Below are 144,179 nucleotides of genomic sequence, written 5' to 3' on the forward strand. Positions count from 1 at the left end.
TAAAAGCCCATGCAGGAAAGTGAAAACACAACACTGATTTGTAGTTGCAACCACAGGGTTCTAAGGCCTCCGTGGATTAATTCCAAAAGGTAAAAACAATACAAATCATACACTACAGGCTAACAAGTAAATCTAAACAGAATAACGGCTACAGAGAATGTACGTACGTGAGAATATTCACAAGCGCAACCCAGATCCGGTCCTCCGCTCATCAGGTAGATAGCGTTCAGAGTCTTCTGACCGGCCAGGCAACAATGGTCTTTTTATACACAACATGCATACACAATACAATGGTCACTGTAATCTCATTGTTCATTGGACACAGGTACATGTCTCTACATTACAGTAAAGGTCATAGGTGGATTTGAAAGGGTGGGCGATGTCTTTCCCAACTGCTCTTGTGGGTGGTATCCTCTGGATTCCCGCCGCATATGTAATTTACAGTAAATACAGTTAATGTTCATAATCTACTTTTGCACATAACTATACACAGGAGCAAGCAATCTTTCTCTAACTAACACCGGAATGTTACCCTCAAAACACCCTACAGCTGGATACTAGACATCACCTTCCAACCTTTATCTGACCCTTCCTATCATGCAAAGGCGAATCTCTCTGTCCAGGAACTGTTTAAACTAATAATACTCGCTGACATGGTCTAGGGGAACTATATCTACAATATACGCTATTTGGGTTAAATATGCAATGTTCTAATAACCCTCTATTCGCTCACAAACTCTACCGTAAATGCCCATATCATGCGCACGATCGCCGGGGCGATCCTACGCAAATTGCGGATATGTGCACGCACGGCGGACTGAGTGCACGAGCAGCGGGCATGTGCATGGGGTTAGTACAAGGCATATGCGTTATGATATTTTTCGACTTTGACAGACAATATCACTGTAATTATATGCCAGTATCACCTGAATTAAATGGCACTATCACTGTAAATATACGGCAGTATCACTGGAATTATACGGAAGTTTCACAGGAATTATACCGCAGTATCACAGGAATTATACAGCAATATAACTAGAATTATACAGCAATATCACAGGAATTATGCGCCAATATCCCGAGAATTATATGGTAATATCACTGTAATTATACGGAAATATCACAGGAATTATACACCAGTATACACGGAAATATCACAGGAATTATACACCAGTATACTTAGAATTATACGTCAATATCACTGTAATTATACGTAAGTATATTGGGAATTATACGGCAATATCACTGGAAATTTACGCCAGTATCCCGAGAATTATACAGAATATCACTGTAATTATACGCCAGTATCACGGGAATTATGTGGCAATATCACTTTAATTATATGGCAGTATTACTGGAATTATACGGCAGTATCACAGGAATTATACAGCAAAATCACTGGAATTATATGGCAATATCATTGGAATTATACAGCAAAATCACTGTAATTATACGCCAGTATCCCGAGAATTATACGGCAATATCACTGTAATTATACACAAGTATCACGGGAATTATACGGCAATATCAACGAATTATACGCCAGTATCCCGATAGTAATACGCCAGTATCCCGAGAATTATATGGCAATATCACTGTAATTATACGCCAGTATCACGGGAATTATATGGCAATATCACTGTAATTAAATGGCAGTATCACTGGAATTATATGGCTGTATCACAGGAATTATACGGCAGTATCACAGGAATTATACAGCAATATCATTGGAATTATACAGCAAAATCACTGTAATTATACGCCAGTATCCCGAGAATTATACGGCAATATCACTGTAATTATACACAAGTATCACGGGAATTATATGGCAATATCTATGGAATTATACGGCAATATCAACGAATTATACGCCAGTATCCCGATAGTAATACGCCAGTATCCCGAGAATTATACGGCAATATCACTGTAATTATACGCCAGTATCACGGGAATTATATGGCAATATCACTGTAATTATCCGGCAGTATCACTGGAATTATACGGCAGTATCACAGGAATTATACAGCTATTTCACTGGAATTATATGGCAATATCTCTGGAATTATAGGCCAGTATCCCGAGAATTATACAGCATTATCACTGTAATTATACGCCAGTATCACGGGAATTAAATGGCGATATCTCTGGAATTATACAGCAATAACACAGGAATTATACGCCAGTATCCCGAGAATTATACGCCAGTATCCCGCGAATTATACAGCAATATCACTGTAATTATAAGCCAGTATCATGGGAATTATATGACAATATCTCTGAAATTATACGGCAATATCACAGGAATTATGCACCAGTATCCTGAGAATAATATGGCAATATCACTGTAATTATACGCCAGTATCACAGGAATTATATGGCAATATTACTGTAATTATACGGCAGTATCACTGGTATTATACGGCAGTATCACAGGAATGATACGGCAGTATCACAGGAATTATACATCAATATAACTGGAATTATACGGCAATATCACTGTAATTTTATGCCAGTATCCCGAGAATTATACGGCTATATCACTGTAATTATACGTCAGTATCACAGGAATTATATGGCATTATCACTGTAATTATACGGCAGTATCACTGGAATTATACGGCAGTATCACAGGAATTTTACGGCAGTATCACAGGAATTATACAGCCATATCACTGAAATGATACTGCAATATCACTGGAATTATACGCCAGTATCCCGTGAATTATACGGCAATATTACTGTAATTATACGCCAGTATCACAGGAATTATATGGCAATATCACTGGAATTATATGGCAATATCACAGGAATAATACTCCAATATCCCGAAAAATTATATGGCAATATCACTGTAATTATATGCCAGTATCACAGGAATTATATGGCAATATCACTGGAATTATACAGCAATATCACAGGAATTATACAGCAGTATCACTGGAATTATACGGCTGTATCACAGGAATTATACTGCAATATCACTGGAATTATACAGCCAAATCATTGTAATTATACGCCAGTATCCCAAGAATAATACAGCAATATCACTGTAATTATACGCCAGTATCACGGGAATTATATGGCAATATCACTGGAATTATACAGCAATATCATTGGATTTATACGGCAAAAGCACTGTAATTATACACCAGTATCCCGAGAATTATACAACAATATCACTTTAATTATACGCCAGTATCATGGGAATTACATAGCAATATCTCTGGAATTATACGGCAATATCACAGGAATTATACACCAGTATCCTGAGAATAATACGGCAATATCACTATAATTATACGCCAGTATCACAGGAATTATATGGCAATATTACTGTAATTATACGGCAGTATCACTGGTATTATACGGCAGTATCACAGGAATGATACAGCAGTATCACAGGAATTATACATCAATATCACTGGAATTATACGGCAATATCACTGTAATTTTATGCCAGTATCCCAAGAATTATACGGCAATATCACTGTAATTATACGCCAGTATAATGCGAATTATATGGCAATATCACTGGAATTATACAGCAATTTCACAGGAATTATATGGCAGTATCCCGAGAATTATACTGCTATATCACTTTAATTATACGCCAGTATCACGGGAATTATATGGCATTATCACTGGAATTTTACGGCAGTATCACAGGAATTATACAGCCATATCACTGGAATTATACTGCAATATCACAGGAATTATACGGCAGTATCACTTGAATTATACGGCTGTATCACAGGAATTATACGGCAATATTACTGGATTTATATGGCAATATCACTGTAATTATACGCCAATAAAACGGGAATTATATGGCAAAATCACTGGAATCACACGGCAATATCACAGGAATTATACGCCAGTATCCCGAGAATTATACGGCTATATCACTGTAATTATACGACAGTATCACGGGAATTATATGGCAATATCACTGTAATTATACGGCAGTATCACTGGTATTATACGGCAGTATCACAGGAATGATACGGCAGTATCACAGGATTTATACATCAATATCACTGGAATTATATGGCAATATCACTGTAATTTTATGCCAGTATGCCGAGAATTATACAGCAATAGCACTGTAATTATACGACAGGATCATGGGAATTATATGGCAATATCTCTGGAATTATATGGCAATATCACAGGAATTATACACCAGTATCCTGAGAATAATACGACAATATCACTATAATTATACGCCAGTATCACAGGAATTATATGGCAATATTACTGTAATTATACGGCAGTATCACTGGTATTATACGGCAGTATCACAGGAATGATACGGCAGTATCACAGTAATTATACATCAATATCACTGGAATTATACGGCAATATCACTGTAATTTTATGCCAGTATCCCAAGAATTATACGGCAATATCACTGTAATTATACGCCAGTATCACAGGAATTAAATGGCAATATCACTGGAATTATACGGCAATTTCACAAGAATTATATGCCAGTATCCCGACAATTATACGGCTATATGACTGTAATTATACGCCAGTATCACGGGAATTGTATGGCATTATCACTGTAATTATACGGCAGTATCACAGGAATTTTACGGTAGTATCACAGGAATTATACAGCCATATCACTTGAATTATACGTCAGTATCCCGAGAATTATACGGCAATATTACTGTAATTATACGCCAGTATCACAGGAATTATATGGCAATATCACTGGAATTATGTGGCAATATCACAGGAATAATACTCCAATATCCTGAGAATTATATGGCAATATCACTGTAATTATATGCCAGTATCACAGGAATTATATGGCAATATCACTGGAATTATACAGCAATATCACAGGAATTATACGGCAGTATCACTGGAATTATACGGCTGTATCACAGGAATTATACAGCAATATTACTGGAATTATACGGAAAAATCATTGTAATTATACGCCAGTATCCCAAGAATTATACAGCAATATCACTGTAATTATACGCCAGTATCACGGGAATTATATGGCAATATCACTGGAATAATACGGCAATTTCACAGGAATTATACGCCAGTATCCCAAGAATTATATGGCTGTATCACTGTAATTATACGACAGTATCACGGGAATTATATGGCAATATCACTGTAATTATAAGGCAGATTCACTGAAATTATATGGCAGTATCACAGGAATTATACAGCAATATCATTGGATTTATACGGCAAAATCACTGTAATTATACACCAGTATCCCGAGAATTATACAACAATATCACTAATTATACGCCAGTATCATGGGAATTATATGGCAATATCTCTGGAATTATACAGCAATATCACAGGAATTATACACCAGTATCCTGAGAATAATACGGAATATCACTATAAATATACGCCAGTATCACAGGAATTATATGGTAATATTACTGTAATTATACGGCAGTATCACTGGTATTATACGGCAGTATCACAGGAATGATACGGCAGTATCACAGGAATTACACATCAATATCACTGGAATTATACGGCAATACCACTGTAATTTTATGCCAGTATCTCAAGAATTATACGGTAATATCACTGTAATTATATGCCAGTATCACGGGAATTATATGGCAATGTCACTGGAATTACACAGCTATTTCACAGGAATTATATGCCAGTATCCCGAGAAATTATACGGCATTATCACTTTAATTATACGCCAGTATCACGGGAATTATACGGCAGTATCACAGGAATTTAACGGCAGTATCACAGGAATTTAACGGCAGTATCACAGGAAATATACAGCCATATCACTGGAATTATACTGCAATATCACTGGAATTATACGCCAGTATCCCGAGAATTATATGGCAATATTATTGTAATTATACGCCAGTATCACAGGAATTATATGGCAATATCACTGGAATTATATGGCAATATCACAGGAATAATACTCCAATATCCCGAGAATTATATGGCAATATCACTGTAATTATACGGCAGTATCACTGTTTTTTTACGGCAGTATCACAGGAATGATACGGCAGTATCACAGGAATTATACATCAATATCACTGGAATTATATGGCAATATCACTGTAATTTTACGCCAGTATCACGGGAATTATACGACTATATCACTGGAATTATACGCCAGTATCACGGGAATTATATGGCAATATCACTGTAATTATACGGCAGTATCACTGGAATTATACGGCAGTATCACAGGAATTTTACGGCAGTATCACAGGAATTATACAGCCATATCACTGGAATTATACGGCAATATCACTGTAATTATACGCCACTATCCCGAGAATTGTACGGCAATATCACTGTAATTATACGTCATTATCACTGGTATTATACGGCAGTATCACAGGAATGATACGTCAGTATCATAGGAATTATACATCAATATCACTGGAATTATATGGCAATATCACTGTAATTTTATGCCAGTATGCCAAGAATTATACAGCAATATCACTGTAATTATACTCCAGTATCCCGAGAATTATGTGGCTATATGACTTTAATTATACGCCAGTATCACAGGAATTATATGGCAATTTAACTGTAATTATACGGCAGTATCACTGGAATTATACGGCAGTATCACAGGAAATTTACGGCAGAATCACAGGAATTATACAGCCATATCACTGGAATTATACGGCAATATCACTGTAATTATACGCCACTATTCCGAGAATTGTTTGGCAATATCACTGTAATTATACGTCATTATCACTGGAATTATATGGCAATATCACTGGAATTATACGGCAATATCACAGGAATAATACTCCAATATCCTGAGAATTATATGGCAATATCAATGTAATTATATGTCAGTATCACAGGAATTATACGGCAATATCACTGGAATTATACAGCAATATCACAGGAATTATACGGCAGTATCACTGGAATTATACGGCTATATCACAGGAATTATACGGCAATATTACTGGAATTATACGGCAGTATCACTGGTATAATACGGCAGTATCACAGGAATGATACGGCAGTATCACAGGAATTATACATCAATATCACTGGAATTATACGGCAATATCACTGTAATTTTATGCCAGTATCCCAAGAATTATATGGCAATATCACTGTAATTATACGCCAGTAAAACGGGAATTATATGGCAATATCACTGGAATTACACGGCAATTTCACAGGAATTATACGCCAGTATCCCGAGAATTATACGGCTATATCACTGTTATTATACGACAGTATCACGGGAATTATATGGCAATATCACTGTAATTATACGGCAGTATCCCTGGAATTATATGGCAGTATCACAGGAATTATACAGCAATATCACTGGATTTATACGGCAAAATCACTGTAATTATACGCCAGTATCACGGGAATTATATGGCAATATCTCTGGAATTATACGGCAATATCATAGGAATTATACACCAGTATCCCGAGAATTATTTGGCAAAATCACTGTAATTTAACGCCAGTATCACAGGAATTATATGGCAATATCACTGAAATTATACGGCAGTATCACTGTTTTTTTACGGCAGTATCACAGGAATGATACGGCATTATCACAGGAATTATACATCAATATCACTGGAATTATATGGCAATATCACTGTAATTTTATGCCAGTATGCCGAGAATTATACAGCAATATCACTGTAATTATATGACAGGATCATGGGAATTATATGGCAATATCTCTGGAATTATACGGCAATATCACAGGAATTATACACCAGTATCCTGAGAATAATGCGACAATATCACTGTAATTATACGCCAGTATCACATGAATTATATGGCAATATCACTGAAATTATACGACAGTATCACTGGAATTATACGGGAGTATCACAGGAATTTTACGGCAGTATCACAGGAATTATACAGCCATATCACTGTAATTATACGCCAGTTTCCTGAGAATTATACGGCAGTATCACTGTAATTATATGCCAGTATCACAGGAATTATATGGCAATATCACTGGAATTATACGGCAGTATCACAGGAATTTTACGGCAGTATCACAGGAATTATACATCCATATCACTGGAATTATACTGCAATATCACTGGAATTATACGCCAGTATACCATGCATTATACGGCAATATTACTGTATTTATACGCCAGTATCACAGGAATTATATGGCAATATCACTGGAATTAGATGGCAATATCACAGGAATAATACTCCAATATCCCGAGAATTATATGGCAATATCACTGTAATTATATGCCAGTATCACAGGAACTATAAGGCAATATCACTGGAATTATACAGCAATATCACAGGAATTATACGGCAGTATCACTGGAATTATACAGCTGTATCACAGGAATTATACAGCATTATCACTGGAATTATACGGCAAAATCATTGTAATTATACGCCAGTATCCCGAGAATTATACAGCAATATCACTGTAATTATACGCCAGTATCACGGGAATTATATGGCAATATCGCTGGAATTATACGGCAATTTCACAGGAATTATACGCCAGTATCCCGAGAAGTATATGGCTATATCACTGTAATTATACGACAGTATCACGGGAATTATATGGCAATATCACTGTAATTATACGGCAGAATCACTGGAATTATATGGCAGTATCACAGGAATTAAACAGCAATATCATTGGATTTATACGGCAAAATCACTGTAATTATACACCAGTATCCCGAGAATTATACAACAATATCACTGTAATTATACGCCAGTATCATGGGAATTATACGGCAATATCACAGGAATTATACACCAGTATCCTGAGAATAATACGGAATATCACTATAATTATACGCCAGTATCACAGGAATTATATGGCAATATTACTGTAATTATACAGCAGTATCACTGTTATTATACGACAGTATCACAGGAATGATACGGCAGTATCACAGGAATTACACATCAATATCACTGGAATTATATGGCAATACCACTGTAATTTTATGCCAGTATCTCAAGAATTATACGGCAATATCACTGTAATTATACGCCAGTATCACGGGAATTATATGGCAATGTCACTGGAATTATACAGCAATTTCACAGGAATTATATGCCAGTATCCCGAGAAATTATACGGCTTTATCACTTTAATTATATGCCAGTTTCACGGGAATTATATGGTATTATCACTGTAATTATACGCCAGTATCACTGGAATTATACGGCAGTATCACAGGAATTCTACAGCCATATCACTGGAATTATACTGCAATATCACTGGAATTATACGCCAGTATCCTGAGAATTATACGGCAATATTATTGTAATTATACGCCAGTATCACAGGAATTATATGGCAATATCACTGGAATTATATGGCAATATCACAGGAATAATACTCCAATATCCCGAGAATTATATGGCAATATCACTGTAATTATATGCCAGTATCACAGGAATTATATGGCAATATCACAGGAATTATACAGCAATATTACTGGAATTATATGGCAAAATCACTGTAATTATACGCCAGTATCCCAAGAATTATACAGCAATATCACTGTAATTATATGCCAGTATCACGGGAATTATATGGCAATATCACTGTAATTATACGTCAATTTCACAGGAGTTATACGCCAGTATCCCGAGAATTATACGGCTATATCAATGTAATTATACGACAGTATCACGGGAATTATATGGCAGTATCACTGGAATTATATGGCAATATCACAGGAATTATATGGCAATATCACAGGAATTATACAGCAATATCACTGGATTTATACGGCAAAATCACTGTAATTATACGCCAGTATCCCAAGAATTATACAACAATATCACTGTAATTATACGCCAGTATCACGGGAATTATACGGCTATGTCACTGTAATTATACGCCAGTATCACAGGAATTATAGGGCAATATCACTGTAATTATACGGCAGTATCACTGGAATTATACGGCAGTATCACAGGAATTTTACGGCAGTATCACAGGAATTATACAGCCATATCACTGGAATTATACGGCAATATCACTGTAATTATACGCCACTATCCCGAGAATTGTATAGCAATATCACTGTAATTATACGCCATTATCACTGGTATTATACGGCAGTATCACAGGAATGATACGTCAGTATCATAGGAATTATACATCAATATCACTGGAATTATATGGCAATATCACTGTAATATTATGCCAGTATGCCGAGAATTATACAGCAATATCACTGTAATTATACGCCAGTATCCCAAGAATTATATGGCTATATCACTTTAATTATACGCCAGTATCACAGGAATTATATGGCAATATAACTGTAATTATATGGCAGTATCACTGGAATTATATGGCAGTATCACAGGAAATTTACGGCAGTATCACAGGAATTATACAGCCATATCACTGGAATTATACGGCAATATCACTGTAATTATTCGCCACTATTCCGAGAATTGTTTGGCAATATCACTGTAATTATACGCCATTATCACTGGAATTATATGGCAATATCACTGGAATTATGCGCCAATATCACAGGAATAATACTCCAATATCCCGAGAATTATATGGCAATATCAATGTAATTATATGCCAGTATCACAGGAATTATATGGCAATATCACTGTAATCATACAGCAATATCACAGGAATTATACGGCAGTATTACTGGAATTATTCGGCTGTATCACAGAAATTATACAGCAATATCACTGGAATTATACGGCAAAATCACTATAATTATACGCCAGTATCCCGAGAATTATACAGCAATATCACTGGAATTATATGCCAGTATCACGGGAATTATATGGCAATATCACTGGAATTATTCGGCAATTTCACAGGAATTATACGCCAGTATCCCGAGAATTATATGGCTATACCACTGTAATTATACGACAGTATCACAGGAATTATATGGCAATATCACTGTAATTATACGACAGTATCACTGGAATTATACGGGAGTATCACAGGAATTTTACAGCAGTATCACAGGAATTATACAGCCATATCACTGTAATTATACGACAGTTTCTTTAGAATTATACGGCAATATTATTGTAATTATACGCCAGTATCACAGGAATTTTATGGCAATATCACTGGAATTATATGGCAATATCACAGGAATAATACTCCAATATCCCGAGAATTATATGGCAATATCACTGTAATTATATGCCAGTATCACGGGAATTATATGGCAATATCACTGGAATTATACAGCAATTTCACAGGAATTATACGGCAGTATCACAGGAAGTATACGGCTGTTTCACAGGAATTATACAGCAATATCACAAAAAGACCAGACAAAAAGAGAGAAGGGAGGAAAGACAGAGAGAGAAGGAGGGCAGACAGAAAGAGAGAAGGGAGGCAGACAGAAAAAGAGCAGGGGGGAGACACAGCAAGAGAAGTGAGTGGACAGAATAGAGAGAAACACGGGGAAGAGAGAAGTGGGGGAGACAGACATACCGTGAGAAAGAGAAGGGAGAGACAGACAGAGAGAAGGAGTGTAGACAGAGATAAGGGGAAGAGAGAGAAGAGGAGACAGAGAAAGAGGGGGAAGAGGGGAAGGGGGAAAGAAGAAAAGAGAGAGAGAGAAAGGGGAGAGAGTAAGAGGAGACAGAAGGAGAATGAGAAGGGGGGAGACAGACAGAGAGAGATAGAGAAGGGGGGATACAGAGAGTGAGAGAAGGGGGGAGACAGAGAGAGAGAAGGGCGAAGACAGAAAGAAAGTGAGAGAGAAGGGTGGGAGAGAGAGAGAGAGAGAAGGGTGGGAGACAGAGAGAGAGGGGAAAAGTGTGTAGATAGGGTTGAGAAATCATTGAGACAGACATCCCGCCTCCCACGCTCCAGTACAGGCATCACTGTGTACCTCCTTGCTACCTTCCCCCATGCAGACGGCACTGTGTACCTTCTTTTGGCAGGAATGGATCCCCCCTGTCATTGGTGCCGGCAGCATCGGATCCCAGACATTGGCGTTTGCAGCATCGGATCCCCACGCTGGGGCCGGTCATTACATCGTGACATTGAGCCCCGGCAACACAGCGGTAAGAGGATGTTGAGGAAATGTTAGTGGAGGGGCTGGCCTGCATCCTTCTGTTTTGTTTCTGACCATGACTAGCCTCTTAGTTACAGTAGTACAGGATCCGGCAAAGGTGCAGGGAGTGCAGTACTGTGCTGGCTCCACATATAACGGAGATGGTGCATCTGTAGTGTATGTGGGCACTAGGTGGGGTGGAGGGGGTGAGGGGGAGTGAGAGGGCGAGGCTTCGGGCGGCCACTGATGGTGACAAAATGTCTACCAGCACTGTGTGGGCCTATTTGCATGGGGGCCTGGAGCTGCAGCTCCACCAGCCCCATTGTTATTCTGGCCCAGGCTTTCACCTGTTTTGGAAATGTTAATGGATAAGAAAGGTGTTTCAGCACAGGTAATGGCAATCATAAATTAAGAGGGAACTCCAGGAGCAGAGAATTTTGTCCCACCTGGATAGGGTAATGTTGGGAGTTACAGTATGTCTTTGTTTTATTCTAATTGATTTTATAGTCAAAATACTGGAGTATACTGGAATATGACAGGTGAGGCAATGCCTACCTTGAGTGCACAACACTAGCATAATGTCAGTAGCTATTACTGAAGAGAGCACAGCGGTGCCTCAGAGTGTATATCACACCCTCATCAAATTACTATATTAATGTTCAAAAGGCAAGGACATCTAAGGTAATATTCTACGAAATATTACCTGTGCCATGCGCTAGCCAAGGAAGGCAGAGGGAGATTAGGGAGGTAAATGTGTGGCTTGGAGACTCATGTAGGAAAGAGGGTTTTGTGTTCTTGGAACACTGGGCGGACTTCTCAGTCAGGTGCCATTTTTTTTTTCATGATGGATTGCACCTGAATGAGGAGGAGGCAGCAGTGCTGGGAGGAAGGATAATTAGAAGGTTGGAGGAGTTTTTAAACTAGGTGCCTGGGGAAAGGGTTTAGCTAGAAACTACATGTCGTGCAGTGAGAATAGTGGGGATGGAGGTATGAACAAAATGGGGGTGGAGAAGGGGGGAGGGAAAGAGCAGCCAGCAAGGGTAGGAGTATTGACATGGGTACTAACAAGGGTTTTACCAAAGGTACAAGCCACCTGGTATTAATGTGTCTGATGAGGAAATGTTACTGAAGCAAACTGAAAAAGCAGCAGGAGTAGGAGATGTAATAGTGATGGGAGATTTTAACTAGCCATAGATAAATTGGGCAAACGACTCAAGTGATACTGCTAGGGGTAATATGTTAAACACATTAAATGATAACTACTTACTTCAGCTAATCGAGTGCAATCTTAAACCTGGTAATAACTAACAATGGGGAATTGATATAAAATATTATAACAGGGGAGCCGGTGGGAAACAGTGACCACAATGTGGTCACATTCATTATCAGTTTTCATAAGCAGTCCTATATTGGCTCCACTAGGACTCTAAACTTTAGTAAAGCCAACTTTAACATGTTGAGGGAAGCTTTAAGGGACATTGAATGGGAAATTTTGTTTCAAGGAAAATATACTATGAAGAAATGGGAAGTATTAAAATCGCTGCTTGCTAATAACACTCGCAAATTTAATCCCATGAGCAGCAAACGTAGGACCAAAAATTCCAAACCAATGTGGCTTACTAAAAAGATTAAGGAACTAATGGGCAAAAAAAAAGCGAGCATTCAAAAACTACAAATCAGACGGGAACATGGAGTCATTCCAGCATTATAAGGATAGTAACAAAATATGCAAAAAAAGAAATAAGAGCAGCTAAAGTAGAAAATGAAAAGCAAAAAGCAAAGGAAAGCAAATCTAACCCCAATTTTTTTTTAAATATATCAACAGCAAAAGATTAAAAAAGGAGACTATAGGTCCTCTAAAGTACAATCTGGGAGTCTTAGTCAAAAACAATAATGACATAGCGAACAAATTAAACAAGTTTTTTTCATCGGTCTTCACAAGAGAGGACTAGATGCAAGTATTAACACACAATCTCAACATGGATAATGTCCAACTGCTAAGTGCTTATTTAAGTGAGGAGGTAGTCTGTGACCGATTAAAAAAAAAAATAAGATTAATAAGTCACTTGGTCCCGATGGAATTCACCCAAGGGTTCTCGTGGAGCTTCACTCTGAATTAGCAAGACCACTATTATTGATCTTCAGGGACTCACTTACATCAGGCATAGTTCCCAAAGACTGGTGTATAGCGGAAGTAGTGCCGATATTTAAAAAGGGAAGTAAAGCTGAACCAGGTAATTATAGACCAGTTAATCTTACATTTCTAGTGGGGAAAGTACTGGAAGATATTCTAAGGGATAGTATACAGAAGTTCCTCGAAGCCAATAAGGTTATTAATAGGAACCAACATGGATTTGTGAAGGATAGATTATGTCAAACAAACTTAGTAGGCTTCTATGAAACAGTTAGTGCGAACCTTGATCAGGGTAAGGAGGTGGATGTAATCTTTTTAGACTTTGCTAAAGCTTTCGACACAGTACCGCACATGAGACTTATCTATAAGTTACACGAACCAGGGCTAGGGAGCACAATATGCACTTGGGTCAGAAATTGGTTAGATAATAGGGAGCAGCACGTTGTGGTAAATTGAACTTTTCAAATTGGACTTAAGTACTAAGTGGTGTGCCACAAGGGTCTGTACGTGGACTGCTGTTGTTTAACATTTTCATTAACGATCTTGCAGTAGATCTAGAGAGCATGGTGTCAATTTTTGCAGATGATACCTAATTGTGTAAGGTTATAAATACGGAGGGAGATGCTGATTCTCTCCAGAATGACTTAGTTAAACTGGAAGCATGGGCAGCAAAATGGAGAATGAGCTTCAATACAAACAAGAACAAAAATAACACCTACATACTAAATGGGGTAAAATTAGGGGATTCTGTACTGGGAAAAGACTTAGTTGTTCACATAGATAACAAACTAAGCAGCAGTACCCAAAGTAGGATTGCAGCAAAGAAGGCTAATAAGGTATTAGCATGCATAAAACGGGGAATTGATGCAAGGGATGAGAGTGTTATACTCCCATTATATAAATCCCTAATGAGGCCACACCTTGAATTCTGTGCACTGTGGGCACCATACTACACAAAGGATATCCTGGAACTAGAAAAGGTCCAGAGGCGGGCGACCAAGCTAATTAAGAGGATGGAGATGCTGGAATACGAGAAAAGGCTTGCAAGGCTAGGCATGTTCACCCTGGAAAAGAGGAGACTAAGAGGGGACATGATCAACATTTACAAATATATAAGGGGACAATACACAGAACTTGCAGGGATCTGTTTTTGGAAAGATCATCACAGAGGAAGCATGAACACCTGCTTAGGCTAGAGGAGAGGAGATTTCGCACACAGAGGCGAAAAGGTTTTTTTCACAGTAAGGACAATACATGTTTGGAATTCCATGCTGGAGAGTATAGTAATGGCGGACTCGGTTAATACTTTTAAGAATGTGCTAGATAAATTCCTAATGGATAAGGATATTACAGGGTTATGGTGCGTAGACAAGCAATTTAGTTCTTAAAAAAGGGGAATAAGGAATAAACACAAGGGCCGACATTAGCAACAGACAAAATCAGTCCTAAAGGATAATACAGAGTAGGAGAACACACATAGGTTGAATCTTGATGGACAAATTGTCTTTTTTCAACCTCAGAAACTATGTTACTATATATGTATGTAAAATGTGCCTTGCTCAAACTCAGTTGATATGTTTTAATGCGTTGGGTATGGGATGCCGGTGGCCGAGATCCCGGCGGTCAGCATACCAACGCCGGGATCCCAGCCCCTAGAATGCCGGCAGGGGGACGAGCGCAATAAAGCCCCTTGCAGGCTCGGTGCCTCGCTGCACTCGCCACAGGTTCTATTCCCGCTCTATGGGTGTCGTGGACACGCACGAGTGGGAATAGCCCCTGTTAGGCGGGATTCCGGCTGGTGGCATTGGTTAATACTCGGGATTCCGGCATCGGTATCCTGACCGCCAGGATCCCGACTGCCGGCAATGTAACTACATCCCATTTTAATATATGGAAAGTCAAGATTTTTTTAAATACATTTTTGTACTTTGCAGTAGAGATGAGCGCCTGAAATTTTTCGGGTTTTGTGTTTTGGTTTTGGGTTCGGTTCCGCGGCCGTGTTTTGGGTTCGAACGCGTTTTGGCAAAACCTCACCGAATTTTTTTTGTCGGATTCGGGTGTGTTTTGGATTCGGGTGTTTTTTTCCAAAAACACTAAAAAACAGCTTAAATCATAGAATTTGGGGGTCATTTTGATCCCAAAGTATTATTAACCTCAAAAACCATAATTTACACTCATTTTCAGTCTATTCTGAATACCTCACACCTCACAATATTATTTTTAGCCCTAAAATTTGCACCGAGGTCGCTGTGTGAGTAAGATAAGCGACCCTAGTGGCCGACACAAACACCGGGCCCATCTAGGAGTGGCACTGCAGTGTCACGCAGGATGTCCCTTCCAAAAAACCCTCCCCAAACAGCACATGACGCAAAGAAAAAAAGAGGCGCAATGAGGTAGCTGTGTGAGTAAGATTAGCGACCCTAGTGGCCGACACAAACACCGGGCCCATCTAGGAGTGGCACTGCAGTGTCACGCAGGATGGCCCTTCCAAAAAACCCTCCCCAAACAGCACATGACGCAAAGAAAAAAAGAGGCGCAATGAGGTAGCTGACTGTGTGAGTAAGATTAGCGACCCTAGTGGCCGACACAAACACCGGGCCCATCTAGGAGTGGCACTGCAGTGTCACGCAGGATGGCCCTTCCAAAAAACCCTCCCCAAACAGCACATGACGCAAAGAAAAAAAGAGGCGCAATGAGGTAGCTGACTGTGTGAGTAAGATTAGCGACCCTAGTGGCCGACACAAACACCGGGCCCATCTAGGAGTGGCACTGCAGTGTCACGCAGGATGTCCCTTCCAAAAAACCCTCCCCAAACAGCACATGACGCAAAGAAAAAAAGAGGCGCAATGAGGTAGCTGTGTGAGTAAGATTAGCGACCCTAGTGGCCGACACAAACACCGGGCCCATCTAGGAGTGGCACTGCAGTGTCACGCAGGATGTCCCTTCCAAAAAACCCTCCCCAAACAGCACATGACGCAAAGAAAAAAAGAGGCGCAATGAGGTAGCTGACTGTGTGAGTAAGATTAGCGACCCTAGTGGCCGACACAAACACCGGGCCCATTTAGGAGTGGCACTGCAGTGTCACGCAGGATGTCCCTTCCAAAAAACCCTCCCCAATCAGCACATGATGCAAAGAAAAAGAAAAGAAAAAAGAGGTGCAAGATGGAATTATCCTTGGGCCCTCCCACCCACCCTTATGTTGTATAAACAAAACAGGACATGCACACTTTAACCAACCCATCATTTCAGTGACAGGGTCTGCCACACGACTGTGACTGATATGACGGGTTGGTTTGGACCCCCCCCAAAAAAGAAGCAATTAATCTCTCCTTGCACAAACTGGCTCTACAGAGGCAAGATGTCCACCTCATCTTCACCCTCCGATATATCACCGTGTACATCCCCCTCCTCACAGATTATCAATTCGTCCCCACTGGAATTCACCATCTCAGCTCCCTGTGTACTTTGTGGAGGCAATTGCTGCTGGTCAATGTCTCCGCGGAGGAATTGATTATAATTCATTTTAATGAACATCATCTTCTCCACATTTTCTGGATGTAACCTCGTACGCCGATTGCTGACAAGGTGAGCGGCGGCACTAAACACTCTTTCGGAGTACACACTTGTGGGAGGGCAACTTAGGTAGAATAAAGCCAGTTTGTGCAAGGGCCTCCAAATTGCCTCTTTTTCCTGCCAGTATAAGTACGGACTGTGTGACGTGCCTACTTGGATGCGGTCACTCATATAATCCTCCACCATTCTATCAATGTTGAGAGAATCATATGCAGTGACAGTAGACGACATGTCCGTAATCGTTGTCAGGTCCTTCAGTCCGGACCAGATGTCAGCATCAGCAGTCGCTCCAGACTGCCCTGCATCACCGCCAGCGGGTGGGCTCGGAATTCTGAGCCTTTTCCTCGCACCCCCAGTTGCGGGAGAATGTGAAGGAGGAGATGTTGACAGGTCGCGTTCCGCTTGACTTGACAATTTTGTCACCAGCAGGTCTTTCAACCCCAGCAGACCTGTGTCTGCCGGAAAGAGAGATCCAAGGTAGGCTTTAAATCTAGGATCGAGCACGGTGGCCAAAATGTAGTGCTCTGATTTCAACAGATTGACCACCCGTGAATCCTTGTTAAGCGAATTAAGGGCTGCATCCACAAGTCCCACATGCCTAGCGGAATCGCTCCCTTTTAGCTCCTTCTTCAATGCCTCCAGCTTCTTCTGCAAAAGCCTGATGAGGGGAATGACCTGACTCAGGCTGGCAGTGTCTGAACTGACTTCACGTGTGGCAAGTTCAAAGGGCATCAGAACCTTGCACAACGTTGAAATCATTCTCCACTGCACTTGAGACAGGTGCATTCCATCTCCTATATCGTGCTCAATTGTATAGGCTTGAATGGCCTTTTGCTGCTCCTCCAACCTCTGAAGCATATAGAGGGTTGAATTCCACCTCGTTACCACTTCTTGCTTCAGATGATGGCAGGGCAGGTTCAGTAGTTTTTGGTGGTGCTCCAGTCTTCTGTACGTGGTGCCTGTACGCCGAAAGTGTCCCGCAATTTTTCTGGCCACCGACAGCATCTCTTGCACGCCCCTGTCGTTTTTAAAAAAATTCTGCACCACCAAATTCAAGGTATGTGCAAAACATGGGACGTGCTGGAATTTGCCCATATTTAATGCACACACAATATTGCTGGCGTTGTCCGATGCCACAAATCCACAGGAGAGTCCAATTGGGGTAAGCCATTCCGCGATGATCTTCCTCAGTTGCCGTAAGAGGTTTTCAGCTGTGTGCGTATTCTGGAAAGCGGTGATACAAAGCGTAGCCTGCCTAGGAAAGAGTTGGCGTTTGCGAGATGCTGCTACTGGTGCCGCCGCTGCTGTTCTTGCGGCGGGAGTCCATACATCTACCCAGTGGGCTGTCACAGTCATATAGTCCTGACCCTGCCCTGCTCCACTTGTCCACATGTCCGTGGTTAAGTGGACATTGGGTACAACTGCATTTTTTAGGACACTGGTGAGTCTTTTTCTGACGTCCGTGTACATTCTCGGTATCGCCTGCCTAGAGAAGTGGAACCTAGATGGTATTTGGTAACGGGGGCACACTGCCTCAATAAATTGTCTAGTTCCCTGTGAACTAACGGCGGATACCGGACGCACGTCTAACACCAACATAGTTGTCAAGGACTCAGTTATCCGCTTTGCAGTAGGATGACTGCTGTGATATTTCATCTTCCTCGCAAAGGACTGTTGAACAGTCAATTGCTTACTGGAAGTAGTACAAGTGGGCTTACGACTTCCCCTCTGGGATGACCATCGACTCCCAGCGGCAACAACAGCAGCGCCAGCAGCAGTAGGCGTTACACGCAAGGATGCATCGGAGGAATCCCAGGCAGGAGAGGACTCGTCAGACTTGCCAGTGACATGGCCTGCAGGACTATTGGCATTCCTGGGGAAGGAGGAAATTGACACTGAGGGAGTTGGTGGGGTGGTTTGCGTGAGCTTGGTTACAAGAGGAAGGGATTTACTGGTCAGTGGACTGCTTCCGCTGTCACCCAAAGTTTTTGAACTTGTCACTGACTTATTATGAATGCGCTGCAGGTGACGTATAAGGGAGGATGTTCCGAGGTGGTTAACGTCCTTACCCCTACTTATTACAGCTTGACAAAGGGAACACACGGCTTGACACCTGTTGTCCGCATTTCTGGTGAAATACCTCCACACCGAAGAGCTGATTTTTTTGGTATTTTCACCTGGCATGTCAACGGCCATATTCCTCCCACGGACAACAGGTGTCTCCCCGGGTGCCTGACTTAAACAAACCACCTCACCATCAGAATCCTCCTGGTCAATTTCCTCCCCAGCGCCAGCAACACCCATATCCTCCTCATCCTGGTGTACTTCAACACTGACATCTTCAATCTGACTATCAGGAACTGGACTGCGGGTGCTCCTTCCAGCACTTGCAGGGGGCGTGCAAATGGTGGAAGGCGCATGCTCTTCACGTCCAGTGTTGGGAAGGTCAGGCATCGCAACCGACACAATTGGACTCTCCTTGTGGATTTGGGATTTCAAAGAACGCACAGTTCTTTGCGGTGCTTTTGCCAGCTTGAGTCTTTTCAGTTTTCTAGCGAGAGGCTGAGTGCTTCCATCCTCATGTGAAGCTGAACCACTAGCCATGAACATAGGCCAGGGCCTCAGCCGTTCCTTGCCACTCCGTGTGGTAAAGGCATATTGGCAAGTTTACGCTTCTCCTCCGACAATTTTATTTTAGGTTTTGGAGTCCTTTTTTTACTGATATTTGGTGTTTTGGTTTTGACATGCTCTGTACTATGCCATTGGGCATCGGCCTTGGCAGACGACGTTGCTGGCATTTCATCGTCTCGGCCATGACTAGTGGCAGCAGCTTCAGCACGAGGTGGAAGTGGATCTTGATCTTTCCCTAATTTTGGAACCTCAACATTTTTGTTCTCCATATTTTAATAGGCACAACTAAAAGGCACCTCAGGTAAACAATGCAGATGGATGGATTGGATACTAGTATACAATTATGGACGGGCTGCGGAGTGCCGACACAGAGGTAGCCACAGCCGTGAACTACCGCACTGTACTGTGTCTGCTGCTAATATTTAGACTGGTTGATAAAGAGATAGTATACTCGTAACTAGTATGTATGTATAAAGAAAGAAAAAAAAACCACGGTTAGGTGGTATATACAATTATGGACGGGCTGCCGAGTGCCGACACAGAGGTAGCCACAGCCGTGAACTACCGCACTGTACTGTGTCTGCTGCTAATATATAGACTGGTTGATAAAGAGATAGTATACTCGTAACTAGTATGTATGTATAAAGAAAGAAAAAAAAACCACGGTTAGGTCACTGGTATATACAATTATGGACGGGCTGCCGAGTGCCGACACAGAGGTAGCCACAGCCGTGAACTACCGCACTGTACTGTGTCTGCTGCTAATATATAGACTGGTTGATAAAGAGATAGTATACTCGTAACTAGTATGTATGTATGTATAAAGAAAGAAAAAAAAACCACGGTTAGGTCACTGGTATATACAATTATGGACGGGCTGCCGAGTGCCGACACAGAGGTAGCCACAGCCGTGAACTACCGCACTGTACTGTGTCTGCTGCTAATATATAGACTGGTTGATAAAGAGATAGTATACTCGTAACTAGTATGTATGTATAAAGAAAGAAAAAAAAACCACGGTTAGGTCACTGGTATATACAATTATGGACGGGCTGCCGAGTGCCGACACAGAGGTAGCCACAGCCGTGAACTACCGCACTGTACTGTGTCTGCTGCTAATATATAGACTGGTTGATAAAGAGATAGTATACTCGTAACTAGTATGTATGTATAAAGAAAGAAAAAAAAACCACGGTTAGGTCACTGGTATATACAATTATGGACGGGCTGCGGAGTGCCGACACAGAGGTAGCCACAGCCGTGAACTACCGCACTGTACTGTGTCTGCTGCTAATATATAGACTGGTTGATAAAGAGATAGTATACTCGTAACTAGTATGTATGTATAAAGAAAGAAAAAAAAACCACGGTTAGGTGGTATATACAATTATGGACGGGCTGCCGAGTGCCGACACAGAGGTAGCCACAGCCGTGAACTACCGCACTGTACTGTGTCTGCTGCTAATATATAGACTGGTTGATAAAGAGATAGTATACTCGTAACTAGTATGTATGTATAAAGAAAGAAAAAAAAACCACGGTTAGGTCACTGGTATATACAATTATGGACGGGCTGCCGAGTGCCGACACAGAGGTAGCCACAGCCGTGAACTACCGCACTGTACACTGGTTGATAAAGAGATAGTAGTATACTCGTAACAACTAGTATGACGACGGTATAAAGAATGAAAAAAAAACCACGGTTAGGTGGTATATAATACAATTATGGTTGGACGGACTGCCTGCCGAGTGCCGACACAGAGGTAGCCACAGCCGTGAACTACCGCACTGTACACTGGTTGATAAAGAGATAGTAGTATACTCGTAACAACTAGTATGACGACGGTATAAAGAATGAAAAAAAAACCACGGTTAGGTGGAATATAATACAATTATGGTTGGACGGACTGCCTGCCGAGTGCCGACACAGAGGTAGCCACAGCCGTGAACTACCGCACTGTACACTGGTTGATAAAGAGATAGTAGTATACTCGTAACAACTAGTATGACGACGGTATAAAGAACGAAAAAAAAACCACGGTTAGGTGGTATATATTATAATACAATTATGGATGGACGGACTGCCTGCCGAGTTCCGACACAGAGGTAGCCACAGCCGTGAACTACCGCACTGTACACTGGTTGATAAAGAGATAGTAGTATACTCGTAACAACTAGTATGACGACGGTATAAAGAACGAAAAAAAAACCACGGTTAGGTGGTATATATTATAATACAATTATGGATGGACGGACTGCCTGCCGAGTTCCGACACAGAGGTAGCCACAGCCGTGAACTACCGCACTGTACACTGGTTGATAAAGAGATAGTAGTATACTCGTAACAACTAGTATGACTATGACGACGGTATAAAGAAAGAAAAAAAAAACCACGGTTAGGTGGTATATAATACAATTATGGATGGACGGACTGCCTGCCGAGTGCCGACACAGAGGTAGCCACAGCCGTGAACTACCGCACTGTACTGTGTCTGCTGCTAATATAGACTGGTTGATAAAGAGATAGTATACAATACTACTAATATACTGGTGGTCAGGCACTGGTCACCACTAGTCACACTGGCAGTGGCACTCCTGCAGCAAAAGTGTGCACTGTTTAATTTTAATATAATATTATTTATCATGTACTCCTGGCTCCTGCTATAACAACCTGCAGTGCTCCCCAGTCTCCCCCACAATTATAAGCTTTATATACAATACATTGATGTGCAGCACACTGGGCTGAGCAGTGCACACAGACTGAGTCACTGTGTGACTGTGTATCGTTTTTTTCAGGCAGAGAACGGATATATTAAATAAAACAAACAACTGCACTGTCTCTGGTGGTCACTGGTCACTGTGGTCGTCAGTCACTAAACTCTGTCTGCACTCTGCACTCTCTTCTAATCTACAGTATCACAGCAATCTCTCTCTCTCTCTCTCTTCTAAATCTAATCTAAATGGAGAGGACGCCAGCCACGTCCTCTCCCTATCAATCTCAATGCACGTGTGAAAATGGCGGCGACGCGCGGCTCCTTATATAGAATCCGAGTCTCGCGAGAATCCGACAGCGTCATGATGACGTTCGGGCGCGCTCGGGTTAACCGAGCAAGGCGGGAAGATCCGAGTCGCTCGGACCCGTGAAAAAAAAAGTGAAGTTCGTGCGGGTTCGGATTCAAAGAAACCGAACCCGCTCATCTCTACTTTGCAGCTGATCCACAAACCTGTATGAAATACGCTTTCAAACTAATTTGACTATATCTAATAGTCAGTTTTTCCGTATTCCTCAGAGGCTGACTCTCTCTTTCTCCCACCGTTTTTACTTTATTGTGCAAACTAACCTAAGACTTACTGTAGGTGTAACAGAGCCCCGTAACTGAATCATACAGTGTTTTACCATTCATATTTCTGGTTGTAGTGGGTGTTCTATACTTATGACAAAGGACAACTGGCGTGACCTTTCTTTTGTGTTCTGTGTATAATTTTATTAGCGCTTTCATCACTAAGAGTTCCGCTTGAAACATGGATGGCATTATGTTTATTGAGCTGAAAGAACTTTTTAAATGCAGTTTTTATGAAACATCTATTATCGCTGGATGCTTTCTATTTATTTTGGCTAATTTTACAGTCATTTGCTGTATTCAAATAGCCAGTACTACTGTGCCAATGAGATAATAGAGGTCTAAATAGTTATTGGAGCCAACCCCAAACAAATGAAGCACAGTATATCTGTCACAATGCATTGTATTATTATAGTGAGTACTGTTGGCAGTCGTTTCCAAATACAGGTTTATGTGAAACTACAGGATACAGTGCATATATTGTGTGACTACCAACAGGTATAAGATCTTTGTAGCTGACAAACATTTTGAACACTTAAACTATCTTCCAGCTTTGTGCTTTCCTAGAGTTATTTTGGAAATTGTACTTGCTTGTTCCGATTAGTGCAAACAAGCTGGTGTAGATTCTGTGATGGACAATATGATAGGCAGCCCTTACCACACATGGCTATATCTGCATTGTTCATAGGAAGTATCAGATTGATTCACAATATATAAATATATATATATATCTAACAATGCACCAGTCCGGCACTCACGATAACTGCAGGGAATAGCGCCGGTGCCTTCACAGTGACAAGTAGATAAACAGCATACCAGTGCGGCACTCAGCAATCAAAGCAGATTCGACAATTTGTTGTAATGTCAACGTTTCAGTGCTCTTTATTCAGCACTATCTTCAGGATACACAAAAGCAATACAAACAATCTTACCTTATAAATACTTGCACCCATGTGAGGTAGCTGAGTTCGAGCGTCCCGCTGGAAGCCCCAAGCAGTGTCGGCTCCAAAATGACGTCATCCCCTAAGGGACGTTGCCGTGAACCATCACCATAGTAACATCTAAATAAAAAATGTAGCAGCGGCTATATATTCTGTTCAATAGAACTAACAGTATTAGAAAATATACAGGTCAATTACTAACATCAAGCATAAATGTCAAATCATTACCAACTGGTAATGATTTGACAACTGTATCCTGAAGATAGTGCTGAATAAACTGAAACGTTGACATTACAACAAATTGTTGAATCTTCTTTGATTGCTGAGTGTCGCACTGGTATGCTGTTTATATATATATATATATATATATATATATATATATATATATATATATATGTTTGCAGAGGGGATGCAGTTGGCATCACGGTGCTCAGCATGCCAGCAGTCAAAATCCTGACGCAGTATTCCCAACGCTGTTCAGATCACCAGTGCTGGAATCTCGACATCGCTCTCAATGCTGATGCTGGAATCCCGACTGCTGGCAACCTGATCCTAAATATGCAGGGCGATCGTAAGTATGCTGGGTGGATTAGGGGCCTAATGCAAGCCTGGCCGCTGTAGCGGCAGCGAACGCAGGCTGAAGTGCCCACACGTGAGATGCGTAGGCATCTCACTGGTGCAATCGCCTCTGCCTGATTGACAGGCAGAAGCAGACGCGGGGTGTGTCAATGGCATTGCGGCAGCATATCTGGGGTGCCGTCTGAACAACACTGGCATGTCCCGTTTTCAGGGAAGGCCGCTGTGGCTGTGTGACATCACATGTACCCGCTGTAGCCAAAACATGGCTGGTAGCCGCCTGCTTTCGCAGCTCTCTGCACAAGCGAGCGCAGCCCTGCACAGTGATTCCCCCCTCCCCTGTAGGCAGCGACTGCCGGATCGCAGCAGTGCTAAAACTAGCCTGCTAGCGATCAGGTCGGAATGAGGACCCATAGCTTTACCACCAACCACAAAAAGCATATCCCAATCCCAGACAGACAGTAGTGTACCCTCCATATAGTACTTGCATAAAATGGAGGTCATTCATTTCTCGGTCATTGTCATTAGAATGAATGGGGAATGCACTGATTGGCAAAGAAAAAGGGAACCGGTGCTTTCAGCCCAGGCCTGTGGATCCCTTGATTCCAAGGATTTCCCAGCCTGGATTGAACAGTTGTGGGCATATTTACATGATGGCAGGGGGAACCTCAAGATGTGTGTCTCCCAGATATGGTGCAAGGCATAGAGGTACTAAGGCCCTGCTCGCAAGCTTACAATGTATAGGGAAATAGGCACTGCTACACAAGGATAGGTGCTATGCATAGCAAAATGGTCCAGCCAGATTACAAAGTTTCTTGGTGGTCTGTATAATATGGTCACACAGCGGGATGTGTTCAGCATCTTGGCGGTTGCGACTGGCGCCAGAATACTGACACCACTCAGGAGACCAGTGCCGGAACACCAACAGCTGATATCCCGATGGTAAGTATCGGGGTTAGGGCCTGGGGGGTGGGGAGGGTTAGGGTTAGGCACTAGGTGGGTGCGAAAGTGAAAAAAAAAATATGTGAGGATATGTGTTGACTGTACAGAGGGGATGTAATTAGATAGGAAAGCTTATGAAGGTTATGTGGGCGGTTCTGGAATTTGATAAGCTAGCATGAAGCTATGAGTTTTCAGGGTACGCTTGAAGGTTTGGAGACTGGAGGAGAGTCTTATTGTGCATAAGAGGGCATTCCACAGAATGGGTGTAGCCTGAAGAAAGTCCTGCAATCGTGTGTGGGAGCGAATGATTGTGGATGAGAGACGTAGATCTTGTGTGGAGCGGAGAGGTCAGGTAGGGAGATATTGTGAGATAAGCAAAGAAATGTATGTTTGTGTAGTATGGGTGATAGCCTTGTGTGTAAGTAAAAGTATTTTATATTGAATACGGTAGAATACAGATAACCAACAGGGACTTACAGAGCGAATCAACAGATGAACATTTTGCACAGACAAATAGCCTTCCGGCTGCATTCAAAATTAATTGTATTGATATTAGAGATGTGCACCGGAAATTTTTCGTGTTTTGTGTTTTGGTTTTGGATTCGGTTCCGCGGCCGTGTTTTGGATTCGGACGCGTTTTGTCAAAACCTCTGTTAAAATTTTTTGTCGGATTCAGGTGTGTTTTGGATTTGGGTGTTTTTTTTTCAAAAACCCCCTCAAAAAAAGCTTAAATCATAGGAATTTGGGGGTAATTTTGATCCTATAGTGTTCTTAACCTCAATAACCATAATTTCCTCTCATTTCCAGTCTATTCTGAACACATCACACCTCACAATATTATTTTTAGTCCTAAAATTTGCACCGAGGTCGCTGAATGACTAAGCTAAGCGACCCAAGTGGACGGCACAAACGCCTGGCCCATCTAGGAGTGGCACTGCAGTGTCAGACAGGATGGCACTTAAAAAAATTGGCCCCAAACATCACATGATGCAAAGATAAATAAAAAAAAGAGGTGCAAGATGGAATTGTACTTGGGCCCTCCCACCCACCCTTATGTTGTATAAACAGGACATGCACACTTTAACAAACCCATCATTTCAGCGACAGGGTCTGCCACACGACTGTGACTGAAATGACTGGTTGGTTTGGCCCCCACCAAAAAAAGAAGCAATCAATCTCTCCTTGCTCAAACTGGCCCTACAGAGGCAAGATGTCCACCTCATCATCATCCTCCGATTCCTCACCCCTTTCACTGTGTACATCCCCCTCCTCACAGAGTATTAATTCGTCCCCACTGGAATCCACCATCACAGGTCCCTGTGTACTTTCTGGAGGCAATTGCTGGTAAATGTCTCCACGGAGGAATTGATTATAATTCATTTTGATGAACATCATCTTCTCCACATTTTGTGGAAGTAACCTCGTACACCGATCACTGAAAAGGTGACCGGCTGCACTAAACACTCTTTTGGAGTACACACAGGAGGGGGGGCAACTTAGGTAAAATAAAGCCAGTTTGTGCAAGGGACTCCAAATTGCCTCTTTTTCCTGCCAGTGCCTACTTGGATGCTGTCACTCATATAATCCTCCACCATTCTTTCAATGGTGACAGAATCATATGCAGTGACAGTAGACGACATGTCAGTAATCGTTGGCAGGTCCTTCAGTCTGGACCAGATGTCAGTTTTCGCTCCTGACTGCCTTGCATCACCACCAGCGGATGGTTTTGGAAATCTGATCCTTTTCCTGGCAACTCCAGTGGTGGTAGAAAATGAAAGAGGAGCTGTTGGCGGGTCACGTTCCACTTGGCTTGACAAGTGTCTCACCAGAAGATCTTGAACCTCTGCAGACTTGTGTCTGCCGGAAAGAGAGATACAACGTAGGCTTTAAATCTAGGATCGAGCACGGTGGCTAAAATGTAGTGCTCTGATTTCAACAGATTGACCACCCGTGAATCCTGGTTAAGCGAATTAAGGGCTCCATCCACAAGTCCCACATGCCTAGCGGAATAGCTCTGTTTTAGCTCCTCCTTCAGTCTCTCCAGCTGCTTCTGCAAAAGCCTGATGAGGGGAATGACCTGACTCAGGCTGGCAGTGTCTGAACTGACTTAACGTGTGGCAAGTTCAAAGGGTTGCAGAACCTTGCACAATGTTGAAATCATTCTCCACTGCGCTTGAGTCAGGTGCATTCCCCCTCCTTTGCCTATATCACAGGCAGATATATAGGCTTGAATGACCTTTTGCTGCTCCTCCATCCTCTGAAGCATATAGAGGGTTGAATTCCACCTCGTTACCACCTCTTGCTTCAGCTGATGGCGGGGCAGGTTCAGTAGTGTTTGCTGGTGCTCCAGTCTTTGGCACGCGGTGGCTGAATGCCGAAAGTGGCCCACAATTCTTCGGGCCACCGACAGCATCTCTTGCACGCCCCTGTCGTTTGTAAAAAAATTCTGCACCACCAAATTCATTGTATGTGCAAAACATGGGACGTGCTGGAATTTGCCCACATGTAATGCATGCACAAAATTGGTGCCGTTGTCCAATATCACAAATCCCCAGGAGAGTCCAATTGGGGTAAGCCAATCTGCGATGATGTTCCTCAGTTTCCGTAAGAGGTTGTCAGCTGTGTGCCTCTTATGGAAAGCGGTGATACAAAGCGTAGCCTGCCTAGGAACGAGTTGGAATTCGCTGTTGTTGCTGCTGGAGGCAATACATCTACCCAGTGGGCTGTCACAGTCATATAATCCTGAGTCTGCCCTGCTCCACTTGTCCACATGTCCGTGGTTAAGTGGACATTGGGTACAACTGCATTTTTTAGGACATTGGTGACCCTTTTTCTGACGTCTGTGTTCTTTCTCGGTATCGCCTGCCTAGAGAAGTGGAACCCAGATGGCATTTGGTACCGGTGACACACTACCTCAAGAAATTCTCTAAGTCCCTGTGAACTAACGCAGGTCTAACACCAACACAGCTGCCAAGGACTGAGTTATCCGCTTTGCAACAGGATGACTGCTGCGATATTTCATCTTCCTCGCAAAGGACTGTTGGACAGTCAATTGCTTACTGGAAGTAGTACAAGTGGTCTTCCGACTTCCCCTCTGGGATGATGATCGACTCCCAGCAGCAGCGCCAGCAGCAGTAGGCGTTACACTCAAGGATCCATTGGAGGAATCCCAGTCAGGAGAGGACTCGTCATACTTGCCAGTGACATGGCCTGCAGGACTATAGGCGTTCCTGTCTAAGGAGGAAATTGACACTGAGGGAGTTGGTGGTGTGGTTTGCAGGATCTTGGGTACAAGAGGAAGAAGGGATTTAGTTGTCAGTGGACTGCTTCCGCTGTCACCCAAAGTTTTTGAACTTGTCAATGACTTCTGATGAATGCGCTCCAGGTGATGTATAAGGGAGGATGTTCCTAGGTGGTTAACATCCTTACCCCTACTTATTACAGCTTGACAAAGGCAACACACGGCTTGACACCTGTTGTCCGCATTTCTGTTAAAATAATTCCACACCGAAGAGGTGATTTTTTTTGTATTTTGACCAGGCATGTCAATGGCCATATTCATCCCACGGACAACAGGTGTCTCCCCGGGTGCCTGACTTAAACAAACCACCTCCCCATCAGACTCCTCCTTGTCAATTTCCTCCTCAGCGCCAGCAACACCCATATCCTCATCCTGGTGTACTTCAACAGTGACATCTTCAATTTGACTATCAGGAACTGGACTGTGGGTGCTCCTTCCAGCACTTGCAGGGGGCGTGCAAATGGTAGAAGGAGCCACCTCTTCCCGTCCAGTGTTGGGAAGGTCAGGCATCGCAACCGACACAATTGGACTCTCCTTGGGGATTTGTGATTTAGAAGAACACACAGTTCTTTGCTGTGCTTTTGCCAGCTTAACGCTTTTCATTTTTCTAGTGGGAGGATGAGTGCTACCATCCTCATGTGAAGCTGAACCACTAGCCATGAACATAGGCCAGAGCCTCAGCCGTTCCTTGCCACTCCGTGTCGTAAATGGCATATTGGCAAGTTTATGCTTCTCCTCAGACACTTTAGTTTTTTTGATTTTACATGCTCTCTACTATGACATTGGACATCGGCCTTGGCAGACAACGTTGATGGCATTGAATCGTATCTGCCATGACTAGTGGCAGCAGCTTCAACACTAGATGGAAGTAGATCTTGATCTTTCCCTATTTTACCCTCCACATTTTTGTCCTCCATTTTTTAATGTGTGGAATTATATGCCAGTAATATATCAATAGCAATGGCCTACTGTACTGTACTACTATATACTTGTGGTCACCAAAATGCTGCACTGTACTACTATATACTGCTCACAACAATGCAGCACAGATATGGATACTTGAAGTGACACAGAGCTGCAAGATACAGCAATGGCCTACTGTACTGTACTACTATATACTGGTGGTCACCAAAATGCTGCACTGTACTACTATATACTGCTCACAACAATGCAGCACAGATATGGATACTTGAAGTGACACAGAGCTGTAAGATATAGCAATGGCCTACTGTACTGTACTACTATATACTGGTGGTCACCAAAATGCTGCACTGTACTACTATATACTGCTCACAACAATGGAGCACAGATATGGATACTTGAAGTGACACGGAGCTGCAAGATACAGCAATGGCCTACTGTACTGTACTCATATATACTGGTGGTCACCAAAATGCTGCACTGTACTACTATATACTGCTCACAACAATGCAGCACAGATATGGATACTAGAAGTGACACAGAGCTGCAAGATACAGCAATGGCCTACTGTACTACTATATACTGGTGGTCACCAAAATGCTGCACTGTACTACTATATACTGCTCACAACAATGCAGTACAGATATGGATACTTGAAGTGACACGGAGCTGCAAGATACAGCAATGGCCTACTGTACGGTACTACTATATACTGGTGGTCACCACAATGCTGCACTGTGCTACTATACTGGTCACAACAATGCAGCACAGATATGGATACTAGAAGTGACACAGAGCTGCAAGATACAGCAATGGCATACTGTACTGTACTACTATATACTGGTGGTCACCAAAATGCTGCACTGTAATTCTATATACTGCTCACAACATTGCAGCACAGATATGGATACTTGAAATGACACGGAGCTGCAAGATACAGCAATGGCCAACTGTACTGTACTACTATATACTGGTGGTCACCAAAATGCTGCACTGTACTGCTATAAACTACTCACAACAATGCAGCACAGATATGGATACATGAAGTGACACGGAGCTGCAAGATACAGCAATGGCCTACTGTACTGTACTACTATATACTGGTGGTCGCCAAAATGCTGCACTGTACTACTATATACTGCTCACAACAATGCAGCACAGATATGGATACTTGAAGTGACACGGAGCTGCAAGATACAGCAATGGCCTACTGTACTGTACTACTATATACTGGTGGTCACCAAAATGCTGCACTGTACTACTGTATAGTATATACTGGTCACACAACAATGCAGCAGATATTGAGCACTGATCAGGATACTAGAACTGAGTCTGACATGGAGCTGCAAGATACAGCAATGGCCTACTGTACTGTACTACTATAATATACTGGTGGTCACCACAATGCAGCACACTGAGCACAGATATTGAAATTTTAAGGCAGAGAACGTAGCCACATCCTCTCTGCTCAATCTACAATGCACAAGTGAAAATGGCGGCGACGCGCGGTTCTTTATATGGAATACGAATCTCGCGAGAATCCAACAGCGGGATTATGACGTTTGGCCTCGTTCGGGTTAACCGAGCAAGGCAGGAAGATCTGAGGCTGGCTAGGACCCGTGTAAACCACGTGAAGTTCGGGGGGGTTCGGATCTCGACGAACCGAACCCGCTTATCTCTAATTGGTATATGTATTAGAGTTTTTGCAGTGTCTTTTTTAAGATATGGTCGTATTTTGGATATGTTTTTTAGACGTATGTAACATGATTAGATGTGAGGTTAATCTTCTTTGCAAGACAGTTCATCATCTATGGATGCGCTCTGTCAGTCCCTCCATTGGTTACCTGTATTCATAGGTGCTGGAACAGGGGGGCAAGGGGGCGGCTTGCTCCCCTAAATATTTGAGAGGCACCAGTCAAAGTACTGGGTCACGAAGCGCAGTGCGGCGGCCATCTACAGTTAATATGAGCAGTGTCAGGATGGAGATAATACCTTTTCCAGCTACTCCTAACCTACCACACCTCCTAACTTCCCACAGCCCTTCTCCGCCCATCTCCAAGGCCCCACTCCCCCCTGCACCCAGCTCCATCCCCTACAGTGTGTGGCTAGTTACTGAAGGCTGGCCCCTCCTTATGTGCGCAGCCTCAGTCAGGGTGTGAGCTATGAGTGGATCCTGTTTCTTCACCTTCTACATAAAGTTACTCACATATTACAGTTATGTTATTAGGGCATATTTATTAATAGAGATGAGCAGAACTTAGGGGATCCAGCGTGATCCGAGCTGCAGCTCAGATCTCCGCACCTTACCCAGATCCCTATCCGAGGCAAAACCTTGAGATCCCGTTGTCGGATCTCCACTGCTGACACCGTCAGAACCCCTGCAGTGAGTACACCACCAGGGGTGTAGCGAGGGTGGCTTCAGTGGAGTTCATGCTCCAGGAGCCTGCCCTGGGAAGCTGGCCGCGGCTGCAGTCCCACCATCACTGCTTCTGTGTGCACCAATACCCAGCAACTCTCCTTCTGTGTATGTGCCATGCCTTCCTTCATGCTGTGACACTGCAGGTAGAGTCATCTAATTAATACGGAAGATTTAGAATGCAGATGGCCGCCAGAGACACAACATACAAAGTGACAGAACTTGTATGAGCTGGCAGATGGGAGACAAGATGGCAGGTAGTGAAAAACAGGTCAGTGAGATGCTGGAAGTTTCTTGCCATGCCCTGTTGTTGCTGGTGACATATATCACCCTACAACAGAAGCCAGCACAATCTGCCAGGAGCCTATACCCTGTCCTCTCCCAGGAGTCACCCAGCAGCAGGACAGTGCTTTCCACCATTTGCCTGAACCAATGTACTGGTGTCTGTCACATAGCATCCTGTAGCATTAACTCTTCACCCTACTAACCTGCTGGTACTCACCGGGCTTCTCCTCTTCAGAGTAACATTTTTCCAGAGAGGCAGCTGGTGCAGGAAACCCACGGTCAGTGGTCTCCTGTCAGCTCTATGTTTTTCCCCTGGTCTTTACACCAAATACTTATGTAAACAGGTAGGAAAACACTGAATTTTCATCCACAATGCTGACAACAGAAACATTATATCACCCGGCCAGCTTAAAGGAAGAGGAGCATGCAGGCTGAAAAGAAGAAGGCAAGTCAGAGTGGGCCGGTGAATGGGTTGGCTATTGCAGCGACACTGGAGGATGGAGTGATGGGGCAGAAGGCTGAAGAGACAGGGGGCTGAAGTGACAGAAGGCAGGAGGTTTGAGGTTTGGGATAAAGGCTTTAGTGACAGGGGGCTAAATGCTGGAGTGACATGGGGCTAATTGCTGGAGTGACAGGGACAAGGAGGCTGGAGTGACAGAGCAGGAGGCTGCAGTTACAGGGGGCTAGAGACTAGAGTGACAAGGAACTGGAGACTGGAGTGAAAGGAGGCTTAAGAGACAGGAGGCTGGATAGACACTGGGGGCAATAGGCTGGAGTGACACGCGGCAGGAGGATGGAGTGACACAGGGTAGGAAGCTGGAAAGACATGAGTAAGGTGTAACAGGGCAGGAGGCTGTAATAACAGGCCAGGAGGCTGTAGGGATATCCGGCAGGTGGTGATGCAGGGGTCATGAGTCTGATTAAACCTCTGTTGTATGATGATGACATTGGTTATACTCCTACACAAACAAGCATCTTCCAGACCATGTGATCTCCTACATGAATAGATACACACATGTGCTCCGGACACCATGGTTACACGCTACACCTCTGTACACCACTTGGACACCGACACTGCCGGTACCCCTACAATGAGGACACCGTCGGCACCCCTGCACTGAGGATACCACTGGGATACCCGTACTGCCATCACCGTTGGCACCCCTGCACTGAGGGGACCTTTGGAACACCCGCACTGCTGAAACTGCCGGCACCCCTGCAATGATGACCCCATTGGCATCCTTGCGCTGAGGCCACCACTGGGACTCCTGCAATGCCGACACCGTCAGTACCCTTGCACTGAGGACACCACCTGGACACCAGCATTGCCGGTATTGCTGAAATCCCTGCAATAAGGACACCACATGCACCCCTGCAATGAAGACACTACTGGGACACCCACATTGCTGACAATGCCTGAACCCCCTCAACGCCAATAGCACCAGCATACCCACATTGAGGACACCGCCAGCATTCCGCACTTGCCTATACCACCTCCACCCTTGCACTGAGAACACTGCTGTCACCCCCCCCCCACTGCTGACACCGCCGGCACACCCACATTGAGGACACCGCCGACACCCTCACACTGCTGACACGGCCGGCACCCCTCCATTGAAGACACCCCTGCACTGCTGACAGCACTGCACTGTGGACAACGCCAACATCTCATGCCACTGTAAAAGCACTATTGTTGTATTAGTCCTGCACTGTATCTCGCACTGTATCCGACATGCACTGTATCTGACTTTGCACTGTATTTGACCGGCACTGTATCCAACCCATACTGTAAACTGCACTGTATCCGAACCACACTGCATTCCACACTGTATCCGACGCGCATTTTATACAACCTGCACTGTAACCTACACTGTTTCCAACCCACACTCCGACCTGCACTGTATCCGACCCAAACTGTATCCCACACTATATCCGATCTGCACTGTATTCAACCTTGCACTGTAGCCAATGCGCACTGTGTCCAACCTGCACTATATCTAACCCGCACTCTGACCTGCACTGTATCCAACCCACACTGTAACCTGCACTGTATCTGACCCACACTGTATTCAAACCGCACTATGGGGCCAATTCAGACCTGATCGCTAGGCTGCATTTTCTCACAGACTGCAATCAGATCTGAACTGCGCATGCATATGCACCGCAATGCGCAGGCGCGTTGGACCGCAGCAACTGGGATCGCCGACAAGCGACGGGATGGTGCGAAATTTTCAAACACACAGGCGATCGCAAGGAGATGACAGGAAGAGGGCATTTGTGGGTGGCAACTGACTGTTTCCTGGGAGTGTTTGGAAAAACGCAGGTGTGTCCATGCATTTACAGGGAGGGATCCTGACGTCAATTCCGGTCCCGGACAGGCTGATGTGATCGCAGTTAGTTCTGGGCTGCGCAGATACTGCATAAAATCAGTTTGTGCAGCTCTGCTACACATGCGATCGCACACTTGCACAGCTAAAATACACTCCCCCTGTAGTCGGCGACTATCTGATCGCAGCAGTGCAAAAATCGCTGCCTAGTGATCAGGTCTGAATTGCCCCCTATATGAGATTTGCACTATATACTACCCGCAATGAATTCCACCAACACTGTATCCGACCTCAGTGCCAGATCAAGGTCCTCATGGGCCTGTAGCTGAAATTCACAAAGGGCCTATCGTGTACTGCCAAAGGGGTGTGACCAGCATGGTGGTGGTGCGGCAACTGTTATGAGGGTGTGGTCTATGCCGTAGGGTGTGGCTAGCACCATGGAGGACATAGCTACCCACCTACCTTCAACCACCTCAATCTCCATCCCTTCTTTGTTTATGTTTAGCATACATCACCTGTTATATTACTGACCACTGAATTAAAAAAAATACATAGAAAGCACAAACTAGAGTTTAATAAAATGCAAACAATTTTATTTATAAAGTGATTTAACAGAAACATACCTGAAAATTGCTAGTTTTCCAATATTTAACTTAGAACAAAGTACAAGGTGCAGACCATGAAAACATAATAAATAATACTAACTAAATATTAAATAATACAAAAAAAATGTGAACTACAGTATGACTGCAAAATAAGTGACCTGCTCTTCAGTTAAGATCTTGCAGCGTTTAAAATCACAGGTAGTATAGGTTATTTCGCTCTATATTTCAAAAGTAATGCTCAAGAGACCTCACTCTTAATTGAATAGGCCCCATGACTTAATCATATTACCAGAGATATTATCACCTATGATAAATTTGACATAGACATTGGTTTGCCATATAGACTGCAATATCAGACATGCAACGATCCATTGGGCTCACAAAATAACGGTTTGTAAAGACTCAAACTTTTAACTTGGTAATTAAAGAAATCCAAAAGTTGTTTAATTAGAAAACACTGGTGAAGTTAAGAGCATGTGTACTCATATAAACCACACTTCACTTCAGCTTTTAACAGGTAAGTGCTACACAACAACCAGACTAGAAACAAACTGAGGATAGTGAACAAGTATTGCTAAACATTAACTTTTCTTGCTTTTCGACTGGAAAATTCTTCTATTGCAGTTTCCATATCCATTTCTCTTAATAGTTCATTTTCAATGCACAAAAGAGAGAGTGCATTTAAGCGCTGTTGTGCCATGGAGGACCTCAGTGCATTTTTTAACCACTGCAGTTGGTGACCATCAGACATAGGTACATGCTTAGTGAAATACCTACATTTGGGAAGTTACCAACCAATGCCTCTGTAATTAAAAATGTATACATTTTGATTTCCTGGCTCTCATGTATATCTGTGTTTGCACCGGATGAAATATAGATACGAAAGAAAGCAGCAAAGTGTACTACTTCATCTGCATACTCTGGACCAAGATCTCCTGGGTATATTCCTACTAATGCACTGGCCTTAGCACGTACGTCATCTGATGGCAGAGAGCACAGTTCTGAAAGAAATCGAAATCTGTCTCGAATGACACTGTATGCTTCTTTTCTTCGATTTAGTGATGACAATAGCTGATCAATTATGGGAAGAAAAGTGCTCACTTTAAATTTGTCTGATGGTGAAAGTCCAGCAGCAGCATCTTCAGTCCCACTTTTTATTTCTTTTAATTTGTCTTGTTTGTTTGTAATCATCGCAGGAGTAAAGTATTTTACTTTGGTTCTCAAATTCTAGAAAATGAGAACGGAGGCTTTCTACAAACATTTTAAGGCTTCCAAAATGTCTGTGGCTCTGTTCAAATCAAATCTTGAATCTTGAAGAAAATTACTTGTTTTGTTAAACCGGCTCAGTATTGTGGACCAGAGTTGCACCATTATCCCATTTCCTAATTGACCCATTGTAGTACAAAGTCCCTTTGCTTCCAAACATGTTTCTTCCCTTTCTGATGTATCATTTGCCATATTGTGTAGAAGATCTTTAATAGCTTGATAGCCTTTTTTCAAGGAATTAAGTGCATCATGGTGAGCAGACCAACGTGTATTTGAAAGGCATTTTAGTGTTGGTAATCCAAGGGGTTTGAAGACATCTGTCAGAAGATTCCAACGATGTGTAGATGTAGATAAAAACACATACAACTTCTGAACAAAGTCAAAAAACAAAACTGCCTCAGGACAACACTTTACAGCACTTTGCCCTAGAGATGAGCGCCTGAAATTTTTCGGGTTTTGTGTTTTGGTTTTGGGTTCGGTTCCGCGGCCGTGTTTTGGGTTCGAACGCGTTTTGGCAAAACCTCACCGAATTTTTTTTGTCTGATTCGGGTGTGTTTTGGATTCGGGTGTTTTTTTCAAAAAACACTAAAAAACAGCTTAAATCATAGAATTTGGGGGTCATTTTGATCCCAAAGTATTATTAACCTCAAAAACCATAATTTACACTCATTTTCAGTCTATTCTGAATACCTCACACCTCACAATATTATTTTTAGTCCTAAAATTTGCACCGAGGTCGCTGTGTGAGTAAGATAAGCGACCCTAGTGGCCGACACAAACACCGGGCCCATCTAGGAGTGGCACTGCAGTGTCACGCAGGATGTCCCTTCCAAAAAACCCTCCCCAAACAGCACATGACGCAAAGAAAAAAAGAGGCGCAATGAGGTAGCTGTGTGAGTAAGATTAGCGACCCTAGTGGCCGACACAAACACCGGGCCCATCTAGGAGTGGCACTGCAGTGTCACGCAGGATGGCCCTTCCAAAAAACCCTCCCCAAACAGCACATGACGCAAAGAAAAAAAGAGGCGCAATGAGGTAGCTGTGTGAGTAAGATTAGCGACCCTAGTGGCCGACACAAACACCGGGCCCATCTAGGAGTGGCACTGCAGTGTCACGCAGGATGTCCCTTCCAAAAAACCCTCCCCAAACAGCACATGACGCAAAGAAAAAAAGAGGCGCAATGAGGTAGCTGTGTGAGTAAGATTAGCGACCCTAGTGGCCGACACAAACACCGGGCCCATCTAGGAGTGGCACTGCAGTGTCACGCAGGATGTCCCTTCCAAAAAACCCTCCCCAAACAGCACATGACGCAAAGAAAAAAAGAGGCGCAATGAGGTAGCTGACTGTGTGAGTAAGATTAGCGACCCTAGTGGCCGACACAAACACCGGGCCCATCTAGGAGTGGCACTGCAGTGTCACGCAGGATGTCCCTTCCAAAAAACCCTCCCCAATCAGCACATGATGCAAAGAAAAAGAAAAGAAAAAAGAGGTGCAAGATGGAATTGTCCTTGGGCCCTCCCACCCACCCTTATGTTGTATAAACAAAACAGGACATGCACACTTTAACCAACCCATCATTTCAGTGACAGGGTCTGCCACACGACTGTGACTGATATGACGGGTTGGTTTGGACCCCCCCCAAAAAAGAAGCAATTAATCTCTCCTTGCACAAACTGGCTCTACAGAGGCAAGATGTCCACCTCATCTTCACCCTCCGATATATCACCGTGTACATCCCCCTCCTCACAGATTATCAATTCGTCCCCACTGGAATCCACCATCTCAGCTCCCTGTGTACTTTGTGGAGGCAATTGCTGCTGGTCAATGTCTCCGCGGAGGAATTGATTATAATTCATTTTAATGAACATCATCTTCTCCACATTTTCTGGATGTAACCTCGTACGCCGATTGCTGACAAGGTGAGCGGCGGCACTAAACACTCTTTCGGAGTACACACTTGTGGGAGGGCAACTTAGGTAGAATAAAGCCAGTTTGTGCAAGGGCCTCCAAATTGCCTCTTTTTCCTGCCAGTATAAGTACGGACTGTGTGACGTGCCTACTTGGATGCGGTCACTCATATAATCCTCCACCATTCTATCAATGTTGAGAGAATCATATGCAGTGACAGTAGACGACATGTCCGTAATCGTTGTCAGGTCCTTCAGTCCGGACCAGATGTCAGCATCAGCAGTCGCTCCAGACTGCCCTGCATCACCGCCAGCGGGTGGGCTCGGAATTCTGAGCCTTTTCCTCGCACCCCCAGTTGCGGGAGAATGTGAAGGAGGAGATGTTGACAGGTCGCGTTCCGCTTGACTTGACAATTTTGTCACCAGCAGGTCTTTCAACCCCAGCAGACCTGTGTCTGCCGGAAAGAGAGATCCAAGGTAGGCTTTAAATCTAGGATCGAGCACGGTGGCCAAAATGTAGTGCTCTGATTTCAACAGATTGACCACCCGTGAATCCTTGTTAAGCGAATTAAGGGCTGCATCCACAAGTCCCACATGCCTAGCGGAATCGCTCCCTTTTAGCTCCTTCTTCAATGCCTCCAGCTTCTTCTGCAAAAGCCTGATGAGGGGAATGACCTGACTCAGGCTGGCAGTGTCTGAACTGACTTCACGTGTGGCAAGTTCAAAGGGCATCAGAACCTTGCACAACGTTGAAATCATTCTCCACTGCACTTGAGACAGGTGCATTCCACCTACTATATCGTGCTCAATTGTATAGGCTTGAATGGCCTTTTGCTGCTCCTCCAACCTCTGAAGCATATAGAGGGTTGAATTCCACCTCGTTACCACTTCTTGCTTCAGATGATGGCAGGGCAGGTTCAGTAGTTTTTGGTGGTGCTCCAGTCTTCTGTACGTGGTGCCTGTACGCCGAAAGTGTCCCGCAATTTTTCTGGCCACCGACAGCATCTCTTGCACGCCCCTGTCGTTTTTTAAAAAATTCTGCACCACCAAATTCAAGGTATGTGCAAAACATGGGACGTGCTGGAATTTGCCCATATTTAATGCACACACAATATTGCTGGCGTTGTCCGATGCCACAAATCCACAGGAGAGTCCAATTGGGGTAAGCCATTCCGCGATGATCTTCCTCAGTTGCCGTAAGAGGTTTTCAGCTGTGTGCGTATTCTGGAAAGCGGTGATACAAAGCGTAGCCTGCCTAGGAAAGAGTTGGCGTTTGCGAGATGCTGCTACTGGTGCCGCCGCTGCTGTTCTTGCGGCGGGAGTCCATACATCTACCCAGTGGGCTGTCACAGTCATATAGTCCTGACCCTGCCCTGCTCCACTTGTCCACATGTCCGTGGTTAAGTGGACATTGGGTACAACTGCATTTTTTAGGACACTGGTGAGTCTTTTTCTGACGTCCGTGTACATTCTCGGTATCGCCTGCCTAGAGAAGTGGAACCTAGATGGTATTTGGTAACGGGGGCACACTGCCTCAATAAATTGTCTAGTTCCCTGTGAACTAACGGCGGATACCGGACGCACGTCTAACACCAACATAGTTGTCAAGGACTCAGTTATCCGCTTTGCAGTAGGATGACTGCTGTGATATTTCATCTTCCTCGCAAAGGACTGTTGAACAGTCAATTGCTTACTGGAAGTAGTACAAGTGGGCTTACGACTTCCCCTCTGGGATGACCATCGACTCCCAGCGGCAACAACAGCAGCGCCAGCAGCAGTAGGCGTTACACGCAAGGATGCATCGGAGGAATCCCAGGCAGGAGAGGACTCGTCAGAATTGCCAGTGACATGGCCTGCAGGACTATTGGCATTCCTGGGGAAGGAGGAAATTGACACTGAGGGAGTTGGTGGGGTGGTTTGCGTGAGCTTGGTTACAAGAGGAAGGGATTTACTGGTCAGTGGACTGCTTCCGCTGTCACCCAAAGTTTTTGAACTTGTCACTGACTTATTATGAATGCGCTGCAGGTGACGTATAAGGGAGGATGTTCCGAGGTGGTTAACGTCCTTACCCCTACTTATTACAGCTTGACAAAGGGAACACACGGCTTGACACCTGTTGTCCGCATTTCTGGTGAAATACCTCCACACCGAAGAGCTGATTTTTTTGGTATTTTCACCTGGCATGTCAACGGCCATATTCCTCCCACGGACAACAGGTGTCTCCCCGGGTGCCTGACTTAAACAAACCACCTCACCATCAGAATCCTCCTGGTCAATTTCCTCCCCAGCGCCAGCAACACCCATATCCTCCTCATCCTGGTGTACTTCAACACTGACATCTTCAATCTGACTATCAGGAACTGGACTGCGGGTGCTCCTTCCAGCACTTGCAGGGGGTGTGCAAATGGTGGAAGGCGCATGCTCTTCACGTCCAGTGTTGGGAAGGTCAGGCATCGCAACCGACACAATTGGACTCTCCTTGTGGATTTGGGATTTCGAAGAATGCACAGTTCTTTGCTGTGCTGCTTTTGCCAGCTTGAGTCTTTTCATTTTTCTAGCGAGAGGCTGAGTGCTTCCATCCTCATGTGAAGCTGAACCACTAGCCATGAACATAGGCCAGGGCCTCAGCCGTTCCTTGCCACTCCGTGTGGTAAATGGCATATTGGCAAGTTTACGCTTCTCCTCCGACAATTTTATTTTTGGTTTTGGAGTCCTTTTTTTACTGATATTTGGTGTTTTGGATTTGACATGCTCTGTACTATGACATTGGGCATCGGCCTTGGCAGACGACGTTGCTGGCATTTCATCGTCTCGGCCATGACTAGTGGCAGCAGCTTCAGCACGAGGTGGAAGTGGATCTTGATCTTTCCCTAATTTTGGAACCTCAACATTTTTGTTCTCCATATTTTAATAGGCACAACTAAAAGGCACCTCAGGTAAACAATGGAGATGGATGGATTGGATACTAGTATACAATTATGGACGGGCTGCCGAGTGCCGACACAGAGGTAGCCACAGCCGTGAACTACCGCACTGTACTGTGTCTGCTGCTAATATATAGACTGGTTGATAAAGAGATAGTATACTCGTAACTAGTATGTATGTATAAAGAAAGAAAAAAAAACCACGGTTAGGTGGTATATACAATTATGGACGGGCTGCCGAGTGCCGACACAGAGGTAGCCACAGCCGTGAACTACCGCACTGTACTGTGTCTGCTGCTAATATAGACTGGTTGATAAAGAGATAGTATACTCGTAACTAGTATGTATGTATAAAGAAAGAAAAAAAAACCACGGTTAGGTGGTATATACAATTATGGACGGGCTGCCGAGTGCCGACACAGAGGTAGCCACAGCCGTGAACTACCGCACTGTACTGTGTCTGCTGCTAATATATAGACTGGTTGATAAAGAGATAGTATACTCGTAACTAGTATGTATGTATAAAGAAAGAAAAAAAAACCACGGTTAGGTGGTATATACAATTATGGACGGGCTGCCGAGTGCCGACACAGAGGTAGCCACAGCCGTGAACTACCGCACTGTACTGTGTCTGCTGCTAATATATAGACTGGTTGATAAAGAGATAGTATACTCGTAACTAGTATGTATGTATAAAGAAAGAAAAAAAAACCACGGTTAGGTGGTATATACAATTATGGACGGGCTGCCGAGTGCCGACACAGAGGTAGCCACAGCCGTGAACTACCGCACTGTACTGTGTCTGCTGCTAATATATAGACTGGTTGATAAAGAGATAGTATACTCGTAACTAGTATGTATGTATAAAGAAAGAAAAAAAAACCACGGTTAGGTGGTATATACAATTATGGACGGGCTGCCGAGTGCCGACACAGAGGTAGCCACAGCCGTGAACTACCGCACTGTACTGTGTCTGCTGCTAATATATAGACTGGTTGATAAAGAGATAGTATACTCGTAACTAGTATGTATGTATAAAGAAAGAAAAAAAAACCACGGTTAGGTGGTATATACAATTATGGACGGGCTGCCGAGTGCCGACACAGAGGTAGCCACAGCCGTGAACTACCGCACTGTACTGTGTCTGCTGCTAATATATAGACTGGTTGATAAAGAGATAGTATACTCGTAACTAGTATGTATGTATAAAGAAAGAAAAAAAAACCACGGTTAGGTGGTATATACAATTATGGACGGGCTGCCGAGTGCCGACACAGAGGTAGCCACAGCCGTGAACTACCGCACTGTACTGTGTCTGCTGCTAATATATAGACTGGTTGATAAAGAGATAGTATACTCGTAACTAGTATGTATGTATAAAGAAAGAAAAAAAAACCACGGTTAGGTGGTATATACAATTATGGACGGGCTGCCGAGTGCCGACACAGAGGTAGCCACAGCCGTGAACTACCGCACTGTACTGTGTCTGCTGCTAATATATAGACTGGTTGATAAAGAGATAGTATACTCGTAACTAGTATGCATGTATAAAGAAAGAAAAAAAAACCACGGTTAGGTGGTATATACAATTATGGACGGGCTGCCGAGTGCCGACACAGAGGTAGCCACAGCCGTGAACTACCGCACTGTACTGTGTCTGCTGCTAATATATAGACTGGTTGATAAAGAGATAGTATACTCGTAACTAGTATGTATGTATAAAGAAAGAAAAAAAAACCACGGTTAGGTGGTATATACAATTATGGACGGGCTGCCGAGTGCCGACACAGAGGTAGCCACAGCCGTGAACTACCGCACTGTACTGTGTCTGCTGCTAATATAGACTGGTTGATAAAGAGATAGTATACTACTAATATTATATATACTGGTGGTCAGGTCACTGGTCACTAGTCACACTGGCAGTGGCACTCCTGCAGCAAAAGTGTGCACTGTTTAATTTTAATATAATATTATGTACTCCTGGCTCCTGCTATAACCTATAACTGGCACTGCAGTAGTGCTCCCCAGTCTCCCCCACAATTATAAGCTGTGTGAGCTGAGCAGTCAGACAGATATATAATATATATAGATGATGCAGCACACTGGCCTGAGCCTGAGCAGTGCACACAGATATGGTATGTGACTGACTGAGTCACTGTGTGTATCGCTTTTTTCAGGCAGAGAACGGATATATTAAATAAACTGCACTGTGTGTCTGGTGGTCACTCACTATATAATATATTATGTACTCCTGGCTCCTGCTATAACCTATAACTGGCACTGCAGTAGTGCTCCCCAGTCTCCCCCACAATTATAAGCTGTGTGAGCTGAGCAGTCAGACAGATATATATAATATTATTTATATATAGATAATAGATGATGCAGCACACTGGCCTGAGCCTGAGCAGTGCACACAGATATGGTATGTGATTGAGTCACTGTGTGCTGTGTATCGCTTTTTTCAGGCAGAGAACTGATTATAAATAAAACTGGTGGTCACTGGTCACTATCAGCAAAACTCTGCACTGTACTGAGTACTCCTAATGCTCCCCAAAATTAGTAAATCAAGTGTCTCTCTAATCTATTCTAAACGGAGAGGACGCCAGCCACGTCCTCTCCCTATCAATCTCAATGCACGTGTGAAAATGGCGGCGACGCGCGGCTCCTTATATAGAATCCGAGTCTCGCGATAGAATCCGAGCCTCGCGAGAATCCGACAGCGTCATGATGATGTTCGGGCGCGCTCGGGTTAACCGAGCAAGGCGGGAAGATCCGAGTCGCTCGGACCCGTGAAAAAAAACATGAAGTTCTGGCGGGTTCGGATTCAGAGAAACCGAACCCGCTCATCTCTACTTTGCCCAATAAGGTTTAAAGAATGCCCATAGCATGGAATATATTCAGCTAGCACATTCTTCTGACAAATCAAGGCCTGCATACTATTGTATTTTCCACTCATATTCGGTGCATTATCATATTATTTGGCCTCGGCAATCTTGAATGGAAATACAATTTTCCTCAAGAAAAAGAAGAGGGGTGTTTGCCAAGTGTTCACCAGTATGTCCATGTACTGGAATAAATTTGGTGAAATGCTCAATGGGTCCATTTGGAAGCACATAACGAAATATGTGTTAGCTGATCAGTGTGTGAAATATCGGGTGTTGAGTCTACACTTACAGAATAGTACTTAGATGTTTTTATCTCAGTTATGATCTGCCGCAATACTTGTCCGATCACCTCAATAAATTCATCACAAATTGTTGAGGACAGGTATGATATGTGTCCTCGCCCTTTGTTAGCATGCATCTGAATGTGTTCAGCAAGGAAGGGATCATACTCTGCCAAAAATTCTAGATACCCTAAATAATTACCATTGTGCACCGAGCCAATGATTTCATCATTTCCACGAAAGGCAAGATCTCTCGATGAAAGGAGTTTAATTGTGCTTTCAATTCTGCGTAGAATTTGATGCCAATACTTTTTCTCAGACTCGTATTGAATCACCAGAGATGTCTATATGTTCTCCTGTCAATTTTCTTCTAATAGGTTTCTCAAGAGAATCTGCATGAGTTGCACTACTTTCATGGCGGCTCAGATCTCTGCCTGCATGTCTCCAGTCTGAATAACCATCAGTTGCCAACACGAAGGTGGTATCTGGAGAAAATAATTTGCAGTGTTCACAAAAGAGTTTGAGTGTTTTTGGCGAGTTGCAAAGCCAGTCACACTGAACTTTCTCACCATTCATTTGTTCACGATAAAACAATGACTTTGTACAATGTCGTGCAAAATGTTCACCAGGGAATATTTTTCGCTATTGGTAAAATCACTGTCCAGGAAGTGGCAATCAGCCCTTCGGACAGAAAAATTAATGCAACGCTTCAGAAACTTTCCACTCTCCTACATCATTTGAAAATGTTTTTTTTGTTTGTTTTTCTGTATCACTTTCAACTGATTCACTGGTTACATTTTGTACATCTAATGCAGGGGTGGGGAACCTTTTTTCTACCGAGGGCCATTTGGATATTTATAAAATCCTTCGGGGGCCATACAAGTCTGCCCGCCCGCGCGCCAAAAAAATGGGTGTGGCCAGTTAAAATGGGACGTGATACACATATGCCCCCAATAGTGCAGTGCCAGATCCACAATTGCCCCCACAGTGCCAGGTATACAAATGCCCCTCACAGTGCCAGGTATACAGATGCCCCCACAGTGCCAGGTATACAAATGCCCCCACAGTGCCAGGTATACAAATGCCCCTCACAGTGCCAGGTATGCAAATGCCCCTCACAGTGCCAGGTATACAGATGCCCCCACAGTGCCAGGTATACAGATGCCCCTCACAGTGCCAGGTATACAGATGCCCCCACAGTGCCAGGTATACAGATGCCCCCACAGTGCCAGGTATACAGATGTCCCCACAGTGCCAGGTATACAGATGCCCCCACAGTGCCAGGTATACAGATGACCCTCACAGTGCCAGGTATACAGATGCCTCCACAGTGCCAGGTATACAAATGCCCCTCACAGTGCCAGGTATACAGATGTCCCCACAGTGCCAGGTATACAGATGCCCCCACAGTGCCAGGTATATAAATGCCCCTCACAGTGCCAGGTATACAGATGCCCCCACAGTGCCAGGTATACAGATGTCCCCACAGTGCCAGGTATACAAATGCCCCTCACAGTGCCAGGTATACAGATGCCCCCACAGTGCCAGGTATACAAATGCTCCCACAGTGCCAGGTATACAAATGCCCTTCACAGTGCCAGGTATACAAATGCCCTTCACAGTGCCAGGTATACAGATGTCCCCACAGTGCCAGGTATACAGATGCCCCCACAGTGCCAGGTATACAGATGACCCCCACAGTGCCAGGTATACAGATGACCCCCCCCCTTGTCCTGCTTACCGCTCCTTTCGGCGGGACACGGAGGAGAGCGCGGCTATGTTGGGCGGCGGCGTGTAGGACTTGAAACCAGCCGCCGGTTCGAGAGCCAATCAGAGCTCGCGGAACGGCAGCCGCGGCTCCTGCTTGGCTGCCGGTCTGCGAGCTCTGATTGGCTCACGAACCGGCGTTTGGTTTCAAGTCCTACACGCCGCCGCCCGACAATAGCCGCGCTCTCCTCCCTGTTCTGACAGCTGAGACACGCTGCCTCCGGACTGTGCGGCGGCGTGTCTCACTGAGAGGAGCGGGTGGGCCGGACCAAATGGCTTCGCGGGCCTTATACGGCCCGTGGGCCGGAGGTTCCCCACCCCTGATCTAATGTATCTGCATGATCAGTGGATGCACTAGGACTGGCTTCACTTGCACCAGCTTTACTTGCACCAACTGCAAAGTCTCTGGCAATGGATTCACTTGAATTGACTACAGAGGAACTGGCTGCACGTTTTATAGAACAAAAGTCTGTAATTTTTTTGGTATTAGCCAATACTTTCTCTAGGTTTTTCTTTTCCTCTTTCTTAGCTTTAAGTTTATCCCAGCCACTCTGTTGTTTTTTCATGTTTACCTGAACGACAAGTAAATTGTTACTTAGAAAATACTGTATAGGTATTTCTCTAGCGTATTCTACACTCAGATTTAACTATATAAAACATTTTTGAGCTGATTCTAAGTTGGGTGGATCTCTATGCACAGACGAAAATAGCAATTTTTAGCATACAGTGCATGCACAGAACTGAATTTTTGCTTATCTCTCTAATATTCTGAATCTTACACGCCAGATTTAGGCAGCGATAAAGAGATTGCGTGGAATTGTTCTGTCTTGTGGGAGTATAGCTAGAGGTCCGCGCTATTCTGAGTCGTGCGTATGGAGAAGATGAAGCCTGTTTTAGATGGATCTCTTGCACCTAGCATGGGACTGGTGCCAGTGCTGATACTAATGGTGACGCTTTTGGCTCTAAACAGAAAAATAGGGGATAGCGGCTTCCCACTTGCGGGCATACAGATTTTTGCTTTAGCCGAATGGAAACGCACATTAGCATAAGATAGGCTGCCACGACTACCCACAGCTACAACTACTTTCCATCCGACTCAGAATCAGCCCCTCTGCTTAATCTGCAAATAAACTAGGCTCTACATATGGAAGACCTATTTCTCTGCAGGATGATTCTTCAGAAAGTGAACATAAAATCCCGTGCATCAGATGCTTTTACATTTTTTTTCTTTTAAACTGGTCTGTTAAGAAATTGTTGTTATATGAAAACTCAGTTGCTTAATAGCAATGCCTTACCCTATAACTTAAGACCCACTAAAATCTTGTATTTTTGAGAAGTGTTTTGTTTGAATTTGTGTAGCTATCCTGTGCATCACGGAGAATCGCCCCACCGTCATTGAAATTACTTAGAATTTCAATGGGGGAATTAAATTGTTATTGCCCCGATCTCCCATCTAAAATGATGGGATATTGCAGGAGTGATATTCAATTGATGCCTGCTATAGCGCTGATCACGCCCATTAGTGTCTGGGTTAGCTGCCCAAAGCAGCTAAACCCAAGTAAACTAACGGATGCAATCCAAAAAGTGCAGTTTGGGTACCCAAATGGGTCACATTTCACACATTTCAGCTGGCCACCTCCGAGGACTGTGAGCTGAAATGTCTCACTGGCAGCAGATTGTGCCCAAACAGAGCTACAATTGAATAGCTCCACTGGGCGCCATCTGCTGGGTGCCAGCACAAATTACATTTGAATTCCGCCCAGTGACTGTATAAAAAAAATATATACATAAACACACATACATATAAAACAGTAATATATATATATATATATATATATATATATATATATATAATAAAGTGATGATCCGGCACTCTCTGGTATGTAGAGTGGCTTGGTCCGGTGCCCTTACTGAACCCTCAAAGGCAAGAGAGTAATTGTATCGTAGGAGTGTACGGCACTCAGGACTCTGACAGTTGAATGAAGCAAGCCTTCTAAGCTGTTAACGTTTCAATTTATTCAATTTTCTTCAGAACATGTTCTGAAGAAAATTGAATAAATTGAAACGTTAACAGCTTAGAAGGCTTGCTTCATTCAACTGTCAGAGTCCTGAGTGCCGTACACTCCTACGATATATATATATATATATATATATATATATATATATGTGACAACTACTTACTGCTGCTTGACAAATACTTTTGTGTTGTTTAGTAGGATAGACAATAAAGGGAATAAGCCTCCGAAATCATACAGAGTACTCAAATTCTCAAAGGCTTTGATGGCTGAGGGAATATACATTAGTGCTAGTACTGTTAGTACTTTATAGGAGTTTATTAATATTTATTACACATACAACAAAAAAGTATATAGTATTGAACTCTATCCCAAGTATTTAAGTGTGTGTTTGTGCACTTAAGTGCCCAAATATATATCCAAAAAATGAATTAATTAAATAGACATACAGATAAAATAGAAAAATCCAGAAAAAGAAAATTATGTAAAATAAATGTGAACACACTCCCACAATATGCCAAATAATGCAGAATTTAACTGAAAATGTGTGTAAATCCTCTTTTTCTGTTTATATAAATCTATATATCCACAATATAACAAACAGAATAGGAGACCACACATAGGAGCTATTTCAGAGGCAGTTGCAGCTGCGTCTTTTGGCTTTATGCACATGCTGCTACAAAGCCCTTCCCTTGTGTAGAAGTGGTTGTCCAAACGTGCAAAGACTGAGACGCCCACTGTCAGCATCTATAGACACAGTCCGTAGACACCATCGGTTGCACCACGGAAATTGCACCAGCTCTATGCAATGGCAGACTTTCTGTCTGAGTATGGCCTCCTGTGTGAATATTGAAGAATCTGTGTATGCAAACAATTGTGCAACATGCCAGCCACACTCTCATAATACACCCATGAGACACACCATTTGTTTGCACATTAATAGCCACCTCACAATCACTGTGCAGAAATATCCATCATTTTTCAAAGACATCTCTAATACTGCACATCTCAATTACAACCGTGCCTTTGTGTATAACACAGATTTCCGTGCATGCATAGTAGCAAAGAATTAACCACCTACATGAACAATGGCGCTGTGTGCGGCTCTGAGTCAGACCCACAGTGCATTATATCCACCTATATTATGCACAAAAAGACAATATTAAATGTACTTTGAATAAGAAATAGTTCAATTATCAGTAACCAGATAACCACCTTAACAGAAATAAGTAACTGCTTTCCAATGGGTACTATAGAAAAGGAAAACGCACACACTGCTAATTGCGGTGCGTACAGTAATGTCAGAACTATGTGGCCTATGTATTAAAAACTGCTGAAATGACTAAACTTTTTTCAGTACGAATCATTATGAACTTTTTCATTTTAAACAAAACTATCAAGACTATGGCGGATATTAATGAAAGCTAGGAGAGAGAGAAAGCACTAATGAATCAGCTTCCGTCATTTTTCAAACACATAACATGGCAGTTAGGAGCTGATTGGCTGGTAGTGTCTCTACTTTACCTCTCACCAAGCTTTGATAAATATCCCCCTAAATATTAAAAGTATAATGCAGGGACAGTGGTTTAGGGATCTATGTATTAATAATCATGGAACTGCCACAATTACTAAGTATCCACACTATGTACCTTTCGCTCATAGGCAAAATGCAGGGGTGGGGGTTTCCGGTTGCATCCCGAGACTGTTCGGAATGCCAACACCGGCATTCCCGACATGGATCGCAATGCCGGGATCCCGACTGCCAAAATCCTGATCAACCAGCCGCTGCTAATCCTCACTGGTAAGTCACAGGGCAAGGGAGGTTAGGGTTAGGCACCCCCGGGGAGGGTTAGGGTTGTGCTGCAGGGGAGGGTTAGGTTTAGGCTGCGGGGAGGGAAGGTTAGAGATAGGCACCCCGGGAAGGGTCAGGCTGCAGGTAAAGGGGATGAGGGTTAAAAAGTTAGGGATCAGAGTTAGCTTTAGCTTTCCCTAGGTGTCGGGATGTTAAACATCGGGATGCCGCTGACAGTATATTGACAGCCGGCATCACAACAGCTGGGATATTCAATGCACCATACTATTAGTACATAACAACCCATAAAATGATGCAGAAACTTCAGTTTCAACATCAAATAGCTGACAAATGAGCCCCACACTGGACTGGCTCATGAGATTTAGCATCCTCAATCTTGCGCTTTTATTAATAACATTTCAGGCTATCTCCTAATTTCAGACTCTACCACCTGCGGTATCTAGATATATAAATATATATATATATATATGTGTATGGGGTGAGCTGACAGCGCCAAAAAATGTAGATATAATTTTTCACAGTATGTCTATTACAATCCCTTGTGGAAAGTTCTCTATGATACCACTCCCCTTTCTGTATGGGGCGTCTGCTCAATCTCAAATAAAACCTACACTTGTACGTGTGAAGGATATAAGAAATATGGAAAAAGTGGATGAGATCAGAGCGACCACCGGTGGTAAAAAGTATAAAACTAGAGAAGTATCTTTAAAAGTATAGGCGGGATTTATTCAAAACGAACGTATACAATTTAAAAAAAATTTTTTGACACACATGTCAACATCTATAAAAAAGGGGGGGGTTATATTTTTAAAAAAGTTTTCTGTTTAAAAGTAAACAGTAAAACATATACACAGAGAAAAAGGCATAAAAAGGACATAAAAAGACATAAATACGTAAAAAACGGGTCCTTATGGTCATAAAAAATATATTGTGCGAGGTATAAATATATCTAGAATTAGTTAGAACAGAGAATTAATGAATAGAATGAACAGCTTATCTTTGGATTTTCAGTAATAGCAGGAATCACCCAACGCGTTTCGTCTTATGTGACTTCATCAAGGGGTAGGGGTATATATATATATAAAAAACATAAGAATATATAGTTATATATAAGTATATATATATATATATATATATATATATATATATATATACATCCACAATTGGGGCAGCACTCCAATTAAATATGCATCTGCTCTGGTGCCCTCCTAGAAGCCCGCATGGGCCCACAACATACTACCCGGTAAGGCGGCACTCAGATGTCAATCACGTCTTAAGGCAGAAGATTACAACGTTTCAGAGACCTTTATTCACACTCCGTCATCAGGTGCTGATCACCTGATGACGGAGTGTGAATAAAGGTCTCCGAAACGTTGTAATCTTCTGCCTTAAGACGTGATTGACATCTGAGTGCTGCCTTACCGGGTAGTATATATATATATATATATATATATATATATAATTTGATTAAAAGTCTGCATCAAGAAGACTGGTGAGTGTTCCTGTTTTTGGCTAATATATATATATATATATATATATATATATAAAAATATAACAACCCATTTGAATCAGGCACTCATGTTTTTTAAAAATCAAACAGACAGATGGTACTTGCTTGGGTGCTTTCCTCTGGGCAGCAACTCAATAATAGCAGCAATGGATGAAGGCGGTACTCTGATACAGGGCCGTAACTAGGTGTGGGCAGCGCAGTAGTGCTGTGGGTGCACCATCCACATCCGCCACCACTGGCCGGCGGCCGCCACCAAACGCCTGGCTTCCTTCTATAATATATAATAGTAGCATTGCGCCCAGCGTCGGGTCTATACCGCTGTCACCCACACAGGAAGAGCTCCCATGAACGCCCTCACTCCCAGGAAGAGGACGCCGACTGGTGAGTGCACTGCTCACTGCCTGCCTAATGTGGAAAAAATGGGGACTATGTTGCATGATGTGTAAAAAAGGGGGACTATGCTGCTTGATGTATAAAAAAGAGGGACTATGCTGCCTAATGTGTAAAGAAGGGGGACTATGCCTGCTGTAATGTATAAAAATGGGGACTCTACCTGCCGTAATGTGTGAAAAGGGGGACTCTGCTGCCGTACTGTGTAAAAGGGAGCTCTGCCTGCCGTACTGTGTAAAAGGGCACTCTACCTCCCATAATGTGTAAAAAGGGGGACTCTGCTGCCCTAATGTGTAAAAAGGGACTCTACCTGCCGTAATGGGGAGTAGTGTGGCAACGCCCCTTCCCCATGAAGTAATTCCCCTATATTTTTGGTGCGCAACTGTGGCGCGCACTGGCCTTGTTTTGTATATGGGGGGGTGCCGATGCCGTTTCTTGCACAGCGTTAAAATGGCTAGTTACGGCACTGCTCTGATCCTTAGTACAACAGCAGAAAGTGGTTTAATGTGCTCAACAGGACACGTAACCCCATCATGTTATATGAAGCCTCAGAGGACCGATTTCATCTATTGCTGAGATATATATATATAAAAAATGGATAGAGCATTCCAGAAGTGCGGCACTCACAGCATGAATAAAAAACAACTAAGACACTCTTTGAGTCTTATGGGCTTTACACACTTGTCGAACCGCCGCCGAGCTGCCCGACAGCCAATATGGCCGCTGGGCGGCCCGGTGGCGGGGATGGGGTGACGGGGGAGTGAAGTTTCTTTCTCCGTCACCCGGCTCCATAGCACTGCATTCTAATATGGATGAGAATGTCCATATTGGCCTGCATGCATAAGCGACCCAGCACCAACGATGAACGTGCACGGGACCGCGCATCATTCATGCCTACACACTGAATGATATGAATGAGAACGTTCATATCATTCAGTGTTATCTGCCAGTGTGTATGACGGGCCCATTAGTTGTTTTTTATTCATGCTGTGCATGCCGCACTTCCGGCTATATATATATATATATATATATGTGTGTATTTATATATATATATATATATATATATATATATATACACACACACTGTATAGGATATATACATGTTATATAAATATATATATTAGTGATGAGCGGGTTCGGTTCCTCGGAATCCGAACCCCCACGAACTTCACCCATTTTACACGGTTCCGAGGCGGACTCGAATCTTCCCGCCTTGCTCGGTTAACCCAAGCGCGCCCGAACGTCATCATCCCGCTGTCGGATTCTCACGAGATTCGTATTCTATATAAGGAGCCGCGCGTCACCGCCATTTTCACTCGTGCATTGGAGATGATTGGGAGAGGACGTGTGCAGCGTTCTCTCAGTTGTGTTCAGTGTGCTGCAAATATCTGTGCTCAGTGTGCTGCAAATATCTGTGCTCAGTGTGCTTGCAAATATCTGTGCTCAGTGTGCTGAAAATATCTACGTTCTCTGCCTGAAAAACGCTCCATATCTGTGCTCAGTGTGCTGCAAATATCTGTGCTCAGTGTGCTTTATTATGGGGACTGGGGACCACCAGTATTATATAGTAGGAGGACAGTGCAGAGTTTTGCTGACCAGTGACCACCAGTATTATACGTTCTCTGCCTGAAAAACGCTCCATATCTGTGCTGCATTGTAGTATATAGTAGGAGGACAGTGCAGAATTTTGCTGACCAGTGACCACAAGTATTATATCAGTACGGTACAGTAGTCCACTGCTCTACCTACCTCTGTGTCGTCAAGTATACTATCCATCCATACCTGTGGTGCATTTAAGTTTTGCACAGTATATATTGTAGGAGGACAGTGCATAATTTTGCTGACCACCAGTATATAATATATAGCAGTACGGTACAGTAGGCCACTGCTCTACCTATCTCTGTGTCGTCAAGTATACTATCCATACATACCTGTGGTGCATTTTAGTTGTTGTGCGCAGTAGTAGGAGGACAGTGCATAATTTTGCTGACCACCAGTATATAATATATAGCAGTACGGTACAGTAGTCCACTGCTCTACCTACCTCTGTGTCGTCAAGTATACTATCCATCCATACCTGTGGTGCATTTTAGTTGTTGTGCGCAGTAGTAGTAGGACAGTGCATAATTTTGCTGACCACCAGTATATAATATATAGCAGTACGGTACAGTAGGCCACTGCTCTACCTACCTCTGTGTCGTCAAGTATACTATCCATCCATACCTGTGGTGCATTTTAGTTGTTGTGCGCAGTAGTAGGAGGACAGTGCATAATTTTGCTGACCACCAGTATATAATATATAGCAGTACGGTACAGTAGTCCACTGCTCTACCTCTGTGTCGTCAAGTATACTACAAAAGTTAAGTAAAATGACCCAAAAATCAAAATTAAAAGCGTCTGAGGAGAAGCGTAAACTTGCCAATATGCCATTTACGACACGGAGTGGCAAGGAACGGCTGAGGCCCTGGTCTATGTTCATGGCTAGTGGTTCAGATTCACATGAGGATGGAAGCACTCATCCTCTCGCTATAAAACTGCAGTGCCACTCCTAGATGGGCCAGGTGTTTGTGTCGGCCACTTGGGTCGCTTAGCTTAGTCACACAGCGACCTTGGTGCACCTCTTTTTTTCTTTGCATCATGTGCTGTTTGGGGACTATTTTTTGAAGTGCCATCCTGTCTGACACTGCAGTGCCACTCCTAGATGGGCCAGGTGTTTGTGTCGGCCACTTGGGTCGCTTAGCTTAGCCATCCAGCGACCTTGGTGCACCTCTTTTTTTCTTTGCATCGTGTGCTGTTTGGGGACTATTTTTTAAATCTGCCATCCTGTCTGACACTGCAGTGCCACTCCTAGATGGGCCAGGTGTTTGTGTCGGCCACTTGGGTCGCTTAGCTTAGTCACACAGCGACCTTGGTGCACCACTTTTTTTCTTTGCATCATGTGCTGTTTGGGGACTATTTTTTTAAGTGCCATCCTGTCTGACACTGCAGTGCCACTCCTAGATGGGCCAGGTGTTTGTGCCGGCTACTTGGGTCGCTTAGCTTAGTCATCCAGCGACCTCGGTGCAAATTTTAGGACTAAAAATAATATTGTGAGGTGTGAGGTGTTCAGAATAGACTGGAAATGAGTGGAAATTATGGTTATTGAGGTTAATAATACTATGGGATCAAAATGACCCCCAAATGATTTAAGCTGTTTTTGAGGGTTTTTTGTAAAAAAACACCCGAATCCAAAACACACCCGAATCCGACAAAAAAATTTCAGGAAGGTTTTGCCCAAACTGGTCCGAATCCAAAAGACGGCCGCGGAACCGAATCCAAAACCAAAACACAAAACCCGAAACAGCCAGGCAGCCCTTGAAGTGTCTAACATCTCACGTCTGACCTCTCTGAAGAGCGATGGTGTTAGACACTATCCTATCCAGCCAGGGTATTCAGCCAGGGCTTCCGACCCTGTCCGACCTGCCCTGTATCCACCTGCACTGTATCTGACCCATACTGTAACCTGCATTGTATCCAGCCTGCTCTGTATCCAACCTGCACTGTAACCCATACTGTGTCCAACCGGCACTGTATCCGACCAGCGCTGTATCCGACCAGCACTGTAACCTGTCAATATTTAACTGTGTGTCCCAAAGTAGCACTGTACTACGCAAGTACGAAACGCTTTTTTTTTTATTGGAGAGATTTTGGGGAGCTGCTTGACATAAAGGCTGATTGATTGGGGCTTTACATGAGTACAGAGTGCTAGTCATCAGTGACCCAGGGACCCCAGGAGGGAAGTACAGACTGGGTACTTAGAATATGCATGTGCTGGGGTCATGTGCACTTGTTTAAGTGGCATCAATGTCTGCTGTTGCTATTTTACACATGGAGGTATATTTACTAAAATTCGATTTTGGAAGGCGCTTTATGAATCTTCCAAATCGATTGATATCTATTTTATTTGGTCTTTCTAAAAGTTTAGAATTTCATTTTATTCACTAAAAATTGATTTTACATTTGATTTTAAAATCGAATTTTATGTTGATTCATGTTTAGAAGGGTTTTCGAATTAAATCTATGAAATTGCTCCCTTTATCGAACCTCAAATCCCCATTGAAATCCCAAGACAAATAGAATGTAAAATCGAATAGAACACCCTCATTGCTTCTTATTGGTCCAAGTGTATTACATGCTCACTAATTAAAGGCAAAACATACTCATTACATTGTTTTATACATTAAAAAAAAGTTAACAATTTTTATTCATTTTTGCGTGATCATGCAATAGACGGTAGCTAAGGAAAAGACGATATTGATAAATTTTGACATACAGTAAAAAGATGCATTTTGTAAAAGGTAGTATTAGAAACAAACACGCATTCTGACAAGGATTGGGTGTTCATATATGCCTCTATGTTTAAAAAAAATTACAGTTACTGCTGTGTTATACAACAACCATCCCTCTGCAATTTATCCAACAAAATTTAAGACAGACAGGGATGAGTTGGTGAAGATGTAAGCATCATGGGCAGAATCTGGATAGGTTCTTACTTTGCTTTTTTTTTGGTAATTTCTTCATAATTTACAGTAAATTTGCCAATATTGTGCTCTGTTGCTATCTTTTGCATATTTTTTCCCCTTAAAGTCTAAATTTGTGCAGTATTCATGAAGCTGCTGACAGTAGTCAGGATGTTTCTCCAGAGTTTTTCCAGTTAGGTGGTGTTTTGCATGGTATATGTAGGTGCATCATACCATTGCTTGGGCATCCATTTTTGCTACTTTCACAGTGCCCTATGTGTTTTCGGTTACTTAAAAAGTCATCATTATCATTTTCCTATGTTTAGAATGGGGTTAGACGACAAAATCGCATATTCAAGGATCATTCTAAACATTTGAGATTCGATTTGGAGGTGAATTTCAAATTGAACCTTAGTAAATTAGGGGATTTCATGTTGGTCTATGGGAAAACATCAATTATTTTTTTAGAAATTACATTTCTATTGGGATATGAACTGAATCTGCCAATAGAATTTGACATTCGATTTGGGCTTTAGTAAATCTGTTCAACCCTAATCGCATGGAAATTGAATTGAAACAGAATCTCTAATCCCTTGAATCACCAAAATCGAACTTTAGTAAATGTTGCCCATGGTTTTTTTTTTTTCTTTGCTGTTTGTTGACTACTTTAGAGCAATGATATTCTACACATGATTCTCAGTAAATTTGTGTCTTGGATTGTTTTCTATTGATAGTACTTGTGAGTTGGTTCAATTGGTTATTGCTAATACATGACTCATTTGTAAAACATTTTTAAACAGAAATAACTGCCGTGTATTTGACCACTGCTCTGTTGCTTAGTTAGCCAGCCAGGAGTGTTGGTAAGCAATATTGTGAGCTGTGAGATGGTCAAAACATACTGGAAATGAGGGGAAATTAATGTTATTGAGGTTAATAATACTGTAGGAACAAAAACCTGTCAAAATTCTGTAATTTTAGCGATTTTTATGATTTTTCTAAAAAAAATACAGAACCAAAACCCTCAATGGCAGTTTTGGCAAAACCAATACAGATCCAGAACACGAAGGAGATACAGATCTAAAACCAAAAACCCAAGATTTGGGCCGGCGCACATCCCTATTTATTATACACATTTTAAGGGAAATCACCTGAAAAATGAGGAGACCCTTAAAATGTAAGTATGCCCTGAATGGATTACAGGTTTCTGCAGGGGATATCAAAGATACTGTATCTGCTGGTGCTTTCCCTGTTTCCCATTGTAATAGTGATGACATAAACCATTGAAGTCTATAGGCTACATATTTCACAATTTACCAAGAGAAAGGTTGTCTGGATCCCTCCCAGGTAACAGCTACTGGTGCATGCACTGTCTAATGACCGTGCATGTGCAGTAGGTCCACAGCAGAACTGTTAGAGACAATGGAGTTGGCTACCGTCGGGCTCCTGCTGTGAAGGGGCACCTCTCCCCCATTGTCTCCGGCTCTGTGTGTTGACGTGACCTCTGAAGCCTTTACCTGCTGACAGGGGGTAAAACAAACTACCAGAACCTGGAGATCAACTGCAGTATGTATGCAGCTGTCGCATGATGGAGGGTAGGTGAGTCACATGATGTGAGGAGTTAGAAGGTGCAAGGAGTATTATATTAGTCTGGCTGTGGCTGCTCTCACAACAGAGCTTCCACCCAGCCTTCACTATCTGCTGTTTCCTTGAGGAACAATGTGGCGAGGGAAAAAGAGAGAGGTGTGAAGAAGATAAATAATAATTAAAAGAGGGAAACGTATGTATGTGTCCTTGTGCTCTAATAGTTCTCTTCCTTTGAAAAATGCCTCCCTCCTGTACCTTGTTAAAACCCTTGATATATTTGAAAGTTTCTATCATGCCCCTTTCCCTTCTCTGCTTCAAACTATACATATTAATATCAGATAGTCTTCCCAGGTAAGTATTTTGCTGTAGGCCATGCACTATTGCATTGCATAGCTATTACAAGGGGATGCGATCAATTTACCTACAAGCAAAATCCCGAAGGTCAAAATCCTGACAACCAGTGAGCGACGGTAAAAATTCCAACAAGGTCAAAATCCCGACATTTAAAATGCTGACAATGTCAAAATGCAGACATTTAAAATGTTGACAGGTCAGAGTTTTTATTAAAACCGACTTATTCATACTTTACTATCCCAGTGGACCTGGATGGGGAATATAATAGTGTGCCGAGCGCTGTCATTTTTACCCAGTAACTTTAAGTGCATATGTCTGGCATGCACAAAGTGGTTGCACCTGTCACTGGCCTAGACTGAGGGTGTTGTGAACTCGGGGATTCTTCCAATTCTATTACAGGGACAAAACAACTTAAAGTCAAATGTCAAAGAATAAATGAGGGAAATGTCCAGACCCACTGAAGGGTTTTGAGAGCAGTATTAGAGATGCTGGTAACTGAAGAAACTGTGGGTGATGTTTAAAAGTCACTGGTAACTTGAGGAACTTATAAATGATGATTAAAGGCCCAGATGGATAAAGAACTTGTGAGCGGTGAAAGAAACGCTGATGATGTGAAGAACTGAAGTGCAGGGGTTTAAGACGCTGTTGATTTGTAGAACTTGTGAACGGTGACTGAGACGCTGAGGATGTGAAGAACTGAAGTGCAGGGGTTTTAGACGCTGTTGATTTGTAGAACTTTGGAACGGTGACTGAGACGCTGATGACGTGAGAAACTGAAGTGCAGGGGTTTGAGACGCTGTTGATTCGCAGAACTTGAGAACGGTGATTTAGGCCCGTAGCCACGCTGATTCCTAGGAGCACTGGTGACTGGACCGCAGAGAGATATACCGGCCGCTGAATACACTGGAACCGGTACAGCGAACTGGCAGCTGGAAATGCCGGAGACACTGGAGTACAACTGCAGAGATCCTTGCCGGGAACAAAAGCGCTGGCATCTATGTCAGGGAAAGACGATACTCAGGCACTGAGGCTCCGTCCGGCGTCTGACTTTGAATTCCCCACCACCGCTGGATTGGCGGAGCAGTCTGATGACGTCACCTGCCCCCCGTCCACGTGATGCCGGGTGTCATGGCGACGCCCATGCCCCGGAGAACCGCCGGGAGCCGCGCCAGCCAGACGCCGGGCCCGTGGCCCACCAAAGGCAGAGGCCGCAACACCGACCAGCAGACATGCAGGGGTAAGCGCGGCGAACGCCGCCTCTGTTGTGTGACAGCACCTTTACCTTTGTCCCTAATGGACAGTGAGGATTGGTCACTCCTCTGTGCCTGAGCCCACCTGGAGTGGCAGTCAGCACCCAGGTGCCATCATATCTAGAGTGGGGGGAAGTTTCCTCTAAAACCGACTGACCGGATTCTGCTAAGGGACCCAGTTTACCATCTCTATCCAAATCCAAATTCCAAAGATGGGCTGGCAAAGTTATCGAGCCATGAGGTCTGACGTGCAATGTTGCTTACGAGGGCCATCCTTCCGAAAGCAGCATGGCCCTGCTCCTCCCCCTGCTGCCGCTCTTCGCAGCCGACATCGGCAAGTGTGTATCCGGACATCGCACTGATGTGTACATAGCCTTATAATGATAGCATGGTCACCAAAATAACTTGTGTGCAACAATGGAAATATTAAGCATGCTCAGAATAGTACAGGGCTAAATATACTTTTTATTTCTTCATGTTTTTTTTTAATTCTTTCTTTTTAAAGACCATGAACCATAGAGAAAATACATAAAGTGCAAAGGTGCAGTTTACAGATGCAGCCATTACTTTATGATGTCAGAAGATAAAACGAAAGGGTGGTATTCATGTGACCGACGGTCGGGAGACCGACGGTCACATGACCTCCTGCAGCTTCCCGACACCCACTATCCCGATGGTCGGCATGCCGACCAACAGGGACTATTTCCACTCGTGGGTGTCCACGACACCCATAGAGTGGGAATAGAACCCGTGGCGACCGTAGGTCGCCACCAAGCCTGCAGCTTGGCGAGCGCAGCGAGCCCGCAAGGGGCTTGCTGCACTCGCCTCTTCCCACCGGGATCCCAGCGTCGGTAAGCTGACCGGCGGTCAGGAGACCGCCGGTCAGCCATACTACACCCAAAACGAAATACCTTGGTGGAGCCAGCTGAACCTCTGGAGGCAAGTAACCATGGTAACAGATTGAGCATTTGAACATGATCTACTGTATGTAGATTAATTGCCTTTCTCTCTAATTTGGTTAACTCTGGTTTAACCATTTCTGGCATGTAAAACTGTAAGTAAACAGGGACCACTGAAAACATTGGGTCTCATTTGCAAATATGAAAAGTACATTGTACAGTAAAACATCCCTAATTTCCCTATATTACAAGGGGGTGCATAGCAAGGTTATTGAGTTTGCACCAGGAATACCAAGTTATGTGGAGCAGAGCAAAACATGTGTGACGTGAGATTATTGGAAGGATATAGAGGGATGGAGACTATTATTTATATTGGCTTTTTCATCTAATTCTTATGTATTCTGTATATACATAATTACTTAACTATTATACACAAATAAACTTTTATTGTGATTTTGTAAAATCTATCTGTATTATTTATCACTAGATGTTCTACTCGTTCTTCGCACTTGAGTGTCTAATTTTCATGGTTGTAAATATAATTGAGGGTTAAAAATTTGGTAAATCTTAGAGATGGAAATTTTTATGTAAGTAAATATTAATCCGTGGTTCTTGGCATTACCCGAGTAGCACCCGTAGCAGATACGGTAAAAAGTGACAGGACCATTATTGTAGTTTATTAAATGCTACACACTGGAGGTGCAATCCAAATGTTGATCCGATTGTCTATTTGGGCGTTCTCGTTCACGCAACGCAAGCCACGCATCTGTGATGACGTCATTATGTCAGCACCCTTTTCATCCACTTAGGGGAGGTTTATTCAAATTCTTATTACTTAGTTATCCTATTTCCCAACTGAAGAACACCTATGTTAAATTTCAGCTTCCTAACATATTGGAAAGTAAGAGAAGACATGTACTAAGCAGTAATAAAAGTGGAGAAGTGAGCTAGTGGAGAAATTTCCCATGGCAACCAATCAGCTGCTTCGTACAATTGTATAGTATGCAAATTAGAAATGTTACGTCAATGCTGATTGGTTGCCATGGGCAACTTCTCCACAGGCTCACTTCTCCACTTTTATCACTGCTTAGTACATGTCCCCCGTAGTGATGAGTGAGTGAGTGAGTGAGTGCGTGAGTGAGTGAGGGCTTTAGCATTTATATATATATATATATATATATATATATATGAAGAGAATCCTCCCAGGGTTCTATGCAGGGCCTTATGGAAGAAAACACGGGCGGCACTCCATGGTCTTATCAAGTAGATTTGTATTCAAAAGTTACTAAACCTCCTAATGATAATGTGTGGACCCTTATTCCAAAAGTAAAGCATTCAATACCTTTAATACCAAGAAATAATGACACGGAGACTTGAATTTGGCAGAAAATTGTTAGCTATTTATTGTACCCTAACCATTAGAAAAAACCTGTAAAGTAAAATTCAAGTTAACATGCCGATTCAGCCGGCATATGGTGGCAGAAAAAAGAACGGCTATATTCCACTGACGATAAGCTCAAAAAACATTAAAACCCAAACAATCCTAATTTACCACAAACCATACATAGGTAATAGGTGCCCGACTCAGACCTCCACGCTGACTGCCCACCCTGATGCATGATGACGCTGCCCCCTGATGGGTGATCTAGCGGCCTTAAAAGTCAATGGAGGTGAGTGCACCTAAACCACACCAATACTGTAAAAAACTGTGACTAACAAGTCAAACTATAACCTGACGTTCTTTTCCGCCAACAAATAGCCAACGATAAAACACAACTAACAATTCAGAGCCAAGGCACTCCGTGCCAAAACCTCTACCAAATGGGGTGGGAGGGCGGGAAGGCAAACCAGAAGTAAGAGACCCTTAGCTAGCCTATACATCCCTATATATACTGATCCCTCCCCTCTCTACCATTGGCTGTACTTTTCATAACAGTTAGGTCCACACCCCTCACAGGAGGTTTAACTCTCTCCATTCCTATGCCTGTCATTTCGCTCTCCAACATAGTGCAAAAGCAACGTTTCAAGACCATTGCGGTCTTTTCATCAGGCTGTGCATCATAAGGTATGAAAAACAAATGACTGTTTTTAGTAATTTGTTTTTCATACCTTATGATGCACAGCCTGATGAAAAGACCGCAATGGTCTTGAAACGTTGCTTTTGCACTATGTTGTAACTTTTGAATACAAATCTACTTGATAAGACCATGGAGTGCCGCCCGTGTTTTCTTCCATAAGGCCCTGCATAGGACCCTGGGAGGATTCTCTTCCTATTTATATATATATATATATATATATATATATATATATATATATATAAATAAATGCTAAAGCCCTCACTCACTCACGCACTCACTCACTCACTCATGAGCGAGAGAGACAGGGAGAGAGAGTGATGACAGGGAGAGAGAGACAGTGACGACAGGGAGAGAGAGACAGTGACGACAGAGAGAGAGTGACGACAGGGAGAGAGAGAGTGACGACAGGGAGAGTGACGACAGAGAGACAGTGATGACAGTGAAAGAGACAGTGACGACAGGGAGAGAGAGTGACGACAGGGGGAGAGTGACGACAGGGAGAGTGATGACAGGGAGAGTGACGACAGTGACGACAGGGAGAGTGACAACAGTGACGTCAGGGAGAGACAGTGACGACAGGGAGAGTGACGACAGGGAGAGTGACGACAGGGAGAGTGACAACAGTGACGACAGGGAGAGTGACGACAGTGACAACAGTGAGAGTGACGACAGTGACGACAGGGAGAGTGATGACAGTGACGACAGGGAGAGTGATGACAGGGACAGTGACGACAGTGACAGCAGGGAGAGAGGTGACAGCAGGGGAACATTACCTTATTTGTTGCTGCAGCAGTGAGCGGTAGGCTGCTGGAGACGTCGGGCGCCTAGTGGCTGGTGCCAGGCGGCTGGTGGCTCGTGGCTGGCGGTGGCCGGCTGGTGAGCGGGGGCGGCGGCCGGCTGGTGAGCGGGAGCGGTGGCGGCGGGCGGCTGGTGAGTGGCATGCGCGGGCAGCTGGCGGCGGTGAGAGGCTGTGAGTTAATACAGCGCTCTACACAGCCGCCGGCCGCCGTGCAGGGACAGGGAGCACCATGTGCAGCAGGATGGCCACTTCCCTCGCCTCCTGCTGCACTTTCATGGGCTCATTTCCGGGTCAGTGGAAGAAGTGGCGGTATACCATACCGCCGTATACCGCCTCACTTCGACCACTGTATATAATGCTTTTTTAATAAAATCTGTGACAGTAGGAAAACAATACCTCATTAATCTGTGTTGTTTTATTTGTCACATGAGATGAGATTTAATACATAGAAGACTAAATGATTGTTAATTATATCCTGATATGTAAAAAGACAGATTTCAAAGAGAGTGTACTTTCTATTTCACATGGCTGTACCTACAGCAAAGGCTTAAATGTAAGCAGTATACTTTTGTGTGAGCTGTTAACTTGAGTACGACACTGCATTACTAAAGTGCAGCTGTCACCAAGCTACTTAGAACAGTTTTTTTATACAGAAATGCAGTATTTTATAGCAGAGTCAGAGTTTCCCACACTCTGCCATTACTGGCCAGTTTTCAAGGATATCCATGCTTGAGTCCAGATGGTTAAATGAAATTGACTGAGATAGTAATTTAGTCACCTGTGCTCAAGCATGGATATCCTTAAAACCTGGCCGGTAATGGCAGAGTCTGGGAAACTCTGTTGTATAGTCATTTACCTGTTATACATTTTTACACTTTGCTAAAGCTGTTAAATGTGTTTCTACGAGTTTTGCACTTTACCTCCAGGAAATGGTTAAAACTTTTGACCCTTTATGCAAAATGACTGAAAACACACAAACTAGGGTACAGTGTATAGTTATGCTGTGCAGCCGGTAGTCTGCCTATAGAGTGGTTTACTGTAAAGCATGGGTCTTCAACCTGCGGCAAACTTATCGACAATCTGGCTGTCCCCTCCGGGAGGAGGCAGCCAGGTAGGAGCAGCGGGGGCGTGTCGATGATGAGGATGATGTTTAGGGGTGGGATTGGGGCGTGGCCGCATGATCACGTCATTGTGGCCCCGCCTCCAGTCTAGCAATACCGATAATATTGGCATTGCAAGACAGGGGGTGGGGCGTCATCTGACCCCCAGACCGCCCACTTTGAACTGCGCCGCCGGGGGTTTGCTAGGGGATGCGGGGGGGGGGGGGGGTTTCAGGTGGTGGGCGCTCAGCTGGGAGACTTGCCCACTCTTCCGGGGGGGCGGGAGCACCACCCGATTTTCGGGAGCCTCCCGGCCATTCCGGGAGAGTAGGCAAGTATGACCTGCGGCCCTCCAGCTGCTGTGGAACTACACATCCCAGCGTGCCCCTTTTAGCATACCTTAATAGCAAAACTGTGGCAGGGCATGCTGGGATGTGTAGTTTCACAGCAGCTGGAGGGCCGCAGGTTGAAGACCCATGTTGTAAAGCCAATTAACTGCCCTCTGCAATTCATATTAGTCACTTTGCTTCAAAATTTTAGGAGACTGGAAACGTCAAATATAATTTTATATCTTTTTAATTAAGTTGATTAGAGTTGATGCATTTTTTCTTTAATAGTTACTGTTCAGAATAATGGAAATATATTGTTAACATTAAGGACTCATTGTGGCTTAATTAGTAGAAAGACAAATATGGGCAACATCTGTTGGAAACCAGAAGGATTGTTGTCTTATATATGTCTCTGGGGTACAAGCGGCTGATCGCTCTCTGCACTCAGTAGTAGACAATGGAAATTGTTATAAATAGAATTTAATGATGAGCCGTCCTGGGAATAACATGATGTAATATACCCTGCATGAGTATCCTACAATGCTAGGAAGATTACACTATCACCAGGAAAAACGTTCCATTTAAGAATTATATGTTTATTGATTGTATATTTAAGTTGTTTGTATTATATAGTGCTCATTTTTTTTTACTGACAATTCAAACATAAATCTAAACTGGCCTTCTGGAAGTGTGTTATAAAGAGAGTGAGGTATAATAAACCGAACCTACTGTATGCCTGGTGGTAAGCCAGGGGAGTACACTGCAACATTGAGGGCCTAATTCAGACCTGATCGCTGCTGTGCGTTTTCGCACATCAGCCGATCAGGTCTGAACGGCGCATGCCAGACAGCCGTCAGCTGTCTCAGACCTGCGATCGCCTCTGCCTGATTGACAGGCAGAGGCGGTCGCTGGGCAGGAGGGGTAGGACTGGCTGCATTTGGCCGCCATTTAGGGGGTGCAGTCCGAGCAATGCAGGTATGCCCTGGCCATTGGGGGGGCGGGCAGCGGTGGCTGCATGACATCACACGCAGCTGCTGCGACCCTCACAGCTATGAGTAGCTCCTGCCAGCGCACAGGAGCTGCACTGGCAGGGAGCTACTCCTAAAGTACAAAAGCGCGATGCTTTTGTACTTGTGCGGGGGTGTCGGGCCTGACATGCGGAGCGGACTAGCCCTGTGCTGGGCGTCCCCTCGCATGTCTGTGTGACTGATATTAGGTGTACTAAATTTAGCACATCTACGATCAAGTCTGAATTAGGCCCAGAGAAAGGTTTTCATTTTATTGTTGAAAGAGCAACAGTGGTCTTTCAGCCTTCTTGAACAGATAACCAGCTATTATTGTACTTTCCAACAGAGGCTGTATCTAACAAATCATCGGCCAGGTCTTTTCTAGTACAGCAATGTATAGTAGTACAATTAGTGAGATATATATATATATATATATATATAGATATATATATATAGTTATACATAGAAACATAGAATTTGACGGCAGATAAGAACTAGAGATGAGCGCCTGAAATTTTTCGGGTTTTGTGTTTTGGTTTTGGGTTCGGTTCCGCGGCCGTGTTTTGGGTTCGAACGCGTTTTGGCAAAACCTCACCGAATTTTTTTTGTCGGATTCGGGTGTGTTTTGGATTCGGGTGTTTTTTTCAAAAAACACTAAAAAACAGCTTAAATCATAGAATTTGGGGGTCATTTTGATCCCAAAGTATTATTAACCTCAAAAACCATAATTTACACTCATTTTCAGTCTATTCTGAATACCTCACACCTCACAATATTATTTTTAGTCCTAAAATTTGCACCGAGGTCGCTGTGTGAGTAAGATAAGCGACCCTAGTGGCCGACACAAACACCGGGCCCATCTAGGAGTGGCACTGCAGTGTCACGCAGGATGTCCCTTCCAAAAAACCCTCCCCAAACAGCACATGACGCAAAGAAAAAAGAGGCGCAATGAGGTAGCTGTGTGAGTAAGATTAGCGACCCTAGTGGCCGACACAAACACCGGGCCCATCTAGGAGTGGCACTGCAGTGTCACGCAGGATGGCCCTTCCAAAAAACCCTCCCCAAACAGCACATGACGCAAAGAAAAAAAGAGGCGCAATGAGGTAGCTGTGTGAGTAAGATTAGCGACCCTAGTGGCCGACACAAACACCGGGCCCATCTAGGAGTGGCACTGCAGTGTCACGCAGGATGTCCCTTCCAAAAAACCCTCCCCAAACAGCACATGACGCAAAGAAAAAAAGAGGCGCAATGAGGTAGCTGACTGTGTGAGTAAGATTAGCGACCCTAGTGGCCGACACAAACACCGGGCCCATTTAGGAGTGGCACTGCAGTGTCACGCAGGATGTCCCTTCCAAAAAACCCTCCCCAATCAGCACATGATGCAAAGAAAAAGAAAAGAAAAAAGAGGTGCAAGATGGAATTGTCCTTGGGCCCTCCCACCCACCCTTATGTTGTATAAACAAAACAGGACATGCACACTTTAACCAACCCATCATTTCAGTGACAGGGTCTGCCACACGACTGTGACTGATATGACGGGTTGGTTTGGACCCCCCCAAAAAAGAAGCAATTAATCTCTCCTTGCACAAACTGGCTCTACAGAGGCAAGATGTCCACCTCATCATCACCCTCCGATATATCACCGTGTACATCCCCCTCCTCACAGATTATCAATTCGTCCCCACTGGAATCCACCATCTCAGCTCCCTGTGTACTTTGTGGAGGCAATTGCTGCTGGTCAATGTCTCCGCGGAGGAATTGATTATAATTCATTTTAATGAACATCATCTTCTCCACATTTTCTGGATGTAACCTCGTACGCCGATTGCTGACAAGGTGAGCGGCGGCACTAAACACTCTTTCGGAGTACACACTTGTGGGAGGGCAACTTAGGTAGAATAAAGCCAGTTTGTGCAAGGGCCTCCAAATTGCCTCTTTTTCCTGCCAGTATAAGTACGGACTGTGTGACGTGCCTACTTGGATGCGGTCACTCATATAATCCTCCACCATTCTATCAATGTTGAGAGAATCATATGCAGTGACAGTAGACGACATGTCCGTAATCGTTGTCAGGTCCTTCAGTCCGGACCAGATGTCAGCATCAGCAGTCGCTCCAGACTGCCCTGCATCACCGCCAGCGGGTGGGCTCGGAATTCTGAGCCTTTTCCTCGCACCCCCAGTTGCGGGAGAATGTGAAGGAGGAGATGTTGACAGGTCGCGTTCCGCTTGACTTGACAATTTTCTCACCAGCAGGTCTTTCAACCCCAGCAGACTTGTGTCTGCCGGAAAGAGAGATCCAAGGTAGGCTTTAAATCTAGGATCGAGCACGGTGGCCAAAATGTAGTGCTCTGATTTCAACAGATTGACCACCCGTGAATCCTTGTTAAGCGAATTAAGGGCTCCATCCACAAGTCCCACATGCCTAGCGGAATCGCTCCGTGTTAGCTCCTCCTTCAATGTCTCCAGCTTCTTCTGCAAAAGCCTGATGAGGGGAATGACCTGACTCAGGCTGGCAGTGTCTGAACTGACTTCACGTGTGGCAAGTTCAAAGGGCATCAGAACCTTGCACAACGTTGAAATCATTCTCCACTGCGCTTGAGACAGGTGCATTCCACCTACTATATCGTGCTCAATTGTATAGGCTTGAATGGCCTTTTGCTGCTCCTCCAACCTCTGAAGCATATAGAGGGTTGAATTCCACCTCGTTACCACTTCTTGCTTCAGATGATGGCAGGGCAGGTTCAGTAGTTTTTGGTGGTGCTCCAGTCTTCTGTACGTGGTGCCTGTACGCCGAAAGTGTCCCGCAATTCTTCTGGCCACCGACAGCATCTCTTGCACGCCCCTGTCGTTTTTTTAAAAATTCTGCACCACCAAATTCAAGGTATGTGCAAAACATGGGACGTGCTGGAATTTGCCCATATTTAATGCACACACAATATTGCTGGCGTTGTCCGATGCCACAAATCCACAGGAGAGTCCAATTGGGGTAAGCCATTCCGCGATGATCTTCCTCAGTTGCCGTAAGAGGTTTTCAGCTGTGTGCGTATTCTGGAAAGCGGTGATACAAAGCGTAGCCTGCCTAGGAAAGAGTTGGCGTTTGCGAGATGCTGCTACTGGTGCCGCCGCTGCTGTTCTTGCGGCGGGAGTCCATACATCTACCCAGTGGGCTGTCACAGTCATATAGTCCTGACCCTGCCCTGCTCCACTTGTCCACATGTCCGTGGTTAAGTGGACATTGGGTACAACTGCATTTTTTAGGACACTGGTGAGTCTTTTTCTGACGTCCGTGTACATTCTCGGTATCGCCTGCCTAGAGAAGTGGAACCTAGATGGTATTTGGTAACGGGGGCACACTGCCTCAATAAATTGTCTAGTTCCCTGTGAACTAACGGCGGATACCGGACGCACGTCTAACACCAACATAGTTGTCAAGGCCTCAGTTATCCGCTTTGCAGCAGGATGACTGCTGTGATATTTCATCTTCCTCGCAAAGGACTGTTGGACAGTCAATTGCTTACTGGAAGTAGTACAAGTGGGCTTACGACTTCCCCTCTGGGATGACCATCGACTCCCAGCAGCAACAACAGCAGCGCCAGCAGCAGTAGGCGTTACACGCAAGGATGCATCGGAGGAATCCCAGGCAGGAGAGGAATCGTCAGAATTGCCAGTGACATGGCCTGCAGGACTATTGGCATTCCTGGGGAAGGAGGAAATTGACACTGAGGGAGTTGGTGGGGTGGTTTGCGTGAGCTTGGTTACAAGAGGAAGGGATTTACTGGTCAGTGGACTGCTTCCGCTGTCACCCAAAGTTTTTGAACTTGTCACTGACTTATTATGAATGCTCTGCAGGTGACGTATAAGGGAGGATGTTCCGAGGTGGTTAACGTCCTTACCCCTACTTATTACAGCTTGACAAAGGGAACACACGGCTTGACACCTGTTGTCCGCATTTCTGGTGAAATACCTCCACACCGAAAAGCTGATTTTTTTGGTATTTTCACCTGGCATGTCAACGGCCATATTCCTCCCACAGACAACAGGTGTCTCCCCGGGTGCCTGACTTAAACAAACCACCTCACCATCAGAATCCTCCTGGTCAATTTCCTCCCCAGCGCCAGCAACACCCATATCCTCCTCATCCTGGTGTACTTCAACACTGACATCTTCAATCTGACTATCAGGAACTGGACTGCGGGTGCTCCTTCCAGCACTTGCAGGGGGCGTGCAAATGGTGGAAGGCGCATGCTCTTCACGTCCAGTGTTGGGAAGGTCAGGCATCGCAACCGACACAATTGGACTCTCCTTGTGGATTTGGGATTTCGAAGAATGCACAGTTTTTTGCTGTGCTGCTTTTGCCAGCTTGAGTCTTTTCATTTTTCTAGCGAGAGGCTGAGTGCTTCCATCCTCATGTGAAGCTGAACCACTAGCCATGAACATAGGCCAGGGCCTCAGCCGTTTCTTGCCACTCCGTGTCGTAAATGGCATATTGGCAAGTTTACGCTTCTCCTCCGACAATTTTATTTTAGGTTTTGGAGTCCTTTTTTTTCTGATATTTGGTGTTTTGGATTTGACATGCTCTGTACTATGACATTGGGCATCGGCCTTGGCAGACGACGTTGCTGGCATTTCATCGTCTCGGCCATGACTAGTGGCAGCAGCTTCAGCACGAGGTGGAAGTGGATCTTGATCTTTCCCTAATTTTGGAACCTCAACATTTTTGTTCTCCATATTTTAATAGGCACAACTAAAAGGCACCTCAGGTAAACAATGGAGATGGATACTAGTATACAATTATGGACTGCCTGCCGAGTGCAGACACAGAGGTAGCCACAGCCGTGAACTACCGTACTGTACTGTGTCTGCTGCTAATATAGACTGGTTGATAAAGAGATGTCTATGTAACTATGTATGTATAAAGAAGAAAGAAAAAAAAACCACGGTTAGGTGGTATACAATTATGGACGGACTGCCTGCCGAGTGCAGACACAGAAGTAGCCACAGCCGTGAACTACCGTACTGTACTGTGTCTGCTGCTAATATAGACTGGTTGATAAAGAGATGTCTATGTAACTATGTATGTATAAAGAAGAAAGAAAAAAAAACCACGGTTAGGTGGTATACAATTATGGACGGACTGCCTGCCGAGTGCAGACACAGAGGTAGCCACAGCCGTGAACTACCGTACTGTACTGTGTCTGCTGCTAATATAGACTGGTTGATAAAGAGATGTCTATGTAATTATGTATGTATAAAGAAGAAAGAAAAAAAAACCACGGTTAGGTGGTATACAATTATGGACGGACTGCCTGCCGAGTGCAGACACAGAGGTAGCCACAGCCGTGAACTACCGTACTGTACTGTGTCTGCTGCTAATATAGACTGGTTGATAAAGAGATGTCTATGTAACTATGTATGTATAAAGAAGAAAGAAAAAAAAACCACGGTTAGGTGGTATACAATTATGGACGGACTGCCTGCCGAGTGCAGACACAGAGGTAGCCACAGCCGTGAACTACCGTACTGTACTGTGTCTGCTGCTAATATAGACTGGTTGATAAAGAGATGTCTATGTAACTATGTATGTATAAAGAAGAAAGAAAAAAAAACCACGGTTAGGTGGTATACAATTATGGACGGACTGCCTGCCGAGTGCAGACACAGAGGTAGCCACAGCCGTGAACTACCGTACTGTACTGTGTCTGCTGCTAATATAGACTGGTTGATAAAGAGATGTCGTAGTAGTATGTATGTATAAAGAAGAAAAAAAAACCACGGTTAGGTGGTATACAATTATGGACGGACTGCCTGCCGAGTGCAGACACAGAGGTAGCCACAGCCGTGAACTACCGTACTGTGTCTGCTGCGACTGGATGATAAATGATATAAAAAATATATATATATCACTACTGCAGCCGGACAGGTATATATTATATATTATATAATGACGGACCTGCTGGACACTGTCTGTCAGCAGAATGAGTTTTATTTTTATAGAATAAAAAAAAACAACAACACACAAGTGAAGTCACACGACGAGTGTTTAACTTTTTCAGGCAATCACAATATAAGTATACTACTAACTATACTGGTGGTCAGTGTGGTCAGGTCACTGGTCAGTCACACTGGCAGTGGCACTCCTGCAGCAAAAGTGTGCACTGTTTAATTTTAATATAATATTATGTACTCCTGGCTCCTGCTATAACCTATAACTGGCACTGCAGTGCTCCCCAGTCTCCCCCACAATTATAAGCTGTGTGAGCTGAGCAGTCAGACAGATATATAATATATATAGATGATGCAGCACACTGGGCTGAGCCTGAGCAGTGCACACAGATATGGTATGTGACTGAGTCACTGTGTGTATCGCTTTTTTCAGGCAGAGAACGGATATATTAAATAAACTGCACTGTCTGGTGGTCACTCACTATATAATATTATGTACTCCTGGCTCCTGCTATAACCTATAACTGGCACTGCAGTGCTCCCCAGTCTCCCCCACAATTATAAGCTGTGTGAGCTGAGCAGTCAGACAGATATATAATATATATAGATGATGCAGCACACTGGGCTGAGCCTGAGCAGTGCACACAGATATGGTATGTGACTGAGTCACTGTGTGTATCGCTTTTTTCAGGCAGAGAACGGATATATTAAATAAACTGCACTGTCTGGTGGTCACTCACTAGTAAACTCTCTGCACTCTCTACACTTCTACAGTACTCCTCCTAGTCCTAAGCTCCAGTAAATCTCTCTCTCTTATAATCTAAATGGAGAGGACGCCAGCCACGTCCTCTCCCTATCAATCTCAATGCACGTGTGAAAATGGCGGCGACGCGCGGCTCCTTATATAGAATCCGAGTCTCGCGATAGAATCCGAGCCTCGCGAGAATCCGACAGCGTCATGATGACGTTCGGGCGCGCTCGGGTTAACCGAGCAAGGCGGGAAGATCCGAGTCGCTCGGACCCGTGAAAAAAAACATGAAGTTCGTGCGGGTTCGGATTCAGAGAAACCGAACCCGCTCATCTCTAATAAGAACCACTTGGCCCATCTAGTCTGCACCTTTTTTTTTATCCTTTAGGCAACCTCAGCCCTTTTTGAACCTTAAATCTTTGTAAGGATAGTCATATGCTTATCCCAAGCATGTTTAAATTGCTCTACAGTATTAGCCTCTACCACCTCTGATGGGAGGCTATTACACTTATCCACTACCCTAATTTTATATATATATATATATATATACACACACACACACACACACACACACACACACACACACACACACACACACATATATACACTGCTCAGAAAAATAAAGGGAACACTTAAACAACACAATGTAACTCCAAGTCAATCACACTTCTGTGAAATCAAACTGTCCACTTAGGAAGCAACACTGATTGACAATCAATTTCACATGATGTTGTGCAAATGGAATAGACAACAGGTGGGAATTATAGGCAATTAGCAAGACACCCCGAATAAAGGAGTTGTTCTACAGGTGGTGAGCACAGACCACTTCTCAGCTCCTATGCTTTCTGGCTGATGTTTTGGTCACTTTTGAAAGCTGGCAGTGCTTTCACTCTAGTGGTAGCATGAGACGGAGTCTACAACCCACACAAGTGGCTCAGGTAGTGCAGCTCATCCAGGATGGCACATCAATGCGAGCTGTGGCAAGAAGGTTTGCTGTGTCTGCCAGCGTAGTGTCCAGAGCATGGAGGCGCTACCAGGAGACAGGCCAGTACATCAGGAGACATGAAGGAGGCCGTAGGAGGGCAACAACCCAGCAGCAGGACCGCTACCTCCGCCTTTGTGCAAGGAGGAACAGGAGAAGCACTGCCAGAGCCCTACAAAATGACCTCCAGCAAGCCACAAATGTGCATGTGTCTACTCAAACGATCAGAAACAGACTCCATGAGCGTGGTATGAGGGCCCGACGTCCACAGGTGGGGGTCGTGTAGGACATTTGGCATTTGCCAGAGAACACCAAGATTGGCAAATTCGTAACTGGCGCCCTGTGCTCTTCACAGATGAAAGCAGGTTCTCACTGAGCACATGTGACAGACGTGGCAGAGTCTGGAGACGCCAAGGAGAACGTTCTGCTGCCTGCAACATCCTCCAGCATGACTGGTTTGGCAGTGGGTCAGTAATGGTGTGAGGTGGCATTTCTTTGGGGGGCCGCACAGACCTCCATGTGCTCGCCAGAGGTAGCCTGACTGCCATTAGGTACGGAGATGAGATCCTCAGACCCCTTTGTGAGACCATATGCTGGTGCGGTTGGCCCTGGGTTCCTCCTAATGCAAGACAATGCTAGACCTCATGTGGAGTGTGTCAGCAGTTCCTGCAAGATGAAGGCATTGATGCTATGGACTGGCCCGCCCGTTCCCCAGACCTAAATCCAATTGAGCACATCTGGGACATCATGTCTCGCGCCATCCACCAATGCCACGTTGCACCACAGACTGTCCAGGAGTTGGTGGATGCTTTAGTCCAGGTCTGGGAGGAGATCCCTCAGGAGACCATCCGCCACCTCATCAGGAGCATGCCCAGGTGTTGTAGGGAGGTCATACAGGCACGTGGAGGCCACACACACTACTGAGCCTCATTTTGACTTGTTTTAAGGACATTACATCAAAGTTGGATCAGCCTGTAGTGTGTTTTTCCACTTTAATTTTGAGTGTGACTCCAAATGCAGACCTCCGTGGGTTGATAAATTTGATTTCCATTGATAATTTTTGTGTGATTTTGTTGTCAGCACATTCAACTATGTAAAGAACAAAGTATTTAATAAGAATATTTCATTCATTCAGATCTAGGATGTGTTATTTTAGTGTTCCCTCTATTTTTTTGAGCAGTGTATATATATATATATACAGGTTGAGTATCCCTTATCCAAAATGCTTGGGACCAGAGGAATTTTGGATATCGGATTTTTCTGTATTTTGGAATAATTGCATACCATAATGAGATGTCATGGCAATGGGACCTAAGTCTAAGCACAGAATGCATTTATGTTACATATACACCTTATACACACAGGACTGAAGGTCATTTTAGCCAATATTTTTTATAACTTTGTGCATTAAACAAAGTGTGTGTACATTCACACAATTCATTTATGTTTCATATACACCTTATACACACAGTCTGAAGTTCATTTAATACAATATTTTTAATAACTTTGAGTATTAAACAAAGTTTGTGTACACTGAGCCATCAAAAAACAAAGGTTTCACTATCTCAGTCTGACTCAAAAAAGTCCGTATTTCGGAATATTCCGTATTTCGGAATATTTGGATATGGGATACTCAACCTGTATATATATATATATATATATATATATATATATATATATTACAAATATGTGGTTACTAGACTGATGTAAAATTTTGCGGCCAGAAATTTGGGGAGCATTCAATCAAAACCAGACAGTAAGAGGCAGGTGCCCCATAATGGAGCGTAGGCTCAAATAAATCTACTTACCTGTAAGTTAAGGCTAGTTGTGGTAGCCCTCAGAGCTTGAGTTACCAGTCAACATCTGCAGTTTCTTACCTAAACAAGTATGGGAGGATAGCTATTATTTTTTACCCCTTTGCACAGAAGCCCTAGGGATTAGGTAATGGGCAAGCAGCTCTTCTGCTGGAGATGTTGCACAAAATGAAAGCAGACCAGGTATCCAAGTTTATCCTGATTACGCTTCTCTGGACACAGGAAACTCCAGATCTCCTGGACAAGCTGCCACAGTGCATGTGGATAATGACATTCTTGGGCTACTAACAGACAACAATAGTTCTTATCATTCTGTCATTGAAGACATGCTACGCTCAGATTATCTACCATGGTTAGAGAATTTAATGCATGTGCAGTACTGTTAATACAAATAGATAATTTTCTCTCCTTCATCTGGCTGCCAAATATTAAGGACACTTAGCATCTGCCACCATATTCTTTTATAGTTCACCTCTTGCCTTGTTATCATTAAAGTTACAGTAAGTAAAGACATGCTTTACTGTCACAACAGTCAAGGGTTTTTCTACTCAGATCTATTAATCCACAGTATTCTAGTACTTGGAATATAGAACCTATTTTAATCGTTTTAGCTGTCGTGGACACAAGTTCATAGAGTGTCCTTTCATCAATTTGCATTATTACTAGCTTTAGACTTAAATTCAGTGTCCTATTGTCAATATTACTGTACGTAAATGTTGAAGTGAGGCTTCAGGTTGCTTTGAATCCAAAAGACAAATGTCAAAGGCAATCGCGTCATCGCCTGCTCGGACCGCCCACTTTACTCGCTAAGTGGGCGGCCGGGCAGGGGGTGACCGCTGAAATCGGGAGACTTGTCTGCCCTTCCGGGGGGCCGGGAGGGTCACCCGATTTTCGGGAGCCTCCCACCCATTCCGGGAGGGTAGGCAAGTATGCCATAATGCAACTTCTGCTCTCCTATTTTTCATTATATAAGACACAGCAGCAGACACTGTAGTTCAAAGTATACACACTGTAATGTGCCCCAATCTACTGATGTTGATATACATTGAGTTTGAAAAGTGCCTCTGCAGTGAGCACTGTCTCTGGGAGCAGCTCTCCTCTGCAGCCATGTGAGGCCAGGGAGGGACAACACTTTCAACATTTAATGTAGATAAATTAGAAACAAATGTTCTTTTATTTTTTGTACATAAAGTGTTTAAAAACAATTGTGTTGTCATATTACTTTGTGCACATTCTCTGGGGGGAGACTTGCTTATCACACTGTTACTGCAGAGAGACCTTTGAACTCCCTGTACATTCCATTACTCTTCAGCTGAGGGTCCTGCTGGGAGGCCACCAAGGGGACTTGTGAACAAGAACAACTGTCAGTAGTCTCTTCCTTAAATTACTATGAAATGTGTAGAGCAGTCCACTTGGTAATTCCAGCTGGAACTCAGAGGCCAATGCTTTCACTGCCTCCATGAGTAACGCCACTAGTTAAAGGTGCAAAATCTTTGATTGGTAGGTAGAGTCTAATTTTAAAATCTGTAGGTAGGGTGAACCAAGAAAAAATTGTCAGTACCTAGAGCGCACCAACTTTTTTGTTAATTCATGTCTTTATAGAGGCTTGGATACCTTTTGTTTGGAGCTGCATGTATTGCCTTACAGTCAGGGGTGTCGAGCTACCTTTAGTTTATATTACAGATCCAAAATGTCATCCTTTAAAAATTCTATAATTGATATTATCAAATTTGGGAATAAATCCAAGTCTTTGTTGACTTGCTTACCTGATACTTGATACTTACAGCTCCACGAAGTGGTGAAGCTTTGCAGTTATTTATTACTAGCCATAAACCAGCTTGCCAAACCATCTATTTTACACTTCACAAGTTAAGGGACACCCTCTAGGGTGCTGTCACCTTAAGTGCATCAGCAAAGGTTATCCCAATAGAATCCCTAGTGAAGCCATTCATTGATTCTCTGAGCATACATTTGCCAAGCGCTACTGGCAACAAACCGATATGCAAAAGATTGACTTTCTTAGAGCAACTACAAGGTATGTGGTAGTCTACCCACCAGTTGTTGCCTGGTGGAAAGCTTCTGGACGAACAAGCAGTAGTTTGCAGGAATATACTTTGTTCTAGGGAATAGGATTACTACTTTGCACTAGCTCACACTTTATCCACCCTAAACCTTGATAGGCCTGTTGCTTGCTCAATCCAGAGTACTCCAGGAAATTAATACCTTTATGCTTCTCTCCTTGGCATGCCAGGAAGCATGAGAAGCCAAAGGTGTCAACAGCTAGAGACTTGATTCTCTGTCTTACCATCTAGTTGTCCAAACTATGATCAGGCCAACATCTGTTCTTTCACTTTCATACCATGTGGGCCTATAGCTGTACTTAGTCTGCAGACGCTCTTTAGGCTGTGTGTTTTTATCATTACTTCATAGCATTGTTCCAAACTATGTTTTTGTTAACAGTTCAATAAACAGTTTAACTTGGAACAATTCATAGTAGTGTCTTCTTTACTTGTGATTAAAATGATCTATCTTCCTTTATTATCTAAGTGTAGGCTTGGTGTTGCCATCAGTAGTCTCCAAAAAATCTGTCCGAGGGGCAGCTGGAGTGGTCACATTAGCTGAATGAGCAGATGCTCGACCCCTCTCTCCTTTGTAGGGACAAGCTGAGTGAATATTTTTCACTGTACTTTCAGGAGTAATCAGGAAGCTCGCTCATCCACCCACCAGCTGCTGCTACGCGACAATCCTATTCCCTAGAACAAAGAGAGGTTGCATTCATAGATTTCTGCAAACTACTTTATCATCAGTCATTTAAGTCCCAAAGAGTTTGGCTGCAATACCTTTCCATAGACTTAAACACAGGAAGTCTGATGGTCAAGGGGAAAATTATTCACAGATCACAACTTTATTCTGAGTTCTTTATCCTAATCTAATCCATTTAATGTCTGAAAGCTACTATAAAACATTTACATATTGCAAATTGTTTATATTGGGTTACTGGAATTTCAGTTACCTGCCACTGAGGGCTTCATTTTTATTACCCTCTATATTCTGTTTTCAGCAGCATGCAGTGACAATTCCTTGATTAGTTAGCTGGGGCCCAGAGTTTAGAGACATGTGGGGCAATATGTAATAGTCTGTGAGATGCAGGCTGTTCGGGAATTCCTGGAAGTCTGCTCATAATTTTAAAGCAGCAATCACTTACAAGCCAAAACTGACCTCACAGGAATTCTGGATCAGCTTGCACCTCGCAGCCTATTACATATTGCCCATGATGTTAACTTAGGTAAAAAGGTACGATTAGCCAATTCCCCTGTGCAAGGCTCGTTTGCATTTGTGAACTTGTTCTAGTCCTCATTCATGTCAACGTCAGTATATACACTGCTCAAAAAAATAAAGGGAACACTAAAATAACACATCCTAGATCTGAATGAATGAAATATTCTTATTAAATACTTTGTTCTTTACATAGTTGAATGTGCTGACAACAAAATCACACAAAAATTATCAATGGAAATCAAATTTATTAACCCATGGAGGTCTGGATTTGGAGTCACACTCCAAATTAAAGTGTAAAAACACACTACAGGCTGATCCAACTTTGATGTAATGTCCTTAAAACAAGTCAAAATGAGGCTCAGTAGTGTGGGTGGCCTCCACGTGCCTGTATGACATCCCTACAACACCTGGGCATGCTCCTGATGAGGTGACGGATGGTCTCCTGAGGGATCTCCTCCCAGACCTGGACTAAAGCATCCACCAACTCCTGGATAGTCTGTGGTGCAATGTGGCGTTGGTGGATGGAGCGAGACATGATGTCCCAGATGTGCTCAATTGGATTCACGTCTGGGGAATGGGCGGACCAGTCCATAGCATCAATGCCTTCGTCTTGCAGGAACTGCTGACACACTCCAGCCACATGAGGTCTAGCATTGTCTTGCATTAGGAGGAACCCAGGGCCATTCGCACCAGCACATGGTCTCACAAGGGGTCTGAGGATCTCATTTCGGTACCTAATGGCAGTCAGGCTACCTCTGGTGAGCACATGGAGGGCTGTGCGGCCCCCCAAAGAAATGCCACCCCACACCATTACTGACCCACTGCCAAACCGGTCCTGCTGGAGGATGTTGCAGGCAGCAGAACGTTCTCCTTGCTGTCTCCAGACTCTGTCACGTCTGTCACATGTGCTCAGTGAGAACCTGCTTTAATCTGTGAAGAGCACAGGGCGCCAGTGGCGAATTTGCCAATCTTGGTGTTCTCTGGCAAATGCCAAACGTCCTACACGGTGTTGGGCTGTATGCACAACCCCCACCTGTGGACATCGGCCTCCCACCTGTGGACGACGTCCTCATACCACCCTCATGGAGTCTGTTTCTGATCATTTGAGTAGACACATGCACATTTGTGGCTTGCTGGAGGTCATTTTGTAGGGCTCTGGCAGTGCTCCTCCTGTTCCTCCTTGCACAAAGACAGACGTAGCGGTCCTGCTGCTGGGTTGTTGCCCTTCTACAGCCTCCTCCATGTCTCCTCATGTACTGGCCTGTCTCCTGGTAGCGCCTCCATGCTCTGGACACTATGCTGACAGACACAGCAAACCTTCTTGCCACAGCTCGCATTGATGTGCCATCCTGGATGAGCTGCACTACCTGAGCCACTTGTGTGGTTTGTAGGGAGGTCATACAGGCACGTGGAGGCCACACACACTACTGAGCCTCATTTTGACTTGTTTTAAGGACATTACATCAAAGTTGGATCAGCCTGTAGTGCAGCGATTTTCAACCGCTGTGCCGCGGCACACTAGTGTGCCGTGAGCGATATCTAGGTGTGCCGCCGCCAGTCAGAGATGCTCCCCGCCGCTGCCCGCCAGACAGAACCAGATAGCCGGCGCCCGCCGCAATCAATAGCCAGCTCGGGCAGCGCTGTGCTGTGTGCACTTCCGCGTACGTGACCTATGAGTCATGCACGCGGAAGAGCACACTGCACAGCGCTGCCCGAGCCGGGTATTGATTGCGGCGGGCGGCAGCACTCTAATTGGCCACGTCTCATTCCTGCCTGCAGTGCCTGCTTGCCCGCTCACTGGCCTCTCCACGCCGCATTCCTGCCTGGAGCTCCCGTCCGTCCACTGGCCACTGCAGCTTCTCCATCCGTGCTGCCATCACAGCATTACAGCTGCAGGTTTTAAATTTAAAATAAAAAATGTATTTATTTATGTAAGCAATGTTTGGAATCACTGGGGGGGAGGGGGGGGGGATGTGAACAGCAGGGATTATTATTGGGGGCAGTGAGTGCAATTACTGGGGGGACAGTGTGTGGTAGAATTACTGGGGGAACAGTGTGTGGCATTATTAAGGAATAGATATGTTTTACTGACAAACGGGATGTTGGCTGTCAGTATACAGACAGCGGCATCCCGTCTGTTTAATTACTGTGGGGGCCAATGTGTTTTTTTTCCCCCGTGGTGCACTGATGGTGTGCCTTGGCAATTTAAAAATCTTATGAGTGTGCCACGAGTTGAAAAAGGTTGAAAATCACTGCTGTAGTGTGTTTTTACACTTTAATTTGGAGTGTGACTCCAAATCCAGACCTCCATGGGTTAATAAATTTGATTTTCATTGATAATTTTTGTGTCATTTTGTTGTCAGCTCATTCAACTATGTAAAGAACAAAGTATTTAATAAGAATATTTCATTCATTCAGATCTAGGATGTGTTATTTTAGTGTTCCCTTTATTTTTTTGAGCAGTGTACATTATTTAGCCATATACTGAAAGGTTATTATTCATCACATCCAGTTCCAGTTGGTAACTGAACATGTGTAAATTGTCCGTGATATGTACAAAATGTTATGTACAGTATACTGTGTTGTGTACTGAGTTGTGTTTTTTGCAATCCAAAAAAAGGTTTTGGATGCAATCAGTAAATTCAAATCAAAATGATTCTCCATGTAGAGTTGTCATGTCCTGCTTTGACTGTACAGGTCTCATTTATTTGGCTTCATTATTTACAGGTATGAATTTTAATATTGTTTATTTTAACAAAAAGCTAATGGTCTATGGGGGTCATTCCGAGTTGATCGCTCGCTAGCAGTTTTTAGTAGCCGTGCAAATGCATAGTCGCCGCCCACGGGGGAGTGTATTTTCACTTTGCAGGAGTGAGAATGCCTGTGCAGCAGAGCGCCTGCAAACACATTTTGTGCAAAACAAGTCCAGCCCTGTAGTTACTTATCCTGTGCGATGATTGCTGTGACGAGTGACACAGTAATGACGTCAGGTACCCGCCCAGCAAATGCCCAGCCACGCCTGCATTTTTCCAACCACTCCCAGAAAATGGTCAGTTGACACCCATAAATGCCCTCTTCCTGTCAATCTCCTTGCGTTCGGATGTGTGACTGGAATCGTCGCTAGAACCAGTGCAAAACCACAAAGGACTTCGTACCCATATGACGCGGGTGTGCATTGTGGGTCATATGCATGCGAAGATTAGCTGCTTTTTTCAATGATCGCTACGCAGCGAACAACGACAGCTAGCGATCAATTCGGAATGACCCCCAATAGGTATATGCATATGTACAGAGTATTCAAAATTATGTAAGTTTCCCACTTCCATTCTTCTTTCACTGCTGGAGCACAGATAACATAATTCTACAGTTGTACACAGTGGCGGAACAAGCAAGCGGTGGGCCCAGGTGCGACAAAATGCTTTGGGCCCCCCCCCCATCCAAGTCCACCCCGGGGGCAGTGCGCGCCGTAGGCGCGCGCAAAAATACATAGTGGCGTGGCTTCGTGGGGAATGGGTGTGGCCACAAAATAATACCAACACAGTAGTCTCCATTATTCAAATTACGCCGCACAGTAGCACCACTACACCAGGTAGAGACCCTTTTACACCTTACAGCGAACAGATTCCTCTTTTTACACATTACAGCAGACAGCGTGCCCTTTTTACACATAACGGCAAACAGCGTGCCCTTTTTACACATAACGGCAGACCGCGTGCCCTTGTTACACATTACGGCAGACAGCGTGCCCTTTTTACACATTACGGTAGACAGCGTGCCCTTGTTACACATTACGGCAGACAGCGTGCCCTTGTTACACATTACGGCAGACAGCGTCCCCATTTTTACACATTACGGCAGGCAGATTCCTCCTTTTTACACATAGCAGCAGGCAGATTCCCCATTTTTACACATAGCGTCAGGCAGCCCCCCTTTTTTACACATTACGGCAGGCAGATTCCCCATTTTTACACATAGCGTCGGGCAGATTACCCCTTTTTACACATAACGGCAGACCGCGTGCCCTTGTTACACATTACGGCAGACAGCGTGCCCTTTTTACACATTACGGCAGACAGCGTGCACTTGTTACACATTACGGCAGACAGCGTCCCCATTTTTACACATTACGGCAGGCAGATTCCCCTTTTTACACATAGTGGCAGGCAGTCCCCCCTTTTTACACATTGCGGCAGGTAGTCCCCCCTTTTTACACATTGCGGCAGGCAGTCCCCCCTTTTTACACAGTGCGGCAGGCAGTCCCCCCTTTTTACACATTGCGGCAGGCAGTCCCCCCTTTTTACACATTGCGGCAGGTAGTCCCCCCTTTTTACACATTGCGGCAGGCAGTCCCCCCTTTTTACACATTGCGGCAGGTAGTCCCCCCTTTTTACACATTGCGGCAGGCAGTCCCCCCTTTTTACACAGTGCGGCAGGCAGTCCCCCCTTTTTACACATTGCGGCAGGTAGTCCCCCCTTTTTACACATTGCGGCAGGCAGGCACAAGAAAGAAAGAAGGAAAGAAAGAAAGAAAGAAAGAAAGAAAGAAAGAAAGAAAGAAAGAAAGAAAGAAAGAAAGAAAGAAAGAAAGAAAGAAGAATTATACTTACCCTCAGGCTCCTCGGTGCAGCTGCGTCAGACGACGATTCCCGGGCAGTAGAGAATGAGGAGGAGGGAGCCGGAGGACGGAGCCGCAGCAGCGCTTTGTTACTGGTGGAGGCGCTGCTGCTGCTGCCCCTCTGCTTCCCTATAGGCTGTTCTCGGAAGACAGCCTATAGGGAAGCAGAGGAGCAGCAGCAGCAGCGCCTCCACCAGTAACAAAGCGCTGCTGCGGCTCCGTCCTCCGGCTCCCTCCTCCTTCCCCCGTCTGTACCGCTGCTCAGCTCCTATCTCCGGGCGGCTGTGCGCTGCGGGCAGCGGTTGCCTGCAGCGCACAGCGGCATGTAATGAGTCAGTTTGACTCATTACATGCTTGGGCCCCTGGACAGAGGCGGGCCCCAGTGCAGTGCACTGCCTGCACTGCCGGTAGTTCCGCCTCTGGTTGTACAAGGGGAACACACCATACTGTGCTAGTTTTATCATAGCCTCCGAGACTGAATAGCAGAGCCAGCCCTAACCAATATGATGCCCTAGGCAAGATTTTGGCTGGTGCCCCCTAGCACCACCGCTTGTTCCGCCTCTGACCTTGCACCTCTTTCCCAGCACCATCACCCCTCACCCATAGCAGTCCTTATTTTGGTGTTTGTACCCCCTATATTTTAAATAGGAACAGTTCGCACATTTGGTGCTCAGCCCAAAAAGGGGTGTGTTTTTGCTGGCAAAGGGCATGGCCACAAAATAGTAACCCCAATTCCAATTACGCCACACAGTACTGCAACTTTATTCACATTTGATCATGCGATAGTGTCCATAATTTATATTACATCCCACAGTAGTATCACTTTACCTTATAAACGTTACTCCTCACAGTAGAGCTCCTTATTCACATTACATCACACTGAATTGCTCCTTACTCAAATTACACCACACCCTATTGCTCTTTATTCACATTAGACGACACGGTAGTGCCCTTTCTATACGTAACACCACATAGTAGAGCACCTTATACACATAATGCCACAGAGTAATGCCCCTTACACATACTAGACACATTATTAATGTCCTTATAAACATAATGCGCCTTACACATTATGACAACCTTTATTAATACCCTTTTACACATAATGTCCCTTACACATATGCCACGCATTATTAATGTCCTTATACACATAATGACACACATAGTGCCCCCTACACATTTGCTGCACATTATTAGTGCCCCGATACACATAATGACACACATACAGTAGTACCCTGTTACACATATGCCGCACATTATTAATGCCCTTATACACATAATGACACACATAGTGCCCCTTACACATATTTTGCACATTATTAATGCATTTTTACATGACACACATAATGCTCCTTACACATATTCCGAACACTACTGCACAACCAACCCACTCACATGCACACAGCACTCACACTGCCACTAACACTGTGACCTCTGCCTCTGCTTGGATACAGATGTGTCCTCATAAATCTTGCCTCAATGCTAACGTCGGGCACCAATTTTTTATGAAAATGCAGCTTATTTGCATTGCTATGTGGCTAGGATGCACAAGCAGCTTCTGCTGATTAAAATGATATGTAGCATGCCTATATACTGTGTGAGACTGTGGCTGTATCTGCATATGAAATGCTACACACATAATATAGGCATGCCGCATATCATTTTAATCAGTAGAAGCTGCTGCTGCCCCGAGGCATATCAAATGCCCTAGGCAATTGCCTAGTTTGCCTATGCCTTTGGCCGGCTCTGCTGAATAGGTTATTTGTCCTGGGGGGTCATTCAGATCTGATCGCTGCTGTACGTTTTCATGCAGCGGGCGATCAGATCAGAACTACGCATGCGTATGCTCTGCAATGTGCGGGCATGTCGGACAGCTACAACGGGCATCTATGGTCAGCAACGGTGCGAAGGATCCATCCGCACGGGCTTTCGCAAGGTGATTGACAGTAAGAGGCCATTTGTGGGTGGCAACTGAACGTTTTCAGGGATTGCCCGGAAAAATGCAGGTGGACTCAAGCATTTTCAGTAGAGATGTACGGCAGGCACTTTTTGTGTTTTGGATCTGGATCCTCGCTCGTGTTTTGGATCTGGATTGGTTTTGCCAAAACCACCCTTTTGGGTTTTGGTTTTGGATCTGGATGATTTTTGAAAAAAAACACAAAAACAGCTAAAATCACAGAATTTGGGGGTGATTTTGATCCTACGGTATTATAGACCTCAATAACATAATTTCCACTCATTTCCAGTCTATTCTGAACACCTCACACTTCACTATATTGTTTTTAGGCTAAAAGGTTGCACCGAGGTGGCTGTATGACTAAGCTAAGCGACACAAGTGTGCAGCACAAACACCTGGCCCATTTAGGAGTGGCACTGCAGTGTCAGACAGGATGGCACTTTTAAAAACTAGGCCCCAAACAGCACATCATGCAAAGATGTAGAAGAGGTGCAATGAGGTAGCTGTATGACTAAGCCAAGCGACACAAACAATTACCACTGGAATTGTACATCCAAATCACTGGAATTAAATGGCAAAATCACTGGCATTATACTGCAAAATCACTGGAATTATACATCCAAATCACTGGAATTAAATGGCAAAATCACTGGAAAAAAAGAGGTACACCGAGGTCGCTGGGTGACTAAGCTAAGTGACACAAGTGTGCGGCACAAACACCTGGCCCATCTAGGAGTGGCACTGCAGTGGCAGACAGGATGGAAGATTTTAAAAAATATGCCCCAAACAGCACATCATGCAAAGAAGAAAAAGAGGTGCAAGGAGGTAGCTGGATGACTAAGCTAAGCAACACAAGTGTGTGGCACAAACAACTGTCCCATCTAAGAGTGGCACTGCAGTGTTGGACAGGATGGCAGATTTAAAAAATAGGCCCCAAACAGCACATCATGCAAAGAAGAAAAAGAGGTGCAATGAGGTAGCTGGATGATTAAGCTAAGCGACACAAATGTGCGGCACAAACACCTGGCCCATCTAGGAGTGGCACTGCAGTGGCAGACAAGACAGCACTTTTAAAAGCTAGGCCCCAAACAGCACATCATGCAAAGAAGAAAAAGAGGTGCAATGAGGTAGCTGGATGATTAAGCTAAGCGACACAAATGTGTGGCACAAACACCTGACCCATCTAGGAGTGGCACTGCAGTGTCAGACAGGATGGCAGATTTAAAAAATAGGCCCAAAAGAGCACATCATGCAAAGAAGAAAAAGAGGTGCAATGAGGTAGCTGGATGACTAAGCTAAGTGACATAAGTGTGCGGCACAAACTCCTGGCCCATCTAGGAGTGGCACACAGTGGCTGAATGTCGAAAGTGGCCCGCAATTTTTTGGGCCACCGACAGCATCTCCTGCATGCCCCTGTCATTTTTCAAAATTTCTGCAGCACCAAATTAATTGTATGTGCAAAACATGAGACGTGCTGGAATTTGCCCAAACGTAATGCACACAAAATATTGGTGAATTTATACGGCAGTACCCCTGGACTTATACGGCAGTACCACTGGACTTATACGGCAGTACCCCTGGACTTATACAGCAGTACCACTGGACTTATACAACAGTACCACTGGACTTATACTGCATTTCCCCTGTACTTATACGACAGTGCCACTGGACTTATACGGCAGCAGCCCTGGACTTATACAGCAACACCACTGGACTTATGGCAGCACAGGACACCACCACTGGACTTATGGCAGCACAGGACACCACCACTGGACTGATGCAGCACAACACAGCACCACTGCTCTGGACTTATACGGCATCAGCACTGGACTTATGGCAGCACAGGACACCACCACTGGACTTATGGCAGCACAGGACTCCACCACTGGAATGATGCAGCACACAACACAGCACCACTGCACTGGACTGGACTTATGGCAGCACAGGACACCACTACTGTGACTGGACTGATGCAGCACAAGACACCACCACTGGACTGATGCAGCACAAGACTGCACTGGAATGACACATAAGAGCCAGTCGCCGCCCCACGTGCCACACCACTTTCCTGACCAGACAATGAGGAGACACGTCCTCTCGCTACACTCTCCAATATGGGCAGACTAGATGGGCCAAGTGGTTCTTATCTGCCGTCAAATTCTATGTTTCTATGTTTCTAATTCCAGAGTGAAAATGGCGGCGACGCGCGGCTCCTTATGTGGAATCCAAAACCCGCAAGAATCTGACAGCGGGATGATGACGTTTTGCCTTGTTCTGGTTTCTGGGCCTGGCAGGAGGTCCTGAGCCGGGCTCGGATCCGGGCTCGGGATGTGATGTTCGGATGGGATCGGTTCTCAGGAAACCGAACCCGCTCATCCCTAATTTTCAGGGATGGTGTCTGACGTCAGCACCGGCCCTGATCAGCAGGATTCAATCGCACTGTAAGAGTAAGTCCTGGGCTGCACAGAGACTGCACAAGCAGCTCAGCTACACATGCGATCGCACACTTGGACAGCTAAAATACACTCCTCCTGTAAGCGGCGACTATCTGATCGCAGGGCATCAAAAAAAGCAGCCCAGCGATCAGATCTGAATTAGGCCCCTGGTCTGTCCATTTAGCTGCCACCAGAGCCAAGAGTGCAGAAATGGGAAACTTGCCACTTGATTAAATGAAGAGAGACAAGTAGTAAAGAGAAAGAAAAAAAGGACATTAATGAAAAGGGCAGCACCTGACTCTTCTGCGCCACAGAGAGGAGGGGGCGCACACAGAGTCTGCACACAGGCCCCTTCCTCTGTTAAACAACCCTAAACAGGCTTAATACCTAATAACTTTACTCTCAAAAGACAGTTTAACCCTTTGCACTCAGAATGGCAGTGTTGTAGACTAGTATCTATATCAGTGATTCCCAAACTTTCTTGAATCACGACGGTCTAGAGTGTCAGCAAGTTTTTTTCATGACACCCCTAGGCTAAAAGTTTTTTTATAGATAAATTCTGAAAAAAATATTAAATGAATGTGAATTATGCTTGCCTGTTACCCTTAAGGGGGGTACACACGGAGAGATCCGTTCTTAGGGTGTCATTCCAAGTTGATCGCTAGCTGCCGTTGTTTGCAGCACAGCGATCAGGCTAAAAATTGGCATTTCTGCAGATGCGTATGGACCGCAATGCGCATGCGCGAAGTACGGGTCCTTTGTGGTTTTGCACAGTTTCTAGCAACGTTTTCATTCGCACTGGCGGACGCAAGATAATTGACAGAAAGAGGGCGTTTCTGGGTTTCAACTGACCGTTTTCAAGAAATGCTTAGAAAAACGCAGGGCAGGAAAAACGCAGGCGTGGCTTGCCGAACGCTGGGCGGGTGTGTGACGTCAAAAGCCAACCCACCAACATTAGAATCAACGCACACGACGAGTAACTACAGGGCTGGTCTTGTTTTGCACAAAATGTTTTTGCAGGCGCTCTGCTGCACAGGCGTTCGCACTTTTGCAAAGCGAAAATACACTCCCCGGTGGGCGGCGACAACTGCTAGCGAGCGATCAACTCGGAATGACCCCCTTAAAATCTAAGCAATCTGACTAGATTGCTTAGATTTTAAGCATGGATCTCTGGTGTGTATGCCCCACAGCGATAGCGATGCACGGCCCCGCTCGTCGTTATCGTCGGTGCTAGATTGGCCTGCATGCAGGCACAATCTAGCACTTCCTCCCCCCTCGCTCAGCACACATCACGCTGTGCTGAGCGGGGGGAGAGATGTGTGCTGAGCGGTCACTGATAGATCGCTCAGCACACATCTCTGGACCTGTGTACTGCCCTTTAGGCTCATTTACGTGGTAGTGCACAGTTTTGCTTCTGATAGTCCACAGGTTTTGTTTGCCAGCCACTAGCACTGGTTTTGCCTATCACTTTGACCTTAAATAGCTTAAATAGCTTGATTTGATCCTGGACCACCTATCTGAGGCACCCATTCAAGAGTCTCGCTGCACCCCAGGGTGCCTAGGCGCACAGTTTGGGAACCACTGATCTGAAGAACAAAATGACTGAAATAGGATTGGAGAGGGTTAAACATCCATAGGCTGGGGATGTCCTTGTGAGAGACAGGTGACTAACCATCCAATAGAGATGTGAGTTCGTAGAAGCTAGCTGCTTGATATGCCTAGAAGTGAGGCTAGGGTTGCATTATTTATATATATTCAGTGTTCCCCTGCTGCTGCTGATTCATGTCTTTGATGCACTACCGGTGTTCTGCGCGCGTCCCGGCCTGGTACATCTTGGTTTTCGTGGATGGCCTAGCCGCAGCCCTGGACGATCCCCTCCTGTCCTCCACTGCCCTCCCTGCAGCGTCCTCGCCTGCACAGCCACATGGTGTGCGGATGGCCGCGTGTTCCCCGGCACCTGCTACTGCATCTGGAGCTGCAGCAGGGAGTAGAGCTTGGCAGGCGAGGCAGGCAGCGGGGGGGGGGGGGGTGTTAGGCAGATGGGTGGGTGCGGCGTCCGGACAGGTGGGTACCACTGTCTGGACTCTGCTTGGAGCCTCGGCGCACCTGCGGTGCGGTGGCTTCCACACGGGGCGGGGGGGGGTACCAGGCCAGTGATGATGCCTTTTTAGGTTCCCGCAGGCATGCGGAGCCTGGGGAGAGGCGCAGTAGGTCTGGGCGTAGCATTGCCAGGACTGATGGTCCTGAGAGGTCTGGCAGAGGGCCCCTTGACAGGGATGGAGCAGTGTGAGATGGCGCCCATTTTAGTGAAGGGAGGCCCGTGACTCCTAATGCTGCCATGACCAGCCGTTCCCCTCGGGGTGGGGCTCTGGGGTTGCTGCCTTTATGTCCAATCCAAGGAATAGGGCACCGCCCGCTGTGTCGGTTTCGTCCCTGTTTTCCGGCTCTGGGGCTCCGGAGCTGGATTTCCCTTTTTTTTAGATCATGAGGAGGACTCGGGTGTGACGCTGGACAGCGAGGGTGATTCTGCATCTCAGGATGGTCGGCAGGACGCGTCAGGTGAGGAGTCCGGTGAGACTGTGAGGGAACTGTTGTGCTCTTCTTTCTCTCAGGCCCGCTCCTCTTCCTCTTTTACTTCACTTAGATCTGCAGTCAGTAGCGCAGCATGGGCCCGCAAATGTGCGGCCAGATATGCGAAGAAGGAAGCAAACGCGAACATGGCTCCAAGCGCAAGAGGACCTCTGAAATTTCCCGCAGGGAGCGGAAGTGATGCAACCTGCCAGGTGTCGTCCATTGTGACTACACGGCCGTGTTGCGTGGGCTGCGTGAGAGTTGCCGCAAGAGAATTCAAAAAGGCAACTATGTGGATGTGTTCACTTTGACCGATGATGCTTGGTTGGCCGGATTCTGCGTTTTCGCAGCATGTTATCTGGAGGATCGGCTGAGTGAACACATTAACATAATCCGCTATATACACGCGATTCATGATATGCATCGCAGGTATTCTGGGGTTGCCTGGAGGGTATAGGACGACAAGTTTAGGCGCAAGCAGGATTGTTTGCATGTCATAGCCTTTATTTGTAAAGACGTTGAAGTGTGGATGGAGGTTTCCAGGGCGCAGCAGGATGAGAAAGAGGTCCCGCGGGCTACCGCAGTCTTCGTGCCGGCTAACCCGGGGGCGTCGCGGACCTATGCGGAGGCTCCCCAGGTGAGGCACTTCGGCACGCCTCTTCGTTCACAAAGGCCTGGTCCACCTAAAGACAAATGCTTTACCTTCAATAATTCCGCATGTCCCATCGGGCAACGGTGTCGGTTTTGACACCTCTACTTGTGTTGCGGTGGGGCCCACCCCGCCTACAACTGCTTTTGAGGCGGGCGCTCTGCCCCAAAGGCATCCTCTAAGTAGGGCTCCTACCCCAGTACGATTAGGGGCTACGCTTAAATGGTTGTCTTAGTATGGGGATCAAGATGGTTCCGGTATGAATGGTCGACCATGTTATGGTCGACAGTCATTAGGTCGACCACTATTGGTCAACATTGACATGGTCGACATGGACACATGGTCGACACATGAAAATTGTCGACACATGAAAAGGTCGACACATGAAAAGGTCGACATGAGTTGTTTTACTTTTTTTTGTGTCGTTTTTTGCGTAAAGTGACTGGGAACCCCAATTAGTGCACCGCGTCCCCTCACATGGCTCGCTTCGCTCGCCATGCTTCGGGCATGGTGCCTTTGTTCCGCTACTGCTTTGCTCGGCACAGATTACCGTTCCAATCATAGTCCACGTGGATCGTAAAGTATGGAAAAGTTCCCCAAAAGAAAAAAAAGAAAAAAAACTCATGTCAACCTTTTCATGTGCCGACCTGTCATGTGTCGACCATTTCCATGTGTCGACCATGTGTCCATGTCGACCATGTCAATGTCAACCAATAGTGGTCGACCTAATGACTGTCGACCATAACATGGTCAACCATGTGAACGGATACCGATCAAGATGTAGCGTGTTTCCTTATTGAGAGTTTTAGTTATGGTTTTTGGTTACCAGTTCAGGGTGAAGTTCACATTGGCTCTTATCGGAAACTGCAGTCGGCCCGTTTTTTTTCCTAAGGTAATACGCAACAATGTGGAGAAGGAGATCCAGCTTGGCTGCATGTCTGGTCCTTTTTCGCAGCTCCTGTTTGAAAATGTGGTTATATCCCCGGTGGGCATTGTTCTGAAGAAGGCTTTGGGCAAGTTTAGGCTCATTCAACATCTTTCTTACACGTCAGGGTTTCTGTTAACGACGCCATTCCACCCGAATATTGGTGGTCATTCCGAGTTGTTCGCTTGTTATTTTTTTCTCGCAATGGAGCGAATAGTCGCTAATGCGCATGCGCAATGTCCGCAGTGCGACTGCGCCAAGTAAATTTGCTATGCAGTTAGGTATTTTACTCACGGCATTACGAGGTTTTTTCTTCGTTCTGGTGATCGTAATGTGATTGACAGGAAGTGGGTGTTTCTGGGCGGAAACTGCCCGTTTTATTTGTGTGTGCGAAAAAACGCTACCGTTTCTGAGAAAAACGCGGGAGTGGCTGAAGAAACGGAGGAGTGTCTGGGTGAACGCTGGGTGTGTTTGTGACGTCAAACCAGGAACGACAAGCCCTGAACTGATCGCAGATGCCGAGTAAGTGTGGAGCTACTCAGAAACTGCTAAGAAGTGTCTATTCGCAATTCTGTTAATCGCAATTTTGATAAGCTAAGATTCACTCCCAGTAGGCGGCGGCTTAGCGTGTGCAAAGCTGCTAAAAGCAGCTTGCGAGCGAACAACTCGGAATGAGGGCCATTGTTCGGTGGTCTACCAGTCGTTTGACGATGCTCTGGATATGGTCCGGGGCTACGGGCCTGGGGTCCTCATTAGTGATGAGCGGGTTCGGTTCCTCGGAATCCGAACCCGCCCGAACTTCACCTTTTTTTACACGGGTCCGAGCGACTCGGATCCTCCCGCCTTGCTCGGTTAACCCGAGCGCGCCCGAACGTCATCATCCCGCTGTCGGATTCTCGCGAGGCTCGGATTCTATCGCGAGACTCGGATTCTATATAAGGAGCCGCGCGTCGCCGCCATTTTCACACGTGCATTGAGATTGATAGGGAGAGGACGTGGCTGGCGTCCTCTCCGTTTAGAATAGATAGAGAGTGAGACACTTGATTTACTGGAGCATTAGGAGGAGTACTCAGAGAGTGCAGAGTTTTGCTGATAGTTATACTAGTGACTGACCACCAGTGCAGTTTTATTTATTTTTATTATTTAATATAATCCGTTCTCTGCCTGAAAAAAAACGATACACAGTCACATACCATATCTGTGCTCAGCCTCAGTGTGCTGCATCATCTATGTATATCTGACTGTGCTGAGTGCTCACTGCTCACACAGCTTAATTGTGGGGGAGACTGGGGAGCAGTTATAGCAGGAGTACATATTTAACAGTGCACACTTTTGCTGCCAGAGTGCCACTGCCAGTGTGACTGACCAGTGACCACTGACCACCAGTATATTGTGATTGTCTGCCTGAAAAAGTTAAACACTCGTCGTGTGGTGTTTTTATTCTATAAACGCATTCTGCTGACAGTGTCCAGCAGGTCCGTCATTATATAATATATACCTGTCCTGCAGTAGTGATATATATATATTTTTTATATCATTATCATCCAGTCTATACTAGCAGCAGACGCAGTACGGTAGTCCACGGCTGTAGCTACCTTTGTGTCGGCAGTCGCTCGTCCATCCATAATTGTATACCTACCTGTGGTGTTTTTTTTTTTTTTCTATCTTCTTCATACTAGTAGTTTACTTTAGGAGTCTGCAGTGCTGACAGTGTCCAGCAGGTCCGTCATTATATAATATATACCTGTCCTGCAGTAGTGATATATATATATTTTTTATATCATTATCATCCAGTCTATACTAGCAGCAGACGCAGTACGGTAGTCCACGGCTGTAGCTACCTCTGTGTCGGCAGTCGCTCGTCCATCCATAATTGTATACCTACCTGTGGTGTTTTGTTTTTTTTCCTATCTTCTTCATACTAGTAGTTTACTTTAGGAGTCTGCAGTGCTGACAGTGTCCAGCAGGTCCGTCATTATATAATATATACCTGTCCTGCAGTAGTGATATATATATATATATATATTTTTTATATCATTATCATCCAGTCTATACTAGCAGCAGACGCAGTACGGTAGTCCGCGGCTGTAGCTACCTCTGTGTCGGCAGTCGCTCGTCCATCCATAATTGTATACCTACCTGTGGTGTTTTTTTTTTTTTCTATCTTCTTCATACTAGTAGTTTACTTTAGGAGTCTGCAGTGCTGACAGTGTCCAGCAGGTCCGTCATTATATAATATATACCTGTCCTGCAGTAGTGATATATATATATTTTTTATATCATTATCATCCAGTCTATACTAGCAGCAGACGCAGTACGGTAGTCCACGGCTGTAGCTACCTCTGTGTCGGCAGTCGCTCGTCATCCATAAGTATACTAGTATCCATCCATCTCCATTGTTTACCTGAGGTGCCTTTTAGTTGTGCCTATTAAAATATGGAGAACAAAAATGTTGAGGTTCCAAAAATAGGGAAAGATCAAGATCGACTTCCACCTCGTGCTGAAGCTGCTGCCACTAGTCATGGCCGAGACGATGAAATGCCATCAACATCGTCTGCCAAGGCCGATGCCCAATGTCATAGTACAGAGCATGTAAAATCCAAAACACCAAATATCAGTAAAAAAAGGACTCAAAAATCTAAAATAAAATTGTCGTAGGAGAAGCGTAAACTTGCCAATATGCCATTTACCACACGGAGTGGCAAGGAACGGCTGAGGCCCATGTTCATGGCTAGTGGTTCAGCTTCACATGAGGATGGAAGCACTCAGCCTCTCGCTAGAAAAATGAAAAGACTCAAGCTGGCAAAAGCACAGCAAAGAACTGTGCGTTCTTCGAAATCCCAAATCCACAAGGAGAGTCCAATTGTGTCGTTTGCGATGCCTGACCTTCCCAACACTGGACGTGAAGAGCATGCGCCTTCCACCATTTGCACGCCCCCTGCAAGTGCTGGAAGGAGCACCCGCAGTCCAGTTCCTGATAGTCAGATTGAAGATGTCAGTGTTGAAGTATACCAGGATGAGGAGGATTTGGGTGTTGCTGGCGCTGGGGAGGAAATTGACCAGGAGGATTCTGATGGTGAGGTGGTTTGTTTAAGTCAGGCACCCGGGGAGACACCTGTTGTCCGTGGGAGGAATATGGCCATTGACATGCCTGGTGAAAATACCAAAGAAATCAGCTCTTCGGTGTGGAAGTATTTCAACAGAAATGCGGACAACATTTGTCAAGCCGTGTGTTGCCTTTGTCAAGCTGTAATAAGTAGGGGTAAGGACGTTAACCACCTCGGAACATCCTCCCTTATACGTCACCTGCAGCGCATTCATCATAAGTCAGTGACAAGTTCAAAAACTTTGGGCGACAGCGGAAGCAGTCCACTGACCAGTAAATCCCTTCCTCTTGTAACCAAGCTCACGCAAACCACCCCACCAACTCCCTCAGTGTCAATTTCCTCCTTCCCCAGGAATGCCAATAGTCCTGCAGGCCATGTCACTGGCAATTCTGACGAGTCCTCTCCTGCCTGGGATTCCTCCGATGCATCCTTGCGTGTAACGCCTACTGCTGCTGGCGCTGCTGTTGTTGCTGCTGGGAGTCGATGGTCATCCCAGAGGGGAAGTCGTAAGACCACTTTTACTACTTCCACCAAGCAATTGACTGTCCAACAGTCCTTTGCGAGGAAGATGAAATATCACAGCAGTCATCCTGCTGCAAAGCGGATAACTGAGGCCTTGGCATCCTGGGCGGTGAGAAACGTGGTTCCGGTATCCATCATTACTGCAGAGCCAACTAGAGACTTGTTGGAGGTACTGTGTCCCCGGTACCAAATACCATCTAGGTTCCATTTCTCTAGGCAGGCGATACCGAAAATGTACACAGACCTCAGAAAAAGACTCACCAGTGTCCTAAAAAATGCAGTTGTACCCAATGTCCACTTAACCACGGACATGTGGACAAGTGGAGCAGGGCAGGCTCAGGACAATATGACTGTGACAGCCCACTGGGTAGATGTATGGACTCCCGCTGCAAGAACAGCAGCGGCGGCACCAGTAGCAGCATCTCGCAAACGCCAACTCGTTCCTAGGCAGGCTACGCTTTGTATCACCGCTTTCCAGAATACGCACACAGCTGAAAACCTCTTACGGCAACTGAGGAAGATCATCGCGGAATGGCTTACCCCAATTGGACTCTCCTGTGGATTTGTGGCATCGGACAACGCCAGCAATATTGTGTGTGCATTAAATCTGGGCAAATTCCAGCACGTCCCATGTTTTGCACATACCTTGAATTTGGTGGTGCAGAATTATTTAAAAAACGACAGGGGCGTGCAAGAGATGCTGTCGGTGGCCAGAAGAATTGCGGGACACTTTCGGCGTACAGGCACCACGTACAGAAGACTGGAGCACCACCAAAAACGCCTGAACCTGCCCTGCCATCATCTGAAGCAAGAAGTGGTAACGAGGTGGAATTCAACCCTCTATATGCTTCAGAGGTTGGAGGAGCAGCAAAAGGCCATTCAAGCCTATACAACTGAGCACGATATAGGAGGTGGAATGCACCTGTCTCAAGCGCAGTGGAGAATGATTTCAACGTTGTGCAAGGTTCTGCAACCTTTTGAACTTGCCACACGTGAAGTCAGTTCAGACACTGCCAGCCTGAGTCAGGTCATTCCCCTCATCAGGCTTTTGCAGAAGAAGCTGGAGACATTGAAGGAGGAGCTAACACAGAGCGATTCCGCTAGGCATGTGGGACTTGTGGATGGAGCCCTTAATTCGCTTAACAAGGATTCACGGGTGGTCAATCTGTTGAAATCAGAGCACTAAATTTTGGCCACCGTGCTCAATCCTAGATTTAAAACCTACCTTGGATCTCTCTTTCCGGCAGACACAAGTCTGCTGGGGTTCAAAGACCTGCTGGTGAGAAAATTGTCAAGTCAAGCGGAACGCGACCTGTCAACATCTCCTCCTTCACATTCTCCCGCAACTGGGGGTGCGAGGAAAAGGCTCAGAATTCCGAGCCCACCCGCTGGCGGTGATGCAGGGCAGTCTGGAGCGACTGCTGATGCTGACATCTGGTCCGGACTGAAGGACCTGACAACGATTACGGACATGTCGTCTACTGTCACTGCATATGATTCTCTCCCCATTGAAAGAATGGTGGAGGATTATATGAGTGACCGCATCCAAGTAGGCACGTCAGACAGTCCGTACTTATACTGGCAGGAAAAAGAGGCAATTTGGAGGCCCTTGCACAAACTGGCTTTATTCTACCTAAGTTGCCCTCCCACAAGTGTGTACTCCGAAAGAGTGTTTAGTGCCGCCGCTCACCTTGTCAGCAATCGGCGTACGAGGTCACATCCAGAAAATGTGGAGAAGATGATGTTCATTAAAATGAATTATAATCAATTCCTCCATGGAGACATTCACCAGCAGCAATTGCCTCCACAAAGTACACAGGGAGCTGAGATGGTGGATTCCAGTGGGGACGAATTGATAATCTGTGAGGAGGGGGATGTACACGGTGATATATCGGAGGATGATGATGAGGTGGACATCTTGCCTCTGTAGAGCCAGTTTGTGCAAGGAGAGATTAATTGCTTCTTTTTTGGTGGGGGTCCAAACCAACCCGTCATTTCAGTCACAGTCGTGTGGCAGACCCTGTCACTGAAATGATGGGTTGGTTAAAGTGTGCATGTCCTGTTTATACAACATAAGGGTGGGTGGGAGGGCCCAAGGACAATTCCATCTTGCACCTCTTTTTTCTTTCATTTTTCTTTGCGTCATGTGCTGTTTGGGGAGTAGTTTTTTGAAGGGCCATCCTGCGTGACACTGCAGTGCCACTCCTAGATGGGCCAGGTGTTTGTGTCGGCCACTTGGGTCGCTTAGCTTAGTCACACAGCTACCTCATTGCGCCTCTTTTTTTCTTTGCGTCATGTGCTGTTTGGGGGGTATTTATTGGAAGGGCCATCCTGCGTGACACTGCAGTGCCACTCCTAGATGGGCCAGGTGTTTGTGTCGGCCACTAGGGTCGCTTAGCTTACTCACACAGCTACCTCATTGCGCCTCTTTTTTTCTTCTTTGCGTCATGTGCTGTTTGGGGAGTAGTTTTTTGAAGGGCCATCCTGCGTGACACTGCAGTGCCACTCCTAGATGGGCCAGGTGTTTGTGTCGGCCACTTGGGTCGCTGAGCTTAGTCATCCAGCGATCTCGGTGCAAATTTTAGGACTAAAAATAATATTGTGAGGTGTGAGGTGTTCAGAATAGACTGAAAATGAGTGGAAATTATGGTTATTGAGGTTAATAATACTTTGGGATCAAAATGACACCCAAATTCTATGATTTAAGCTGTTTTTTAGGGTTTTTTGAAAAAAACACCCAAATCCAAAACACACCCGAATCCTACAAAAAAAATTCGGTGAGGTTTTGCCAAAACGCGTTCGAACCCAAAACACGGCCGCGGAACCGAACCCAAAACCAAAACACAAAACCCGAAAAATTTCCGGTGCTCATCACTAGTCCTCATGGCTAAGACTGATGTTGAATCGGCTTTTTGTCTGCTCATGCTTCACCCTGATTCATTTAGAGTTATGGCCTTCCACGTCGGGAATGAATATTTCATTGACAAGTGGTTGCCAATGGGGTGTTCGGTTTCCTGTGCCTTTTTTGAGAAATTCAGCTCCTTCTTGCATTGGTGTGTGGAGTTTTCATCGGGAGGTCGGGGTATCGCCCATTACTTAGACGATTTCTTTTGCGTTGGCCAGGCAGGTATACGATTGTTGCTCAGAGCTCCATTTTAGTTTGCGGGCCTTGTTCTATCATTTTGGTGTCCCGATCGCAGCTGAGAAGACTGAGGGCCCTGTGTCATGTTTGTCTGTTTTGGGGATCCAAATAGACACCGCAACGGACTGTTGCAGCCTTTCCGTGATGAAGTGGAGAAGTTGCGCGAGTGCATCCTGCAGTGTGTGGCGGCATATAAGGTTACGCTTTGGCAGGCCCAATCGCTTTTGGGCCTGTTGAATTTTGCCTGCAGAGTCATCCCGATGGGCAGACTCTTGTCGAAAGTTGGAGGGGGGTACAGCTGGGGTCGTCAGGTCCCATCTCTTGATTAGATTTTCTGCAGAGATAAAGTGGGATTTGGCTGTTTGGGCTTCGTTTCTGGACAACTTTAATGGTGTTCGGATCTGGTTGGCTCCTGCAGTCGATAATTCTAGCTTGCAGTTATTCACGGACGCAGCAGGGTCTGTGGGTTTTGGCTGTTATCTAGCTGGTTCTTGGTGCGCTGCTTCTTGGCCATGGTGCTGGTTTGAGAGGGGTTTGACTAAAGATCTTTTGTTGTTGGAACTCTTTCCTGTCATGGAGGTTTGGGGCAGACAGTTGTGCGATTGCTGCATCCTGTTCAGGTGTGATAATCGTGGTGCACGTGATTAATAATCAGTGGGCCAAATCATTGTTGGTATTGCACATTTTGGCTCAGTTGACACTGCAATGCTTACGCTACAATGTGCTCTTTCGGGTGCACCATGCCCAGGTGTGGATAATGGCGTGGCCGATGCGTTATCTAGGTGCCAATGGGAAATGTTTTGCGCACTTGCTGATATTGTTGGGGTTCTTTGCCCCTCTTATGTTTACCAGGTGATCGAGCCAGATTGGAGGGGTTAGCATAGCATTTCATCACCCCAAGTACACTTCGGGCGCATCACCAGACTTGGACGAGTGGGTCTCATTCTCCGAGGGGCTGGGGTTTTCAGGTAGGAGCGGGCATCGCCAGATGCTTTCTTATATTTGGCAGCTCTACAGTATGTTTTGGGGAGATTCAGAGCAGTAGCCTCCCGTTACGTGTCCGGCATTTCCTTTTTCGCGAAACTTAAAGCGGCTCCCAATTTTACAAAGAGCTTTCTGATTACGAAAGCCTTGAAAGGTTGGGTCCGGGTGGTCCATGTTCGCCCTGATAGCAGGCGTCCCATTTACGCGTCACTTCTCCCCGCCATACTGGGAGCAGTTGAGAACATAGCCGACTTGGCTCTTGAGTCCCTGCTGTTTTGTTTGGCTTTCTCTATGGTTTACCACATCGCTTTTCGGGTTTTGGAGATGGTTGCCCCCTCCAAATGGTTGGATGTTATTTTGCTTCGCTCAGACGTGCGGATTGGTGATAGGTAACTGTGGTGTAAGATTCGTCGGTCTAAGATGGATCAGATGTCTCGGGGGAAATGGGTTTCCTTGGGTCCCTCATTTTCCTTGAGCGTCTGCCGAGTGTCTCTGGCTGTTCATTATGCTTCGGTCAGGCCTTCCTCAGAGGGTTCTTGGTTTTTGCATTATGATGGCTCGCCTCTAACTAAAAACCAGTTTAGTTGGATGCTGCGTCGCTGCCTCGCCAGTGTTGGCCTTTCCCCTCGCGACTTTGGCACTCATTCATTTCGTATAGGCGCGGCCACGTCGGGGCAGCGGTTGGGTTTGCCCAACGATGATATCACAGTTTTGAGTTGTTGGAGGTCTACCTGTTATAAGCGTTATATTAGGCCTGATCTTTTGTTTTAATGTTTACAAATTGGTTAAGTTGTGTGTGTCGTGTTCAGTTGCTTGGTGTTTGTTTGCCCTGTCCATCCTACTCAGGGATTAGCTAGTTACTGCTGCTGGCAGCGGTGAGTCCAGAGTTTTTTAACAAATTTTTACCTGACCTGACTACCTTAATTTGGCTTTCTAGATTCGGCTAATTGGCTTCCACTATTCGTCCCTCAGCAGGTTTTACGTTTTTTTACTCCGGTCGAGTTTTATCTGTGTGCCCCGACAACCCTATCCCATCCCACCCCCCCTCCCCCCTCACCCCCCTTTGTTTGTTTGTACTCCTTCCCCTTTATGTATTTTTGTTGCTTCATATTGGCTGGAAGCTAGTCACCAATGTCACTGTGGTGTATTTTGCAAGAATTTTTTTCTTTAGGCAGATCCTCCTACACAGTTACTGTATGGTTTCAACTTGCATATCCATACTAACCAATTTTTTATCTTCTTCCATTCCCTATAGGGTTAGTGCGTGATAGGTGCATGGTGTGGGTTGTTAGTCACTCCATCGTTTACTGGGCAGCTAGGTTTGTTGCCTCTGGTGAGGCGCCTGTTTTTCATGGCACTGAGGTAATCAGGTGGTTGGGTGTGAGAGTAATGAGGTGGCGTGATTTGGTGTCATGGGTTGCCCGGTGTATTAATACTTCACTTAGGTGGTAACGATTTGGGGAAGATTTCGCAATTGGAGTTACGTGGTACTATTTTGGAAGATTTGGTGCTTATCAAGAGGGTGTGGCCTTCCTGCACATTAATATGGTCTTTTATTGTGCCCAGGTTGCGTTGGTGAGAAGATAAGGGCTGTAGGGCGATTGATGAGGCTAGGAAAAAGCTAACCTCCACTGTGGCCAAATGGGTACTTGGAGGCTGGTGATGCGGTGGTTCCGCTTAAGAGGATCAGGTTTAGGTATCACCATCTTTTCTGGCCTGGTGGCGTCCACTTGGATAGGGAAGGTTTAAGTAACTTTTTGGAGGATCTGTTTGTTGGTGTGTCTTCAGTGCGTGGTGGGGAGAAGTTACTGGGTGACCCAATTAACTTTGCAGTTAACCGCAGACCGCAAAGTTCCCATCATAGGCCAGAATGGAGGAGCGCACGCCCCCATTCTAGCCGGTGCGCTACTCCTTGTAGAAAAAGAAAAAAGTACGATCTCACTTTTGCGCTCAATGTCCAGAAAATTCAGTTTTGCCACAGTGGACCGATGTAGTTCATTCAATATGAAAAAGAAAAAAATGCAACATAGTATAATACTGCATTGAGACCAGATCTTTCACCACTGTGTAATACAGGGAATGGAAATGTGGATATAGTCCCAAAACTGGAAAGTTCAAGCTTCCACCTCTTTTTCAAGGCACCCAACGTGATATGCAGGATTTATGGTGATGGACGCTTACATGTAAGCTTACTTCTGTAAGACGTGATGAAAACTCATAAAGGTTTCTTTTGTTGGCCTTACGATCACTTCATATAGGTAGATGGACCCCATCTCTACCTGAACAGACAGGACACGCTGCACTCCAGGGTGATTACACACTGTGAATCTTGAAAAAGACGCTGCATAGCGTCGAAACGCGTCGACACAGTGTGTTGTTGTGGGTGACAGATTTGACTATCCATAGTGGGGGATAAATAGCTTTTGGTATCCGGACCCATTGCTATTGGCTATCAACATCATCCTGCCTTTTCCCACATGGTATGGTTTTTTTCTGTTCACTCTTTTGTTTGTACTCTAATAAAGAGTGTCCTTGTCCTAATTGGATTGTATCTCTGGCTTTGATTTGTTACGAGGGATATTGGGGTATATATTTTTTGTCCTTTATTGAATGTACAGTGGCTCTGTCCAGGGGTGTAGCCAGAACTTTGTGGGCCCCATAGCAACTTTTTGAAGGGGCCCCGTCCCAATGCTTCTAGAGAGACACTTCTGTACAGCAGTTGTTAATTTTATTCCCTATAATAGGGCCCTAGTTAATTTTCTGAACCACAGTAGAGCCTTATTTAATGTTATGCCCCATAGTAGTGCCCTAGTTTCTTTTATGAATCGTAGAAGTGCTTAAGTTCACCCTAGGTCACACTTCAGAGCTGCCAGTACACATTATGCTGCACAGTACCCCCAATTCACATTATGAAATATAGTGCTCACTGTTCATATTGTGCCTCATTACAGTGCCCCGGTTCATATTATATGAATTTTAGGCCACTAAAGACAACAGCAGTGCAGCTGCTACAGGGCCCAGAGCTGAGAGGGGCCCTCCTTCCCTGTCACAGTTATATGCGTTATATACATTTGTCTACATTGGCTGGTACGTGGGGGTCTTTTCAAACTTTTTCCTTGGGGCCTGCAATATATCTACCTATGGTAGCTACGCCCTTGGCTCTGTCAGTCCCATATTGATAGTTCTAAGAGGTCAGGCAAAAATTGGTTGTATCTCAGTAATTGTTAAATATAGTTTTTGTAATGTAGGTAGAATTTCACATAACAGAAAATAAACTCATAAGATGTGTCAGTCTTTGGTCTGCAGAGAATGTGCACATGCTTCAATGAATTTTAGGCCACTAAAGACAACAGCCTTTTCTTGTCTGTGCATAAATATGTGGGAAGAGAAATAATGTGACCTAGAACTCCATTGGCTGTGTGACAATGAAGGGGTTAATATACAAAGAAACCGTTACTTACAGTAGAGCCATTGTTCAAAAAGTAAAAAACATAAGTAATACTATATTTGTCAGACACACACTTTGCATGTTTTCTGCTATGGACAAGGTAATATTTGTAAATTGTAAAGTAAGTTAAAATAAAATAAAAAACATTAGACATATTTATTTCAAAATAACTTTATTAATTTCAAATGATGCCAGCACTACACCTGCTATATTTATCAATTGTGTTTATAATAATCACAACAACAGCAGTCTCCTTCATCGTGTCGGAAGTCTACTGCACATGTGCAGGTCTCCAGAAACAAGGTGCCCACCGTGTTCCAGAGACCAAAATTACTACTGCACTTGCGCGGTGGCCATTGTGACTGCGATTTTCGCTGCAGTGGCAAAGTCCGACGCTGGACTCCGGAGAGGTAAGTGTTAAACTATGGGTGCAATGTGTGTGGTGTGGGCCCCCCTGGACCCAGGGGCCCATGTGCACTGCACACATTGAACTCATTATAGAAACTCCAATGTTACTAGTGAATTAATTGGCTGCATGCTAAGGAATATTGTTCGAAATCAACAAAATGGCTACCTCGGAAACGTAGCTGATGGGTGCATTTACCATAAAGCAAGTACACAGCAACCTGTTGGTTTAAATGTACTGTAAATTAAAAAATATGTTCATATGTTAATTAGCTTACTAATATAATTGAATGTGTATAGAAGCCTTAAGGCAATGTTTTGACAGACAGAAAACTAATTTTAATAAAATCGTTATATCAAATTTTCCAGCAGTTGCATAAAAAACTTATTAAGATTTGGTTAAAGCTGTCCATGATTGGTGGCTTTGACAAACCATCCATTACCAAATATACCCCGTAGGTATAAAGATTTATAGGGGAAGCAGAAATAAATGCTAAACTAGGCTGCTGATATTGGTGTATTTGATGACCTGCAATAGTACGTATACCCCTTAGCCACTCTTCCACTAGTACTGGTATTACAGCGACCTTAGAAAGCCACAAGCGATTACCTGAACTCCAAAACTAGTAGTAAATAGCCTGTGTTTTGCAGACATTAGCAAGTTCCCGACATGTCTTCCCAATGTTTTAAAGGGGGAATTATTTAAAAGGCAAAGCCAACCCAGTTTAGCCTTTTAAATTATTAAATGATTGTCCTTTTAAAACATCAGGCAGACGTGCCAGGAACATGCTGATGCCCGCATCTTGCCGGCTATTGCCTTTACCCCTTAGAGTCTTTCTAAAAATTGATTTTAACTTTAAGCATTAACAACATTTTGAAACAAAATACTAGTAAATATCAAAAACTAGTAAACAAAAAGAAATATCAACATTCCTCTAAAATGAAATACTACAGGGATGATTCAGAGTTGCACGCAAGTCAGCTATAATGACATCAGCAAGTCGTGCACATAGCAAAATCTAATATTTTCCCATATATAGAGTTGTACACTTTTATTGAACAGCAATACTCCTATCCATTTGCTTGGCTGTATAGCATTTGTCATTATAAGGGAACACTAGCAAAATCAGATGGACCACTAAGTAGGTGCAATGCAGCATAACAGGCACATGGGCCCTCATTCCGAGTTGTTCGCTCGCAAGGCGATTTTAGCAGAGTTACACACGCTAAGCCGCCGCCTACTGGGAGTGAATCCTAGCTTCTTAAAATTGCGAACGATGTATTCGCAATATTGCGATTACAAACTACTTAGCAGTTTCTGAGTAGCTTCAACCTTACTCGGCATCTGCGATCAGTTCAGTGCTTGTCGTTCCTGGTTTGACGTCACAAACACACCCAGCGTTCGGCCAGACACTCCTCCGTTTCTCCAGCCAGTTTTTTCCGGAAACGGTAGCGTTTTTATCCACACGCCCATAAAACGCTGTGTTTCCGCCCAGTAACACCCATTTCCTGTCAATTACACTACGATCGCCGGAGCGAAGAAAAAGCCGTCAGTAAAAATACTATCTTCATAGCAAAATTACTTGGCGCAGTCGCAGTGCGAACATTGCGCATGCGTACTAAGCAGAAAAACGCTGCGATGCGAAGAAAAATACAGAGCGAACGACTCGGAATGAGGGCCATGGTCTCTCTCTCTCTCTCTCTCTCTCTCTCTCTATATATATATATATATATATATATATATTTATATATATATATATATATATATAGAGAGAGAGAGAGAGAGAGATGTGTGTGTGTATAGACCCTATATATACCCTATATAGTCAGGCATGCATAGATATAATACATATATTGTATTTACAAATACATAGTTACACACAATAAATCATCTGCACCTGAAGCTGGAAGCCCGCCTCTAACTGACAAACTACTGCTGCTCGCCACAGCCGAATGCCTGCCTGCAGCTTCCCTTGGACCTCTCACTGCCTGCCGCTGTGAAGTGCATGTCTGCAGCTCCCTTTGGCCATCTCACTGCTTGCTGCTACCAAGAGCCTTCCTGAAGCTCCCATTGGCCATCTCACTACCTGCTGTTATCAAGTGCCTTCCTGCAGCTCCCCTTGGCCATCTCACTGTCCAACACTGCTGAGTGCCTACCTCACTGCCTACCGCTGCGGAGTGCCTGCCACCAGTTCCCCTGGGCCATCTCACTGCCCACCACTGCCAAGTTCTTGCCTGCAGCTCCCCTTGGCCATCTCACTGCCTGCCACTGCGGAGTGCCTACGTGCAGTTCCCCTTGGCCATGTCATTGTCCGCTGCTGTCAAGTGCCTGTCTGCAGTTCCCCTTGGCCATCTCACTGCCCACCACTAATGAGTGCCTAACTGCAGCTCTCCTTGGCCATCTCACTGCCCACCACTGCCGAGTGCCTACCTGCAGCTCTCCTTGGCCATCTCACTGCACACCACTGCCGAGTGCTTATCTGCAGCTCTACTTGGCCATCTCAGTGCCCACCACTGCCAAGTGCCTACCTGCAGCTCTCGTTGGCCATCTCAGTGCTCACCACTTCAAGTGCCTACCTGCAGCTCTCCTTGGCCAACTGCTGTGCGCTACAAAGCACAGACAGACACCGTGCAAAACAAAACTTGGCCCATCAGGTGTTGTTTCTGGGTACTCCGAACCACCCCTGTGTGCGCCACTGACACAATTCCGGCAACATACCCACAGTAAACTTAGCCTACATATGGACGCACAGTTACCACCCAGATAGATCTTTTAATCTGCAGCTGGATATGCAACTGATTCCTGTGTGACTGTGAATCACCTGTAGATGTGTGCGCTCTGCCTCTGGAGCATGTGTTGTACAAAAACTGACTGCATCAGCCACTACAATGTCATTAGGTCTAGGTTGTATATTCATTTGAATGAATCACTTTGCCGAAAATGATTGTAAGAGTTGAATATAGCAATAGAAACAGTACTGTCGTTTTCTAACAGTATAGCATGGAAGACAGACATTTATTTTTCCTTTTTTTGTTAATTCTTTTGAAATCCATATAAAATAACTTATCTCAGTTATTCATGCCTTTTGTTAAAGAACATGCAGAGCACATGACATCATCAGGTCATGACTGAACAACAGTAATGCCCACTGTGGCTGCTTTGTGGTCTTGTTTTGTTCCCTAACAAGTCCTATGGAGCTTATAAAACTTCAAAGGCTTTTGAATGGGAAATAGAAGTGCAGGAACAGATGGGATTTCAAAGTATCATACATTATTTGTTCTTATAATGGTGAAAAAGATCTGAACATTGTGTCCAAAACAAAAGCCTCTGTTGTCTTTTTCCCCTTCCCTTACACTTAATTTTATTATTACTGTTATTTACATTATAAGCAACCCATTAACTCAGTTTGGCATATTATATTATGCGCAATGTAAAATGGCTGAGCACATCACAAATAATTCCTCAACTCATTTTACTGCACGCCCCGTATAGAGCGCAAGGTAAAATGAGGGAGTTTGTGCCTGCGATGTGCCACTATTACCTGTGTCACAACACAGTTCCATTTGCAATGGCCATGTCACGATCCGGGTATCTGGACGCCATTACTTACCCTTCAGATGCCTCCTAAGGCTGGCTCAGCGTTCCAGGACCGGATCCCGCTGTTCCTGAGTTTCCACATGCAGAATGTCAGAGTGGTGATTTCATCAGCCGCGGCCTCCGCTGTGCCCGCGTGGTTAAATGTGCGCTTGTCAGTCTGGCGTCTCCTGTCTCCTGTGGCCGGCGTCGCCATTACTGTTTCAATTCTCACATGGATTACAAACCAAACTTCCCTCCAAGTGTCTGCATGGGCGCAGCCATCTTGGATTTTGTCATCTGATTATTTCCACCAATCTGCTGTCTGTATTGTTGATTTGCATAATTGCCTAGCCAACCCCTTCCTTGCTGCAGGTATAAGTATGCTGTGCCTGAGCAATGAAGGCGTCAGTGCTTTGGTTGTCTAACCTAGTTCCAGTTTGTCTCTCTCCTGTGGTTGTCTTCCAGGTTCCAGCTCCTGTCTCCAGACTTCTGCTATAGAGACCCACACCAGCATTCCATCTGCGGTGTAGCCTGACTCTCCGATCCATTCTGGACTCACCTGTTTCCAGCTACAACAATCACCTGCTTCCAGCCCAGCTTCCAGCAGTGTACAGCTTCTCTTAAAGGGCCGGTGTCCTTTCTGCAGTTTACCACTCTCCACCGGTATTATTATTTCACCGCTCTCAAACAATCACCTGCTTCCAGCCCAGCTTCCAGCAGTGTATAGCTTCTCTTAAAGGGCCGGTGTCCTTTTCTGCAGTTTACCACTCTCCACCGGTATTATTATTTCACCGCTCTCAAACTCCAAACTTCATTATTATTTCATCGCTCTCAAGTTCGTTTATTATTTAAACTGGTTCCAGCCAGTATCCACTCCGTACCAACAACAGTCTGGTTCCAGCCAGTATCCACAGCAGCCGTTTTACCTTCAGCAGCCCAGCCTTTCCTGGAACATCAGCTGGTACGATCCTGGGTTCTCTCCATTGCTACAGTCAGGCCTGGTAAGGACTTTCCAACTAGAAGATTATAAGAACTGTCTCACACTACCAGTGCCTGTGGCCCTTGCCACCCTGTAGTACCCAGGAATTGTATTTATCCTCTGTTGACTTTTATGTTTCCTTTTACTGCTGCTGTGTTACGGAGTTTGTTATAATAAACATCATTGACTTTTATCCTGGTTGTCGTGGTCACGCCTTCGGGCAGTTATTCTACATGTTACTTACATGTCTAGGGGTCTGATACAACCTCCCAGGTTCCGTTACATCTCAGCCCCTACAACTGAGGCTGCCTCCCGTCAGCTCAGGCCCTCAGTTGTGACAGGCCAACTTCATAATTAATTGAATTGCCCCCAATGAATATATTCCAATGGAGTATTAAAGGCACATTCATTTCATTTGATACAGTATAAACTAAATTAGAGTTTCTTTGAGTAAATGTGACAGGACTGAAAAGTACCGTAGACCTAGCTTACTTTCATAACCATTGTTACTTAAAATAGCTATGTACAACAGTAATGGTAGGCGAGAGACGTTTCACACATTACACTTTTTGCCAGTAAATCAATATTCACCTCTTCAAGGCGAATAATTTCAAAAATGATACCATGCCAGAATAGAAGATTTTGATTATTTATTTATTACTTACTTACTCCCAATGATTCTTCATTTTTAGAATTCTTAATAAATTTTATAGAAATCTGTGTAAGACTGTTTTTTTTTTGAAGACCGGGTTACAAAAGTTATTCAGAATAATCAGCAATAAAGCAGAATGGTTTTTTTTTTAAATATCATGGGCTGCATTCATAACAATAAAACAATAAAATCAGGGCTACTATCAGGAAAATAGGGGAAAATCTATTACACACGAAATGGCAGATGCAGGGTTGGTAACAAAATGGGCATAAATTACTCAAAAAAATGCACACACAAAAATGTTGTACGGTATATTTTCACCCATATGAAGAACCATACACATCTGGAGATATGCTATATGTGTTTCTGCAGGTGTGAATGGCACAGCCTTTACTGGTCGGTACTTGGCCTACATGTGCATGCCCCTTTTCACCCCTGTTCCACATTGGTGCATTGGATAAATTGTGACTATTCCTGTCCAGGATTGTTGTTGTTTTTGAAATAATATAATTTAAAGGTGCATTTGACACCACAGACCTGTAACATTTTGATAAGAGCCTTATTATATTACTCTGTGATGTTGCTAACACTTAGATGATCTGATATGCTACTTATCGGCCTATCCCCTCCCACTTTCTTACAAATGGACACGCAGTAATTGGTTTTGCTGTAGTAGCAAACATGTGCGTCTTTACATACAGTATTCCTGGTCGATTATGAGTCTCACTCATCTCAGCCGCTTCTCTCAGTATGTGAGATGGGAATTTTTGGGTGGCATCTGGTATGACCCAGGAGTCTTACAAGAGTTGTGTCTTATTTGAAGTAATGCTTATGCCAAGGGGATGCCTACATTAGATAGGCCTTATGCACCCAATATAGGATCGCCGCTTTCCTGCCATTTACTGTACTGTAGAGGTTTGTACTATGTATTTGTTTTTCTATTTTTTTTGTAATATTCATTTTTATTAAAAAACAAACAAAAACAAAATCAATACAAAAGTGGAACACAATCACAGGTACAAAGAAATTACAAAACAGACAAGTGTAGTATAAAAGGGAAGGAAGAAAGCAGAAGAAAAAAGAGGAGTCAAAAGTTGCACGTAGAGGCATTATATGAATATATCAGAACAGTCACAGAATTGTAATAGGCACATATCACAGTGAAGAAAGAATAAAAAGTAAAACACAGTCACATGCAGTAAATAAATATCCAAAAACTCAAACAGACTGAGGTGAAGAAGAGAGCAAGAAATTCTGCATACCATTTTGTACAGAATATATTCCAACTAAACTATTTAATAATTGATAAGCTAGGCAGAGGTGGAATAGGGACAATAACTACAGTATGTTGAATCTTGCCCAAGGCTATAACTAGGGGAGGGACATTCCCACTCCAAAGTTGAGCAATGAAAGTTTGGCAGATATAAGGATATGGGTGAAAACATATTCATGATGTATTGGAAGACCAGGCGGATCTTAGTGTAGAAGTACTATGGAAGGGAATAGTGTGAAGAAAATAGCTAAAACCTTGGGGGGGAAAGGGCAGTCAGCCTATTTGCAAAAGGGAAGATTAAAGGGTCAGTGTCAAAATGTATGCAAAATATCTGCCCACCTACTCTCCAGCAAAGCCTTTACTGGGTGCCCCAGATTTTATATATTATGTCTGGATTTAGGTAAAGTCTATGGAACATTTTAAGACACAAGCCTGCATGATTAATACATTTAGACATTTTAAAGCCACTAATAAACAATTTTCTCAACCAAGCCCTTCTCCCACCTCAACTGCACAGAGAGCTTCTCAGGAATAGTCCTGAAAAGCAGATTATACTAATATGTAATGCCACCCTTATGCGAAATAAATCTAAAGTGGTCCAATATATATCAACGAAAGATAAGGGTTGAGGAAGCAGTGTGGGAACAGAATATATCCAATGTCAGATCTCAAGGTATTTATAAAATTCTCCTGACATCAAATTGTACATCTCCCATGGATGAGTAAAAGACAATAAACCCTCAGCAGTAAACAGTTGATGCAAAAAACACTGGGACCAGGAGTCACATTCAAATAAGGGATTAACAGGCTAGAGAGGAGACAGGGAGATGAGCTACACGCAGAGAGAAAGATCCCAGTATCTAAGAAAATGTGTTTCATACAGGGAAACCAAAAAAAGTCTCCCTGTACAGGGAACGGGCCAAACAGTGGAATTCCAATTGCAAAAGGAATTCCAAGGGCTTGTGCACACCAACAAAAAAAACTGTCACAGGATTTAGGTGGTCATTCCGAGTTGTTCACTAGCTGCATTCGTTCGCTGTGCAGCAATGAGGCAAAAAAAATGACACTTCTGCGCATGCGTATGCGGCGCAATGCAAACGCGCGGTGTACTATTACAACGAACGATGTCGTTTTACACAGGGTCTAGCGATGCTTTTCAGTCGCACAGGCAGCCGCAGAGTGATTGACAGGAAGAAGGCGTTTCTGGGTGTCAACTGACCGTTTTCAGGGAGTGTTCGGAAAAACGCAGGCGTGCCAGGAAAAACGCAGGCGTGGCTGGGCGAACGCAGGGCATGTTTGTGATGTCAAATCCGGAACTGAATGGTCTAAAAGCACTGAGTAAGTTTGAAGCTACTCTGAAACTGCGCAAAAATATTTTGTAGCCACTCTGCGATCCTTTCGTTCGCACTTCTGCTAATCTAAAATACACTCCCAGTGGGCGGCGGCATAGCGTTTGCACGGCTGCTAAAAACTGCTAGCGAGCGATAAACTCGGAATGACCACCTTAGTTATGAGGGAAACTAGCTAGTAAAGCTCCAGATTCAGAAAAGCTAGACCTCCAGCAGATTAAGGTAATATCAAAGATTTCCTGGGCAATTTAGTCATCACCTTTTTCTATACATGTGTTTTAAACCCAATAAAAATGTATTTTACTATGCCACAGTAAGAAGTATTGGGATACAATGGAACAAGTACTACAATTTAGGTAGGAGAATCATGTAATAGCTGAAATTCTGCCCATCCGTAAGACTTCATACTCCATCCAATCCTTAGAAAAACCCCTGTAACTTATGTAGTAACAAGCAGTGCTTAAAGTGGTTCTAGAGAGGTGGTGGAACTCCCCCCCCCCCCCCCCCCCCCACACACACACACACACTTGTGTAATTGCACATGTCGCAGGTGTGCGGGGCAACAAGGGGCGTGGCCACCCAATAGTATCCCCTATTCACATTAGCACAGTCTTATTCACATTATACCACACCACATAGTAGTGTCCCTTATTCATGGTATGACACACATTAGTGCCCTTATACACAAAGCCCACAGTAGTAGCACCCCAAATACACATAATGCCCACAGCAGTAGTGCCCCTTATGCAATGCCCACTGTAGTGGTAGTGCCCACAGTTGTAGTGCCCCTTATGTAGAGCCCATAGTATTGGTGCCTCTTATACAGTGCCCCCAGTAGTAGTGCATCTTATGTCCCCAGGAGTGATGCCCCTTATTAAATGCCCCATATGCAATGCCCCATGTAGTATTGCCCCCAGTAGTAATGCAACCCAGTAGTTATGTCCCCTGTAGTTATGCCCCCAGTAGTTATGCCCCCCAGTAGTTATGCCCCCTGTAGTTATGCCCCCAGTAGTTATGCCCCCTGTAGTTATGCCTGCAGTAGTTATGCCCTCAGTAGATATGCCCTCAGTAGTTATGCCCCCTGTAGTTATGCCCCCAGTAGATATAACCCACTAGATGTACCCCCAGTTGGTTTTCCCCTAGCAGTTAGTGCCCCATATGTCCCCAGGAGTGATGCCCCTTATTAAATGCCCCATCTGTAATGCCCCATGTAGTACCCAGTAGTAATGCCCCCCAGTAGTTATGCCCCAGTAGTTATGCCCCCCCCAGTAGATATGCCACCCCCGTCGTTATGCCCCCAGTAGATATGACCCCTGTAGTTATGTGTAGTTATGCCCCCTGTAGTTATGCCCCCAGTAGATATGACCCACTAGATGTACCCCCAGTTGGTTTACCCCCAGTTGTTTGCCACCCCTAGATATGCCCGCAGTTGGTTTGCCCCACTAGTTATGCCCCCAGTTGCTTTGCCCCCACTAGCTATGCCTCCAGTTGGTTTGCCCCCACTAGATATGCCCCCGGCAGTTTTACCCCCATTAGATATGCCCCCAGTTGGTTTGCCCCCACTAGATATGCCCCCAGAAGCGCCGCTTACACACATACACAAAAACAACAAAACAAAAACACAATACTCACATGCCCAGCTCCTGCTTCCGGACCGCTGCCCTCTGCCCGGCCGCCCACTCCTTGGCTCACTTTAACCTCTGGTAACAAGGCATAGACAGCAGAGAACAAGTCTTTCTCACATGCTGTTAACTGTATGCCTAGGTAAGTGTGGCAGAACTTCTGGCAAGCATAATGATATGAAGCTTTCAAAGACAACAAGGAAGTAAATTAATAGGGAGACCCTCGGCTTTGGAAGTATTTAATTTACAATATGAAGCCTCCACATAAGCATTGAGGATGGAATAAATAGTGAGGAGAGAGGTTTCGGAGCAAGATCAGCAAATAATAAAACATCATCTGCAAATGAACACATTTTGGGAGTTAAGGATGAGTGCTCTAGTTACAGAGTTAAATGTTTTCCTAAAACCAATGTAAGGGGGAAATTGGCACCCCTGTCTAATATGGTTACTAATGGGAAGGGAAAGGAAACCTTTAAAAAATACCCTAGCTGAGAAGAATAAAGCGCCAGCGCTAAAAATCGATCCTTATTTCCAAAATGAAAAAGAGCTAATCGCATATAGCCCCAATGGAGTCAGTCAAAGGCTAGAGAGAGCAAACGAAGCAGGTCAACAGAATTACAGATGTGTCCTCATACACTGGGGTAAATTTACTAAGATTCGTATTTTCCCGTTTCAGGTCAAAGTTCAATCACGAATGACATCGAAAGTGTAAAACTGCAACTTTTTGAATTTATTACGACTAATTTACTAAGCTGTCGTATTCTGATTTTTCTTTTGTTCCGATGTCGATGTCATTCGTGTTTTTATTTTTATTTTTACGGCAGTGATTATCAAAACACTGCCGACTTTTTAAAAATGAATCTCGGCCGGATCTGTGTGATCCGTGCTGGGGTTCATTTTTTTTTTTTTTTTTAAATTAAACCCTGTAAAATCACAAAAAAAAATGCGTGGGGTCCCCCCTCCGAAGCATAACCAGCCTCGGGCTCTTTGAGCCGATCCTGGTTGCAAAAATATGGGGGGAAAAATGACAGGGGTTCCCCCATATTTAAGCAACCAGCATCGGGCTCTGCGCCTGGTCCTGGTTCCAAAAATACGGGGGACAAAAAGAGTAGGGGTCCCCCGTATTTTTAAAACCAGCACCGGGCTCCACTAGCTAGACAGATAATGCCACAGCCGGGGGTCACTTTTATATAGTGCCCTGCGGCCGTGGCATAAAAAATCCAACTAGTCACCCCTGGCCGGGGTACCCTGGGGGAGTGGGGGCCCCTTCAATCAAGGGGTCCCCCCCAGCCACCCAAGGGCCAGGGGTGAAGCCCGAGGCTGTCCCCCCCATCCAATTGGCTGCGGATGGGGGGCTGATAGCCTTTTGTCAAAATGAAAAGATATTGTTTTTAGTAGCAGTACTACAAGTCCCAGCAAGCCTCCCCCGCATGCTGGTACTTGGAGAACCACAAGTACCAGCATGCGGCGGAAAAACGGGCCCGCTGGTACCTGTAGTACTACTACTAAAAAAATACCCAAATAAACACAAGACACACACACCTTGAAAGTAAAGATTTATTACATACATCCACACAAACATATACACATACTTACCTTATATTCACACGCAGGTCGGTCCTCTTCTCCAGTAGAATCCAAGGGGTACCTGTTGAAAAAATTCTACTCACCAGATCCAGGGTCCCAGGCTCCTCGTAGCATCCTTTTGTAATCCACGTACTTGAATAAAATAACAAAACGGAGACCCGAGCCACGAACTGAAAGGGGCCCCATGTTTTCACATGGGACTCCTTTCCCCGAATGCCAGAAACCCACTCTGACTTCTGTCTAAGTGGGTTTCTTCAGCCAATCAGGGAGCGCCACGTTGTAGCACTCTCCTGATCGGCTGTGTGCTCCTGTACTGAGTGACAGGCGGCACACGGCAGTGTTACAATGTAGCGCCTATGCGCTCCATTGTAACTAATGGTGGGAACTTTCTGCTCAGCGGTGACGTCACTTTAGGTCAACCGCAGGGCAGAAAGTTCCCACCATTGGTTACAATGGAGCGCATAGGCGCTACATTGTAACACTGCCGTGTGCCGCCTGTCACTCAGTACAGGAGCACACAGCCGATCAGGAGAGTGCTACAATGTGGCGCTCCCTGATTGGCTGAAGAAACCCACTTAGACAGAAGTCAGAGTGGGTTTCTGGCATTTGGGGAAAGGAGTCCCATGTGAAAACATGGGGCCCCTTTCAGTTCGTGGCTCGGGTCTCCGTTTTGTTATTTTATTCAAGTACGTGGATTACAAAAGGATGCTACGAGGAGCCTGGGACCCTGGATCTGGTGAGTAGAATTTTTTCAACAGGTACCCCTTGGATTCTACTGGAGAAGAGGACCGACCTGCGTGTGAACATAAGGTAAGTATGTGTATATGTTTGTGTGGATGTATGTAATAAATCTTTACTTTCAAGGTGTGTGTGTCTTGTGTTTATTTGGGTATTTTTTTAGTAGTAGTACTACAGGTACCAGCGGGCCCGTTTTTCCGCCGCATGCTGGTACTTGTGGTTCTCCAAGTACCAGCATGCGGGGGAGGCTTGCTGGGACTTGTAGTACTGCTACTAAAAACAATATCTTTTCATTTTGACAAAAGGCTATCAGCCCCCCATCCGCAGCCAATTGGATGGGGGGGACAGCCTCGGGCTTCACCCCTGGCCCTTGGGTGGCTGGGGGGGGACCCCTTGATTGAAGGGGTCCCCACTCCCCCAGGGTACCCCGGCCAGGGGTGACTAGTTGGATTTTTGATGCCACGGCCGCAGGGCACTATATAAAAGTGACCCCCGGCTGTGGCATTATCTGTCCAGCTAGTGGAGCCCGGTGCTGGTTTTAAAAATACGGGGGACCCCTACTCTTTTTGTCCCCCGTATTTTTGGAACCAGGACCAGGCGCAGAGCCCGATGCTGGTTGCTTAAATATGGGGGAACCCCTGTCAATTTTTTCCCCATATTTCTGCAACCAGGATCGGCTCAAAGAGCCCGAGGCTGGTTATGCTTAGGAGGGGGGACCCCACGCAATTTTTTTTTAAAAATAACCACTTTCCCACCCCTTCCCACTGATATACATGCACGGATCTCATGGATCCGTGCATGCCTATCCAATCACGGATATAAAAAGCAGGTCTGGTTTTTTTTTGCACTTTTTTACGAGTTGTAATTTTTCACGGCAGTGTTTTTTTTTTTTTGCTTTGCACTTCTTAGTAAATGACCGAGATTCATACTTAAACAGCCGCGTTTTGACCGATGGTGTATTCATTCGTATTTTTTTGGATGACCTTCCAAAAAAATACGAATGCCCTCATCACTGCCGTGATTTAAGTTTAGTAAATGACCGAGATGACACTTTGAAGAAAAAACGGCATCTCGGTCAAAATCGGGACCTTAGTAAATTTACCCCACTGTGGCTTTAGTTCCACCAAACAGTTCCTCTTGGTGTTCCTAAATCTGAATCAGCTACTTGAGCATTTTTAAAACACAATTGGTCTTGAAATTTACACCTCAGTTCTAATTATAGTTTTATAGGCAATAATATATTCTGATACATGAGAAATGAGATGCAGTCAATTGTAAATTTACCTTACTGATGCAACATTTGCCAGTGTTTTTGTAAATTTGAGAGGATACATAACATGTTGCTGGGACTTAGGGGGTCATTCCGAGTTGTTCGCTCGTTATTTTTTTCTTGCAACGGAGCGATTAGTCGCTAATGCGCATGCGCAATGTCCACAGTGCGACTGCGCCAATTAAATTTGCTATGCAGTTAGGAATTTTACTCACGGCATTACGAGGCTTTTTCTTCGTTCTGGTGATCGTAATGTGATTGACAGGAAGTGGGTGTTTCTGGGCGGAAACTGGCCGTTTTATGGGTGTGTGCGAAAAAACGCTGCCGTTTCTGGGAAAAACGCGGGAGTGTCTGAAGAAACGGGGGAGTGTCTGTGCGAACGCTGGGAGTGTTTGTGACGTCAAACCAGGAACGACAAGCACTGAACTGATCGCAGTTGCCTAGTAAGTCTGGAGCTACTCAGAAACTGCTAAGAAGTGTCTATTCGCAATTTTGCTAACCTTTCGTTCGCAATTTTACTATGCTAAGATTCACTCCCAGTAGGCGGCGGCTTAGCGTGTGCAAAGCTGCTAAAAGCAGCTTGCGAGCGAACAACTCGGAATGAGGGCCATAGGGTGTAATTCAGAGTTGATTGCAGCAGCATATTTGTAAGCTGCTGTGCAAAACCATGTGCACTGCAGGTGTGGCAGATATAACATTTGCAGAGAGAGTTAGATTTCGGTGGGTTATTATTTTCTGTGCAGGGTAAATACGGTCTGCTTTATTTTTACACTGCAATTTAGATTTCAGTTTGAACATACCCCACCCAAATCTAACTCTCTCTGCACATGTTATATCTGCCCCCCCTGCAGTGCACATGGTTTTGCCCAACTGCTAACAAATTTGCTGCTGCGATCAACTCTGAATTAGGCCCCTAGGGGGTCATTCCGACCCGATCGCTCGCTGCAGTTTCTTGCAGCGCAGCGATCACATCGTAACTGCGCATGCGCTAGCGCCACTGTGCGCCAGCGCATGCCAGCCATTGTTGCCTAGCGATCACCTCTGAGGCAGAGGCGGTCGCTGGGTGGGAGGGTGCTGGACAGCAGCGTTAAGCCTCCGTTTAGGGGGGTGCGGTCCGGCCAACGCAGGCGTGGCCGGACCACTGGGGGGCGGCAGCGGCGGCTGCGTGACGTCACACGCAGCTGCTGCGAGCCGGGTGCGACGAGTAGCTCCCGGCCAGCACGCTAAAGCTGTGCTGGTCAGGAGCTACTCTTGAAGTGCAAAGGCATTGCCGCTGTGCGATGCCTTTGCACTTCTGCGGGTGGGGGGGGGGGGGGCGGCACTGACCAACTCGGAATGACCCCCCCTAGTGAGAACTGAAGTGATAGATTCTCTGCCGGAGGTTTGTTACTTTATCACATTACTTTGCCAGCCTTTCTGTCCTCTCACATTTTACATTATTTCATAGCTGGCCAGGCTTGAATAGAGATACTTTGTTCTCCTGTTTCTCCTATTAGACGCAGAAGGGGCAGGGATCACTGGATACATTCTGTCACAGCAGATGTGCTTACCAGACCTTAATTGATATGTCGATGCTTTGTTTGCAAGGTTTGCACCATTGAGTTTTAGCTCTTGACAGTGATATTAATGTGTTTTCTTTTATTACCACCCCACTCACATTATTGTTTTCTAAAGGAAGAAAGCATAAAAATCATCAACATGTACAACAGTCTATTTGCAAATAAAAAGCTCCAAAACACATACACTAAACCAGAAGATAGAGCTCTTTTATAGATTACTGATTCATCACTGACACTACTGCTTGCTGCTCCTATGGAAAACTCTCTGGAGATCTGGAGAACATAGGGGAGACCCCAGAGTTCTATTAGTTCTGTAAGAGCTGATTCACATAAAGGTCTCAGCAGAAATGGTCTGTAGTAGATTTCTATATTGACCTTCCTTAATGACCCTTTTGAACAATTAATATAATAGATATAATATTTAATAGACAAAACCAACCTGGTTATGCCATCTAAATTATTACTGCTTTTAAAATACAGGCTCACTCGCAAGAATCGCACCTGTGCACATCATTACCCGACGCCGGGATCCTGACCGATTAACAGCCCGACAGTCGGCGTGCCGATTGACCGGGAATATTCTCACCATTGGGTGTCTACGACAGCCATAGAGTGGGAATAGAACCTGTGGTGAGCGCAGCCCCCGTCGTCAATCTAAAGCTCGGGATCTCGGCGTCTGGTGACTGGCGGGATCCCTAATGACGGTCACCTGAACCCAACCGATCACAGGCTATTAAATAAGGCCTCATGTGATACAAAGTCGCTAAAACTTTGTGGTTTCTTAACAGTCTCCTGTCAATGCTGTAATAAAATGGAAACATTTTACTTTCTAATAGTTATTGTAAAGCAAAACATTGGAGTAGCCTGTGGGCACCTGTAAGGCTTCATTTCTGAGTGACAATGAGTCCATGACCGATACCATTTTTCTACTGCATATTACATAACTGTTGGAAGGCCCTGTGACAGGCTACAGAGTGCCTGTCCCCTTATGTTTGGCTCCACCCTGTCTTTATAACCCCCCTTCACAAATCCTGCGTTTGCCCCTGGAAAGGGTTGATGAACAATTGCAGGCGTACTTTTTGCCATATTTAACATTTGTATTTCTTATAAGAATAACTAAATTGATCCAAAATAGAAAGACACATCCACTAAATGGAAAATTCTTATACTAATTTTTTTTCCCTGAAATAACTGCTAAGCCTAAAATACAAAAGGCGTTATAGAAAAGTGCTACACGTAATAATAATACAATCACAACATACTGTATTAGCGATAAGGCAGTGTTCCTTATTTGTATTCATAACAACTTAAGCTTACTGTGTGACATTCTTTGGAATGTCATTTTTGAATGTGTCAATGTTGGTATAATCTACCTCAGATAAAGTCAGTTCAGTTTTACTATTTAATCTTTTTTTTTTTTTTGTACTTTGAGTGTTTCCAAAGCACTGATTATACCTTTGTAGAATTAAAGTAATGGTATGAGTACTATTTATCATATCTCCACAGTCAACAGAAGTATTTACTGTACAGTGTCATTATAGGTAATGTAAAAGCTCTACTATTGGAACCTGATATAGAAGTTATGTGTTGGTAAGTATATATGCGAATTGCACTGTTTCAGCTGATTAAGGAACATGGAAAAAATCTATGAATGAACTTATCTCTCCACTCAAACACTGGCACTCCTCCAGTACACTTTGAGTACTTTATATTATAATATATACAGATATGAACAAGACTCCTCTATGATCACTCTTTCTATGGCACCTAGCCTCTGTTATCCCTCACTAAGGGGTATATTCAATTAGCTGCAAGATTTTTGCGGTAAAAATCACTACAGACCTTGCAACCAATTTTTCATAAAAATGGTACACAGTTGGGTACAACATAATCATGTACATTTTTATTGCAAAAACCTGCGAGTCCAGTTTGAAGGTTTTTTTTAGAGTTACCTGTACCCCCTCCCCCAAAATAAAAAAAAGTGGGGTAACAATAATAATGTTTATTACTGACTCAAAGAAAAATATTTTCTTTGGGTAAAGGACTGAGGTGAATGACAAATTTTCTCTGTACCATGATGCGTAGTTGGTGGCACTACATAAATAAATGATAATAAGAACGCTTTCCTCCTGTAAACATATATTTTCCTTGAAATCACATCCCTTCCCAGTATTTATGTAAGGTTTAAGTCAGAAGCATGTGTCAGGGTGGGATGTAGTTATCATGCTGATGTTTAGAATGCCAGCAGTCAGAAGACCCGGCCGCGCCAGACTCCCAACACTCGTCAGAATCCCAATGCCGGAATCCCAATAGCTGAAATGCCAAATGTAAGTATGCCGTGGAGGATTAGGGTTCGGCTGTGGGGAAAGAGGGTTAGGGTTAGGCACTAGGGGGAGGGTTAGGGTTAGGCTGCGGGACGGGAGGTATAGGGTTAGGCTGTGGGACGGGAGGGTTAGGGTTGGGAGCGGGAAGGGAGGTTAGTGTTAGGCTGCGAGAAGGGAGGGTTAGGGTTAGGCTGCAGGATAGGAGGGTTAGGGTTGGGAGCGGGAAGGGAGGTTAGTGTTAGGCTGCGAGAAGGGAGGGTTAGGGTAAGGCTGTGGGAAAGGAGGGTTAGGGTTGGGAGCGGGTCACTATATTTACCCACCAGGTATTGGGATTGTAAGTGTTGGGATGCCACTGTCGGTCATGTGACCGCTGACATTCTAAGCGCCAGTCTCATGTACCTAACCCATCAAGACATCTAAATAGCATTCAGTATAGTTGCTTTCCTGGAAGAAAAAAAAACACATTTTATTTTTGTTAGTAAGGGGACTCTAAAGGGACTTATTTAAGGAAGTCTGAATGGTGCACTGGGGGAAAGGATTTGCAGATTCACTGCTATTACATATCATACCCTGCAACAGTTTTAGAATGCCCTCATAGAAAAACTGTGGAAGGGCATGCTGGGTTGTGTAGTTCCACAGCAGGTTGTCTACCCCGGCTATACAGTATATGAAAGCTCATTAACAGTCTGTCCTTTCCAGGATTCAGGTGGAAATATCTTTGATTTCACCTTTACTACATGTGTTTATTTTTGTGACGTTGGAACTCAGAGTTTGCCTTGGCGGTGTTTTGATGAAATAATGGAATCAGTTATTTTTATTGATAGTACGTGTCAAAGCATTTTACACTCATGTTTTTTGACTTTCATAGTATCTGAGTCTGACCTTACAAAACATTATGAATTCATATTCATGTCTATGACTTTGCTATTTAATCATTACAGTAAGCCTCTTGGTGTGGAAGCCTTTTGAAATGGAAATATTGTAATTGCAATTTATTATTTTATGATTTGAGAGGACAGCTGGACAAAAAATACTTTTTTATGTAAAGCATATGAACAATGTTCAGTGTATAAAAATAATGTATGATTGTTTCCTATTCTGTATTTCTTAAACTATGTATAAACGGTGGAACACTTGTCATGGGTTGTCTTCAGGTTGCTGGCAGCCGGCCTTCCGGCGACCACCATACCGGCGCCGGAATCCCGACTGCCGGCATACCAACATCTTTTCTCCCTCTTGGGAGTCCACGACCCCCCTGGAGGGAGAATAGATAGTGTGGCGCGCATAGTGCGCCACCGTGCCCACAGCGAGCACCCGCAAGGGGCTCATTTGCGCACGCTTAGCTGTCGGTATGCCTGCGGTCAGGATTCCGGCGCCGGTATGCTGGTTGCTGGGACCCCGACCACCGGCAAACCATACTACACCCCTTGTCATGCCCTCAGCCAGAACCATGCATATTTTTATATGGAATTGGATCTATATTATAAGTGCATGTTTGCTAAATATTGGAAACTTTACTTTAGATCAGTGCTGCATATATCCCAACTGTCCCGCATTCAGTAGGACAGTCCCACTGTCCTACCCGTGGGTCACAGTGTCCCACAGTAGGCAGCTCACATCACTGCTCTGGATAGCAGAGCAGCGGGTAAACAGCAGGAGAGGGTATGGATTGCAGGGTCGACCCTAATTAGGAAGACAGTTATTAGGTCGACCACTATTGGTTTACATGGCAAAGGTCAACATAAAGTAATGTTAAAGGCCGACATGCTGAAAAGGTTGACACAGCTAAAGGTCGCCGTTAGAAATGGTCGACACAAAAAAGTCAACACCAATTATTATTATTTTTCCTTTTTGGGCGTCGTTTTCTTCGTATGAGTACAGGGAACACCAATTAGTGTACCGCGTCCCCTCACATAGCTCACCTCACTCGCCATGTTTCGGGTAGGTTACAATTCCCAAACATAGTTGTGTTGACCATATGTGTGTCTACCATTTTCACGTGTTGACCTTTTGTTCATGTCGACCATAAGCACTGTTGACCTTTGACATGTCAACCTAATGAGCATGTCGACATTTTGTCAATATTGACCTCATACATGTTGACCATTAGTGGTCGACATATTGGCTGTCGACCTTGTTAAGGTTGGCCAGTCATCCGGATACAACAGAAGAATGAATGCCATGTGCATGACATTGATTCACAGTGAAGGGGGAGTTTGGGGGCAGACCACTATCTCAGAAAGACATGATTGGCATGAGGCTCCACCTCCTTTTCCCCAGGCCTCACCCCTTTTCAGACGCATGTACACTCATCAAAGTTGGTAGGTATGCTGCTGAATAAATTAGATATCAAATCATAAAGGTGACTTTTGTGTGCTCATTTGCCCAGTGGCGTAACTAGAAATTTTTCTTCCCCAAGCCAAAACATTCTCTGGCGCCTCCGCCCCATAATTGCCACTAGCAAAGGCATGAATATGCACTTTTGTCGCAAATAGGGGGCGTGGCCTTGCTGAAATGGGCATGACTTTGCATAAAGGGGTGTGGCATTGCAGGAAAAGACTACCTTATACCCCAGTTTTGCAACCTGCACGCCCAGACGTTGGCCACCCAGTATACATTATGCCACATACTGCAATGGCCCTTAGACATTATACCACACACAATAATGCCCATGACACAATATGCCACACACCGTAATGCCCCAGACACATTATGCCATGCATCGCAATGCCCGTTATACATTATGCTACACACTGCAATGCCCCTGATACATTATAGCACATACAATGCCTGTGACACATTATGACACACACCGCAATGTCCGTGATACATTATGCCACACACTGCAATTTCCGTGATACATTATGCCACACACTGCAATGCCCATTATACATTATGTCACACACTGCAATGCTCCTGAGACATTATACCACATACCACAATGCCCATGATATAGTATACCACACACCGTAATGTCTGTGATACATTATGCCACACACCGCAATGCCCATTACACATTAAGCCGTACAGTAAGGCTTCTAATTTCTTTTAAATTACCTGCTCGTTGCCAGGGGTTTTCATGCTCAGGGTGCCATGCTCGTTGCCAAGGGTTTAATCTAACTCTCTCTGCACATTATATCTGCCTACCCTGCAGTGCACATGGTTTTGCCCAACTGCTAACAAAATTCCTGCTGCGATCAACTCAGAATAACCCCCATGGAACACTACTCACATAGCTAACTCCATACTTACCCAGGGCTTATGTCTCAGCGGGTTGGCACAGTCTCACAGCTGGGTAAAAATTGAAGCTTTATGATATTTAAGAAGGTGTGGAACAGCTAGGAAGAGTCATTAAAGAAAAAGCTGTTTTGGGGGATTTTCATGCCATAGGCCATGGGAAGTCCCCGACTAGTGAGTTTAGCTGCCAAGAGATCTATAGCCAACACAAAAATTGAGTGGGAGATCGGACATCACAGCTGTGTGCAATTTGTTATAGGAAAAACATCCAATAGAACGCCCTTACTAAACATGGTTCCAATATAAGGATAAAAGAGATATTTGATTCCAGAAACCAAATCAAGAGAGAACTTCCTACATACAGTATAGTCTATTGAATCTTTTCTTTGCATTTAACAAACTCAGAGTAAACTCATTTTGGTTGTTCCTTACCATTTAGATTATATTGAGAAACCTGTAGGTATTATTAGTTGCCTGTCTGACTGATCAGAGTGTATTAGGTAGCGTGTGAAGTGACAAATGTGGATTGCTATTAATTCTGTATAGATAGAGATGTGCGGCGGGCACTTTTTTGTGTTTTGGTTTTGGCTCTGGTTCCATGCTCGTGTTTTGGATCTGGATTGGTTTTGCCAAAACCACCCTTTCGTGTATTGGTTTTGGATCTGGATGATTTTTGAAAAAAGCAAAAATCACAGAATTTGGAGGTAATTTTGATCCTAATGTATTATTAACCTCAATAAAATTCATTTCCACTCAATTCCAGTCTATTCTGAACACCTCACAATATTATTTTTAGTCCAAAAGGTTGCACAGAGGTGGCTGGATGACTAAGCTAAGACAAGTGGGCAGCACAAACACCTGGCCCATCTAGGAGTGGCACTGCAATGGCAGACAGGATGGCAGATTTAAAAGATAGGCCCCAAATGGCACATGATGCAAAGAATAAAAAGAGGTGCAATGAGGTAGCTGTATGACTAAGCTAAGCGACACAAGTGTGCGGCACAACCACCTGGCCCATCTAGGATTGGCACTGCAATGGCAGACAGGATGGCACTTAAAAAAACTAGGCCCCCAACCAGCACATCATGCAAACAAGAAAAAGAGGTGCAGTGAGGTAGCTGTATGACTAAGCTAAGCAACACAAGTGTGCGGCACAAACAACATGGGACATGCTGGAATTTGCCCACATGTAATACACGCACAATATTGGTGGCACAGGAGAGCGTACTTCTAAACCACACACACACACACATACACACACACACACGGCAAAGCCTTTAAAATAAATTTAGATAATAATAACCCTTTTATTTGGAGCTATTATAATAATATGCAGCACAGGCGAGCGTACCCCTACACCACACAGGGCAAACCCTGTAAAAATTATTTGGATGATAATATAAGTAATGTATATAAGCCTTTTATTTGGAGTAAATAATATACAGCACAGGACACCACCACTGGACTTATATGGTAGTCCCACTGGGCTGGATTTATACGGCAGTATCACTGGATTTATACGCCAGTAGCACTGAAATTATATGGCAGTATCACTGGAATTATACGGCAGTACCACTGGACTTATACGGCAGCAGAGGCAGAACTCTGGGAGGCAATGGAGTCATCTGCCGCCAGGCTCCTGCTCTGAAGGGGGCACCTCTCCTCCCATTCTGTGACACCATTGAATTTAAGTTAATTGATATCTGTTGCTGTCTTTTCAGTGACCGACTTCCTCACTGGTCCCTGCACCTTACAAATCACACTCTTTTCTTTATACTGTAGGTACAAATTTTACAAGGGTCACACCCAAGATTAGAAACCACGACCTATTACACTGGAAGCAGACACCTTACTAGTGGAGCTATTTGCTCCTTTATAGGAAATATGAGAATTTTAACTATATGAAGATACTTTTCTGACAATTACACGTAACTTCATATAGTTAGAATTCTCATGCTTCCTGTACAGGAGCACATAGCTCCATCAGTAAAGTGTCTGCTGTCAGTGTAAAAGGTCATGGGTTCTAATCCTGGGTATGACTGCTAAGAATTGTGTGATTTAAAATAAAAGACAATTAAATGTATAAATACAGTATATACATTTTTTTCAGAACACTCCACACACACACACACACACACACACACACACACACACACACACACACACACACACACACACACATATATACATTTATTTATCTTAATATAGGAAATAGGGGGGGCAGCAATATTTATCTTGCCTCCGGGCAACAGGGATGAACTTCCACCACTGTATGGCAGTACCACTGGACTGGATTTATACGAGTATCATTGGAGTTGTACACCAGTACCACTGGAATTATACGTCAGTATCACTGGAATTATACGGCAGTACCACTGGACTTATACGCCAGTACCACTGGACTTATACGCCAGTATCACTGGAATTATATGGCAGTACCACTGGAGTTATACGGCAGTACCACTGGACTGGATTTATATGACAGTATCACTGGACTTATATGCCAGTACCACTGGAATTATACGACAGTATCCCTGGAATTATATGGCAGTACCACTGAACATATACGACAGTATCCCTGGAATTATATGGCAGTACCACTGAACATATACGACAGTATCACTGGATTTATACAGCAGTACCACTGGACATATACGGCAGTATCACTGGACATATACGGCAGTATCACTGGACATATACGGCAGGATCACTGGACATATACGGCAGTACCACTGGACTTATACAGCAGCACAGGGACACCACCACTGGACTGATGCAGCACAACACAGCACCACTGCAATGTACTGGACTTATACAGCAGCACTGGACATATAGCAACAGAGGATACCACCACTGTGACTGGACTGATGCTGCACAAGACACCACCACTGGACTGATGCAGCACAACACAGCACCACTGGACTGGATTTATACAGCAGCAGAGGACATATGGCAACAGAGGACATCACTACTGTGACTGGACTGATGCGGCACAAGATACCACCACTGGACTGATGCAGCACAACACAGCACCACTGGACTGGACTTATACAGCGGCAGAGGACATATGGCAGCAGAAGACACCACCACTGTGAGTGAACTGATGCAGCATAAGACACTACACTGGACTAAATACTAGTACTGATGTCAGGCGCTATCAACAGTTATAAATAGTGTATAAATAAATAGATAATTCTCTTACAGCTCATACAATTTAAATAGCCGCAAACAAGGTGAAATGGCCTGTGGAAATGGCCAACACAATCACACCTGATTGAAACCAGGTGTAGCAAAAATAATTCTAGTTAACCTCTTGCGCTATTGAATTAAAGGTAACATGACTTGAAGACACTTAATTAATGATTGAAATAGATTTAATATCCATAAAATAAATTATAAACATAAAAATGAATAGTTAAGTATGCGCATACACATAAAAAGATAAATACTAAACTTTACTACTGAGCATAAGAGGTGGATCATATAATTAATTGTGACCATATATGACTAATCAGTATTCATACGTTGACAGTGTCCTTTAGTTGGTATTTTCAACATGGAACAGTCCCATTAATTGTGCTCGTAGAAATGAGTTTAGGTGTGTACCAAGTAGGTAAATCGAACCACTATATCAGTTGTGAATGGTCCTTTTATACATGGAGAAAATCTCCAAACAGCACGGAGAGGATAAATGTCACCTGGGGTTTGGTGCACAGCAAGCACCTATATGAAACTCCCGGTTACCACTGTCCGTGGATGGTGTACTCTGTCTTCTGCTGTGTCAGGTTATCACACACACACACCTTACTTCACATTAGGGGATGGAGGTCGTATCCGGCTCCCGGAGCTTTGCGCACTGCAGGCGCTGATTAGATGATTCCGCTCCCGTCTTCAAGCCGCCGCATATAGCGTCCTCCCGTCTCCCGCTTATCGGTCTCAGGCAGTATTGTACATCAATAGGACCTACTGTCAATTGTCCGTTAGGTCACACAGGGCTCCTTCTCTGACGCGTTTCGCTTCTAATTGAAGCTTCCTCATAGAGTAATGACTTTTAGACAATAAAGCCCTTTTTATATATAGCAGCCTCATATTCAATTGGTGTAATCATCCACCTAAAATAGTAACACCTGTCTAAGATCCACCTCCTGATCCACCTCTTAGCTCACCTGTTCCTTAATTAAAAAATTCACATTAACCTTTCATCTGCCCGTCTGTCTATAAACACATCTTTCAAAAATAGCAGGATAATAATAAATATACAATTACATGAATATTATCTCTAAGCATAATGGAGTGCCCTATTTTTGTTCAGTAATTCATCATAAACCATAATCATGGTGGTAAAAATATATATATATATAAATAAAAAGTAAAAAATAAAAAATATATATATGGGTCATAGACCATTCGGGAATCGAACTGGGTACTCTAGCTATGGTAAACCAAGACTCTACCTCCAGGCTATGTAGCTACTTAATAGAATGTTACATTTTTATACATATACAGAGATGATAATAGATCAACAATAACCAATACAACTATATGGAGAATCTCAAGCACCTATTCTATCTATCAATATTTCATCCTTCAGTCAAATACAATCTTTATTGCATACATTATCAAAAATGCATATATTATGCTTGCCTGCACACCAAAAAATATATACATATAAAATATGGGGCAATCTTATCACATCACATTAAGTCTTATTTCGTCCGGAACTCGAACCAATTAAACTGGTTAGTCTAGCTATGGTGAACTAGTGATCTACCTCCAAACTATTTTACTTCTAAATAAATTTCTACGATTTTAATAAAGATGATAATACTTCTATGACCCCAAAATCTAAGGGAGCAGTCTTATACCTCTATTCTATAAGTTCATATCTACAAGGTGAACCAGAGGTATTTTTTGCTCTAATGCAGACTAACCACTCTACTTATTTTTAAAAAACTCAACAGATACTGTCTAATTTTTATTATATTTTAATTTATATTTTTATTTTTATTTTTTATTTTTATTTTTATTTTTATTTTTATTTTTACTTTATGAATGCCTTCCAATATAAGGATAGTCGGTCTTCTCTTCAAACGTGCAATCTGGGAATGGCCTGTAACTGCTAGACCACCACTCCCTACACATTTCCAAGAGGATTCCAAACAATTCTCAGTTGGCAAATGATTCAAAATCTATGCACTCATTCAACCCTGCAGGGGCCAATGTTCTTAATTGGAATATCCATAGGGCTTCTTTCTCGCACAACTTGCGGTACCTGTCACCCCCACGAATGGTAGTCTTCACATGTTGAACCCCTATCATAGTTAACCCATCGATCTTACCTTGATGAACATTAGAAAAGTGTTGAGACACACTATGGTTAGAATATTGTTTAAGAATATTTAGTCTATGCTCTCTAAACCTAGTTTTAATTGAACGAGTAGTGCGACCTACGTACTGCTATTTTTGAAAGATGTGTTTATAGACAGACGGGCAGATGAAAGGTTAATGTGAATTTTTTAATTAAGGAACAGGTGAGCTAAGAGGTGGATCAGGAGGTGGATCTTAGACAGGTGTTACTATTTTAGGTGGATGATTACACCAATTGAATATGAGGCTGCTATATATAAAAAGGGCTTTATTGTCTAAAAGTCATTACTCTATGAGGAAGCTTCAATTAGAAGCGAAACGCGTCAGAGAAGGAGCCCTGTGTGACCTAACGGACAATTGACAGTAGGTCCTATTGATGTACAATACTGCCTGAGACCGATAAGCGGGAGACGGGAGGACGCTATATGCGGCGGCTTGAAGACGGGAGCGGAATCATCTAATCAGCGCCTGCAGTGCGCAAAGCTCCGGGAGCCGGATACGACCTCCATCCCCTAATGTGAAGTAAGGTGTGTGTGTGTGATAACCTGACACAGCAGAAGACGGAGTACACCATCCACGGACAGTGGTAACCGGGAGTTTCATATAGGTGCTTGCTGTGCACCAAACCCCAGGTGACATTTATCCTCTCCGTGCTGTTTGGAGATTTTCTCCATGTATAAAAGGACCATTCACAACTGATATAGTGGTTCGATTTACCTACTTGGTACACACCTAAACTCATTTCTACGAGCACAATTAATGGGACTGTTCCATGTTGAAAATACCAACTAAAGGACACTGTCAACGTATGAATACTGATTAGTCATATATGGTCACAATTAATTATATGATCCACCTCTTATGCTCAGTAGTAAAGTTTAGTATTTATCTTTTTATGTGTATGCGCATACTTAACTATTCATTTTTATGTTTATAATTTATTTTATGGATATTAAATCTATTTCAATCATTAATTAAGTGTCTTCAAGTCATGTTACCTTTAATTCAATAGCGCAAGAGGTTAACTAGAACTACACTGGACTAAGCATCACAAGACAGCACTGGAATTGCCACCCCACTTTCCCTCCCACACAGACACTGAGGATGGAGACACGTCCTCTCGTTACACTCTCCGGACTGGAGTGAAAATGGCGGCGACGTGCAGCTCCCTATAGGAAATCCAAAACTCGCGAGAATCTGACAGCGGAATGATGATGTTTTGCCTCGTTCTGGTATCCGAGTCAGGCAGGAAAACCTGAGCCAGGCTTGGATCCGAGATCGGGTAGTGAAGTCCAGTAGGGTTCGGTTCTCAAGGAACCGAACCCGCTCAGCTCTAATTTTAATGTAATCAGTGAGTAAAGAAATTGTGCTATAGTTTTTCATTGGTGTGGTCTTTCCCAGGTTTCAGCATAGTTACAACTTGTGCTACCAATATCTCCATGGGAAATTACCCTTTGTCAGTTACTGCATTAAACAATGTAGTGAAGATACAATAGTTACCAATTTTTCCCAGAATATAATATTAAAAACATTAATAACCCAGTAAGGGCCAGGAGCCTTATCTGCAGGAAGTTGCTTAATCACCTGGTCTAGCTCTTTGGCTGTGTAGGGGTGCACAAGGCTACTAAATCTATGGCATCTAGAGATGGCAATTGTAGGTCATCCAATCATTAATATCATCAGCCCAGAGTTATAGTAGGTGTCTCATTTTTAAGGTTAGAGTTGAGTATAATACTGGGCACGTTGTTTAGCAAAATCTGCTGGATCTTTGCTGTAGAAATAATGTTTTATTCTATCCTGTGCCTGTCAGGTTTGCAATGTATTGGTAAGCAATTTACCTGTTTTGTTGCCTGTAGCGTATAATTTCTAACATATGCTAGCCACAGCTTACTGAGTATGAGAAGTTGGTCGGTTCCAAATCGGCATACAAGGATCCTCTGATTTCAGGCAGCTAGCAGACCGGTTAAGTATGACTTGAGGATGGGATTATCCACAATAACTTCAAGTATAGAGGCTCTGTTTTGGGAGCTGCATAGATGCACCTCTTCTCATTAGTAGTAATGTAATTTTCCATTTGAAATGTTTCTTACGTAAAATTTAAAGATAAAATGGTGGCTCTGTTGGTAATAAAGTGATTAGTCATACTCACATTTTTATTGCATTTGAAAAATCCTGTTGGTTAGGAGGTAGCCACATTATAGCGGCTTCATAGCCATATTTATAATGGGTGCAGGGTGTGCAGTGCACATGGGAACCACAATGCATTCCCTGCACCCAGAGTATACTTACCTTATACCGGCAAGCAGGTCCCTGCTCCTCCATGGCACCATCTTCCCAGTCACATCTTCAGGAAGTTGGTGCGGTACAGTGAAAGCAAAGACCAGGGCTGCCATCAGAAATGATGGGGCTTGGGACTGGCAAATTTCCCCGGGCCTTCCCCCTCCACCACCACATACACTGACCCATACCTTACCATTTGAGGGCAGCAGTGATGCTCGACGGGGGCCAGGCCACCTGCCTGGGAACCAGCAGGGCAGGCAGCCACATAGGAACAAAGCCACGGGCGGCGGAATTCTTTCTTCCTCTAGAGCCGACTGTAAGCCAATCGGAGCTCGCGGTCTAGCAGCCTATCAGGCAGCTCCTGGTTGTTTGCTGGTCCATGCCTAATTGTCTCACTGCTGGCTCTATAGAAAGAATACAACCGCAGCTAAACCTCTGTTCCTCCATGTCTGCCTGCCCTGCCGGTGTGCAGCCCCCCCCCCCCCCCCGTTGGTCCTCACTGCTACCACCTGGGCCCTACCTCAGTCAGGGCCTGGGACTGTAGTCTCCACCGCCCCCCCCCTTGATGGCGGCCTGGCATAGACTCTGGCAATGTACCACCTGATGGAATAAGACTGGGCCAAGATGGTGCCACGGAGAAGTAGGGACCTACTTGCTGGCACAAGGTAATTAGCAGGGTTGGGGGGTCTGATTAGAGTACGGGGCAAGTTGCACATGGCCCCCGTTAGGCTTTAATACACTACTGGGTGGCTTCCATTGATCTATTAGGTTTTTATTGTGGATTTCCAATTTATTTAAAAATGACTGGGAGACAAATATTCTATGAGACTCCTTGCTTTTTTAGAGACCACTTTGGGTCTTACATATGGAGCTTAATTTAATATCAGATCCTGAAGCAGAATCAGGTAAAAATGTGTCTTTATTTGATTTAAAGAGCAATTAAATGTAGAGATAAAGAGAACATAATCTTGTATGAATTAATTCTGTTTTTTCGTATTATTTTTCTTTTAATCAGGTTGATAGAACAAACGTTTGGGAAATAATTGTAATTTCTCTGTTATCTCAGCAATTTCATCGATAATCCACCCTCTTATACTTAAATCTTTATTCAGACCCATATTTTTTTTTTTTTTTTTTACTGTATGAGCATAAAAGCATTATGTAATATATACATAATGCTTTTATTAATTTTCATTTGTTGAAACAATATATTAAAATTTTTTTTTGGCAGAACCATATTAAGTATATACTATACCTAGATCATAAAGGTAAATGACATGCAGGTGCTTCTAGACATCAAATGCAATAATGCTGTGATTGAGCTCTGGGGAGACTAAAGGGGTGTAGTATGTGTTGCCAGCGGTCGGGCTCCCGGCGACCGGCATACCGGCGCCGGAATCCAAACCGCCGGCATACCGACAGATGGGCGAGCGCAAATGAGCCCCTTGCGGGCACGGTGGCGTGCTATCTATTCTCCCCCCAGGGGGGTCGTGGACCCCCAAGAGGGAGAAAAGTTGTCGGTATGCCAGCGGTCGGGATTCCGGCGCCGGTATGGTGGTCGTCGGGAAACCGGCTGCCGGCAACCTGAAGACCACCCGAATAAAGTACTTTTCTACTTAGGATCGTGTTATTATATATATAGGGATATTCAATTAGCTGCAGGGTGCTTATTGATGGCTAAAATCCCAGTGGCATGGGGAAAAGATATTCAATTAAATATCCTTTTTCCAAAGCCCAAAATGGGGGATTACCATGTAGAAACCCACTGATTCTGTGTAAACTACGGAATCAATGGGTTTTCTCTGTGCACAAACCCCAGATTTTTCCATTTTCTTTTAAACTTTACCTCGCAGGTCAGTAAAACAGGGCATTCACGTGCAGGATAATTCCCAATAATTGAATAGGTCTGGCATGGCAATTAGCTATGGGGTAAACCCCATAATCTAATTCTTATGCAGTGCAGATGTTAAATTCTGTTTCCTAATATATTATCTGTTAACCGAAACATATTCTAGCCTTCAAAACAGTATGCAAAGTTTTCTTCCCCCTTTTCCTATTGTTTCAACCAGTATATAATGTATCTAGCAAAGGAACATCGTGTTGATGGTACTTGATCTGCTGCTCTCATGGTTTTACATGTGATAATGATATAGCATAGATACATGGAAGACATTCCTGAGTTAAAAGCAATAATGTTACAATAATAATTCAAAAAACACTGTTCTTAATATGATTTTGTATTTTGAACAAATGGCTCTGCATGGTACATTGCATTATGGAGCTTTTCTACAAGTTATTAACTACTGATGACTTTACTCACAGAAGACTTAAATGGGTGTATTTTTGACCATGAAAACTTGCAGTGCAATTTTGGAGTGATGTCAGGTACTGTACGTACCTTTTTTTTTTATTAAACATTTTTTTATTAGCAATTTCAATAGTGGATAAACAGACATGGCAGAATACATGTACATCTTGTAAAACTGATATAGTGAAAGGGCACATAATATACTGAGGAGCGGCCAGACTAATGATATTGAATCCTATCAATCCCAATTCACCAAGGTACTGCAAAAGACAACACAGTCTCGGTCTGGATAGTTGTTCCAAATTATACATCGACTCTCAGAGGTTTCCAGGATCTATCATGTAATATATATATCATTACCATAACCAGACTAGAGTCCCGATAATAACAATGAAAGCTCTGCTCATGACAATGCTGCATAACATATCAGATTCTTAAATACAGAGAAAATTTAGCATATCATTTATTATTATGATGATGATTATTATTATTATTATTATCCTTTATTTATATGGCGCCACAAGGGTTCCGCAGTGCCCAATTACAGAGTACGTATGCACATAATGAAAACATGAAAACAGTGACTTACAGTTGAAGACAATATAGGACAAGTCCAGGGTAACTAAGCATAACTACATCAGTAGACAACACTGAAATAAGTATCAAGGTGGCCAAAAACTGCAGGATTTGGGCAGTTGAGGATTATTAAAGTAAGAAAAGGATAAGCACTTGAGGGAAGAGGGCCCTACTAGTGAGAGCTCACATTCTAAAGGGGAGGGGCAGACAGACAGGGGTGACGCAGATGGGGTAGACCGAGCGTGGGACAGAGGGTAAGGATGAGATTTGACTGGGTTTGGGGTCTTAACTGCTCGTTTGAAGTTCTGTAGAGAGGTGGAGAGTCTGAGCGGGAGAGGTAGAGAATTACAAAGTAAGGGAGCAGCACGTGAAAATCTTGGAGATCGCAGTGGGAGGAAGTAATCAGAAGACAGGAGAGTCGGCGTGCATTAGCAGAGCGAAGAGGATGGGTTGGAGAGTAAACGGAGATAAGGTCAGAGATGTAAGTGGGAGTGGAGTGGGTGACTGCTTTGTAAGTGAGTGTGAGAAGTTGAATTGGATTCTGAACGGGAAGGGAAGCCAGTGAAGGGCTTGTAGGAGAGGGGAGGTGGATGTGGTGCATTTGGTGAGGAAGATGAGCCAGGCTGCAGCACTGAGGATAGATTGGAGTGGAGAGAGGTGATTGTCAGGAAGGCCAGTTAGGAGGAGATTACAGCAATCCAGTCTGGAAATAATCAGTGACTGGATAATGATCTTGGTGGCATCCTGGGTGAGAAAGGGTCTGATCCTGGAAATGTTTTTGAGATGAAAATAACAGGTTTTTGAGAGGTGCTGAATGTGTGGTTTGAAGGAGAGGGAGGAGTCAAGGATTATGCCAAGACAGCATACTTGGGGGTTAGAGGAGATAGTCGTGCCATCAATGGAAAATTAGATTGTGGGAGGTGAGGTTGTGCGGGAGGGTGGGAAGATGATCAGTTCAGTCAGTACGAGTGAGGAGAGCCGGGGAGAGATCAGGGGAGGAAATGTAGATTTGAGTGTCATCAGCATAGAGGTGATATTGGAAGTTAAAAGAACAAATGAGTTCACCTAAAGAGGACGTATAGAGAGAGAAAAGGAGAGGACCGAGAACAGAACATTGGTGGACATCAAAAGTTAGTGGAAGTGGGGGGAGGCAGCGTTATGAGAGGAGAACGAGAAGGAACGATCAGAGAGGTAGGAGGACACCCAGGAGAGGGCAGTTTCACGGCGACCAAGAGAGTGAAGGATTTGCAGAAGGAGAGGGTTTTCCACAGTGTTCAAAGCAGCAGAGAGGTCAAGAAGAATAAGCAGATTTATCTGCATAGAAGTCATTGCAGACTTTTGTGAGGGAAGTTTAAGTGGAGTGAAGAGAGCAGAAACCAGACTGTAATGGGTCAAGCAGTGAGTGGGAGTAAAGAAAGGCAGTGAGGTGGTTATAGACAATATGCTCAAGGAATTTGGAGGCAAAAGGGAGGAGAGAGAGGGGTCGATAGTTGGAGAGGGTGTTTGGAACAAGGGTATGTTTTTTAAGAATAGGTGAGACAAGAGTATGCTTGAAGGCAGAGGGGACAGTGTCCGATGAGAGGGAGAGATTGAGAAGGTGGGCAGGATGGGAACAGGCAGGAGGTAGCGGAGATGGGAGGGGATAGGGTCAAGTGTGCAGGTGGTGGTAGTGGGGAGGGGGGATGAGGGCCATGACTTCCTCACCAGATACATGGGAGAAATATGTCAGAGTTGGTGTGAGGGAAGGGGAGGGGTGGCAAAGAATGCGTGTTGGCTAGTTGCTGGTCTGGTGGGATGTGTCAAGTCAAGAGCAGACAATGAGGATGGGAGAGGAGGTGGTAGTGGGCAGAGGAAGAAGTTCTCAGTGGCAAAGAGATGCCAGGGGTTGGAAGAGTGGGTAGAGATGAGAATTTTGAAGTATGATAGTTTAGCAAGGGAAAGGGCAGCACTGAAGGATGAGAGCATACATTTAAAATGGAGGAAGTCTGCCTTAGAGCGTGATTTCCTCCACTGTCGCTCGGCAGTACGTGAGCATTTTTTAAGATATCTGGTGCATTTGGTATGCCAGGGTTGAGGTGTTGATCTGCGAGGGTGAATAGTGGTTGGTGGAGTAACAGAGTCAAGAGCAGAAGTAAGGGATGCATTGTATATGGAAGTTGCTTGTTCAGGGCATGTGTGAGAGAAAATAGGAGAGAGAAACGAGTCGAACAGGGAGGATAGGGATGAGGTGTCAATAGCCTCAATGTTACACTTAGTGATGGTAGCCTTAGGAGCGAGAGATGGGGAAGCGAAGATAGATAAGTTGAAAGAGAGCAGGTGGTGGTCAGAGAGAGGAAAAGGGGAATTGGAGAAATCAGAAATATTGCAGCTGTGAGTGAAAACCAGATCCAGTGAGCTCCCGTTCACATGGGAGGGTGAGGTGGTCCACTGGGAGAGACCAAGTGAAGAGGTGAGGTTATGGAGTTTAGAGGCAGGTGATTTTGTGATGTTATCGATAGGGATGTTGAAATCACCTAGGAAAATGGAGGGAATGTCAGAAGGGAGGAAGTGAGATAGCCAGGAAGTTAAGTTGTTGAGGAATATGGAGGAAGTGCCAGCTGGACGGTAGATGACAGCAACTCCAAGATTAGTAGGTTGGGAGAGGCGTACCGCATGGACCTCAAATGTAGAGAATGTAAGGGATGGTTCTGGAGGCATAAGTTAGTATGTGTAGCTAGAGGGTAAAAGTACCCCAATACCACCACCATGGCGTCCCCCAGGTCGAGGTGTGAGTGAGAATGTGAGGCCCCCAGCAGGGAGAGCAGCGGGAGAAGTGGTGTCATAGGGAGTAATCCAGGTTTCTGTAATGGCCAGGAGATGCAGGGAGTTGTAAATGGAAAGGTCATGAGTAGGGGCCAGTTTGCTGCTAACAGATCTGGCATTCCAGAGGGCACAGGATAGGGGGTAAGAGTTTGTGGGAGAGATGTAAATGTGATTATTAAGATTGCTGTAGTGTGTAGTATTGAGGTATGATCAATTAGGAAGGAAGGGATATAGAGGGTGTAATGATTGTGCTGGGTCCTTGGCTAGGAAGGGAGACTGCAGGAGTGATGCATGGAGGGAGTGCAGTATGATAGTGGTGGAGGAGAGGTCAGGTGACAGGCAGAGGAGGGAGAGAGCAGGGTTGAGTGGTGGGGTAGAGAGCCTGTGAAGGGGCAGAAATAAATAGCAATGGGGAAACAGAAGAGGAGGGGAAGGGAAGCAGAGGGGAGGATGGAAGACAGAGGAGAGGAGAGAGGATGAGATGTAGGAGACTGGGAGAGAAGGATAGAGGTGGTACCAGGGGACAGAATAAAGGATTAGGAAGACAAGGATTAATCGGGGATGTTGCCAGCCTGGCCATAGTGTGGATGGGGTAAATAGTTGTAGTAAAATGAGATTAGGGGAGGAGTGGTGAAGGAGAGAGCAGTGGAATAGCAGAAATAAAGATGATTTGCAAGTATTTCAAATGTGGTTTATGTCAATAGGTTAACAGTAAGACAAATGTTTTGCTGATGTAAAATGGAAAATTACACAGTGTTTGCAAACAGCAAGTCGGTGTTCCTTCATTAACGCAGCGCCATTTTCTCGATGACTCGTGCATGCGTAGTAGGAAAATCACCGGGAAAATGGCACGGCACCATTTTTACAGTGATTTGCGCATGCACTCTAGGCTCTGGGACAGCGCTAGGATCCCCTAGGGACCCTAGTGCCCAGAGCTGTACAGCGCTGCCAGCTAGAGAGGAGGGGCCCCAGACGGATCCTGCATACGGGCTTCCTCCTCCCTAGAAAATAAGATTTTACTTACCGGTAAATCTATTTCTCGTAGTCCGTAGAGGATGCTGGGGACTCCGTAAGAACTATGGGGATAGACGGGCTCCGCAGGAGACATGGGCACTTTAAGAAAGAATTTAGTTCCTGGTGTGCACTGGCTCCTCCCTCTATGCCCCTCCTCCAGACCTCAGTTAGAGAAACTGTGCCCAGAGGAGATGGACAGTACGAGGAAAGGATTTTGTTAATCCAAGGGCAAGATTCATACCAGCCACACCAATCACACTGTATAACATGTGATAACTACCCAGTTAACAGTATGAAAACAACATATCATCAGTTCAAGACCGATGCAACTATAACGTAACCCTTATTGAAGCAATAACTATATACAAGTATTGCAGAAGAAGTCCGCACTTGGGACGGGCGCCCAGCATCCTCTACGGACTACGAGAAATAGATTTACCGGTAAGTAAAATCTTATTTTCTCTAATGTCCTAGAGGATGCTGGGGACTCCGTAAGGACCATGGGGATTATACCAAAGCTCCCAAACGGGCGGGAGAGTGCGGATGACTCTGCAGCACCGATTGAGCAAACAAGAGGTCCTCCTCAGCCAGGGTATCAAACTTGTAGAACTTAGCAAAAGTGTTTGAACCTGACCAAGTAGCAGCTCGGCACAACTGTAATGCCGAGACCCCTCGGGCAGCCACCCAAGAAGAGCCCACCTTCCTAGTGGAATGGGCCCTAACCGATTTAGGCAACGGCAATCCAGCCGTAGAATGAGCCGGCTGAATGGTGTTACAAATCCAGCGAGCAATAGTCTGCTTTGAAGCAGGAGCCCCAAGCTTGTTGGCAGCATACAGGACAAACAGTGATTCTGTTTTTCTGACTCTAGCCGTTCTGGCTACGTAAATTTTCAAAGCCCTGACCACCTCCAGGGACTTGGAGTCCTCCAAGTCAGTAGTAGCCACAGGCACCACAATAGGCTGGTTCATATGAAAGGATGATACCACCTTACGCAGGAATTGAGGACGTGTCCTCAACTCCGCTCTATCAACATGGAAAACCAGATAGGGGCTTTTATGAAACAAAGCCGCAATTCCGACACTTGCCTAGCCGAAGCCAAGGCTAATAACATGACCACCTTCCAAGTGAGATATTTTAACTCTACCGTTTTAGGTGGTTCAAACTTGTGTGACTTAAAGAAACTTAACACCACGTTAAGGTCCCAGGGCTCCACCAGAGGTACAAAAGGAGGCTGAAAATGCAGCACTCCCTTCACAAAAATCTGAACTTCTGGGAGAGAAGCCAATTCTTTTTGAAAGAAAATGGATAGGGCCGAAATCTGAACCTTAATGGAGCCTAAGTTTTAGGCCCAAATTCACTCCAGTTTGTAGGAAGTGAAGGAAACGGCCCAGATGGAATTCTTCCGTAGGATCATTCCTGGCCTCACACCAAGAAACATATTTTCGCCATATACGGTGATAATGTTTAGATGTTACGTCCTTCCTAGCCTTTATCAGCGTAGGAATGACCTCATCCGGAATGCCTTTTTCCGCTAGAATCCGGCGTTCAACAGCCATGCCGTCAAACGCAGCCGCGGTAAGTCTTGGAACAGACATGGGCCCTGTTGCAACAGGTCCTGCCGTAGAGGAAGAGGCCACGGATCTTCTGTAAGCATTTCCTGCAGATCCGGATACCAGATCCTTCGTGGCCAAATAGGAACAATGAGGATTGTTCTCACTCCTCCTTTTTCTTATTATTCTCAACCCTTGGGTATGAGAGGAAGAGGAGGAAATACATAGACTGACTGGAACACTCACTGTGTCACTAGGGCGTCTACCGCTACTGCCTGAGGGTCTCTTGACCAGGCGCAATAACTCTGCAGCTTTTTGTTGAGGCGGGACACCATCATGTCTATCTGTGGCAGTCCCCACCGAACTGCAATCTGTGCGAAGACTTCCTGATGAAGTCTCCACTCTCCAGGACGTATGTCTGGTGAGGAAGTCTGCTTCCCAGTTGTTTACTTCCGGAATGAACACTGTTGACAGTGCTCTTACATGATTCTCCGCCCACGAAGAATTCTGGTAGCTTCCGCCATCGCCACTCTGCTCCTTGTGCCTCCTTGGTGGTTTACATGAGCTACTGTGGTGATGTTGTCTGACTGGATCAGAACCGGTTAGTCGTGAAGAAAGGTCTCCGCTTGACGTAGGGCGTTGTATATGGCCCTTAGTTCCAATATGTGGATGTGAAGACAAGTCTCTTGACTTTACCAAAAGACCTTGGAAATTTCTTCCCTGTGTGACTGCTCCCCAGCCTCGGAGGCTCGCGTCCGTGGTCACCAGGATCCAGTCCTGAATGGCGAATCTGCGGCCCTCTAGAAGGTGAGCACTCTGCAGCCACCACAGGAGAGATACCTTGGCCCTGGGGGATAGGGTGATCAACTGATGAATCTGTAGATGTGACCCGGACCACTTGTCCAGTAGGTCCCATTTGAAGTCCTCGCATGGAACCTGCCTAAGGGAATGTTTTTCCCAGGACTCGAGTGCAGTGATGCACTGACACCTGTCTTGGTTTCAATAGGTCCCTGACTAGAGTCATGAGTTCGTGGGCCTTCTCTATCTGAAGGTAAACCCATTTCTGGTCTGTATCCAGAATCAAACCCAAGAAGGGCAGACGAGTTATAGGAACCAACTGTGACCTCGGGAAATTGAGAATCCAGCCTTGTTGCTGTGACACCTTCAGCGAAAGTGACACGCTGTTGACCAACTGCTCTTTTGATCTCGCCCTTATTAGGAGATCGTCCAAGTATGGGATAACTGTGACTCCTTGCTTGCGTAGGAGCAGCATTATTTCCGCCAATTACCCTGACATTGGTAATGACAATCCTGTACCGCAAGTGTCAGGTACGCCTGATAGGGTGGATAAATGGGAACATGAAGATATGCAGCCTTTATGTCTAGATACACCATCAAATCCCCCCTTCCAGGCTGGCGATGATCGCTCTGGGCGATTCCACTTTAAATTTGAACCTTTTCCCGTATAGGTTCAGAGATTTTAATTTTAAAATAGGTCTGACCGAACCGTATGGTTTCGGAACTACAGCCAAGGTTGGGTCATATCGCCTTCCTTGTTGCAGGAGGGGAACCTTGAGCACCACCTGTTGGAGAAACAATGTGTGAATTGTATTTAATATTATCTCCCTTTCTGGGGGAGAAGCCGGTAGGTCAGATAAGGAAAAACCGACGAGGAGGCACCTTTCGAATTCCAGCTTGTAACCCTGAGAAACAATTTTTATTGCCCCGGGATCCACCTGTGAGTGAACTCAGATGTAGCTGAAGAGTCGAGGACGTGCTCCCACTGGGACGGACTCCCTTAGCGGAGCTTCAGCGTCATGCGGGGGATGTAGTAGAGGCCGGGGAGGACTTCAATTCCTGGGAACTAGCTGTGCCCTGTGCCCTTACCTCTGGTAAGAAAGGACGCTCCTCGTACTTTCTTGTTGTTCTGCAACCGAAAGGACTGCATTTGATAATGTCATGCTTTCTTAGGCTGTGAGGGAATATAAGGCAAAAGATCAGAATTACCAGCTATAGCTGTGGAGCCCTTCTCCACACAATTCCTCAGCCTTGTAAGGTAAACCTTCCACATGCCTCTTTTAGTCGGCATCCCCTGTCCATTGCATGTTGCACAGGACACGTCTAGCAGAAATCGACATAGCGTTGACTCTAGAACACAGTAGACTAATGTCTCTTTGGGCATATTTCATATATATATATATATATATATATATATATATATATATATATATATATAAGACAGCATCTTTTATATATATATATATATATATATATATATATTTATATATATATTAGTGATGTGCACCGGACATTTTTCGGGTTTTGTGTTTTGGTTTTGGGTTCGGTTCCGCGGCCGTGTTTTGGATTCGGACGCGTTTTGGCAAAACCTCCCTGAAAATTTTTTGTCGGATTCGGGTGTGTTTTGGATTCGGGTGTTTTTTTACAAAAAACCCTCAAAAACAGCTTAAATCATAGAATTTGGGGGTCATTTTGATCCCATAGTATTATTAACCTCAATAACCATAATTTCCACTCATTTCCAGTCTATTCTGAACACCTCACACCTCACAATATTATTTTTAGTCCTAAAATTTGCACCGAGGTCGCTGGATGACTAAGCTAAGCGACCCAAGTGGCCGACACAAACACCTGGCCCATCTAGGAGTGGCACTGCAGTGTCAGACAGGATGGCACTACAAAAAATAGTCCCCAAACAGCACATGATGCAAAGAAAAAAAAGAGGTGCACCAAGGTCGCTGGATGGCTAAGCTAAGCGACCCAAGTGGCCGACACAAACACCTGGCCCATCTAGGAGTGGCACTGCAGTGTCAGGCAGGATGGCACTTAAAAAAATAGTCCCAAAACAGCACATGATGCAAAGAAAAAAAAGAGGCGCAATGAGGTAGCTGTGTGACAAAGCTGGGCGACCCAAGTGGCCGAGACAAACACCTGGCCCATCTAGGAGTGGCACTGCAGTGTCAGACAGGATGGAACTTCAAAACATAGTCCCCAAACAGCACATGATGCAAAGAAAAAAAAGAGGTACACCAAGGTCGCTGGATGGCTAAGCTAAGCGACCCAAGTGGCCGACACAAACACCTGGCCCATCTAGAAGTGGCACTGCAGTGTCAGACAGGATGGTAGATTTAAAAAATAGTCCCCAAACAGCACATGATGCAAAGAAAAAAAGAGGTGCCTGACTTAAACAAACCACCTCACCATCAGAATCCTCCTTGTCAATTTCCTCCTCAGCGCCAGCAACACCCATATCCTCATCCTGGTGTACTTCAACAGTGACATCTTCAATTTGACTATCAGGAACTGGACTGCGGGTGCTCCTTCCAGTACTTGCAGGGGGCGTGCAAATGGTGGAAGGCGCAACCTCTTCCCGTCCAGTGTTGGGAAGGTCAGGCATTGCAACCGACACAATTGGACTCTCCTTGGGGATTTGTGATTTAGAAGAACGCACAGTTCTTTGCTGTGTTTTTGCCATCTTAACTCTTTTAAGTTTTCTAGCAGGAGGATGAGACACTCCGTGTCGTAAATGGCACATTGGCAAGTTTACGCTTCTCCTCAGACGATTTTGATTTAGATTTTTGGGTCATTTTACTGAGCTTTATTTTTTGGGATTTTACATGCTCTCTACTATGACATTGGGCATCGGCCTTGGCAGACGACGTTGATGGCATTTCATCGTCTCGGCCATGACTAGTGGCAGCAGCTTCAGCACGAGGTGGAAGTGGATCTTGATCTTTCCCTATTTTACCCTCCACATTTTTGTTCTCCATTTTTTAATGTGTGGAATTATATGCCAGTAATATATCAATAGCAATGGCCTACTACTATATATACTGTGCACAACTGAAATGCACCACAGGTATGGATGGATAGTATACTTGA

This window comes from Pseudophryne corroboree, chromosome 1, assembly GCF_028390025.1.
Source record: "Pseudophryne corroboree isolate aPseCor3 chromosome 1, aPseCor3.hap2, whole genome shotgun sequence".
Lineage (NCBI taxonomy): Eukaryota > Metazoa > Chordata > Amphibia > Anura > Myobatrachidae > Pseudophryne > Pseudophryne corroboree.